Source organism: Struthio camelus, chromosome 30 (genome assembly GCF_040807025.1).
Source record: "Struthio camelus isolate bStrCam1 chromosome 30, bStrCam1.hap1, whole genome shotgun sequence".
Lineage (NCBI taxonomy): Eukaryota > Metazoa > Chordata > Aves > Struthioniformes > Struthionidae > Struthio > Struthio camelus.
This window is the reverse complement of record NC_090971.1, coordinates 4,252,451-4,354,580: the sequence shown is the minus strand read 5'-3', so window position 1 is coordinate 4,354,580 and position 102,130 is coordinate 4,252,451. Positions and strand designations below refer to the sequence as shown.

At 71.8% G+C, this 102,130-nt stretch overlaps 13 protein-coding genes across 39 annotated transcripts; 7 read left to right on the top strand and 6 right to left on the bottom strand.

The window, feature by feature from the left end:
- Positions 1-4,009: 4,009 nt before the first annotated feature.
- Positions 4,010-24,440, bottom strand: KCNN3 (potassium calcium-activated channel subfamily N member 3). Its single transcript, XM_068922332.1, has 8 exons — positions 23,700-24,440; positions 19,442-19,537; positions 15,471-15,889; positions 11,652-11,793; positions 11,355-11,465; positions 9,787-9,914; positions 9,493-9,562; positions 4,010-8,082 (listed from the first exon to the last, which is right to left on the bottom strand). The coding sequence occupies exons 1-8, from the start codon at positions 24,438-24,440 to the stop codon at positions 7,786-7,788; spliced, it is 2,004 nt and encodes a 667-aa protein (XP_068778433.1). The 3' UTR covers positions 4,010-7,785.
- A 1,345-nt stretch (positions 24,441-25,785) lies between these two features.
- On the bottom strand, positions 25,786-28,430 carry PMVK (phosphomevalonate kinase). Of its 2 annotated transcripts, none has more exons than XM_068922441.1 (5): positions 28,294-28,430; positions 27,339-27,402; positions 27,114-27,266; positions 26,915-27,044; positions 25,786-26,748 (listed from the first exon to the last, which is right to left on the bottom strand). In XM_068922441.1, exons 1-5 carry the CDS (start codon positions 28,386-28,388, stop codon positions 26,612-26,614), a joined length of 579 nt encoding a protein of 192 aa, XP_068778542.1. In that variant the 5' UTR covers positions 28,389-28,430; the 3' UTR covers positions 25,786-26,611. The 2 variants fall into 2 exon arrangements, with proteins under 2 accessions (XP_068778542.1, XP_068778541.1); XM_068922440.1 differs by having other exon boundaries at positions 28,288-28,416.
- A 444-nt stretch (positions 28,431-28,874) lies between these two features.
- PBXIP1 (PBX homeobox interacting protein 1) lies at positions 28,875-33,906 on the bottom strand. Of its 3 annotated transcripts, XR_011136629.1 has the most exons (12): positions 33,753-33,906; positions 32,014-32,221; positions 31,821-31,917; positions 31,667-31,743; positions 31,435-31,588; positions 31,062-31,277; positions 30,964-30,987; positions 30,753-30,826; positions 30,532-30,654; positions 29,329-30,371; positions 29,030-29,247; positions 28,875-28,996 (listed from the first exon to the last, which is right to left on the bottom strand). XR_011136629.1 is itself a non-coding variant. In XM_068922328.1 (11 exons), the coding sequence occupies exons 2-11, from the start codon at positions 32,185-32,187 to the stop codon at positions 29,157-29,159; spliced, it is 2,073 nt and encodes a 690-aa protein (XP_068778429.1). In that variant the 5' UTR covers positions 32,188-32,221; positions 33,753-33,906; the 3' UTR covers positions 28,875-29,156. The 3 variants fall into 3 exon arrangements, 2 of the variants coding, with proteins under 2 accessions (XP_068778429.1, XP_068778430.1); XM_068922328.1 differs by having other exon boundaries at positions 28,875-29,247; XM_068922329.1 differs by having other exon boundaries at positions 28,875-29,247; positions 32,128-32,221; positions 33,753-33,904.
- A 206-nt stretch (positions 33,907-34,112) lies between these two features.
- Positions 34,113-36,438, bottom strand: PYGO2 (pygopus family PHD finger 2). 2 transcript variants are annotated; one of them, XM_068922386.1, is made up of 3 exons: positions 36,300-36,438; positions 36,163-36,212; positions 34,113-36,052 (listed from the first exon to the last, which is right to left on the bottom strand). In XM_068922386.1, the coding sequence occupies exons 1-3, from the start codon at positions 36,421-36,423 to the stop codon at positions 34,973-34,975; spliced, it is 1,254 nt and encodes a 417-aa protein (XP_068778487.1). In that variant the 5' UTR covers positions 36,424-36,438; the 3' UTR covers positions 34,113-34,972. The 2 variants fall into 2 exon arrangements, with proteins under 2 accessions (XP_068778487.1, XP_068778486.1); XM_068922385.1 differs by having other exon boundaries at positions 36,163-36,438.
- Positions 36,439-36,866: 428 nt separating this feature from the next.
- On the bottom strand, positions 36,867-52,079 carry SHC1 (SHC adaptor protein 1). Of its 10 annotated transcripts, none has more exons than XM_068922346.1 (14): positions 51,859-51,973; positions 49,075-49,158; positions 43,430-43,591; positions 42,144-42,214; positions 41,500-41,563; positions 41,016-41,135; positions 40,489-40,542; positions 40,143-40,194; positions 39,801-39,927; positions 39,470-39,638; positions 39,170-39,230; positions 38,650-38,817; positions 38,272-38,534; positions 36,867-37,916 (listed from the first exon to the last, which is right to left on the bottom strand). In XM_068922346.1, exons 2-14 carry the CDS (start codon positions 49,084-49,086, stop codon positions 37,788-37,790), a joined length of 1,452 nt encoding a protein of 483 aa, XP_068778447.1. In that variant the 5' UTR covers positions 49,087-49,158; positions 51,859-51,973; the 3' UTR covers positions 36,867-37,787. The 10 variants fall into 10 exon arrangements, with proteins under 10 accessions (XP_068778447.1, XP_068778439.1, XP_068778443.1 ...); XM_068922338.1 differs by having other exon boundaries at positions 38,650-38,814; positions 51,859-51,971; XM_068922342.1 differs by lacking the exons at positions 49,075-49,158; positions 51,859-51,973 and adding an exon at positions 52,009-52,079.
- Positions 46,656-49,068, top strand: LOC138062930 (uncharacterized). Its single transcript, XM_068922401.1, has 2 exons — positions 46,656-48,067; positions 48,213-49,068. Exons 1-2 carry the CDS (start codon positions 47,558-47,560, stop codon positions 48,765-48,767), a joined length of 1,065 nt encoding a protein of 354 aa, XP_068778502.1. The 5' UTR covers positions 46,656-47,557; the 3' UTR covers positions 48,768-49,068.
- Positions 52,080-52,223: 144 nt separating the features above from the next.
- CKS1B (CDC28 protein kinase regulatory subunit 1B) lies at positions 52,224-53,645 on the top strand. The gene is made up of 3 exons (XM_068922455.1): positions 52,224-52,399; positions 52,951-53,078; positions 53,177-53,645. The coding sequence occupies exons 1-3, from the start codon at positions 52,341-52,343 to the stop codon at positions 53,227-53,229; spliced, it is 240 nt and encodes a 79-aa protein (XP_068778556.1). The 5' UTR covers positions 52,224-52,340; the 3' UTR covers positions 53,230-53,645.
- Positions 53,646-54,191: 546 nt separating this feature from the next.
- FLAD1 (flavin adenine dinucleotide synthetase 1) lies at positions 54,192-60,562 on the top strand. Of its 3 annotated transcripts, none has more exons than XM_068922371.1 (8): positions 54,192-54,328; positions 55,155-55,914; positions 56,698-56,845; positions 57,069-57,167; positions 57,362-57,551; positions 58,024-58,097; positions 58,286-59,244; positions 59,790-60,557. In XM_068922371.1, exons 1-7 carry the CDS (start codon positions 54,227-54,229, stop codon positions 58,419-58,421), a joined length of 1,509 nt encoding a protein of 502 aa, XP_068778472.1. In that variant the 5' UTR covers positions 54,192-54,226; the 3' UTR covers positions 58,422-59,244; positions 59,790-60,557. The 3 variants fall into 3 exon arrangements, with proteins under 3 accessions (XP_068778472.1, XP_068778474.1, XP_068778473.1); XM_068922373.1 differs by having other exon boundaries at positions 54,195-54,328; positions 57,267-57,551; positions 59,790-60,562; XM_068922372.1 differs by having other exon boundaries at positions 54,201-54,328; positions 55,194-55,914; positions 59,790-60,560.
- Positions 60,563-61,473: 911 nt separating this feature from the next.
- Positions 61,474-66,329, top strand: LOC138062931 (mothers against decapentaplegic homolog 6-like). The gene is made up of 6 exons (XM_068922411.1): positions 61,474-61,530; positions 61,969-62,376; positions 62,508-62,624; positions 63,303-64,603; positions 64,666-65,316; positions 65,379-66,329. Exons 2-4 carry the CDS (start codon positions 61,986-61,988, stop codon positions 63,836-63,838), a joined length of 1,044 nt encoding a protein of 347 aa, XP_068778512.1. The 5' UTR covers positions 61,474-61,530; positions 61,969-61,985; the 3' UTR covers positions 63,839-64,603; positions 64,666-65,316; positions 65,379-66,329.
- A 2,837-nt stretch (positions 66,330-69,166) lies between these two features.
- On the top strand, positions 69,167-81,438 carry ZBTB7B (zinc finger and BTB domain containing 7B). 4 transcript variants are annotated; one of them, XM_068922380.1, is made up of 4 exons: positions 69,167-69,320; positions 69,954-70,161; positions 77,708-78,699; positions 80,997-81,438. In XM_068922380.1, exons 3-4 carry the CDS (start codon positions 77,717-77,719, stop codon positions 81,415-81,417), a joined length of 1,404 nt encoding a protein of 467 aa, XP_068778481.1. In that variant the 5' UTR covers positions 69,167-69,320; positions 69,954-70,161; positions 77,708-77,716; the 3' UTR covers positions 81,418-81,438. The 4 variants fall into 4 exon arrangements, with proteins under 4 accessions (XP_068778481.1, XP_068778478.1, XP_068778479.1 ...); XM_068922377.1 differs by lacking the exon at positions 69,954-70,161 and having other exon boundaries at positions 69,188-69,320; positions 80,997-81,437; XM_068922378.1 differs by lacking the exons at positions 69,167-69,320; positions 69,954-70,161 and adding an exon at positions 71,205-71,340.
- A 260-nt stretch (positions 81,439-81,698) lies between these two features.
- DCST2 (DC-STAMP domain containing 2) lies at positions 81,699-87,196 on the bottom strand. The gene is made up of 17 exons (XM_068921949.1): positions 87,061-87,196; positions 86,895-86,956; positions 86,375-86,597; positions 86,116-86,286; positions 85,836-85,937; positions 85,154-85,348; positions 84,935-85,000; positions 84,604-84,817; positions 84,361-84,518; positions 84,124-84,288; positions 83,882-84,049; positions 83,701-83,801; positions 83,496-83,626; positions 83,245-83,360; positions 83,073-83,166; positions 82,703-82,966; positions 81,699-82,630 (listed from the first exon to the last, which is right to left on the bottom strand). The coding sequence occupies exons 1-17, from the start codon at positions 87,194-87,196 to the stop codon at positions 82,492-82,494; spliced, it is 2,505 nt and encodes an 834-aa protein (XP_068778050.1). The 3' UTR covers positions 81,699-82,491.
- A 25-nt stretch (positions 87,197-87,221) lies between these two features.
- On the top strand, positions 87,222-91,195 carry DCST1 (DC-STAMP domain containing 1). Its single transcript, XM_068921948.1, has 13 exons — positions 87,222-87,237; positions 87,315-87,443; positions 87,485-87,663; positions 87,757-87,934; positions 88,825-88,968; positions 89,132-89,253; positions 89,338-89,495; positions 89,626-89,725; positions 89,824-89,919; positions 90,015-90,141; positions 90,256-90,372; positions 90,504-90,646; positions 90,950-91,195. Exons 1-13 carry the CDS (start codon positions 87,222-87,224, stop codon positions 91,193-91,195), a joined length of 1,755 nt encoding a protein of 584 aa, XP_068778049.1.
- Positions 91,196-92,755: 1,560 nt separating this feature from the next.
- On the top strand, positions 92,756-101,032 carry ADAM15 (ADAM metallopeptidase domain 15). Of its 9 annotated transcripts, XM_068922313.1 has the most exons (26): positions 92,756-92,871; positions 94,366-94,469; positions 95,104-95,180; positions 95,260-95,338; positions 95,422-95,498; positions 95,573-95,753; positions 95,831-95,893; positions 95,968-96,036; positions 96,114-96,283; positions 96,361-96,445; positions 96,523-96,671; positions 96,755-96,932; positions 97,057-97,149; positions 97,266-97,461; positions 97,531-97,639; positions 97,710-97,842; positions 97,921-97,998; positions 98,080-98,191; positions 98,319-98,457; positions 98,568-98,648; positions 98,918-98,971; positions 99,237-99,342; positions 99,793-99,870; positions 100,178-100,249; positions 100,361-100,482; positions 100,900-101,032. In XM_068922313.1, exons 1-26 carry the CDS (start codon positions 92,757-92,759, stop codon positions 100,940-100,942), a joined length of 2,763 nt encoding a protein of 920 aa, XP_068778414.1. In that variant the 5' UTR covers position 92,756; the 3' UTR covers positions 100,943-101,032. The 9 variants fall into 9 exon arrangements, 7 of the variants coding, with proteins under 7 accessions (XP_068778414.1, XP_068778421.1, XP_068778420.1 ...); XM_068922320.1 differs by lacking the exon at positions 98,568-98,648; XM_068922319.1 differs by lacking the exon at positions 99,793-99,870.
- The last annotated feature ends 1,098 nt before the right edge of the window (positions 101,033-102,130 follow it).

Genomic DNA, 102,130 nt, shown 5'->3' with positions numbered 1-102,130 from the left:
GAGCGACGTCGCCCCGGCACGCGCCCCTCGGCCGGCTCCCGCTGCAGCCGCTGGGCGCCCAACGCCTTCCCCAGCGGAAGAACAGAGCTCCGGAGACCAGCACAGAGGTTCGGAAGCGTTTATATACGTACGCAGGTATCATATATTTGTGTGTGTAACTATACAGAGATATTTGCATACTTACACACCCGCACAGGTAAATATTTATAGATACTGACCTCTTCAGATTAAAGTCCAAGGCACTTTTTACAGTGAACAGGTTAAAGCCATAGTTTAAAACATGCCTGTTTCTGGGTACAGATCGGTTTTATGGCAATGCGGTGGGAGCGGGCCGGTTCCCGCTCCCTTCCCCGAGCAAGGGCGGAAGGAGGGTCGCGAGCCCCGGCCAGGTCCTGACGGCGGGGACACGCGCGGCTCCCGGCCGGGCTGCTCGCTGCGTCCACGAGCCGGAGAGCGCGGAGACGGCGGCGGGGCTGAGCCCGGCCCGAGGCGGCCCGGCGGGAAGAACACTTTGGGCAGAAGCAGAGCACCGGGGCCGGGAGCGGCGGGCTGCAGACCCCCGGGCGCCCATCCAGCAGGGATGCTCCAAAGAGCAGCTTTTCCTCCCCCCGCCACCAGCCTCTCTGCAGCCCCAGAGCCCTCGGGATGTCTTCGGGCGAGGGGAAGCTGAGGCTGCAGCCAGAGCGGAGTCCTGCAGCCGCAGCTTCCCCTCTCCTTCCCAAACCGCTCGGGGAATCGCCAGCCCCCCCAGGGCAGCTCCCCGCAGCAAACCTACCTGGCGGCCACAGCCCCGGGCTCCGAGCCGGCGGGGGACGCGGGGCGGGAGGGAGCGCGGTGTGGCCCTCGCGCCCTCGAGACCCCACCGCTCTCAGGCCCCCCCCCCCCAGAACGGGGGCCCCGTGCCCTGCCCTGAGCACCCCTCGCCTCTGCAAGAGCGACGCAGAGCTGCAGCCCACCCTCCCGCCTGCTCCCCGCCTGGCTCCCGGCGACGGGCAGCTGCCTCCCAAAAACCGCCCGGCCACTGGGGCAAACGCATTGGCCACGAGCGTGGCGGCCGGGGGGGGAATCCCAGCCCCGGCTGGCTGCAGCCGCAGGATGTAATGCTGCCGGTGCCGCCACGAGGCCGTCGGAGCCTTGCGGGCAGGGCTCCTGGCGAGGTGCAGCTGCGCCTTGCGTTGCTGGTGGCGCCTCACTCCCAAGTCCTTTAATTGGCCTGGGAGGGTCAGGCCAGCACAACAGTGACGATAACAACAGTGATTAATAATAACAGCACAACAGTGATAACTATTCTAACACAGACGAGTCAGTGCAGGGGCTTTTACGCACACGCTACTCTGGATGAAAGCAGCAGGAATTGGTCCCATGCACGCTGCTTGTTCCTGGCCATTACCACTAGCGAGGCCACGCTCCACACAGGAAGACTAGCCGGGAACAAGGATCAGGGCTGCAAAAGAAAAGTTTAAGACTTATTTGCCCACAAATCGTGTCCTACACACAGTGCGGATCAGCGCCAGCCAAGCTGAGGGCTAGACATGAGGAAGAGATGCTCTCTGGGTACTTGAGGCCATAAACATTGAGTATTGGAAAGCCGGGACGGAGAAGCACCTGGACCCTGTTGTGTTGTGCCTCTCCCGTGTTCGGGGATACCCCTTTGCCATCCTACAGTCTTAGCCCCCGGGCTGCAGCTCTCTGGGGCGGGGTGTGAAGCCCCTTTCTTGGCCAGACTCACAGGACCGGCTCCCGCCCAGCCCCAGAGGGCCGGCACGACCCGGGCACGGAGGGTTTCATGCAGTGCAGAAACTCAGTGCAACTCATCACTGGCACGAGCGCTGCTGAGGAGGGAGCGCAAGCTGCCCTGACTCAAAGGATGGCAGGAAAATTTCCTATTCCAAACATTTCCCTGTGAGAGCAGGCCTTACCTGCAGCAACACAGTCACCTAAGCACGCATGTCCTTACACCATCACCCAAGAAATTACATGTTGACCTGAGAGGAAAAAGAGAGAGCACTGTTTCTGCATACCTCCTTCCAAGCAACCTGCACAACCGGGCTTGAAGTCTAGGCAGCAAAAGCACACAGGAACGATCTTTCCCTGCAGGGCCCCAGGCCAAACACAGAGCAACGTATTGAAGTGGCTAGTGCACAGCAGAGCAGCTCTGCCGGGGAAGAAGATGTTCACACCCTCCTGCTTTTCTAGGCACAAGTGAGCCCTAGTTCAGAGCATGTCTGGGTCCTACCTGTGTCACTCTGTTCTGAGCCAAGGGTGATTAATTTCTACTAGAGTAGCACAGCCTGTGCTGCAAGTCGCATTCGAGGCGAGAAGGAGCACTCCTTGCACTGCTTATTCCACAAAAGCCTCTGTCTTGTCTCAGTGGGAAAACGTGGTTTGCTGAACTGGAAATTCAGGTCCTGTACAGTTTGTACCCAGTGAGTTGGATCCCACCTTTTGCTAAAGAAGACACCTGAGGGAGGAGATGGCTTTCCAGAGACGGCGGGGAGGGCTCGTTGCGACCCTGGGGGAAAAGGGGGCCACACCTTTCGCTAGTAAGAAGCAAAGCTCCAGTGCAATCAGGCTACATTGATTTGAGACCTGTCAAAGGCAGCCTAAAGACAGCTTCCAGGTAATGTAAATTAATACCCAAGAATTTAAAGGATTAGAAGCATGTGGAGTCTTTCCAGATGAATTTCAAAGACTCTCATCTACTAACCCTTGCCTCGGTCCTCACGTGGAGCAGTGACTGTACTCAGAAACAGACATTTTGGCAGCAGGCTGACATCGCTGCCTGCTGACAAACTAATTTGATACAAAAACATAATTGAAAGTTACAATATCCTTTATAATATAGCAATATATTTCATAGTTAAAATAAACTATTATGCTTTCCCCTATTATTAAAAAAGAAGCGAGCAGTACAGAGGCAAGATGCAAACCCATGTTGAAGCTCATTGTTTAAAGTCTGGACAGAAAAACTTCAGTTTGTGAGTTTGCAGAGAGGATGTTGTATTTTCCTGGTGTTCTGCTTCTAGGACATTTCCTTGCAGGCAGTGCAGGGAAGAGGTTCACGGAGCAAAAACTGAGGCTATGCCAAAAATGAGACTGGCTGTAGTTGGATGGGTCCTGTAGGGGCTTCTAGATGAAATCATCCCTCTGGCTGTAGCAGCTAGAGAACATGGGTTTTTTTTCTCTTTCCTTACTTTGCAAAACCTGGGCACAGGCTGGTTCGGTCCAGTTGGCGTGTGGTGTCTGATGGCTTCCTGGCTACGGAAGGTCAGCATCTCTTTGGGCTTATAACTATGCATTTGAGTTTTGTTCTTGTGCTTTTCCTCCACAGCTGTTGCTGGTCTCAGGCCTTCTCTCCGCATGTCCTGATGCAGTTGGAGGGGGCATCCTCTCAAGGCCCAGAGCTGCAGGCTCCGAAAGGACTTTCTCAGGTGTGTAAACAGCACCAGCTCAGGAGCATCCTGCCACGGGGAGAGGGAGAGCCTTTACTGGAGATCGGCCAACCAGCTGCTCAAAAGGGAAACTCCGGTTCACGCTGGCACGTTCCAGTATGAGTTGGTGACTGCTGTGCGTACCAAGGCTACTCAACAGCTCTTCACCGAGATCCGCTGGCGGGGAGCAGGGCGTCGGCAACGGGCTCATGGGGCGTCCGGCAGCGTGGCGGCTCGGGGCACCGGACCGCGGCCGGCCCTCGGCGTCGCGCGGTCGCAGAGCCGGAGCGACGCGGGCCGCGACGCGGGGACACCTCAGCACCGCTGGGCTCAGCGGAGCCGGCTCCTCCGCGGCGCCCGGGCGGCTCCGCGTCCCGGCAGCGCGGCCAGGGCCGGGGCCGGGCCGGGGGCGCCGGTACCGGGGCCGGAGGGTCCGGGCCGCCCGCGGCGGCGGCGGCGCCCGGCTGCTGTCCGCGGTGCTGAACCGCCGCCGCCGCCGGGGCGCGGGGTTCGAGGGGGGCAAGGTGTGGGGTGCGCAAGGGGTGGGGTGGGCAAGGGGTGTGGGGGGGTGCAAGGGGTGTGGGGGGGTGCAAGGTGCGGGGGGGGTGCGGGGGGTGTGGGGTGCACAAGGGATGTGGGGGGGTGCAAGATGCGGGGGGGGTGCAAGATGTGGGGTGCAGGGGGTGGGGTGTGTCGGGGGTGGGGGCTGTGCAGGGTCTGGGGTGCAGGGGCAATATGGGGCGATCAAGGTGTGGGGTGGAGGGGATGAGGTGCAGCTTGTGGGGTGCAGGACAGAGGGGTGCAGGGTGCAGAGCGTAGGGTGCAAGGCACCAAGTGCAGGGTGCAGGCCAGGGTTGCAGGGTGCTGGCCAGGGGCTGCAGGATTCAGCGTGGGGGCTGCCGGCTGCCGAGCCGGGGGCTGGGGGGAGCAGGGCTGCAGGCTGTGGAGCACAAGGTGGAGGCTGTGGGGTGCAGGGCAGGGGCTGCAGCGGTGCTGCGAGTCCCAGGACCCCGGCCCACACAGCAGGACACAGCCTGGCACAGCCAAGCTGCCCAGACAGCACCAAAGCTAGCATGATGCCTCCGCAGTGCAGCCAGGAGCTCCTGTCAGGGCACTAATCAACCCTAATGAAATCACTCTGAACCAGACAGCTGTGCCCAAGAACAGGGTTTCTTGCACGGGCTGGGATACTGAAGCTCTCACCACTGCTATTTCATTCCCCTTCAGAGCCCCAAGTCCTTGCAATTTGACATTTCCCGGTCTTGTCTTATTCAGTTTGATCTACCAGAATTGATTATTAGCCAGTAAGGAGGTTCCTGCTGGCGATATCGATTCTTGGGCATCAATATTTCCCTCAGGTATCTAACGCCCTAGGAAACTTTTCTGCATCTCTCGTCACGGCTTAAACCACAAACCCAGCCCAAGTCCCTGCAGGACATGTTGTACACGGCAGTTTGTGCCTACATGAACCACAGGAGAGACGTGGAAACATTTTTCTCTGCTGGCTGCCTGGAGTGGAGACTCTGTATTTTATGCTCATTCTTGGAACTTACAAAGTTTTCTTCATTTCCATGCCTGAAATCTCCTTACAAAGATGGACAGAAGCTTCTTCATCCCCATCTTATAAGAGGGGCAGTGGGGCCAAGGGGTATCTGTAGGCACACAGGGGTCAGCAGCAAGGCTAAGAAGAGACTTTGGGTTGCTGCCAAGGCAGTGACAGGACGGCAGGGTTGCTGCCAAGACACGACACTCTCCAAGCAGTCCTGCCCACTCAGCAATTAGACTAATAAGATCTTCAGAAAGGGGAAGAGCAGCTCATTCACGGAAGCTGAGTATCTCCTGCTGGCCAAGGAATAGAAAATGCTGGCAGTGATCTCTGTGCACCTCCTCACCTCTCCGAATGCAAAACGCGCTACAGGAACAACCACATTTTGCTACTGTGCTACCAACAGGCTTAACGCAAGCGCGCCTCTGCAGCAGCAGGACCTCACTTTGCCGAGCTCCTGCTGCGTCTCCCTGGAGCCGGCGGCGGAGGAACCCTGCTCCTCCACGGCCTGTGGACGGCTGGAGCTGGTGGGCGGGAGTATTCCTCGCTAACTACTGCTTGTTTTCTACCTAACTTTAATTGTAGGGCACAAGGAGTAAAACACCTACCACCAGCAGTAAGTGGAGCTTTGCACAGAAATTCCTTTGCATCAGGCTGATATGTCCCTGCCTACGTGCATATGAAATCCAGCGTTATTTATGGAAGTGAAAGAGTTACAATGGAGAAGATTACAGGCTAAGTATACCTGGAGTAACACAGTGACTTTGATTACAATTACTGACACTGCTGGGTGATGTGTAATTAATATCGTGGAGTAATTGCATGGTTACTTCATCTGTTTAAAAATATATAAATATCCTCTGCTGAGTTTTCACTGAAAGCAGCAAACACCATCGCCAAAGTGCTAAGACACAAAGCTGGAGCCTCCCGGCAGCAGGCAGCTCCCAGCAAAGACCAGACAAAGCAGAAAACAATGAAGTGACCGAACTAAGAATTACGCAGGGGAATCGGTGAAAGGGGACCAGAGCACAGCTGTGATGCCCAGGCACGCACGTGAAAGGCGAACACGAGCGAAAATCAGCCGTCCGCCGTTGCGGCCCGCTCTTCGTAGGGCACGTGAGGGGTGCTCGCCGCCCGGCACCGCTCCGTTGGCCGATGCCCTCAGGAAGCAGCAGCCAGCGCTGCCAACGGGCGCCGTGCTACGGCTGGCTTTCCTGCAAAGCTGCATGTTGCATAACGTGGCCCTGGATGGTGCTGCTGTTCTCCGCCAAACCCAGCAGAAGCCGTACGAACAAGATGGTCTTTGTTTTAAACAGATGAAGCGTCCCACTCAGTACTCGTCTTCCCCAGTTACTACATCACGTTACAGCGAGCCCTGTTTGACCCAGGCGAATTTGGTGCTGTCAGCTCGGCTCGAACACGTACATTCATGATGCCGGAGAAGATGGTGTTGGTAGCTAATTTGATTTTTTTCATCTGTCAGTTCTGAGGTCTCTTCGAAGAGCACCGGGATTGGAGACGTGCCCGGCTCCTTCCCGAAACGCGAGGGTGGTCCTGGGTGGGAGGGGGGGGTGATGATGCGAGTGACTCCAGATCCATCACGCAACCTGGTCTCCTCCTCGGGACGCCCGGGCGGTCCGGCGAGCCCCGCGCATCGCCCTGGGGGCCGGCCGCTCCTGCCACCGGCGACAGGGCTGGGGCAGCTTCCCGGGGCCCTGCTGGGTCCTGGCCACGAAGCCCGCCCCGAGGAGGCTGCTCCCACAGCACCGCCGCCCCGGCTCCCGCGGAGCAGGCGGGACCTGCCCGCAGATCTTACGCTCGGCAGTTTGCACGCGGCGTCCCTCGAGCGGCAGCGCCAGCCTCCGGGGCGCCGCGAAACCGGGCCCACGGCGCCGGCTTGCAGCACGTTTCCTCGGGCGCAAGGCAGGTACCGGCTCCCGCGTGCCACAAACCGCTCCGACGCCGGCGTGGCCGCCCAGGAGGGGCCGGCGGTCCCGCATGCTTTAGGCACTGCTTGCTGGACTGCAGCACTTGGCTCCAGGCAGAATATGACACTGAGGGCCAAAAAGAAGAACTGTCACTTGTTCTGCCTGAGCAGAAAACGCTCACTACGCTGAAGAAACTCAGGCTAAAGGGAAACATCATCACCTACCCTGAAACGCAGCAGCTGTATGCATGTACTCATGTGCATGTCTTGGCAAGGAGATGGGATGGAGCATGGACATCTTAGGTCAGAGCCTGTGCAAGAAATTAGGATACTGGCATCTGCCCAGCAGGGCTTTGCGGTGGCGAGAGGAGCAGCAGGCAAGGGGAGCTCTCCGTCTTGGCGAGTGACCGGTCCTCCTGCCCCAGGCGTCCTCAGCAAGACAAGCGGGCTGGGGAGGAGCGGGGCCGGCCGAGCCCCGGCCCCGGCACGTGCTCCACACAGTGGAATACTCTCCCTCTGGTGTCTCCGTTGCTTCAGTGCTTCTGACTTTTATTTTATTTTATTTTATTTTTTTCAATGTGAAGACCTGAGATTGAGCGTGGATGTCTGTCCTCCACCGAACACTGCAGCACGGGCCTTGCCAGAGGCTTCGCCTCACGCCCACGTCCTTCACGACATGTAGAGGCACCTAAACAGGGATTAGATTTCCGATTCCAAGGCGTTATCAAGCTCCGAGCGTCCGCTCGGCAGCGCGCGTCGCACCGGCTTGGTCCAAACGTTCCTGTGGCGGTTCGAGAACCAGAAGAAAGTCCGTGTAGATGGCAGGACCTGCACGTGAACTCTTGCGTGTCCGTGGAGGGCTGAGGGGCTTGGTCTGCGCTTTAGCAGCTGCTCGAGCTCGTGTAAGGGGTGGGGAAGGAGGTGGAGCTGACCCCGATGGGGCTCTCGGACAGAGGAGTTTGCGGGGTGCCCACGGCCACGCTGACCCCCCGGGCCTCGATGACGGCGGCCAGCAGGCGCTGCTGCTGCTGGCGCAGCATGTCGGCGATGAGCAGCGGCAGGGAGTTGAAGCTGGCGCTGAGCTGCTCCAGCTTGGACTCCAGGCTGCCGATCTGCTTCTCCAGGTCCTCGCTGCGGTCGTTCAGCTCGGTGATGAGGTCGTACATGACGTTCTGCATCTGCAGGGACAGAGGGGACAGCGGAGGGGTGAGCACGGCGGCCGCGGGCGAGCGGCGGGACGGGCTCGCCCCGCCGCCGCCGGGGCTGAGGCTCTGACGCCGGCGGCGTTTCCTGCGTTCGGCCCGTTCCCGCGGACCGGGAGGAGGACCAGCAGCCGGCAGCGCCGGGGCCGGCGGCCGCCACGAGGGCGACACGTCGCAGCAGCGGAAAGGAAAAAGGGGGAGACGCAGCTCGAGGGGGAACACGGCAAGGAGGGGAAAGCGTGAGCAGAGCGGCGCTGCGCTGCACAGGCAGCGACACGGCAAACACGGCAGCTTGTGGACTAGGCCAAGACACAGACAAAAGCGACGCCGAAGCTTTTTCGCATGGGTACAGTGGAGAAGGAAGCGTCCTACTGCAAGAAAGCACGCTGCTAAAATGTACTGAATTGATGAGCAAATATGTTGTCTCCGCAGCAAAGCACAGCGTGTTTCCTAGCCTGGGGCTCACTAGAAGGATGAGCCTGCTAAACAAGCATCATTTCGCTGTAAAAATGTTTTTTTTTTTTCCCTTTTAAGAGGTTTTTCCTTGGAGGCAGTCGCACTGGGCAGCCCCTGGGGGCCCCGCGGGGGCCGAGTCCTGCTTGCCGGCCCAACGCCAAAACCAAGAAGGAAACCGAACTTTCTGCGCGTTGCCCGAGGGTGCTTCCCGGGGCCGCGGGCGCCGGCGGCAGCCCCGGACTGCTGGGTGCGAGGGGCCGCGGCAGCTGCGCCTCTCGCCAAGGCGCTGCAGCCCCATCGCTCGCTCCTGGGTGGCTCTCTGCCGTCGCAGACCCAGCGCCCGCCTGCACCCAGCGCCGCTGCGGGCAGAGACGGTCTCCGGAGCTGCGGCCGGGCAGCAGCAACAGAGCCACCAAAACCCCTCCGCTCGCTCCTGCTCGCAGCGGCAGCAAAACCGGAGCGGGGCCCTGCTGAGCGCAGCCGGCGCCAAAGCCCGGCTCTGCGGGCCGGGGAGCGTTTCGGAGGACGCCCGCCGCGACCGCGGCTTGGCTCGCCGGCTCTTCCGCCGCCAGGATGTTAAAATGATGCAAACCTGCTTGCGCGCACCACAGGCAGAGGGAAGGGGAGAAAGGATCTGCCAGGAATGTGTTGCTACGCAATGAGGATCATCAGCTGGAGGTTTCCTGGTGGTTTCTAAGGGGCGTAAGAGCGCAGCGAACAGAGACCCTTACGGGGAGCGGGGTGCCCCCCCCCTTCCCGGCTCAGGGTTTGTGTCTGCACTTTCTCTGCAATCCCATGGCAGCTATTCCCAGCTGATATCTAGGGAGCTGGTGCATTCTGCGGTCAGCCAGCTCTGCTTTTGGTTTTTGAAAGCCAAGAGGAACATTTCCGCAGCCTGGCCGGGCTGAGGAACGACTTGCAACGACTTGCCTTGGAGAGGTCAACCAGCGTGTTGGCCTGGTCGCTCAGCTTCCTCTGCTCCATCTTCACGCTTCGCAGCCTGGGGAGAAGCAAACAGCGGTACGGATGCATCCCCTCCCAAGGCACAGTCACTAGCCGCGAGCGGAAAACGCACCCGGAGACGCTGCCCAGTAATTGCTGCTTCCAGGGAAATAGAAAATTGTCCTCGCTCTGCCAACGGGGCCGGATCGCCCTTCCCCGCCGCGGCTGGGCTCGCGAGGGGCCCCCTCCCCGCCGGCAGCGGCAGCCGGCGGCTCCACTTACTGGTGGATGGCTTGTAGGAACTTTCTCTGGTGCTTCCGGACTTTCGCATGGTCGATCTTCTTCAGCAGCTTGGTGTGCTTATAGATGAGCCACGTCTCCCGAAGGACGTTGGCGGCAGCATTCTTGATCTGTAAGAGAAGAGAGGCGGCCGCCGGTCACTTCCCCCCTCTGGGCCAGCACATGGGACGTGTTATTTTGTGGAAACAGTGGTTTGGCTGCGGTCTGCGCTGCTAGTCCGCGAGCCGAGAAAACTGCTGTTGCGAGAGCACTTGACTCGCCCCCAGCTGGAAGCAAAGCGCTCGCCTCTGAGCTCAGCGGCCGCCCCGGACGGCGCTCGCGCTGCGCCTCGGCAAAGCACCGTCCGCGGCCGGGCTGCAGCCGCGGGGGCTGCTCGGCCGGGAGCGCGCGCGAGGCAGAGCCCCGGCCCCCAGCAGCAGGTCTCGGGCGCCGCGGGTGCTGCATCCCGAGCCCGCGCGGCGCTAAGGCCCTCGCCAAAGCGCTCACCCCGGAGAGGCCGCGTTGCCTCGCACGCCTGGCCGGAGCCGGAGCACGCGCTCCCTGACCGCGGGGCTTTCTCCCACTACCGCTTCCCCTTCCTCCCCGCTCTGGGAGCGCGGGTGCAGAGGGCCGTTTTAGCGCTACCGCTGCCCTGCAACGGGGGCCTCGGACCGGCACGGTCCGTTCAGCATCCCGGCTTGCTCCCCACCCGCCGCCCGCGCTGCTCTGCCGAGCCCCGGCGCGCCGAGGGACAGCCAGCCTGTGCCCTGCGCACGCGGGGCCGCGGGCCGGGGAAGCCTCTCCCAGCGCCCCCAACACCGGGCTCCTTGCCCGTGCGTGAAGCTTTACATTAAGCTAATGTCTTTGCATTGAACAAAAAAAAAGAAAAATCCTGAAGGATTTCTCATTTCCCGGCTCTGTGTTGGAGCCTTGGCCGCCGGCGGCTCTCCGGTGCGCGGCCACGCACCGGCCGGGCGGCGGAGCGGGCCAGCGGCTGTGCGGGAACGCGGCGCTCCCAGGCTCCCCCCTCAGCTGCCGCTTTCTGGCTTTCTTTGAAATTAATTGGCCCCAGCCTGCTTGGCGCCGAGCCCGCAGATCCATATCCGCGGTGGGGGGGAGCGGGGCCGAGCGGCTGTTCGCTCTCCCAGCCCGGCCACAAATGCCGCCGCGGGGCACCTGCGCCCCCGGCTCCGGCCAGCGCAGGGCCCAGGGGCTCCCGAGCCGCCTCCTGGCAGGGTCGCTGCCGCCGGCTGGCCGCGACGTGTCCCCAAAAGCCGGGCGCAGGGGCTGCGCTCGCGGCTCCCAGCATCTCCGGGGCATGCAATTGCGGCGGCGATGCCAGGAGCGGGTTCGGCTCCCGGCCATCCTCCTCCTCCTCCGCTCCGCGTCCCCGCTGCCGGGTGCTCCGGGCGCAGTCAGACCCGGTTCTTCAGAAAACCTCCCTGGCGTGTCCCCATCGCGGGCAAAGGTGGGATAAACGTCGCCAGCAGGCTGCTCGCAACACCCCGGGGTTTTCGGTGCGTCCTTCGCGCGCAGGAGGCCGAGCGCAGCCCCCGGGCGCCGCTCCTTACCCGCTTGGTCAGCTGCGTGTCCATCATGAAGTTGTGGACGTGCTTCTCGGCTTTGGTGAGCTCCAGCTTCCTGGCCACCACGGCCACCACCAGGGCCGTGCAGCCGGCGCCCTGCGCGGGGGGAGCGAGCGCAGGTTACTCGGAGGGCGCCGCGCAGCCCGCTCATCGGCGCAAGCCCGCGGCGCGCCGAGGGCCGCGCTCCCGGGGGCCGCAGGACGCCTGGGCCCGCGCCCCGGCGGTGGAAAGCATCCCGCGCCGGGGACGGGGGCCGCCGCGCTCGCCCGCCGCCTCCCTCACCATGATGCCGGTGAGCAGGCAGACGCCCTTGCCGCAGTAGGTGTGAGGCACCATGTCGCCGTAGCCGATGGAGAGGAAGGTGATGGAGATGAGCCACATGGCGCCCAGGAAGTTGCTGGTTACGTCCTGCTGGTCGTGGTACCTGCCGAGGGGACGGACGTCAGCGCCGCGGGCGGCCGGGGCGGCTCCCGGCGCCGCACGACATAGCGTGAGACTACGGCGCAGAACAGGGAATAAAGGCGAAGAACGCGACGGTTTGTTCTGCAGCAACAGCAGTTTCACCATTTCCAGCTCAGAAAAAGCCCACGCGCACCAAAGCAGAAGGAAAACTCAACGGAAAGGGCTTCTGCTTTCGGTCAGAGCTGTCACCGCGTCCCGGAGCCGCCGGACGGGAGAGGCCGAGGCAGCGGGTTGCATCCGCCGCCTCGGAGCCGCGGCACCGCCCGTTCGCCAGCGCCGTCGGCCAGCCCACCGCGCCGGAGGTCTGCAACGCCATCCCGGCGGCGCCCGCTCGGCCCTGGCCTTTTCCTCCCGCGCGGCCCCGCTCCGCCCGGGCTCGCGCGCATGCGTCCCCCCAAGCGCCGGCGGCCGCCCCCGCCGCCCGGGGCGGACGGTGCCGCCAGCCCCTTGCACGGGGCTGCTGAGAGCAGGCGGACTCATCACACCCTCGGCATTGAGCACGCGGTGAACTTCCCGTGGCCGCGGCCCCGCTCTGGAACGCGCGAGCGGCAAAATCCTGCGCCGCTTCCTGCCCTGACCAGGTCAGCGGCCCCCCCGGCCCCCCCGACCGCCCAGCTGCTGCTTCTGCGCCGCCGCGGCTCCAGCTCCGCGCCGGCCCGGACCCCCGGCCCCCTGCCCGCAGCGGCCCCCGGCTCGCTCCCGCGGCAGAGCCGCGCCGCAGGGCAGCCCGGACCCCCGGCCCCCTGCCCGCCAAGGCGGTCGCCATCCGGCCGGCTCGCGGAGGCGCGAGTCAGGCGGGCGCTGGGGCGCTGCGGCCCCGCTGCCAGGGCCGCCTGCCTTCTCCGCAGCAGGTTTCTCTCAGCCGCCTCGTGAAATCATTAGAGGAAAAACAGATGGAGCTCTTGGCAATTCCCTACGAATCGATGCGTCCAAGCTTTTCAACTCATAACTCTCCGAACAGTTGGGTTTTCTTGTCTTCCTCAGTCCCCCCCCCGCCCCCGAAGACTACCGAAGCGCTGGAGCACAAGAAAGCATCTTCAGCAGCCGCGGCCGGAAACGCCACGTTCTGGGCAGAAAGGGCAGTTCTGGCCGCGGGAGCCCGTCCCCAGGGCGCGAGCCCCGTGCCCGGGCCCTTCCCAAGGACCCCGTCGGGCTTTCCTCCTCCCCGGCACGTACTTCCCCCCGCGGGCGACCGCCTGTCCCTGGCGAAGGCCGGGGCTGCCGCCCGCCCCGGCAGGATGCGACCTCTTGAGCCGCCCGGCCCACGGGAACGCCGCGCCGGCGGCAGGAAGGGGGTGATGGAGCAGCCGAAGGGACCAAGGTTGTCTTTTTCCAAGAAGTGCTTTGAGCAGCAGGAGCTCATAAATAGGAGCAGCTGGCATGCGCCGCGGCTCGCGCGAGCCGGGAGAGCAGGAAGAGGGGCCGGCCGCGCGCGCCAAGGGCTGATGCAATTGTTCAGACCTGAGCACTGATTTCCATCACCCCCTCGGCCGCCTTCCCCGGAGAGCGCAGCGCCAGCGCCGGCTCCCGCGGCGAGCGAGGCCGCTCTCGGGCTGCCCCGAGCGTCGCGCCGGGGCCCGGCTCTCCCCCTTTTCCCCGAACCGGAGATGGGGGTGCGCCGGCGGCGCCCGTGCGTGCGCCCCGTCCCCGAGCCGGGCCGCCAGCGATCCCGCCGCGCCGCAGGCAGCTCCCCGCGCTGGGGAGAGCGCGCCGGGGGTTGCTTAGCAACTCGCTGCCTTTCGGAGAGCTGCAGCCCACCCCGAGCGAGCGGGTGGCGGGGACGCCCAGGGACGGCGGGGAGCGGCGCCGGGGGCTGCACGACGCCCGGGGACGAGGGCGAGGAGGGGAGGGCAACGCGGAGGGCTGTGCATCCCCCTGGGTCCGTGCACCTCCCTGGGTCCGTGCATCCCCCCGGGGTCTGTGCATCCCCAAAGGTCCATGCACCTCCCCGGCGTCCTTGCATCCCTGCCGGGTGCGTGCACCTCCCCGGGGACCCTCCACCTCTCTGACACGGCCGGCTGGGAGCTGCCCGGGTTGACGCTTGCTGCTCCGCCGGCGCACGGGGGTGGTGGCCGCTGGCAGCAGCTCTCGTGCCTCTGATCTGCAGCGGCTCATCTGCCCTCGCTGCTATTTTTCATTACTCATTAGTCATTTCTTTACGTTGCACTTTTCAGCCTGAGCCCCACCAGGTGCAGAATGAATCCCCTGGGGGCCCGCCAGCCCATTCCAGCCGTTCCCCATTTCGGAGGTACAAAGGAAAAATCTCCCAAATACAGTGGAGCAGCGTACAGCTCCAGCACGTTCTAATAGCATCATTAAGAGAAGCAGGCGCATAAATGCACCCTGTGAAAGCTCGTAAGATCTAAGTGTGCAGCTCCAGTCCATTTCCACGTTACTAAAAGCTGCTCTGCTGCCCCTCCGCACGGCCTCGGAGACCCAGGCGAGGCCCCGAGGCAGCTAACGCGTGGCGGGAGCCCCCGGGGCTGCATCCACCAGCTCGCGGCAGGTCCCGAATGCAACGCCAAGGGCTCGGCGAGCCCGTGCGCCGTCACCCGAGCATCAGCCTTCCTTCCCCGTCCTTCGGCCTCGCGAGGATGCAAAAGTAACCCGGGCGTGCTGGAACTGGAGGTGCTGGGCTGAGCCCCGGTGGTAAAAACTTGCACCTTCCTTCTAAAGACAGCCACAAACTGCTGCAACAACTTAGAGGGATTTAATGCGATTTAGCTAATCCACTTAAAACAAATAACATGCATTTGTTTTCTCGAGTGGCTTCCTGAAGACAAACCTGCGCGGCCCCAGCTTCATCCACACCAGCCTCGATGAGGGGAGGAAAGGAGCCTGCCGGCATCCCTGCGAGCGCTGCGCACGCATGCCGGCAGCGGTAAGGCTCGGCCCAAGGGGTTGGAGCCCACGAGCGCGACCGCAGCACGAGCCGGCAGGGCTGGAGCCCGCAGCGGGACGGGAGAGGGCTGGGAGCCCCGGGGCTGCGGCCGGGGGCAGGATCCGGGCAAGGCTCAGCCCCGGAGTGCCCGAAAGCCAGCGCGTAACCCAGCAGCTCGGAGAGGCGCCCGGGGGGAGGAGACGCCCCGCGGGAACCGGAGGTTATTACTGCTGCAGCGATAAAATCGTTGCTCTTGCGCTGGGGCCGGAGCAGCAGCTGGGGCGGCGGAGCAGCTCCCGCCGCGCCGCGCAGGACCAGCCGCTATTCGCAATCGACCTCTCCAACCCGCCTGCGGCCCCCGTCTTCCCATCCTCCCTCCCCTCGGAGGAACCAAGGGCTGCGGCTCCCCTGCGCCCCGGCAGCCCCGGTGGTGGGCGCGCAGGATGCCCCGATGCCGCGGCCCGGCCGGGAGCGCCGCCGAGCTCGGCCCCGCGCAGGGCAGCGGCGGAAAGGGGGCTGCAGCCCCCGGGGCGGGCGCGCGGGTACGGCGGCGGGCTCGCATCCGCGGGGTTTCACGGCAGTCGCTCTCAGCAGCGCGGGGAGCAGAGCCAGGCGCCGCCGAGCGAGCATCCTCTCCCCCTTCCCCAGAGCACCCCGAATCCCCCCGGGAGCAGAAGCAGGTCAAATCGCCGCCTGGCCCGGGAGCCGGCACCCGGCCGGGGGAGAGCGTCCCCCCGCCACGGCCCAGCCCCTCTCACCTCTCGCACACCCGCACCGTCCAGGCGGCGATGATCCAGAGGGAAATGCTGAAGACCAGCAGCACGGTCCCGGGGCAGATGGTCATGAGGGTCTTCATGACGAAGCGGGTGTTGAAGTTGATCTTGTTGAGGGCCCCGATGCTGCGAGACGAGGCGTCGGTGAAGAGCTTGCTGTGCAGCAGCATCACCCGGGCGATCAGGTAGAGGCGCAGGAACATGGGGATAGACAGGATGATGTCCACGTCCGCCTCCGCCCGGGAAGGCGTGTAGGAGAAAGCCAGGCGGGCTGTCCAGAAAAATTTGTACTCCCCGGGGATGGGGTGTATGGCACAAACCAGCATCTCCAGGCTGATGTAGAGGATGCGCTCGTACGTCATCGCTATCCGCCAGTCGTCGGCTCCGTTGTCGATCACGAAGAGCTAGCGGGATGCAAAACCACACGGTCACGGGCGCCCCGGCCGCTCTCCCGCGGCGCCTGCGGGCACGGAGCGGCCCGCGGCCAGGGAGGGAGAGCCCGGAGGCGGGCAGCGGAGGCGGCTTCGCCAGCAGAAGGGACCAGCACGAGAGCCCGCTCAAACGGGGACGTCAAGGAAGCGGCTCCAAAGACCGGCACATGCTGGGGAGGGAAACGGTGGGAAACGGCACGTGCGCAGCCGGGAGCAACCCGCCCCGTCTCCTCCGGGCCGGGCTACGGGCCGAGGACACCCCAGAGGCCTTACGTAGGGTGCAGAGCGCGGGGCGCCGGCGCCCGGCGGAGGGGTCGATCCGCGGCGAGGCGCCGCCGCGGCCGGCTTTGCGGGGCCCGTCGCAGCCCGGGCGCCCCGCCGGCGCCGCAGAGCGGCTCCCATTGCCGCAGCAACCGCGGGTCCATCCCGGGCAAGGCAGGGAGGCAGGAGCCGCTGGCGACGCCGGCGGAGCGATCCGGGGAGCGCGGCCTCGCTGCAAACGCGCGCGTGCCGCCGCCGCGCTTGGCGCTGCGCTGGGGCTGCGCGCCGCCCCGGCTCGCTCGGGGACTCTCGGCCGAGGCGAAGCACCGCGCCAGCCGCGGCCACCGGCCTCTCCGAGGGCCGACCCTGCGAAGCGGAGGCTAAGCCAGCCTCGTCCTCAGGGCTGGGAACTCCCCGGGCTTCTCCCGCCCGGGCTCAGCTGCGCTGGCAGGGGCCGTGGGCGGCCGCGCGGCACCAGCTGGCGTTACTCGCTGGAACAGCCCGCCGGCGCGGAGCACGCCGCGCGCGGCTCCGGAGCCAGCCCGCCGCCCGCGAGACGGCATCCGCGCGCCACCGCGAGCCCGCCGCCTCCCGCCGAGCCCACGCGCCCGCCCCGAAACGCCCGCGGCCAGCGAGACGCGCGGGAGGCCGCGCGCCGGGGCCCGCGATGCAGCGCCGGCTCCCGGCCCCGGGCACCGGCCGCCAGCCGGGCTGTCCCGCGGGAACGCCAGGACCGGCTCCCGGCTCCGGCCACCTCTCCGTTTATTCGGAAAGCGCCGCTCCTTTTAGCTGCTTTGTTTAAGCAATTGTTTATAAAAGCGCTCCAAGCTGTCAAGGGAGATCCTCAGGCATTTAGCAAGCTGACAGCCCATTCCTTCCTGGAAAAGGGTGTTAAAAATAAACAAATCAGCAAGAGGAAAAAGGCAGAAAGGCTTCTGCCAGCGCCAGGGGGTTCGCTGCGGCCCAAGCCGGGGGGATGGGACCGAGAAAGGTGGGTCGGGAGCGGCTTCCCCTTGGCCAGCCCCTTCCAGGCGCCGGGGGCTGCTTCGGGGTTGCCATGGCGACCGCATCCCAGCGGTACCTAACCAGGCATCCCAGGAGCGGCTCCCGCAGCTGCGGACTCCCCGCCGCTCCCGTCACGCGCCGTGCCCGCGCCGCGGCTGCCAGCCGGCCGACAAACACCGCGCGGCGCCGGAGCGGGGCGGCACGTCCCCCGAGCCCCTGCCTCCGCCACCGGCCGCCCCCGAGGCCCCGTTAACCCTGGCGGGGGCCGACAACGCACCGGAGCGGCTGCCGTGCCCCTGCCCGGCCGGGTGACACCATAAATCACCCTGTACTTCATTAAAGTCAGATGCAACAGGAAAAGAAACCAGCACCCCAGGCAGCTGCTCTTTCTCTCGTCCGGGTGCCTGCCGAGCCTATAAATCGTCCGGAGGAAAACAACTCGGCGCCCTCCCTCGCGGCCACGGGCTCCGGGGCGCCGCGCTGCCCTGAGCTCCGCTCCGGGAGCCCGGCGGGTGGGAGCAGCCGGCTGCCCGCGGCCTCCTGGGGAAACCGAGGCAAGGGGCGAGCCAGAAGTGTTACTGAAGGGCACGGCCTGCGTGCCATCGCTGCCGAGAGGGAACACGCCAAAGCCCTCGCGGGGTCCGTCCCGGGGCCGGGGAGGCGCCGCCGCAGCGGGGCGGCCGCGGCCGGGCTCCTCGCGCAGGAGGAGCTGAGGATTCACAGCTCCGCCAGCCCCACTTCCATCTCGGCAAAGATCCCGGGCCAGATTATCCCCAATCCCTTTACAAGTACCCAAAAGATAATAGGGCGATAAAGAGCCAGCACGGATTTGCCCAGAGCAAATCAAGTCAAAGTAATCCGATTTCCTCCGCCGGCGGAGTAACCGGCCCAGCAGACAAGGGGGAAGCCGCGGACGCCGCGCGACGGGTGCCAAGAGCGCTGCGGAGGGCCGTCCCCGGCCGGGCTCCGGTCGCCTCGGCCGGGCAGAGCGGCGCAGCCCCGGTGCAAAGGATGGGTGGGTGCGAAACGCTCCCTTGGCCCCGGCTGGCCCAGTGCAGCGAGAGCGCGGCCAGGCGGGAGGGCGCGCGGGAATCCCGCCGGCCCCGCGTCGCGGCACAGACGGAGCCCGCGAGAAGCGGGACGCCGCTCACGGCCGCCGACCAGCAAGCGCCGGGGCGGGAGGGACGCGGCTGGTCGGCCGGCAGACCGACCCCGGCCACGTTTGGAGCGATGCTGGCTGCGCAGGGACCGGCCGGGGCAGCGGGGCCGAGGCGGAGGAAGGGGCAGGCGGCTCCCGAGGCGGAGCAGGATGGGAGCGCGAAAAAGCCCTGCGCAAGGGTCAGGCTGGCCGTCGTGTTTGCAGAGCCTACTACCAAGAACAACAACCGGAGGAAGCCAGAAAGAACAGGGGGTGCAGCTCGCCTCGCCGACCGCAAACAAAGCCGCCCCGGGGGTAAATATTATTCTAGCAAAAACCAGAACTCTCAACTATTTGCTGTGAGCAGCCCGCGGCCCCTCGGCCGGCCCCCGCGGCGGTCTCCGGCACCGCGGTCTAGGCGAGGCTCGGGGCACGGCCGTGCCACGGGCGAAGCGGCAGCTGGGGCAGAGCTCCGCTTCTCGGAGCCGGCCGGGTGGCTGGCGCGCGGCGCGGCGCGGCACGGCGCGGCGAAGCATCCTGCGCGCCGCAGCTCCGACACCCGCCAGCTCCAGGCGCCTTCCCGTGCCGGAGCGCCGAAGGGCCGGGCTCTCAGGGGGCAGCGGGGTTTCGGGCATCCTCGAGCAAGAGCACGGGGAGGCAGGTGGCTCGCCGGCCCCTCCGCTCGGAGGCCTGCTGGCAGCCCGCCCCGCGTCGCGGCCTGGCCCTGAGCCCGGGGAGGAAGTTTGCTTTTCCAGTCGCCTTTCCTAGGTCCGTCCTAGGCGCCCGGCCCTGCCGGCTGCCGGGCAGCGGGGCGGGCGAGCGGAGCCGGCCCCGGCGCCTCTCCCGCCGGGCAGTTGTCTCGCCACGTCTCGGAAGCGCTCGGGCGCTGAGCCGAAGCGGGACCCGCAGCGGGAGCCCTCGCAGCCCCCGGCGGAGAGGAAGAGGGGGCGCACGCTCGGTTAGGAAAGCATTGCGCAGCTTTTCCTCGGCCGCTTGGCGGAAGGAGGGAAAGGTCAGGCCCTCCCCGCGCTGCCGCCCGCGCCGGCAGGAGGACGAGCCGCCGGCGCTTCGCCGGCGAAGGAGCAGGAGGGCGAGAGCCCGGCCCGCGCGCGCCGACCCACCTGCACCTCCCGCGTGTGGTAGGCGACGATGAGGCCCAGCAGGATGACGGTGGACAGGCTGATAAGGCATTTCAGGGCCAGGGAGAACATGGAGTCCTGCAAGGCAAGAGCAGGGAGAGCGTCGGCGGCGCCCCGCGGCACCCGGCCCCAGCGCGGCGCCCGGGGCCGCGCGCAGCGATTTCACTTCTGGAGAGAACAAACAGCACTTTTTCCAAAAAAAAAAAAAAAAAAAAAGATGTTTTTAATCCGATTCTGCCAAACGTAATTACCAGCCTCCCCTCGGCGGGGATGAGTGACTCCAGCAATCTATCCGCGTTCAGCATTAGCCCAATATTGTGGCACCCTAATGGATGGTCTAATTAGATCCTCCTGCTAATTAGCTCTATGTAAATTAAACCAGCCCCTGATTCACTGGTGACTAAAGCAAACGCTCGCAGGCTCCCAGGGGAAGAGCAGGCTTCACCTTTCCCTCCCAAGGGCTCCTCTCCAGGCCTCTTCCTCCGGCTGGCGAGCCCGAGCTCCTCTCCGACGCCCCAAAGGCCCCCGGCCCCCCCGGCGGGGGCTGCAGGACGCCCGTGCAGCCTGGCAGGAGAGCCGGGACGGAGCGGAGCGGAGCAGCCAAACCAGGGCGGGGAGCAGGCTGGTTCCCAGCGCCGCGAGATAACGGGGCGGCAGGAAAGGCAGCGCTGCCGACGGACGAGCAGCGCCAGCGCCCGGGACCGGCCCCTTCCCAGCACCTCCACCCCATCACCTCCGCGCTGAGACCCGGCACGCTCACGGCACGTCGCGGCGACTTTCCCTCCCGACCGCCCCGGGCTAGCTGCAACCTGCTGATTGTCCCCTTTTCCTTCTCTAGGGAGATTTTCCTCCCAGCGCGTGTATTTAAAAACGGAGAGAGGAAAATTTTCGTAAAAATAGGCCGTTGGCACTGGAGAAGGACGCGGCGAGCGAGCATTGTTCCCGCAGCCCGGCAGGGCCGCGCGCATTGTTAGCGCCTTCACAACTTGGCACTCGCCTCCCAATTGTTTGGATATAATAGCTGGTGTTGAGAGAAGCGCGGGGACCAAACAACGCTATTAATAGGCAGCGTCCAGGGCAAGGCTGGGGCCAAGGCTGCTGCCGCTGCCCAGCCCCGGGGCCCCCCCGGGTGCCCCCCGGAGGCGCCGGGAACGGGAGCCCGGCCACCGCGCTCCGCCGGCACAGCTCCCGGCAAACGCTATTTTGAGCGAGCCGGCGTCTCAGGGGAACACCCGGATGAACTGCAGCGAGGTGTCACTCCCGCCGCCACCGAGCTGGCATCCTTTTGGGCCAATTTCAGTCGCCGTCTAGACGTCCTTAACCCCGCCGGTGCCAGGGAAGGCGGCAGGGCCGCTGGCGGGGAGCACGCGGAGCCGGAGCCGCGGGACGGCAAACCCCCGAACCCCCCTGCCCGCTCCGCGCGCCCCGGCTGCGAGCCGCCGACGGCACCGGCGCCCGCGCGCCCACCGCGTTCACCGGCGGCGGCTCCGGAGGGGCCCGGCAGCAAGAGCCGCTGCCGGCTCCCACGCTCGCCGCGAACAGCGGTGCCGGGAGAGCCGCCCGGAGCGGCACGGCACGGCGCGGCACCCCGGCTCCCCGAGGCTGCCGGCGGCCCCCCGCGCGCGGTGCAGCCCTGGAGCCGGGCCAGGCCCCGACGTCCCCGGCCGCGCGACAGCTGCCAGCGCTCCGTCGGCACGGCCGCGTCCCGGCCGGCGAGCTCCGCTTCCCCAGCGGAGGGGGCTGCGCGGGGCTGTTCGCAGCCGGGCACGTCGCCGCCGTGCCGGCTCGCGGCCCCGTCCCCCGGGAGCAGCCCGGCCGCGGGCACGTGCCGGCGGCGCTGCCGCGCGGGGGCTTCCCCGGCCGCCGCCGGCTCCGCGGGGCGGCCAGCGGCTGCCCACCGCCTCGGGGGCGGCGAGGGGCTCGGGGCCGGGAGCACGGCCGCGCCGCCGCGCTGTCTCCATGGGGACGGGCTGGGGGCTCCCAGCCGCAGGGTCCCTCCGCCGCCGGCTGCAGCGTCTCCCCCGCCGCCGCTGCCGGCCCTCCCCGCCAGGGAGCCGCGAGCGGCCCCTCGCCGCCCGGCAGCGCCGGGCCCCCCGAGCCCCCCGGGCGGCAGCGCCGGCCGCTGACACCCGCCGTGCCACGCGCGCCCTGCCAGCGCGGCTGCCTGCGCCCTTCCCCTCTCTGGATAGGTATAAATAACATGACAGATGTCTATACAAAGAGTTATTCATATCGCTGCCAGCGAGCGCAGCCAGGGAGCAGGAGCTGCACGGGGTGTGTGGGGGGAGAATTATAAATAAAAGACACCGTCCCTCAAAAAAAAAAATAAAATAAAAGAAGAAGAAAGGGGTGTGGAGGAGGATGGAGGCTCCCGTCCCCGCCGAGCGCCTGCTCCTCGCCGCGACCCAGCCGGGGCGCTGGCGGGATGGGCACCCGTGGGGCGTCAAAGAGCCGACCGCTCCCTACCCTGCCCCAGGGGCCCCAGGGCTCCCGGCTGCCCGGGCAGCACCCCGGGGGCAGCGCCTCCGCGGCCCGTCCAGCCGCTCCCCGCCGGGGACGGCCGTCGCCCGAGGGGACCCTGCCGCCCGCCAGGACGCCCCTGCTCCCCCCGAGCGGACGCAGCCGCCCCCGGCCAGCGGGGACGTGAGGCCGGCACTGGCAGCACGCGGGCGGCTGCAGCCCGGCAGGAAAAGCTCACAGACGGAGCCGCGCTCTCCAGCCGGCCCCGCAGCGGGGCACCGAGCCCGCCCGACGGCGGCGGGGGTCACTGCGGGGGCCAGGCGGGGCCGCGCGGGCAGGAGCCGGCCCCGGTGCCACGGCCCTGGCAGCGGGTGGCAGCCCTCAGCCAGGCCACGGTGTTTGCAAGGAGACAGCCAGTCCCCGGGGGTCCGGGGCTGAGCGGGACCTCCGGGCAGGGCGACGCAGCCAGGACCCTCGGGGCGGTGGGGCGGCACCCACCCCGGCGGCAGGCCTGGCCCCGCACGCCGCTCGACACACGGCCTCACTGCCACCAGCCCCGTGCCCGCCCCGCCGGCGCAGCGGCCCCGGGTCCGCCCCATCGAAGCCCGGCCGGTGCACGCGGCCCCGTCGGGCACCGGCCAGCGCCCGCGGCCCCGGCCCGTCCCCTCCAGCGCTCGCGGCTGCAAACCGCCCCGCTGGACGCCGGCCGGTGCAGAAGGCCTCGCGCTCACCTTGTCAGACACCGGTGCCAACAACCTGTGCCGTCGGGCATCAGCTGGTGCAAACACCCTGCACCTGCACCATCGGACCCCGACTGGTGTGGACAGCCCCTACCCCCTGTCAGAGAACAGCTGATGCAAGCACCCTGCACCTGCACCATCGGATGCCGACTGGTGTGGACAGCCCCTACCCCCCGTCGGAGAACAGCTGGTGCAAACACCCTGCGCCTGCACCGTCAGACCCTGACCAGTGCAGATGGCCCCGTACCCGCCCCATCAGACATCAGCTGGTGCAAACGCCCTGCACCATCGGACCCCGACTGGTGTGAACAGCCCCGTACCCGCCCCGTCGGACATCAGCCGGGGCAAACACCCTGCGCCTGCACTGTCGGACCCCGACCGGTGTGGACGGCCCCGTACCCGCCCCGTCGGACATCAGCCGGTGCAAACACCCTGCACCTGCACCGTCGGACCCTGACCGGTGTGGACGGCCCCGTACCCGCCCCGTCGGACATCAGCCGGTGCAAACACCCTGCGCCTGCACCGTCGGACCCCGATCGGTGTGGACGGCCCCGTACCCGCCCTGTCGGACATCAGCCGGGGCAAACACCCTGCACCTGCACCGTCAGACCCTGACCGGTGTGGACAGCCCCGTACCCGCCCTGTCGGACATCAGCCGGGGCAAACACCCTGCACCTGCACCGTCAGACCCTGACCGGTGTGGACAGCCCCGTACCCGCCCCGTCGGACATCAGCCGGTGCAAACACCCTGCACCTGCACCGTCGGACCCTGACCGGTGTGGACAGCCCCATACCCGCCCCGTCGGACATCAGCCGGTGCAAACACCCTGCGCCTGCACCGTCGGACCCTGACCGGTGTGGACGGCCCCGTACCCGCCCCGTCGGACATCAGCCGGGGCAAACACCCTGTGCCTGCACTGTCAGACCCCGATCGGTGTGGACGGCCCCGTACCTGCCCCGTCGGCCGCCCGCTGGTGTCAGCACCAGCCCCCGGCCCACCCATGGGAGCCCAACCCCGCGCCGGTGCCGGCGGCCGCTACCTTGGAGTAGAGCCCCCAGGAGAGCTCGGTCTCGATGACCATGACGACGATGCCGAACATGCCGAAGATGAGCGCGTAGTCGCTGAGACGCTTCCTCTTCTCGAAGAGCGCGCGGCGGTGGCCCAGGCGGTAGCCGATGTTCTGCGCCTTGCGCTTGGGCCCCTTGGCGAAGGCGGCGGGGGCCGGGCGGGCGTGGGGGCGGTCGGCGCGGGGGCCGCGGCGCGCGGGGGGCCGCGCGGCGGGCGCGTGGTTGTCCTCGCGCGAGACCACGATCTCGGGGGGGCCGCCGGCGCCGAAGAGCTGCAGCGGCTGCGCCTCGGGCTCCGCCTCGATGAGGTTCCTCCGGGAGGCACTTAGCCGGCTGAGGGGCTTCATCACCCCGCCGCTGTACTTGCAGGAGCTCATGGCGATCTCGGTGAAGGGGTTGCTGTCCCGGCGGTGCACCAGCGGGCTGGGCTGCCGGTGCTTGCCGCCGCCGCCCGCCGCCGAGCCCGGCGAGTGGCCGGCCAAGTGGTCGCTGAGGTTGAGCTGGCTGCCGTGGCGGGAGGAAGGGTGGAGGGCGGCGGGGGCGGCGGGAGGAGGGGCCCGCAGCGACCCGGGCGACGAGTGCAACAGGCTGTGCTGGAGCGGCGGCAGCGCGGCGGGCGGCGGCCGCTCGTCCCCCGACGACGGGCAGGGGCAGCGGGGGTCCTCCTCCAGGTCCCCCACGCCCGAGTCGTGGAAGTGCCCCGACGTGTCCATGGCGGCGGCGGCGGAGCCTCACCGCCCGCCGCGCACCTGCCCCGCCGGCCCCGGCCCCGGCCCGGCGCGCCCCGCTCCGCTCCTGGGCGCCGCGGCCGCCAGCGGCACCGGCCCCGGCCCCGGCCCCGGCGGCGGCCCCGGGGCGGCGGGCGCGCGGCTGCTCATGAATGGGCGCCGCGTCCCTCCGGCGCTGCGCGCTCGCCGCCGCCGCCGCCCCCGCCGCCGCCGCTGGCCCGGCCCCGCCGCCAGCACGGCCGCGCCATTGGCCGCGCCGGGGCTCCCCGCAGGCTGACATCATTCCCCGCCCCGCTCCGCTCCGCTCCGCGCCCCCGGCCCCTGCGCCTGTGTGCGCGCCGCTCGGGACTTGTAGTCCGCCGGGGCCGCGGCCGCCCCGACGGCGGCACGGAGCCGCCCCGCCCCCGGCACCGGGGCTCCCTCCCCGCCGACCGACCCGGCGGCGCCGTCGGGGGAGGCAGCGGCGGCGCTGGGGCTCCCGCCTGCGATCGGCCCCGACGGGGCGGGGGAGCAGGAGCCGCCCCGGGCCCGTCGGGCCACCCCCCGGCGGCCCTGGCCCCCCCCCCCGGCCCCCTCGGGGTGGCTGCTCGCTGGCTGCCGTTATATAAAGCTCCCGTAATCTCCTTACCGACCCCCCGCCCCGAGGTGAGGGCCTCAAGCAAAGGCTGGAGATTAGGGGCAGCAGCCCGGGGTGGGAGCTGGCAGGGTCTCCGCTGCCCAGCCGGGGCCAGGACCCCCCACTGCAGGCACCGCCACCCCAAAGAGCCTCCCCAGGAGGGGCCCGGCGCACCCCAGGGCTCCCTGGCTCCGTCACCGCCGCGCACGGGCTGCTCCGCTCCACGATGGGGGAAGAGCGCCCGCTCCCAGGGCGGCGAGCCACCCGCTATTTTCCCGACAGCGGCTCGTGCACGGGAGCAGGAGGGGGCCGAGGGTCCCCCGCTGAGGCCCCGCTGCGCCCCGGCGCTGCGCTGGCCCCTCTCACCTTGGGCCGCCCCCCAGGACCGTCCTCCCCCCGCCCCCGTGCAGCTGCTGCGGGGACGAGCGGCCAGCAGGCAGGTATTAGGACAGGAGCCTTCTGCTTCGGAAGCAGATAATCCGCGGGGAATTGGCCGCTGCAAGCCTATTAAAACACAACACGAGACGTCCAGCTGTCGGGCCCTCGCCCAAGGCAGCGGGAATTAAACTGCACCTCACGCAAACCCCAGCTGGAGAGGCCGGAACAGGGCAGAGGCCGGGGAGACAGGACCCAGCCGGCGAGAAGCAACGGGACGAGACCCAAACGCCCCCCTCGAGGCTCCCACCGGTCAATGAGCGGCGGACGCAGCGCAGCAACGTGTCTCACCATCCGAGCTTTATTCCCGGGGCAGCCAACGGCCCGTGGCCCTGCAGGAGGGCTGGGAGGGGGACGCTGGCCGCCCCCAGCCACGGGCGGAGGGTCACCGAACGGCAGCACCTTTCCCCACGCGCCTGCCCTCTCGCCTCTACCCGCTGCCCCGGCAGAGCCAGGGAAGGCGCCGCGCCGCGCCGGAGCTGGCCTCGAGGGCGCGCGGGCGAGACAGCTCGGTGAGCCCGCGGGAGCCGTGAAGCAGCGCAGAGAAGAGCGGGGAGGCGGCGCGCCGCCTGCTCCAGGGTAAGGCACGTCCGCCCGCTCCGCGCGGGGCACGGGGGTCTGGGCAACGCAGAGGCGAGGTGCCCACCCATGACCCGGGGGGGACACCCGGCCCCCATCCTGCCCCGTCCGCAGAGGGGACCGGCGCGGAGGCGTGCTCCCGCCAGCGACGCAGGGCCGTGCCCGGCCCCGGGGCTGGCTAACGGGGACGCCGCGGAGCGGCTAACGAGGACAGAGACGCCCACCCACTGGCAGCAACGAGCCGAGCCGGGCACAGGCCACGGGCACCCTGCCCCCTGGCGGCACCGGGGACCACGGCCACCGGGACCACCCCGCTCCCGGCTCTGCTCCCAGCCCCCGGCACTGCCTGCACCCGGCCTCCCCGCAGCGCCCCCCCACCCCGGCAGGGGTTGGGATCAGGCTCAGCCCCCGCGGAAGCAACAGTCCCCTGCAACCAGCCTTTAGCAGCAGCCGGGGGCACCCCGCACCCCCCCAGCCCTCTTTGGTCCACGTCCCGCTGCCGCGGGCTCTCGCTCCGGCACCGCGGCTATAGCCGGCCGCGGACGGACTGCAGCAGCGTCTCCAGCTGGCTGTCTAGGGACAGCTCGTCCCCGTTGTTGGTGATGACCCAGTCGAAGGCCACCCCTTGGTCCAGGCCGCACTCGGACTCCGCGTCGTCCACCCCTGCGGAGGAGCGGAGCCGCCGGTGAGGCGCCCGGCGCGGGTCCAGCAGCAGCTGCCCTGCCCTCGGCTGGCACTGCTGCGGCGTCACCCCCGCAGGAGCTGCAGGGCTTTTCCTTAACCCGGGACGCGTCCCGACAAGCCGGGCTCTCGGGGACGCGCCACTCACCCACGACGAAGACCCAGTTCCTCCTCTTCCTCGTCTCCTCGGTGGCCACGACCCTGACGGTCTGCACCACGTCCCCGTAGACGTCCCGGAACCACTCCACGTCGGAGAGGCGCCGCGTGTCGCTCACCACCTGCGCGGCGGCACCCGTCAGCGGCCGCCCCCCGCCGCGCGCCCCCCAGCCCGGCCCGGCCCCGCTCACCCACACCGGCTGCGCCGCTCCCTCCACCACGATCCTGCAGAAGAAGCCGGGGTCGGCGCCGCGCTTCTCCTCGCCCCAGCGGATCATGTCCTGCCTGTAGGTCTCCTTGTAGGCGCTGGCGTCCAGGAGCCGCTGGAAGTCCAGGCCGTGCTCCTGCGGGGAGAGGGGGTGAGCGGGGCGCGGGGCCCTCGCGGCGCGGCACGGCGCGGCACGGCGCGGCGGTACCTTGGCGTACTGCTCCTTGAGGGGTCCGGACAGGCGGAGGATGGTGCACACGTCGGGGCCCAGCCTGCGGGAGCGCGGGCTCAGCCGGACGGCGCCGGCGAACCGGCACCGAACCGGCCCCCGCCGGCGGCACCCCCCACCCGGTACCGCGTCCCACCCCGGCGCGGCCGAACCGCTCCGGATCCGATCCGCCTTTCCTCGCCCTCCTCTGGGGCCGCTGCCGGCCCGACGCCCCGCACAGCGACCCCAGGGCCAGCCCAGCTCCCCCAGTACCGGCCCAGCTCCCCCAGTATCCCCAGTTCAGCTCCCCCAGTACCCCTAGTGCCAGCCCAACTCCCCTGGTACCAGCCCAGTTTTCCCAGTGTTCCCAGTACCTGCTCAGCTCCCCCAGGACCGGCCCAGGCCCAGCTCCTCCACTACTGACCCAGTTCTCCCAGTACCAGCCCCAGCCCAGGCCCAGTTCTCCCAGTACCAGCCCCAGCCCAGCCCCAGCTCCTCCACTACTGACCCAGTTCTCCCAGTACCAGCCCCAGCCCCAGCCCAGGCCCAGTTCCCCCAGTACCAGCCCCAGCCCAGGCCCAGTTCCCCCAGTACCGGTCCACTCCTCCCAGTACCAGCCCCGGCCCGGGCCCAGTTCCCCCAGTACCGGTCCAGTTCCCCCAGTACTAGCCCCGGCCCAGGCCCAGTTCCCCCAGTACCGGTCCAGTTCCCCCAGTACCAGCCCCAGCCCAGCCCCAGCTCCCCCAGTACCGGTCCAGTTCCCCCAGTACCAGCCCCAGCTCCCCCAGTACCGGTCCAGTTCTCCCAGTACCAGCCCGGGCCCAGGCCCAGCTCCCCCAGTACCGGTCCAGCTCCCCCAGTACCAGCCCGGGCCCGGGCCCAGTTGCCCCGGTACCGGCCCAGCCCCGGGCCCAGCTCCCCGGCGCCGGCCCGCTCCCGCTCGCGGTACCGGTACCGGCTCTGTATCTCCTCGGCCACGAAGTCCTTCCCCGACTTCCTCTTGCCGCTGAGCAGCAGCACGGCGCGCGGAGCCGCCGCCGCCGCCGCCATGGGCCCGGGGCGCACCACCGCCGCCCGGCCCGGAGGGCGCCGGCTCGGGGGTCCCGCCCGCCGCCGCCGCCGCCGCCCAGGGACCCCCCGGCCCCGACCTCGACCAGCCCCGGCGGCTCCCCGCGGCGGCGGGAGCGGGGGACGCCGGGCGTTGCGCTCCCCCCCCCCCACAGGAGAGGATGGGGATGGTACGGTCCGGAGGGGGCGTGGCCAGCGGGCGCCGCTGGCTCCGCCCCCGCGCGGGGGCGCCCGCGCCATGCCGCCCCCTGCAGGGCGGGAGGGGGCGCAGCGCCGAGCCCCGACGGGGCGGCCCGGCCCGGGGCGGGGGGCGCACGGCCCAGCCGGGACTCGCCCCGGGGCCTGCGGCCTCTGCCCGCCCCCTTCCCCAGTGCCGGCCCCTCGGGCAGCCCCCAGAACCCCCACAGCCCGGGGGGCAGCCCTAGAGCCCCCCAGCGCCCCCCGCCCAAGCCCGCACCAGCCACAGCCTTGCCCAGCGGTGACTTTTATTGCATCTACAGCAGTGCAGCATCACACAGGGTGCGGTGGTGCCCGGCCCGGCTGGGACGGGACAGGGGCACAGCCCGGGACTGTACGACCGCGGCTCCGCCAGCCCCGCCGACCTCCCAGCGCCGGCCTCACTGGGGGCGCCTGCCCCGCACAGGGGGCGGCGAGCCAGGCTGGGGGGGCCGCGGGGCAGGACGCGGTGCATCAGACAGGCGACTGCCAGGGGGCCGGCTGCCCCCTGCACACTACGCGGCCTGCCCGGCTCTACCCTCGCAGCCGGCCCTCGGGGTCCCGCGCGGGGCTGGCCCCTCCGTGCTGCTGGGTGCCCTTCCTGTTGCGCTCCTTCCTGACAAAGCTGCAAGAGAAGAGGGGCCGTGAGGGGGGTCCCGGGGCCCGGCCCTGCATGGCCCCCCCCGGGCACCCCGTCCCGGCTCACCCGCCGTCCCCCGCGTAGTGCCGCAGCACGAACTCCTCGAAGCCGTCGGCCGCCTTCTTGTCGCCCTGCTCACGCCGCGCCAGGTCTTCCAGCAGCTCTTCCACGTCATCCACGAAGTCCACGAAGCGCAGGCGGTCGTGGGCGAAGGTGCCGTCGGCCCCAAAGGCGCCCTCCAGCCGCGCGGCCAGCCCCGCGAAGTGCCCTCCCCAGCCCAGGCGCCCCATGAAGCCCTGCAGCAGCTGCAGGAACTGCGTCTTCTGCACCGGCTCCAGCGCGACCCCCAGCACCTCCCGGCCCTCCTTGCGGGCGCAGTCGGCCACCCCCGAGCAGCCCTGGGGCGCCCGGTACTGGCTTAGCGGGGGCAGCTCCCGCGGGCCGCGCTGGGGCGCCCCGTGAGACGCCTTCCCCCAGGCCTTGCCCGCCTTGTGCTCCCGCGGGGGTCGGGGGTCCTTCTTGTGCCCATGGGGCTTGCCCTGCTCCCTCTTCTCCCTGCCGCCTCGCTCGCCTGGCTCGTGGGGGACTGCCCCGGTGCCGTGCCGCTTGTGCCGCTTATTCTCCTTCTTGTCAGCTTTGAACGGCTTCTTCCAGGGCCTGGAGAAGGGCTCGGCCCCCGCCACCTGCAGCTCCTGGCCCAGCTGCTCCTCCAGGGCACTCAGCTCCTCCAGGAGCTGCTCGAGGTTCCCCGAGGCCCGTGCCCGCTCCAGGGCGCCTGCCAGCTCCTGCCGCACCGAGGCCAGCAAACCGTGCTGCCTATCCCCCTCCTGCCGTACCGCAGGCTCATCGCCGGCCGGGACGCCTCGGCCAAGGGACTGCTCTGCCGCTGGCTGCCCAGCCTCCGGGGCCTGGGGCTGGGGGCCACCGGGGGCCCCAGCGCCCTGCAGGCGCTGCAGCTCGGTCTGGGCCTGGCGGAGCGCAGCAGCCTCCTGCTGCAGCGCCACGCGGAGCTGCGCGTTCTCCGCAGCCAGGCTCTGCTGCTGGGCCCCGGCCGCGGCCGCCTCGCCCTCGCTCTTCCGCAGCAGCGCCTGCAGCTCTTCCTTGTGCGCCTGAGCGGGTGGAGAGAGAGCGGGCAACCGTGAGCGCCGGGGCCACGGCACCAGCACCGTGCCGGGGGGACCTGGGTGCATGGCAAGGGAGATCACGTGGGCGACCTCACGTAGGCAGTGCCACTGGGGCTACAGCACCCGGCTCTCCCCGCTCACCCACCTGCAGCTCAGCCTGCATGAGCCGGATGTCCTGGTTCTCCTTGGCCAGCCTGTCCAAGAGGAGGCTCATGGACTGCATACTCTGGCGGTCCCCAGCATCCGATGGGAGCTTCTGCGGTGAGTCCTGGGGCAGAGCCAAGATGTGACCCTGAGGGTGCTGAGGACGTGGCCTCCCCTTTGCCTGCTCAGCAGGAAGGCATTGAGCCCCCCCAGCCTGCTTACTGGGCCATCAGCAAGCAGCGGTGACTCCTGCGCTCCTTCTGCGACGTCCCGGGTCACCACGCTCTCCGTGGGGCCTGGCAAGGACCGGGGATGTCAGGCCACGTCTGTGTGTCAGGCTGCACCGCGCCCGGGCGGAGGAGAGGCCAAGCCGCCGGGGCTGATGCCAGGCACAGCCCCGTGGCAGAGCAGACCACGGTCCCCCTGTACTCACCATCTGCCAGGTCGTAGATGCCACCTAGGGAGAGGAACAGGCAATGAGGGAGGTGCAGGGGGCCCCCTCCTGCCCCTGCCCGGGGCTCCCTCACTCACTGGAGATGAGCAGCAGCCCCACGGCCACCAGCGCCAAGGCGCCCAGCAGGTACTTGCTCATGTTGAGCCCGTCCTCGTCGCCGACGTCCTGGGTGCCCCGGCACGGGGCAGGCCCAGGGCGGGCAGGCTCAGGACGGGGTTTGTGGACCTGCCGTCTCCGGAGCCCCTCCACATCATCGTCGCTGCTGGTGCAGCTCCCCTCCTCTGCCAGCGGCCCTGGGGTGGGACAGGGACCTCCAAGACTGCCAGCACCGAACCTCTGCCCGTGGGTCCTCCCCGCTGCCCCAGCATGGGCTCACTGCGCTCGGCACCGCTCACCCTGGCTCCAGCTCCACCGGGCTGGGCCGATCCGCTGCAAGATGAAGGGACTGACCTGCTTTGCGGGCGTCGGGGCAGGGTCTCGGCTCAGCATCGGGCTCCTCCTGGGCGCAGCCATCCAGGGTGGTGCTGTCGGGGGTGCTGGGTGCTGCAGAGCCGGCCAGGGTAGGCGCTGCCCCCGCAGTGGGGCCCGGACACTCTTCCGAGTCCTGAGGAGACAGACGCAGCGGGGCTCCCTCCGCCTGCCCCGGCCCCGGCCCACTGCTCAGCCCGGCCCCCGTGCTCACCTTGAGCTCGCTCTCCTCGGGGCCCCGGCTCTGGCCCAGGAAGGAGGCCTCGCCGTTCCCGCTGAGGGCGGCCGCCGCTGCGGAGAAACCGAGACTGGCTGGTGAGCGGCTGCCCTGGGACACGGCCCACCCCCTCCCTGCGATAACCACATGCCTGCCGTGTCCTGGGTGCTGCCTTCTTCCAACTCCTCATCCTCTGGCGTAGGGGAGGCCGATTCCTGCTCCGGGCCCATCGTTTCGACCGGCAAACCCTGGGAGCACAGGCAGCAGCCGACATGGTTTCCGCCCTGGTCTTGGAGCACCTCTCCTCCCGCGGCCCTGCCCAGCCCAGCCCTGCGGGTGCTTGCCTCGGCGCCGGGCTCCGGGAGAGGGCGAGGACACGGGGGCGCAGCTGGGGAGCTGCCCCGAGGCTCCCCCGGGCGCTGCCCCCACGGGGTCTCTCCAGCCGGGGCCACCCTCACCTCCGTGCCTGTCATCACCCAGCTGTTGTCCGAGTCCCGGGAGTCGGATTTCTCCGCCATGCCTGCTCCTGCCTGAGGACGGCCCGGAGCCCACCTGTGGGGACAGATAGACGGATGCTCACCCCGCAGCCCAGGCCTGCCCCCGCTGGCCCACGGAGACGCTGGCACAGAGGGCTCCGACCCCTCCTCTGCCCGCCGGGACGGCCCCGGCACGAGGCTCAGGCTGGGCTGATTTGACTGGCAAAGTAGATTCGTGAGCAGGAACAAAGAGGAGCTCAGAGGAGAGCTGCGGACTCTGCACTGTGCCAAGCCCCACGCACCGGGTGGGACCAGAGCAGCGGCCAGCCCCCAACCCCTGCCCCCCAGGCAGCGACCCCGGCATCCGAGCTGCTCCGACCTCTGCCGAGGGGTCGAGGCGGCAGGGCCGGCGGCGCTAGCCCCGGAGCCGGCGAGAACTGCCTCGGCACACGTTTAGCGCTGCCAAAACGCTCGTCTTCCCTCGGGGAGACGCGCTGCCCCCGCGCTCCAGGCTGGCGGCTCGGCGGCCGGGCGCGTTCCCAGAGGAGATGCCAAGCGCCGGGGACGGGAGGGGGGACAAGGCGGGACGCGGCGCCCGGGGCCGGCTGCTTGCTGGGATTCTGCACATTCCCGGCACAGCTGCGGAGGGGCCCGGCCGCCCCGGCCTGGCACCGGCCCAGCAGCGAAGGTGGCGAAGAGCCCTGGGTGCTGCAGGGGGGGAAGCGGAGAAGGTCCCAAGGTGACAAACAGCAGGAAAGCCTGCGCCTGAGCCCAGGCCTGGCCCAGGGACCGTTGTCTTTGAGGGCTTCCATCTCAGCCCGGCCCTCCCCCCGATGCGAGACCACCCCGGGCAGCGACCCCAGTTGCCAGCCCGGGGCAGCGACCCTGGGAGGTATTTTTAGCCGCCCGTGATGCGGGCCGGCAGGTGGGACGGGGAGGAGGTGGCGAGGCCCGGGCGCCCGGCTCGAGGCCCTGCGGCCGCCGCGGTCCCCGCCGGGAGGAAGCGCATCGCCGCACGCGGAAACGCTCCCCCGGCAGGAGCCCCGGTGGCGGGGGCGGCCGGAGCGCTCGGCGGGGACCAGCTCCCGCAGCGCGGGCAGCACGCGGACCCGCGGGGCCCGACGCCACCGGCAGCCCCCGCCCGGGGAAGCCCCGACGTCCGGGCCGCAGATGCGGGCACCTGCTCCGAGCCCCGCACCGGGGCTGCCGCGCCGCCGCCCGGGACCCGGCAGCGCCCGGGCTCGGCGGCCGCAGCCGGGGGCAGCGCCGGGCCCAGCTCCGCGCCGCCGCCACCCTCCTCCCGCAGCGGCTCCCCGGCGCCGTCCTGCCGGGCCCGCCGCTCCGGCGGCGCGGGGACGCTTCGCTCCTCAGGCCCGGGGCGGGGGGGAGGAAGGCGGACGGGGCCGGGGGGCGGAACCGGGCCGGTGGGTGGGGGGGTGGCTGGGGCGGAACCGGGCGGAGGGCGGAACCGGGCCGGTGGGTGGGGGGGTGACCGGGGCGGAACCGGGCGGAGGGCGGAACCGGGCCGGTGGGGGAGGGCGGTGGCCGGGGCGGAACCGGGCCGGCGGGGGTGGCCGGGGGCGAAGCGGGCCGGGGCCGGGCGGTACCTGGCGCCGCTCCCGGGGCCGATGTCGCGTCCCGGCGCCTCGCGGCAACTTTGTATCAAACTCCGCAACTCGCTACATTCGGGAAGGGCCGCGCACGTGACGCTCTTGGCCAATGACGGCGCGCGGCGGCAGGGCCGGGCCAATGGGCCCGCCTCTGCCCGGGGAGGCACGTGGGGCGCCCCGGGCCCCGCCAATGGGACCGCCCCCGCCGGGGGGGGCACGTGGGGCGCCCCGGGCCCCGCCAATGGGACCGCCCCCGCCGGGGGGGGGGGGGCACGTGGGGCGCCCCGGGCCCCGCCCCCCCGAGGCTCCCTCCCCGGCGGCCGGGACGGGCAGCCCGGACGGACACACGGACGCGGCCGATTTCCAGAGTTTTATAGCGACGATACAAAAGTTTCCGGTCACGCTCCGTTAAAACGGGGGCGGCGGCGCCCCCCGGCCCCGCACAAAGCTCCGGGGGGGGGGGAGAGGCCGAGGGGTGCCGGCACCGTGTTACAAAAGGGGGGAAGTCGGGGGGTGGCGGAGGGAGGGGGACGGGGAGCCCCCGGGGACCCAGCGCTGCCCCCCAGGCGTCACCGCTCCGCTCCCGGCGCGGCCGGTGCCGGGCCGATTCCCCAGCGTCGTGGCCGCCCGCTGCTGCCGGCAAGAGACGACGACGACCGGCGGCGCGAGCGGAGCGGAGCCGGGCACCGACGTCAGCTCCCGCCCTGCTCCGGCCCCTGCCGCGGGGAGGCCAAAGGCAGAGCGATGGGGTGGTGGCAGCACCCGGGGGGCGAAGGAAGCCCCCGCCGCACCCCGCAGGGCAGAGCCTCCCGCGCAGCCCAGTCCCGCGGCACAAGGAAGGCAACAGCGACGCGAGCGCGGCCGCGAGCTGCCGGGAGAGCCGGCACGGCCCACGACGTGCACCAAACCCTCGGCGCGCTCCTCTGCTTCCGCCCGCGCAGCTGCGCCGCCTCGCCGGCGGGAGCTGCCTGGGGGCCGGCGGGCCCCGGAGCGGAGCCGCAGGAATTGCTCCGGAGCCACGAGTTCCAGCGGCGCCCGGAGGCGGCCGGTGCCCGGCTGGGAGCAGCAGGGACGGGGAAGGAATGTCGAAGCCCGTGCTCGAGGCTGTCTCTCGCTCGTGGGGGCAGGTGGCTACAAAAGGGGGTTTGGTCCTAAAACTGAGCAGGGATCTGTACAAGGAGAGGGCAGCGCCGCCCGCCCCGCGGGGCGGGAGCCCCTCAGCCGTCGTTGGCCGCCACCAGCTGTCCCATGCCCTCGCGGATGTACACCGACTGGATCTCCTTCGTCTTCAGGCAGTAGTCGCAGGCCCAGACGGCCGAGGCCTCCGTGGTGAGCAGCCCGTAGGCGTTCTCCGTCATGCCCGTGCACTCCCGGTGGAACCACTTCTGGCACGACGCCTCGCACAGGATGGCGTCCTGGTCGTCGTTGACCTCGTTGCGGCAGGCCCCGCAGGGGTACACCAGGCCCGGGGGCGGCTGGTGCCCGGAGTTGCCGGCCGCCTTGCTGGAAGGCGGGAGGCTGTTGGCTTCGGGAGTGCCGCTGCTCCGGCCGGCGCTGTTCGGGGCGAAGCTCGGCTGAGCCCCGTTGACGGCCGCCGGGGAGCCCGAGTGCGGCTCCTGGCTGAAGGTGCTGGGAGGGGGGTTCAGGCTCTTGCCCCCCTCCTCGGCACCCGCCGGAAAGCTGGGATCCGCCCCGGGGAAGGGGCTGGTGTTCGGGGGCAGGTTGGGCAGGTTCTGGCTGGGGCGCTGCATGGGAGACTGTCCAAAGAGATTGCCGGGCTGGCTGAACCTCGGAGCCATGGCAGGACCGCCGGGGGGGTTCAGAGCAGGCCCCGGGCCCATGTCGCCCCGGGGAGGCTGCCCCATGGTGGGGGAGATCATGGGCCCAAAGCCCCCGACCGGCCCCTGCATGAGCTGCCCCGTGGGAGGGCTGAAGTTCTGTCCGAGGGGCTGGTTGAAGGGCTGGCTGGGGAAGCTCATGCCGCCGGGCTGGACGTAGTTGGGGTTCTGGGGCGGCATGCTGAAGGCCGGGCCCATCTGGCTCGGGGCGAAGGGCGGCGGCGGCTGCCTCCGCATGGGCTGCGGCCCCCCTCCGTAGCCGGGGGGCACCTGGGGCGACATGCCGCCGCCCTGCATGCGGAAGTTGCCGAAGGGCACGGGGTTGCCCAGGAAGGGGGCGGCCGACGCCCCCACTTTGGGGGCGCCGAAGTCATCCTCGAAGGGGTTGGAGGCCACCAGGTGGTCCACCATGGGCGTCGGCGGCGGGGCGAACTCCGACAGGTGGGAGTAGGCCGGGCCCTGCAAGGAGAAGGCGCGCGGGTGAGGCCCGGCCGGCGGCGCTCGGCTCGCCCGGCCCCGCACCGGGCTGGCGGGCCGGGCCGGGCCGGGCCGGGCCGGCGGGACCGTACCTGGGTGTTGGATTTCCGCCGCTTCTTCTCGGGGCTCTTCATCTGCAGACCTGCGGGGAGAAGCGGCGCCGCGTGAGCCCGGTGGCGGGCGTAGGCCGCACCCCCCCCTCCCCGCGCCGCCGCCGCCCGGTGCTCACCTGCCTTCCCCTGCTTGCGGCCGGGCCCGCCGGCGGCGGCGCTGCCCGCGGGGTGCGGCGGCCCCGGCGGGGGCGGCGGCGCCGGGACGCCTCCCTCCAGCTTCTCGGCGTGCGGGGCCGCCATGGCCCGTCACAGCCGGCGCGGCCCGGCCTGCGCCATGGCCCGGCCCGGCCCGGCGCGGCTCCTCCCGCACGGCGCGGCGCACCGGAACCGGAACCGGAACCCGCCGCCCGGCCGGAACCCGCGCGGGGCCAATCACGGCGCGGGGCGGGGCCAGCGAAGCCGCTGGGCGGGGCGCGGAACTCGGGGGCGGGGCGCGGAGCTCGGGGGCGGGGCCAAACGCCTCAGGCGGCACGGACCATGTTGGGGGGGGCGGAGCGGAAGGGACCATGTGCCGACCCGGAGGGGGGGGAGTGGGAGGGACCCTATGCCCGGCTCGGGGCGGGGGTGAATTGGAATGAACCATGTGCGGCACGAGGGGAGATCGGGACAGACCACGTACTCGGCGCGGGGGGGGGGGGGAGCCCGCTGTTTACCCTCCCACCCCCAGCACACGAGGCAGGCCCTACAGAAATACCAACTTTAATACCAACCGCCGGTTCCTTTGGTATAGCAGGGCCCGGGGGGGGGGGGGGCAGCCCCAGTGCCCGGGCTGTGAGAGGGGACAGGGCTACGCTTTGGTTTCGGGGTATAACAACGTGCATGCAAGGGGGCCTGGGGGATGCCCCCAGGCAGGTGGCCCTAGGGCACAGCAGACAGCGAGGAGGTGCAGAGCAACCCGGGTGGCCACCGCGGTGGGTGGCAGCAGCTGGCACGAGAGGCCACGCTCTCACCCCCCCCAGCCCAGCTGCGTTGCATAAGTATGTGGGACCTGCAGGGGTCAAGGCACAGAGTTAACACGTAAAGTGATCGGGTACATTCGGTGCGTGGCCGGCTGGGCCTTGTGCTTGGGCAGGGGGCGGGCAGAGCACAGGGCCTAGCCCCGGGCGAGGCCCCCGGCCGGAGCCCGTGGGGGTCCTGCCGCTCCTGTAACCCCGAAGGGCTGAGCGGGCGGGCAGAACCGGCCCCACTGCCTGCCCTGGCTCGGGAGGCCCCGAGGGGCCTGGTGCTCCGCCAGCCCCAAGTGAGCTCCGCGCCCCCGCGGGCGAGCGTGAGGGGCCACAGCATCGCCACGCTGGAGCGGCACCGCGGCCCAGGCCAGGTTTTGGTACTAGCTGAGCTGCTGTGCAAAGGCTGGAGCTGGGAGGAGGCAGGAGCTTTGGCAGGAGCAGCCTCCTCCCCTGCAGACAGCTCATGCCAATGCTGCCACCCCCCCACCTGCTGCCTCCAGCTCCACGTGGCAGAGGGGGACAGGCCTGTGCCCAGCCAGTCCACGCTCAGTCCTGGGCAGGGCGTCTCCGTCCATCCCAGGAAAATAGCTGAGAGTCCGAGTGCTCCCTGGGGCAGGGAGCAGGGCAGGGGGCCCTGCACCCGGGCCCCCCCGCGCCTCACAGTCTCCTCTCCACCGGCTGCTGCAGGCACATCTCGCTGCCGGCTGAGATGATGGGCAGGTGATTGTCCATGTGGTAGCTGATGAGGTGGCTGACGCTCTCAAAGCGATGGTCTTTTGTCCGCACCTGCGGGGCCACGGAAGAGGCGCTCAGGAGTGGCAGGAGTGCAGATCTGCCCGCACCCCACGCTGCGTAGCACCCACTGCACCCTGCCCACAGGTGTGCACCAGAGCAGGGATGTCCACGAGAGGCCAAACCTTGAGTTTGGCTGGGCACAGACCCACAGGGAGTAGCCTAGCCCTCACCCCACTGCTCCGCTGGGCCCTCTCCTTCCCCCAAGCCTCCTGCTCAGAGGTGGCCCCAGAGGAGCGGCTGGATGCCCTGTAACCCATCCTCATCCACAGGAAGCCCAAGGCCAGGGCACGGCCCAGGAGCCCTCAGCTTTGGCAAGGCCCTTCCCAAAGGCGTCACACAGACTCACCACTCCTTCGGGATCGACAAGCAGAAGGTGCTTGGGCTGTCCGCCCTGCAGGCCAGTCAGCACGTACTGGCCCGGAGTAGTGGTGCTCTCCCGCACCAGGAAGTCTCCGTTCACCTTCAGCAGCTTCTCGGCCTCCTTGCGGTTCATCTTCCCGTGGTACCAGGGCTCCCGCCTCAGCTGCTCCTCCATGGAGGCCACCACCTGGGCAGGAGGCAGGCCCACAGGCACAGAGGGGGGGACACGCAGGGCATCTTCAAAAGGCTCTGCAGGGAGACAGAGGAGCGGGTCTGTCACTGACTTTGCACCCATGGGCAGGCAAACCAGCCCCCAAGCCCAGGATGAACCGGCTGCAGCCTGGGCAGCCAGTGTCCCACTCACTCATGTCAAAGAGGTCCCTCTGGGTGCTGCCGTTGGCGGTTGCTGGGCTGGCTGCAGCCGATGCTTGGCGCGTCTTGTCCATGTTCTGCACGTTGACATAAGATGGGTCATCGAAGAGGTCTGTGCGGCCAGACGCGCCTGCTGCAGCGGTGTATTTCTCTCTCCCTGCTGGAGAGAGCACTGTGGTCAGCAGGGCCTGTCCTCCGGAGCTGCAGGCTCCAGCCTGCCTCTGGCTTCCAGCGTAGGTGGGCTGATCCCCCCCCCCAAAGCCCAGGGAACACTGCATCTGCCGGGCCTTTGGGGGCAGCAGCAGCCACGGACTGTGCAACAAACAACTTGGCCCCTGAGATCCAGCCCAGGAGCAGCTACACCTGGCTCAGAGCCCTCCACAGAGCGAGCTCAGAGCAGTTTGGGACAGCCCTGTCCCCCCACCAGGCCAACGGGACAGCACAGGAGCATGCAGTGCCCGAGGCCTCCCAGCTCAAAGCATGCATGGCAGAGTCGCTTCCATTAACAATACCTTGGGCAGGACCCAGCTGCTTCCGGGGGTCGTACTCCCCTCCGGACATCTGGCCCACAGGCTGCGGAGAGAGGCGAGTGGTGAGAAAGCACAGCGGAGCCTGCTGCGCTCCCCTGTCCCTTCCCGCTTCCCACGCTCGTCTGCCAGAGGTGCCTGGCTAACGGTCTGAGACACGCACGCTGGGGTTCTCGTGCCTACCTCTGTGCTCGAATAACTGAGCGGAGGGCTGACAGCCTGGTCAGGTCCCCGCGTCTCTCCCCTCCCCATGAGCACCCCGGAGAAACGTGCCCAGGGCCTTACCAGTGTGGCCCCCAAATGATTGGGGGTCTGAGCGGCTCCCTCCCGCAGCCGCATGTCCACAACCCCCCCGATGGGAGGCTCCTTGCCGGGGAAGTCGTTGTAGTACTGGTGATCTGGGGCTGGTTCCTCCTCTTCCTCATCCCAGGCAGAGCCATCAAACCCAGCCATCCTGGGGGAGCACAGCACAGATGAGCAGCCCCGGGGCTGGAGCCCGGGCACCCTGCTTCCCACCACCACCCTGCCCAGCACCCAGCTGGGTGCATCCCCTCTCCAGAAACAAGTGGTCTCAGACATCCCCACGTTCCTCCTTCCCATATAGCCCTGCCCTTACCTGTCGTGGGGCGTCACCAGCTTCGGGGGGTTCTTCAGGTACTGCTTGAAGCGCAGCTCAAAGGCCTGGCCGATGGTGCTGATCACATCCTGGGCCAAGCCCTCAGGGCACTCCAGGATGTGGCAGGCTGTGAAGGGAATAGGGATGGGAGCAAGGAACACCAACACCAAGTCCTCAAGCCTGCTCCTGTATCCCTGTCCCTGGGCCCCAACCCCATCCCTCCCTGCAACCACCAAGCTGCAAAGGGGCCTGCGGGGCAGCAGAGCAGCCACTCGCTCCCCACCTAAACATCCATGAAACCAGGCTCTGGCATTTACGACATTCAGCAACAGCAGGCCTTACCTCTCTGGTTGACGGGGTCTTTGGCAACATAGGCGACGTATTCAGCTGTGTCCTGTGGGCAAGATATAGCCTGGGCTATAGCAAGATACAGACTGGGCTGCCGGGGGAGTACAGCGCCTGAGACTGCAGAGAGGGCAGGGGGCCACGCACACCCCTCAGGACAGGTACTTCTCCCTGTCACAAACTCTTTCTCAGAGAAAGAAGGCTGGGGTGAAGTTGGGGGAGGGCCTGGAGCTCCAGAAAGGGCACAACCAGGGCCAGGATGTTGAGGAACAAAGCAAGAGGACAAGAGGCAATCCCCAGCACAGGACAGGGCAACGCATGGACAGGGACCCTGCGTACTCACCGGGTCTCCCCCAGAAGCGAAGGAGATGGACTGCATGTGATGGTTGGCAATGATCTGCAAGGCAGAGGCGTCATTAGATGCAACCAAGAGCTCCTCTGCGCCCAGCCACAAGTGGCACCTCCTGCCCGCCACATTCCTCCTGGGGCTGGCCCCGCAGTGGGGCTTACAAGCCTCTGGAGCCCTGGTTACGAACCACAGGGCACCACCAGAAGGGCTGGGACACAGACAGGGCCACAGGAGACCTGGCCCCAGGGCAGGGCACTTGGGTGTCTCTGTCTAGAGGACAGGCCATGCAAAGCACGCGGGGTATCGCGCAGATCTGCTGTCAGGGCTGCACACTCTTTGCCCCCCAGGAAGGGGAAGGCAAGCTGGTCTCTTCCTGGGGGAGCAGGGCACTCGGGCAGGACAGGCAGCCCACCCCAGACAAACCCTTTATCGAGGCCGGGGCACCCCACCGACACGCCAGGGCAAGGATTGCTCCTTGTTTAAGGCTACACAGCTGCCCCCCAGCCCTTCCCTGCTCTCACCTGCTTGCAGTCAGAAGCCATGAGGTTGAGGCTGCTGGTGGAAATGGTCAAGGTGATTGGCATGCCAGCAAACTTCAGGTTGCTCTTGCCCAGGATGGAGTTCAGGGAGCGGCCGCAGGGCTGGGGGCACATGGCAGCATTGGGAGGAGGCTTCCCCCGGGCCCTGTGCCTGACCCAGCCCATGGACAGGGGCGTCCTGCCCTCTTTTACAGCAGACCTGGGCAGTTTGCCCTCACCACGGCTCCTGCCAAGCTCTGCTAGGCACAGACCCCAGCTGGGCCTGGCTGAGCTCCTGGTGGAAGATTTCAACCTGGCACCCAGAAAACCCTCCCGGTCCAGGTGGCAACTAGCTCAGGCACTCATGAGTCAGGGCCAGCACCGGCAGGACTCACTTCTGGCTCTCAGCCACCAACTGCCCAGACAAACAAGCCTGCTTCCACAGCCGCTGCCGGCAGCTCCCCGCCCTGCCCTCTCCCGGCCTCACCTTCCTCCTCCGCACGGCTCCCTTGGCACCGGGCACTGCCTCGCACACCAGGCCGATCGCCTCCCTGCGGGGAGCACAGCCGGGACGTCAGTTCAGGCCCAGGGGCTCCCCGCTCCGCCTGCTTCCCAGATCCCCCCCGTGATCCCTGCCCCGGCACGCGGACCAGGCTGCCGCCCCCTGGACTGCCTGCCGCGGGCTGGCTCTGCTAGCACTGCCCCGCTCGCTGGGTACCTCGGGGCCAAGGACACAGGGACCAGTGCAGAACAGAGAGGGCTAAAGATCAGGGAAAAGAGGGAATCCCTCAGGCAGTGCAGACTGGCTCCCAGATCCTAGCTAGGGCAGGCAAAACGCTCTTCAAGTAGGGGAAGAGCACTCCTGTTAATATTTGATGGGGCTGCAGGAGCGCTTCCTGTCTGGTCAAGCTAAGAAGCCCATTGACAGGCGCATTGATCTCCGAGGCAGCTTCCTCCACGGCTAGAGACAGCCTGGCCACCACTTAAAGCCCCACACGCTGCCAGGGGCTTGCATGGGCCTCAGACCTGCCTGCACGGCTCCAGGCTGCTGCTCCCCCGGGCAGCCCCATGCTCCCCGCCCCAGGGGGCTCAGCCCCCGCAGAGAGGCGGTCTGCGTCACACAGAGCTCACCTGGTGACCTGAGTCCTGGTGTTGAAATCCAAAGCCCTCATGGACTGGAGGACTTCCACACAGCCCATGTACTGCAGGAGAGAGCAAGCAGGGACATCAGCGCCCAGCCCCGCAGCCCGGCACGCCCCGGCGATGCAGTCCTGCCCCGGCGCGTGGGTACCACGCACGCGGCCAGCCCAGCGCTAGCCCTGCTAGAGCCCCGCTCCCCCTGCTCCCCGAGGCGAGCCGCCAGGGAGAGGTTTGCTCCTGTGAGCTCCCAGCCTGACCTCAGCTGCGGCGACCGCCCCGGCTGCGCAGGAACCACCACGCTTCCCCCTCCAGCTTCCCCCAGAGACTAGCCCGGCCAAGGGAACGGAGGGCCGTTTCTGAGCACAGCTGGACCCAGCCCTACGTGCTTGTGATTAGAGGCCTGCAGCGACACAAGAGCAGGATGTCCGCAGTCTGCACGAGGCAGCCCAGTCCTCCCCAGGCGCACACACGCCAGGCAGCTCAGCGCCGCCCCAGGACAGGCCTCACACCCCTCCAGCACCAGCTCTAGCATTAGTGCCCACTGGGTGCTTCCTCCTGTCCCACCCTGGAGCCCCCCAAGTATTTCCTCGGAGCTCCTCTGCTCTAGAGCTGCGATGTGCTAGAGCGACCGCGGTCAACCCCGCAGGTCGCCTGATCCCAGCACAGCCGCCCAACAGGGCTGCAGGCCCAAGCTCTGCTCAAACCACGCTCCCAACAGCGAACCCGCAGGCCCCAGACTGGCACCTCGGGGCAGGGAAGGGACCCTGACAGCTACACCGCAGACAAGCTTGGAAACGGAAGCAAAGCCAGGGAGACCCCATGGAGCGTCCCAGGAAGCTTCCCCTTCCCCTGGGGAGCCTGCAAAGCCAGCAGGCTGCCCGCCCGCAGGTTCCTTCCTTCCCAGACCGGAGCAAGCCTGGCTGCAAAGCCGGGCAGGACCAGGCACTGTGGAGGTGCCTCCCACCCTGCGCACAGCCGCTGAGCATGAGCAGGGAGGGGACATGGCCCCAGATGCATCAGCTCCGCAGAGGTGACCTCCCTGGGAATCCCCCCACCCACCTCCAGCATCCAAGGAGCATTACAGGAGCACATTCCCAGAACAAACGTGCTCAGGCGGGCGATACCCCAGGGGCTATGGGTCCCTTCTCGGCAGTGGTTTTGCAGAGGTCTGGAGAAGGGCAAGCCGCCTCGCGAGGAGCATCCCCAGAGCTGCCCCGCGCTCCCAAGACCCCTCCGCATCCCTCCTGGGACACGCTGCGCCACCCCAGCACACTCACCCTGACATGGTAAGAGACTCCAGGGCCCATGACCTTGTCATCAGGGTGCAGCCAGCCACGGGTGGGCTTATTGACAAAACTGCCGTGGCGGGTCCATTCATCACCGCCAAGCTGGCCGCCTTCCACCCGCGTCTTCTTCCCGCAGCTCAGCTTGTTCATATCCTGGGAACAGACAGCGACAGGCCCCGCTGAGTCGGGGCTGGCAGCCCCCCCCGATGCCGGTGCAAGCGGCCCGCCCAGGACGGGCTCCCCTGGGCTCCCGGCCTCCTTGAGGCTGCCAGCCGAGAAGCCCCGCAGGCTGAGCAGGCTGGCAGGGTTAGAGAGCTTCAGGTTGGCCATTTTGGGGAAGAAGGAGCAGAGGGTGGTGGGGCTGTCCTCCGACTCGGACGAGAGCTCCCCGAGAGGCAGCATGGGGCTGAGGGAGGAGGATGACAGGGAGCCAGGCAGAGACTGCGTGCCTGCAAGGGACTCCACCGGAGAGCCTGGGGCCCCCATGCCTCCCGCCGTCTCCTCCAGGGAGGAGACGGACTCGTTCCGCAGGTGGCTGTATTTGCTCTTCTGCAGAAGATCCATGCTGGAGAGGCTAGGAGGGCTGGGACATGCCAACCCAGCACAGGAGCGGGGCGGAGGCAGCTGCCCAGTTCTTACAGAGGCCCCATCGAGAGTCCGAGAGCCGCCAGCCACCAGGACGCCAGAGAGCACAACAGCCCCCACAAGCACAAGCTGCGGGCAAACTCCGTGGCGGGCCGTCGCCCGCCCAGCATGGCTCGTGGGTGGGAGATCCGGCCCCGGCGATCCGCGGAGCTTCGGTGCGGACGGGACACCACGCAGCCAGGAGCCAGGAGAGCGTCGCAGGAGCGGCTGGTGCGCAGACGGTCGGAGCTCGTCTCCCGGCGCCGCGCCGGGCTCTCCCACCCCTCCCCGTGCAGGCGGGTCCGAGGGGCTGCCCTACTCCGGGCCGTCGCAGCCAATCGATAGCAATCGGCGTCAGTGGGGACGCACGGATCCGGCCAGATGGAGAGCAACCCCTGGTCTCTCCGCAGCCCCGGCGCTCGGCGGAGAGGAAACGGGGTCGCGGCTACGCCCTGGTGCTGGGACGCCGCGCGGAGCGGCTGCGCTCGGGCGCTCAGTGCACTCGGCTCCCAGCTTGGAGGTCCTCGAGCCCTGCTGCCCCAAACTGATCCCAAACTCTGCTGGCAATAAATCCCATCGTCTTTAGTCTGGCCTCCTCTGCCCCACAAACGGGTCACGAACCGCTGCCCCTCCGCCCGAGCCGGCTCACTCCAGCCCCTGCGCTCCCAAGCAGTCGCCACCAGCTAAGAGGAAATCAAAAGCATGAATATTTAAAGCCCTGAGACAAGGCAGCCACAGAGCACATCCAAGCCCTGCCCAGCCCCAAGCACCATCCAGGAGCGAACAAGGTCCTTCTGTGGTGGCCAGCGCTGTGCAACCCACGTGTCAGCTGCAGGCGGTTGCCGTCGCCTCCGCAGGCTTCGCAGGGGGCAGAGACGCCCGAGGACGGGGGGGCAGCGATGCCGAGATGCCTCCGCTGCACGCAGCCGGTTGGGATGCCGGGACAGCCAGTCCTTCAGGAGCACGGCACAGGCACAGATCTAGCCCGGAGGACCGGCTGGGAGGAAGAGGAGGAACCCCGGGAGCAGGATACAGGTGGGCTGTCCGGGGCGGCTGCGGAGCCTTCGGGCGCAGCGAGGGCTCAGTGCAGGCTCCCCGCTGCTGCGCCTGGGAGCCGGGAGGAGAAGCGGCTGCTCCTGCCGCTGCTAATTGCTGCTGCTTCCCGCATCCCGGCCGGCGCTAAGTGACTGCACCTCCCAGGAGAGGAGAAGGGGCTGCTGCTAACAGGAAGGGCCGTGCTGACTCACAGGCACCGGAGCAGCATCTGCCCGCAGCGCGGGGCTGCGAGCGGGGCTGGGGAGGCAGTGCAGGAGGGGCTCCCGCCGAGGGGTGGGGACCCAGCGCGTATCTGGAGCAGAAAAATCAAGGTCACAGGCGGAGCTAGCGGGAGCCCAGGGAGCGGACGCGGCGGCCTGCGGAGCGTGGGGGCTCTGCTGGCGGTGCCCACTGGGAAAGGCGAGAGAACGCCGGCCCGGAGCCGGGAGAAAACGACACCATCGGCGTAACGCTCCCGCCTGGGAGCCCAGGCAAAGCCCCGCGTCCTGGTGGGGACGCGGGGAGCGTTCGGGGCAAGGCTCACTGCCTCCCAGTCGCTCCGCGCCTTCCACACCAGACCCTTTGATGCACCAGCACTCAAACAGGATGGGGCCGACGTGACCTCAGTCCGGCACAACCGCGCCGCACGCACCCCGGTCCCCACACACGCACGCGCTGCTCTCCACGGCCTCGTCCGACGCACCCAGCTCCCTACATCTGCCCCACGGTGGGGTAAGAGCGGTTCCCTTCTACCTCCTGTGGCTGAAGCAGCGGTCGGGGGCTGCCCCGCAGTCCCCTACCCCTCCGCCGCTGGGCGCCCGCTCACTGCTGCTACACAGGTCGGGGCACCCCCAGGTGCCACGCGCCCGGCCGGGCTGCGAAAACAGGACACCGTGGGATCCGCCACCCAAAACCAGATGAATCCAGCCCAAGGGAACGGTGCTCCCAGCTCGGACCCACCGCAGGGCGATGCTGGAGGAGAGCCCCGGCACAGCACCAGCTGCCTCCTGCCCAGCTTCCCAGCCGTGCTGCAAACGCTGGCACGCTGCCACAGACCCGGGGAAATGGAAGCCAGGCCAGAGCTGGAAATAGTCTCCTGCGCGGAGCGCGGCGTCGCGAGGGGCTGCTGCTAACTATAGCAGGTCGGTTTAACCTGCCTCCTCCCGGAGCCCAGGAAGAGCAGGGCCGAGCCACCCCGGGGCAGGAGGGGACTGCCTCGGCCGCCCGCGCCGCTCCCCTGCCTCCCAGCACCGCCGCGCACCCGGCTCCGCAAGCGCCAGCCCCCACCTCGGCTGCAGACCGTCCCGCGGGCGCACGGAGACCCTGCCAGCCGCCCTGCGAAGCGCTCGTCCCTGCCTGGGGCCCCGCCGGCCGCTCGGCGCTGTGACCTTCCCGTGGCCTGCAGCACAACTGCTCTAAAGAAACGCAGGAAGCCAGGGGCCAGAGAGCCAGGAAGCAGGGACCCACCAGCCCCGCCGTTCCCTGAGGAAGGAGCCCGGCTCCCCAGCGCAGCCACGCGTCGCTGGCGGGGAAAGGGGGCGGAAGCCTCCCCCGAGGCCGGGTCGCAGCGCTGAACCCCCCGGGAAGGCCCTGCGGCCTCAGGACTTCTCACATTGCCTCTACCCCCACTCGACAGGAAACCTCAGCCCTTTCCCAACCAAAGCACCACACCGCGATGCCGGGCAGGGGCCGGCCGCAGCCCGAGCCTGCCGCGAGGAAGGGGCACAGGGCGGCAGGGCTGGCCAGACCCGGGGCTGGGGGGCCCGGCTGGGCCCAGCGGCCCCAGCACGAAGCCGCCGCGGCTGGCGAGGGCTCCTCCTCCGTGCAGCCAGGGCTGTTTATTGCCTGCCCGCCACCTCCCCAGGGCCCTGCAGCTTCCTCCCGCTTGCGGACTGCTGCTCTCTGCCAGGATAAGGGCTGGTGGGAACGGCGCAAGGGAAGGCTCGGCTTAACCCCTTCCCTCCCACCGCGCGCCGGCCCCCGGCGAGGGCAGGAGGCAGCCAGCCCAGGCACCCGGGGCCCAGACAGGCGACAGGGTTCGGAGCAGCTGTGGCCAGACACAAACACCACGCTGGCGTGCCCCAGGAACGCGCTATGGCTGCAGCCCCCTGTTCAGACAGGCCCCTGCTTTTATAAGATATAATAATTTCTGATTTTATCAGGAGCTCCTGCACCAAGGCCGAGGCCAGAAAACCCGCTCTGCACAGCCCACGTGACCCCTGCCAGGCAGCAGCGCCTATCCTGCAGGTCAACACAGGCACCGGCCAGGGACAACACCTATCGCTGCTTCCACTCTTCAAAGACAAAAAGCTGCCAGCATGAATACAGAGGCTCAGGGGAGCCCCTCTGAACAGCTCAGCTGCCACGGTCCCTGCAGCCCAAGAGCCCACCCCGAGCTGTTACAGACACCTCTTCCCTGCCACCCACGGCCTCAGACCACAGAAGGAAAAAAAAATCGAGATGTACCGACCCACGGAACAGCCGCCCTGTCTGAACAGGCGACCCCGAGCCCCGTCCAGCACACGGCAACCCTCCGCCTTGCCAGAGAGGCCGGCGGCGAGCGCCTGCCCCTGCAGCAGGGCACTCGGGGAGCCGCCAGAACAGCCGCCCCTCAGGAGCTCCCAGGACGCGTCCCGGCTGAGCCGCTCCTCGTGCCCTGGAAGCAAGGGGACGTGCTGGATCAGCCGGATCCTCCTGGCGCTCAGGGGAGACGGAGGGACGCAGAATACTTTCCGGTGCCTGGGGCTGGGACTTTGTGCACACCCCAGGGGAGGAAGAGGAGTGCAGAGGGGACGCAGCCTCGAGCACAAGCCTGCAGGGAGCCTGCGGCAAGGACCGAGGCAAACTGGGACCCAGCGACATCCCTCTTTCCGGCGCAGCCGGCCCAGGACCACGGCCCTGCTGGCCTGCGCAAAGCTCGCAGCTCAGCCGACCTCGCTACGGAGCGCAGACCACATCCCCAGCACGTCGGTGAGAAACAAACCTCCCTCCTGCCCTGCCACAGCCGGAGGCTCAGACAGCTCCCGGGAAGCGCGGGGTGATCCGGGGGCCTGCAGGAGGGAGCACGTCTCCCGTCTAGCCCAGGATGGCACAGCAGAGGCTGTTCTTTCCGCAGGCGCCGAGCAGAGCGGCTCCGCTCCGGGCCCCTGCTGCCGGGCCAGCGCCTGACATCCTCCCAGGAAACACAAACTCAGGAGCTGAGTCAGATTTGGAACACGCGAGTGGTTTGGCAAGAAATCGCGCAGAGCAGAAAGGCGCAGGCAGCTGCGTGCACAGAGAAACACGCGCAGGCAGGCAACCGCTGCATGTCCGCACCTCGCCGGGCGTACGCGGCGCTCGCGCAGCGAGGGCGCGCACAGGCCGGTGGGAGGCTGAGGGAGCTCCCACTCGGTCTGCGCTGCCTGCCTGTTCCCCCACGCAGGGCCTGCCGCAGCCGGCCAGCCGGTGCTTCGGGGCCAGCAACGAGCAGAGAACGCAAGATCCAGCTCTGTGCCAGCAGCTCTTCCTCCGGAGCTGCCCCGCACGCCCCCAGGACACGCAGCGCCTTGGGCAGCACACGCGGTGGAGGCAGACATCCCTTCCCGTCCCAAGGCACGGGGAGCAAAGCAAAGAGATACGCTGGCGGTCACCCAGCAGCTGGGTTTTTCCCCAAACAGTGCAGGAAGAGTAGTCATCGCTACAACATCACTTGGCATCTACACATTGCTGCGTGCAACCTCCTCTTCCTCCTCCGCAGCCCTGAACGTCGCTCCCAGAGGGGCAGGAAGGGCTGCAAGCCTGCAAAGCCGCGGCTCGGCAGTCAGCAACAGCACTCCGGAGAGGAGGCACCGCAGACTCCTCGGAAGAGAGGCAGGGAGAAGCCAGCGGAGACCAGGAGAGGAGGCTGGGGCCCTGCCAGCAAAGGGAGAGAGGAGGCACGATCCGTCACCAAAGCCACCTAGCCCTCCACCGAAGTCCCGAGAGCTGGCCGGCCTTACCACGTACTCCATCGCCGCGGGAGGGCAGGGCAGGCCCCAGGCAGGGAACAGAAACACACAGCCCCTCTCGTCTGGCAGACCAACCTGCGGTTCAGGGACAAACAGGGAGTTAGGCGGCCCTGCCCCCAGACTGCCGGGGAAGCGGCCCTCACACCAAGAGGCAGACCCTGCAGCTTCTGGCTGACAGCATGCAGAAAGGGGCTGTGACAGCCGACAGACAGAGGAGACAGCCCTGCAGCGCTGCCAGCCCGCGGGAGCGGGACACCCGGGGAGAGCCTCCTCCTTCCCGACGGCCTGTGCCCCAGCACCGGGTGGGAGGACGTGCGACACCGTCCTGAGGAGCGCAAGAGCGGGGATGCTCTGGGGCCCCTCTTGCCTAGGGCAAGAGCACGAGGCCGACCCAGAGCGGGTCGGGGACAGACCGAGTACTGCTCAGAACCGGGCAAACGGTGTCAGGGGCTGTCTGCCCGCCGAGCGGGGCAGCAACACAAGCAACAGAGGCAGAGAACACCTCGCCTTCAGACCGAGGCAAGCACTGGAGCCGATCCCTGCCCCAGGCAGCCGCCAGGCCCCAGTAAACAGCGCCTGGAGGCCAACACGCCCCAGGAGCAAAGGCAGAGAGCGGAGGCGGTCCGGAACGGTGGAGCTCCCCACTCCTTCCCATGGGCCAAGCACTGAGTCACCCCCTTTGCTGGCATCCCCACTTTGAAAGGATGCCTCAAGCCCTCACGGTGCAGCCACCTCCTCCTCAGGAAGCGGTACAAAAGGAGCAGGGACACAGCCGTTGCCCCAGGCTCCGCAGGAGACCACAAAACAGAGCCTGGTGCTAGGAAGGAGCACTGGAAAGCAGCTACAAAAGGGGAGACGTGTGCAGAGCAAGGAGGGGCAGGAAGCTCAGGGAGAGGGGGGGCAGCAGCTAAGGTAAAGCCAGGCAAGAGGAGCAGGAGCAGCTCGCTGGGAGCCCCTGCCCTTCCCCGCTCTGCTCCCACCCCCACGGCACAGCAGACGTGGTTGGCTCGAGAACGTGCCAGCCAAGCAGAGCAGGGAAGCAAACATGATTTACTTCCTTGTAGCAATTGTGCCCTTATCTGGGGCCTGCAAAGCCAGCGCTGGAGCCCAGGCGGGAGCTAACGTGATTAGACCAGGAGGCAGCGAGATAAGGAAGGCCCCTTTGGCAAGCGCAGCGTCGCAGACCTGCCCTGGGCAGGGCCTGGCTGCAAGCACCCGGCCAGGTCACTCACCGCGAAGGAAATGCAATAACAAGGCCTTTGTATTCCAGGAGCCAAGATTAGCGGCGGGGTCTGGCGGAGGGGGGGGGGGGTGCGGGAAGGCGAGGAGGAAGGCGGCCTCACCGCAACTGGGGGGCAACGCAAGGCTAAGAGGAAGGGAGGGAGCTTGACCCAAACAGCAGGCCCAGGGGGACACAGTAGCCCTCAGACACAGGGCAGCACAGCGCCCGGCTGGCAAAGACCACCGTGCCTGCCCAGCCGCAGGAGCCTACTTCAGCCTAGCCGAGCCAAGAGCCCCCATGAGGGCTCCCAAACAGCAGCCACCACACCACAGCATGAACGAGGAAGAGCTCCCAGGCGCAGGGAAAGAGCCGCTAAGGGAGGGCATCGCCCCACCATGCTGGTTGAGCAACGCGCGGGGAGGCCCAAAGTCTCCCAGGAAGGCCGCGGCAAGATCAGGACAAGACACCACGTCACCCGGCTCCCAGCCGGAGTCCATCCTGCCTCCAGCCTCACAGAAGCAGGCCTGCCAAGACTCTTGGATGCCTAGTTGCACACCTGAGGTGACACACGGGCACCCAAGTCCGTCAACTGAGGATGAAACATTGCCCCGCGCAGCTCCCAGGAGCGCAGGCTCTCTTGCGGCACAGGGTGTCCAGTGCGCAGGCCAGGAGCAGGCTGGCCAGCCCACAGAGCTCCTCCGAAAAGGCTGCCAGGGGAGCAGCAGACCCTAGGCATGGCCAAGTAGAGCTGCAGGTTCCTAGGACGGTTCCTGCTAAGTTGGGAACAGACAGCATCTCCTACAAACCACGTGCGCCTTGGAAACGGGTCAAGCCTGGGACATCTCTGCGGAGCGCTCCAGACCAGAGCCGTCCTTCGCACAACCCTATTAACCCATGGCGCAGGACCAGGGTCGCCTCTCCTCAGAGCTCGAGTCCGCCAACGCAGCGCGGCGCGCACGGCGGTTCACCCGAGCCGGCCCGGCGCTGGGCACCGGGGCACCCCCGCGACCTAACTACAGGCGCTCGACCGCGGGGACAGACGCAAGGCAGAACAACGCCGCCGGGCACCGCCGCGGGGGGCCGAGGCAAAGGCCCTGCAAGGAGGGATGTCAACCCCAGCGCGGAAGAGCTGGGTCCGCTCCGGCCACCTGCCAGGCGCGGCGGGAGGGCTGCGCCCCAGGCGCTCGGGGGGCCGAAGACCCCCCCCCGTGACAGCGCCTCGGGCTCGGGGGGCGGACGGGGTTTTGGCGCAGCGTCGTTCCGGCCGGTCTTCGGGCCCGGTGCTGGCGGCAGCCCCTGGCGGCCCGGCCGCCGGAGGGACCGGCGCACGGCAGGCCCCAGCGGGAGCGGCCCTCGAGCGACAAAACGGGGCGCCGAAGCCGCCTGAGAGACGCCGGGAGCCTCCTGCTCGCACGGCCCCGGCGCCGCCGCCTCTAACGGGTCCGGTCCCGGTTCCCCCCCCCCCCCCGCCATCCCCGCGCCTCCGGGGCCTCCAGGCCGCTGCCCTGCACCGAGCGCCCCGGCGTCCTCCGCGGGCCGGGCCCCGCGCTCACCGGGGCACCATGGGTCTCGCGCCGGGCTCCTCCGCTGCCGGCGGCCGCGGCTCCGCCACCGCCTCGCGCCCCCCTCCTCCTCCTCCTGCCTCCGTCCGCCGCCGCCGCCGCCACTCGCTTCCGGCCCCGCGCCCTCCAGCGCGGCCTCACCGCGCCCCCGTCACGTGACGCCGCTGCTACCGCCGCGACCGCGGCCACCCGGCCCGCGAGGCCGAGGCGCCCGCCGAGCCAATGAGAGCGCGGCGGCCCCGCCTGGCCGCGCGGGCTCCAGCCAACCCGCTCGCGCGCCGCCGCGTGACGCGCGGCCCGCCCCGCGGCCGGGGCCAATAGGCGCGCGGGGCGGCGGCGTTTGAAAGCGCCATTGCGGGGGGGGGGGGGGGAAGGGAGCTCCAACGGCCCGGGCGGTGCGGTGAGGAGAGGAGTGGGGCGGGCGGGGGCTGCCGGGAAGGGGGCGGACCGCACCGGGCCGCAACGCGGGCGTCATGGCGCACAAACAGATCTACTACTCCGATAAGTACGACGACGAGGAGTTCGAGTACCGGTGAGGCGGGGGGGCCGGGCCCGGGTCGCTGTGAGGGAAGGCCCAGGCCGGGGGGGGGTTGTCCCGGTACCGGGTCGCTGTGAGGGAAGGCCCAGGCTGGGGGGGGGGGTGTCCCGGTACCGGGTCGCTGTGAGGGAAGGCCCAGGCTGGGGGGGGGGTTGTCCCGGTACCGGGTCGCTGTGAGGGAAGGCCCAGGTGGGGGGGGAGTGTCCTGGTACCGTGTGGCTGTGAGGGAAGGCCCCAACTGGGGAAGGGGTTGTCCCAGTAGCAGGTCATCATGAGGGAGAGGCCTGAGGGGGTGCCCGGTACCGGCTCCCCGGGAAGGAAGGCCCGAGGAGGTGGGGGGCGGTCGCGTTACCGGGTCGCTGGGAGAAAGGCTGAAGGAAAGCACCGGGTCACGGCAGGGCGGGGGGGGGCCCTGGCACCGGGTGCCTGGCAGAGAATCAGGGGGTGTCCTGGTGCGGGGTCCCGTGAGGGACGCTAGGGCAAGGGGTCCCGGTATCGGGTCCCCGGTGGAGGCATCGCCTGGCTGAGCATCTCTGGCACGCCAGGCATGTCATGCTGCCCAAGGACATCGCCAAGCTGGTGCCCAAGACGCACCTGATGTCGGAGTCGGAGTGGAGGAACCTGGGCGTGCAGCAGAGCCAGGGATGGGTCCACTACATGATCCACGAGCCAGGTGAGCCGTGCTCTGGCCGTGGGCACAGCCGACCCCCGGCAGGGGTGTGAGGGGAGGCTGACGTTGTCCGTAACGTGCTCTATTCATCCTTCCCGCAGAGCCTCACATCCTGCTGTTCCGAAGGCCACTGCCAAAGAAGCCGGAAAAGTGAGCGTCTGTGGACTGGGGCTGTACATAGACCTCCCTCCCCTACCTGTCTGAGTCTCTCTCTAAAAAAGCACCTTTTCCTTCTTTCCTGTGGCTCCTACAACTCTGAGAAGCGTATCCACACACGACCGTGCTCGGAGATATCCGCGGGCGTGGCTGGTGGCAAAGACTCTGCTGCGTGCCCCATCCCCGTGTGAGCGCCCCGCTGCGCAGGAGCAGGCGGCTGTTTCTGCAGGATGCCCGAGGCCGGCTGGAAGGGCCCGAGCTGGCAGTTACTCAGATGGGCACCGGCAGCGCCGCCTGGGCACGTAACGGCAGCCGCTTGTCCCCGGGCCGGCGCCGCTCCTGCAGGCGTTTCTCTGCTGCGACACCTGAGTCCCTGCTGCGACACCTGAGCTTCAATAAAAAGGACGTTTCGGAGTTCTCTGTCTGCCTTTGCTCCTCGGGGGTGCTGGCAGGAGTCTGGGGGGCTCCTGGTGTCTTGGGGGGTGGGTCTGGGGGGCTCCCGGTGTCCCAGCGTGGGTCTTGGGGGCTCCCGGCGTCCCGGGGGGTGGGTCTGGGGGCTCCCCGTGTCCCAGGGCAGCCCCACGGTGGGTCCTGGTGGTGCCCGGGGTTTCCAGGTAGGCTGGGGGAGGTCCTGGGAGGGCTCCCGGGGTCCTGGTTGGCCCCGCGGGGGGCTCCGGGGCGCTCCCGGGGTCCCCGTTTGCCCCAGGGCTCCCGGTGTTACCGGGGCCCTTCGCCCGTGCCACCGCCCCCTGCCGGCCGGGCGAGCCCACGGCCACGGAGGGGGGCGCAGTCCCCCCCTTCGGCCGCAATGGTTCAGTCTGCGCGGCCACCTGCTTCCTGGCCAACCGGCGCTCTCGTCGCGCCGTGACGGGCATCCCTCCCGACCAACCGAGAGCGAGAGGGCGGAGTCCTCCCCTGAGCCGGCGGCCAATGAGCTGAAGGCGGGCGGGACGCGGGGGCGGGGCGGAGGCCGGTGTCGGGCCGGGACCGGGCCCATGCGCGGGGCGGTGCGGGCGGGCGCGGCCCTGCGTGCTATGGCGGCCCGGGGCCCCGCCGCCACCGCCGGCATCATCGTCATCGGCGACGAGATCCTCAAGGTGGGTCCGGGGTCGGCGTAGGGGCACTGGGCCCGGGGAGGGGGGACTAGGCCTGGGGGGGACACCGGGCCGGGGGGGGGGGGGCGCCAGGCCCGAGGTGGGGGGACACCGGGCCTGGGGGGGGCGGGCCCGAGGTGGGGGGACACCGGGCCTGGGGGGGGGGGGCAGCCCCGAGGTGGGGGGACACCGGGCCTGGAGGGGGGCGCCAGGCCCAAGTTGGGGACACCGGGCCTGGGGGGGGGGGCTGGGCCCAAGGTGGGGGGGCACCGGGCCTGGGGGGGGGGCAGCCCCGAGGTGGGGGGGCACCGGGCCTGGGGAGGGGGCCACACCCGAGGTGGGGGGGCACTGGGCCTGGGGGGGGGCAGCCCCGAGGTGGGGGGACACCGGGCCTGGGGGGGGGGCAGCCCCGAGGTGGGGGGGCACCGGGCCTGGAGGGGGGCCAGGCCCGAGGTGGGGGGGCACCGGGCCTGGGGAGGGGGCCACACCCGAGGTGGGGGGGCACCGGGCCTGGGGGGGGGGCAGCCCCGAGGTGGGGGGACACCGGGCCTGGGGGGGGGGCCAGGCCCGAGTTGGGGACACCTGGCCTGGGGGGGGGCCGGGCCTAAGGTGGGGGGGCACCGGGCCTGGGGGGGGGGGGGGCAGCCCCGAGGTGGGGGGGCACCGGGCCTGGGGAGGGGGCCACACCCGAGGTGGGGGCCAGGCCTCGGGGGGGGGAGGGACACCTGGCCCAGGGTGGGGGGGGGGAACACTATGTTTGGGGTCGGGACCAGGCCCGGGGAGGGGGGCAACCCCAGGCCTGGAGGTGACGGTGTCTCTGCCTCCCCAGGGTCACACCCGCGACACCAACTCCTTCTTCATGTGCCAGCGGCTCCGTGCCCTGGGCGTGAGGGTGGCCCGCGTCTCCGTGGTGCCCGACGACGTGGACACCATCGCCGGCGAGGTGGCCGCCTTCGCCTCCCGCTTCACCTACGTGCTCACCTCGGGCGGCATCGGCCCCACGCACGACGACGTCACCTTCGAGGCCGTGGCCCGGGCTTTCGGCGAGGTCCTCGCCCCCCACCCGGAGCTTGTGGCCCTGGTGCACAGGTTCTTTGGCAAGACGGACGCTTCGTGCCCTGAGATGAAGCTGGCCCGCATCCCCACCTCCTCCCGCCTCAACTACGGCACCGACCGGCGCACTGGCAGCGCCTTCAAGTACCCGCTGGTCAGCGTGCGCAACGTCTACATCTTCCCCGGCATCCCGGCGCTCATGGAGCGGGCCCTGGACGGGCTCTCCCACCTCTTCCGCAACGAGCAGACCTGCTTCCACTCCCGCACCATTTACGTGGCGGCCGACGAGATGCTTATCGCGCCCGTGCTGGACCAGGCCAACACCAGCTTCCAGGGACGCGTGAGCTTGGGCTCCTACCCAGACTGGGCCAGTAATTATTACCGCGTAAAGCTGACCCTGGACTCGGAGTCAGAGGAGCACCTGGAGGACGCATATCGCTTCCTGATGGAGAAGCTGCCGCCCGATGTGGTTGTGCCTTTCCTGACAGACCCTGTGTCGCAGGCGGCCACGGAAGTTTATGCCCTGGCTGAGTCAGGTACGGGCATGCTGGGAAAGCGAAGCTCTAGCAGGGCTCGGTGCCTTCCTCCCGCAGAGACCCCGCAGCCCGGGCTGGCATAAGCAGGCCCAGAGGGGCAAGGGGAGTGGTGAGACCTGCCTAGAAACGGAAGAACTTGCTGCCCTCTGTAGGGGCTGGCCTGTCTCGTTCTGGGCCTGGCTTGTGCCCAGCAGACAGTGGCGCTTCCAGGAGGACACGCCAGGTGGTGAGACCAGAGCCCGCTCTCTGCGGGGCACTGAGGCTTTGCTGGTGCGGCAGCTGCAGTGGGTTTCATCCTGCACTGGTGAAAACAGGAGCCTTTATCCCCTGTTAGGGCTGGTGCAGATCCTCCCTGTAAGAGAGCAGCGTATATTAGGGTCGATGGTGCCCTGGTTCCACCTCGTTGCACGCACCTGCCGGGCCTGCTCTGCAGGATCACAGTCGCGTCTGCGCGCACGCCTCTGGGCTGTGCAAGCTCTTGGCTTCAGGGCACGATGCCAGCGACGGCTCTGCAGCGTGCTTTGAGGCGCTCCCTGGAGACAAGACGTGCCCAGGAGGTGAGGAGCTGCGGCAAGGCTGGAGGCAAGGGCAGAGCAGCGCTCGCAGCCCCCAGCCAGAGACACCTCCCTGCAGCTCCTCCTCTCCAGGGCTGCCCCGACCTGCGATGCCTGGGGCTCAGCCAGGCCTGCCGGCAGCAGGGAGCAGGGCCGTGGGGCAGAGCCGAGGGAGCGTGGTCCTGGGTGGGCACAATTGCCGGTGGCACCGATGGTCTCCTCCCGGCAGGCTCGGCCCTGGGACAGAAGGTGGCAGCAGCACTGCGGACCGTGGAGGGGGCTTTGGACCGGTACAGCCTGGACCAGCTCTGCGTGGGCTTCAACGGCGGCAAGGACTGCACAGCCCTGCTGCACCTCGTCCATGCTGCCGTGCAGAGGTACCGTCGGGGAGGGCAGGGGCGAGGGGGTCCCGCGGGCCGCAGCCGGGACTCCCGGGCTCTCCTCCGTCCTGCAGAGCGGGTCGATCAAGCTAGCCTGGAGCAATGAGCAGGCTGCCAGGGTCCGCTCTGGCTCTGAGCAGCTCGCAGGGTCTGTGCGGGTGCCCCGGGCCGAGCCTCCGTCCGCATGCTGGGACTGAGCCTGAGACGCGTCTCTCCCTAGGCGGTACCCGGAGAGGCAGGAGAAGCTGAAGGTGCTCTACATCCGCATTGTGTCCCCCTTCCCTGAAATGGAGCAGTTCATCCAGGCGACCGTCCAGAGGTACGGGGTGGAGAGGGGCAGGCCGCTGGGCTGGGGGTGAGTGGCTCGCCCTCAACGCTGCCCCGAGACGCTCTCTGTGCACCTCTGTGGCTCCTCCAGGACCTGGCTGGCAGCAGCGAGCAAGTCGGGGGCTGTCTGCAGCAGAGCAGCGTCTCCCGCAGCCCGACTGGCAGCTGCTCGTTCCATGTGTGCAGGTACGAGATCCAGCTCTGCACCGTGGAGGGCTCCATCCGGGAGGCCCTGGTCCACCTGAAGGAGCAGCAGCCCCAGCTGAAGGCTGTGCTGATGGGGACGCGGAGGACAGACCCCTACTCGTGCACCCTGACGCCCATGTGCATGACTGACCCTGACTGGCCCCAGTACATGCGAGTGAACCCCTTGCTGGTATGCTCTTTCATCAGCCTCTGCCTGCTTTTGGGACAGGGCCGGGGTTTTCCCTGCTCGGCTCAGGGAGTGAGTATAGCAGGTTAACACAACAGGGCCGGAAACCAGCGTTAAGCTGCCCTCCCCCTCAGGGGCTTTATTTCCTATTCCACCTCTCCCCGGAGCATCTCCTGCCGCGTTGTCCGGCCTCAGCAGGCCTACTCGATACAGCCAGACGTGCCTGGCACTTTCAGACGTGGCTCGATCCTCCCCGCTGCTGGCTTCTCCTGTGTTTGGGACCCTGGGGAGGCTCTATGGGGGACAGGCGTGTGCTGGGGCCGTGGGAGCAGGGGCAGTGGGGGACTCCAGTAGGGACTAGCCAGCTCTCCTCTATGCTCTGGGCTGGGGGCCCGCCGGCCTCCCAGTAGGACAGCGGGCAGCTGGCGCCAGCCTGCCTGGCTCTGCAGCGATCCCTGCCCAATTCTGCTTGCAGGACTGGACATACCGGGACATCTGGGAGTTCCTGCGCAAGCTCTTTGTCCCCTACTGCATCCTTTACGACAAGGGGTGAGTGTCAGGCGCTGCTCTCCCTGCTCAGCAGTCTCGTGCCGCTGAGTATAGCTTTGTTGCCTGCGCGGGGCGGCTTGGGAGCCCAGCTGGGGCAGGGGCAAGGCAGGAGGTGAGCTCCCTTGCTTTGGGGTGATGCTCCCCGTGCCACAACCTGTCCCGCTCACAGCTGCCTTGTCCCTTTGCAGCTACACCTCTCTGGGGAGCATGACCAACACACTGAAGAACCCAGCGCTGCGCTACACCAACGCACAGGGCCAGGAGAGTTACCGGCCTGCCTACGAGCTGGAAAACGAGGAGGAAGAGCGCACTTCCCGCCAGTGAAGTCCTAGGGGCCAGTCAAGACCTATCTGAGGGCAGGCTGTGCTCCGGGAGGCTCTGCTGGTTGCAGGGTCTCCGAGGGATGAAGGGGAAACCCAGCCCTGCCACCGTTTGGAAGGGACAGCACTGAGAATAAACCCGCTGCGCTCTTGTCTGCATCTGTCGCTCTCGCTCGGCTGTGCTGCTCCCTTCAGGCCCTGCTTGGTGACCTGGAGGCCCTCGGGGATGGGGAGGGGAGAGGACAGCACCTCTCCCTCCCTCGCAGGGGCCTTGCTGGAGGGTCTGTTCGCAGGTACCCCTGTTCCCATGCGCTTGCAGAGCTCCCTCCTGCAGCCTTGCGGGCTCCGGGAGGGGACAGGCTGTCGCCAGGCAGGGAAGAGGGGTGAGACCGGCTCTGCTGGAACAAAAGGCCACGCTGTGCCGGCAGTGCCCCCTCCCCGAGGGTGCTATTGTGGGAGCCTTTTGAAGCCAGAGAATGGAGCAGGTTCCAGCGCTTGCGTGAGGACCCAGCCATGTCTGTGCTGCCTGCCACCCTGCTGCTGTGTGTCAGACGCTGCTGATCCCTTGGCCATGCACCTCCTCTGGACCGCGGCGGCCCGGCGGGCCCGGGCATCGGGCTCCCCAAAGCGAGCGGTTCGAGCTGTGGCGCTGCCCGGACCGGCCAAGGCCTCCCTGGGGCTGCGCCTCGGCTACTGGCTCCTGCAGGTGCTGCGGGAGTGCGTGTACGTCCTGCTGTGCAGCTGGTGCATCAGGGAGCTGCTGGACTAGGGCCGCGGCCTGTGCCGTGGGGGCGTCCCCTCCCTCCCCCCGACACCCTGCGACGGGGGTGAGTGGCCGGCTCTCGGCTGCGGCGTTTTACTCTGCCTATCCGTGCTGCAGATGAGCTTACGGGATGTGGGCTCGTGGGGGTGACGGGGTGCGGGGGGCCAGCCGAGGGGCTCGTGGGGGTGACGGGGTGCGGGGGGGCAGCCGAGGAGCTCGTGGGGGTGACGGGATGCGGGGGGCCAGCCGAGGGGCTCGTGGGGGTGACGGGATGCGGGGGGGCAGCCGTGGGGCTCGTGGGGGTGACGGGGTGCGGGGGGCCAGCCGAGGGGCTCGTGGGGGTGACGGGGTGCGGGGGGGCAGCCGAGGAGCTCGTGGGGGTGACGGGATGCGGGGGGGCAGCTGAGGGGCTCGTGGGGGTGACGGGATGCGGGGGGGCAGCCGTGGGGCTCGTGGGGGTGACGGGGTGCGGGGGGCCAGCCGAGGGGCTCGTGGGGGTGACGGGGTGCGGGGGGGCAGCCGAGGGGCTCGTGGGGGTGACGGGGTGCGGGGGGGCAGCTGAGGGGCTCGCAGCGTTCCTCGCACCCCATGCCTCTCTTCCCTCCCCAGGCTGCCTGCGGCTGTGCGATGGCTCTTCCCTGCCCAGCCCGGCCTTGATGCTCCAGCGCCACGACCTGGCGTGAGGCCTCCAGCCCCCCCAGCACGGAGCCCCCAATAAACCCGGGTGACGTGTGACCGGCTGAGCGTGTCTGGGGAAGGGCTCGGGGTGGGCGTCCCTCCGCCGGCCTGGCGCCTCCGGAGCTGCGGGAGCGTCGCTCCCGCTCTCCCCTCGCCTCGGCTGCCACCCACGCCGGGAAGGGCGCAGGCATCCGCGTCCTTGCCGCGTTTCGCACGTTCATTGCCTTCCTTCCCGGGTCCAGACCCAATTTCCAGGTGGGAAGATCCTGCCAGCCCCCCTCGCCTCCCCTTCCCAGCCCTGGGTGTCCCGGCCGGGCCAAGGCAGATGGAAAAAGGGGCTGGAGAAGGGGGTCCTGCCGGCCCCGCTCCAGCGAGCCCCGGCGAGGGTGGGCTGTGCCCCGACCCAGCACCTTCACCGGAGGTTTCCTGGCCCCTTGGAGGTGCAGGGGACCCAGGAGTCCTGGCTCCAGCCACCAGCTCTGCCTGCCCCTCGCGCTGCCCCCCTCCGCCAGGGTTTATCTGTGCCTGTGACTCAGATCCTTGTTTAGAGAGCGCCTCTCGGCTTGTCTCCGCTCCAGGCCGTTTCCTGCCGCCGGCCCCGCGCTCCCCACCGGCACCGTCTCCGCCAAGAGCCGGCGGGAAGCGGCGGGAGCAAAACGTACCCCAAGGGCCCGGACTGGCTGGAGCTGCGGCAAAGGTCGCGGGGCCGGCTGGCCGCCGCGGGGGCTCGTGGGGTGCCCCGGCCCCACGGCGCTGCCCCCGGCCCCGCGTCGCTGGCGCCCAGCTCAGGGTCGCCTCCCGGACCGGCCGTGCCCAGGACGGGCTGGGGCTGGCGCTGCCCCCGCCGGCACGCAGCCGGGTCGGCCCCCAGCCCCGAGAGCCGGTGCCTGGCCCGGCCGGGACCCCGGCCGCAGCGCGGGGGGTGTCGCAGCGCTGGCCCCGCGGCGGGGGAAGCCACTCTCGGGCCGGGAGCGCCTGGCGCCAGCGCAGCCTCCCTTATCTCGGTGGGAAGTTGGGAGCAGGAAGCGTGGCCCGGCGCGGGATAAGGGTCCCGTTTACATTAGCCGCTTTGTTGTGGAGCAGGCTCCCACCCTCTCGGAGGGCCCGCGGGGGGGCCTGGCCGCAGGCAGAGCTGGGGGTCCCCGTGCTGGGGGCGGCGAGGGGGGTTGCAGCCGGAGCTGCGCCCCAGGGCCGCCCGGCTTGGCGCCGCCGCGGCCCCTGGCCTGGGACACGTGCCCGAGCGGCACGCGGCTCCCGCGGCCCGGCGGAGCCCTCCGGGCGCCCCGCTGTCCGCCCGGGCCGTGCCTGGCCGGCTGGAGGGGCAGGTCGGCTCCCGCCGCCCCCGGGGGCATCCCTGCCGGGGCCGAGCCCGCGCGACTGGCGCCTGCTCCGGCGCTGCCGGCCCCGGCGGCAGCTCAGCCCAAGGTCTGCACCGCGCAAATCAATGAATTCCCCAAACGGGGAGGTCCGGGGGAGGGGAGAGTCGCCGCACAGGAAAAAGTCCTGGCTGCCGCGCGCCGTGGGCAGAGCGGTCCCGGCCGCCCGGAGAGCACGTCCCCATGCGCAGCCCCGGCGCCCAGCTCTGCCGCCCGCCGTGAGTGAGTCCCCCCTCCCCAGGGCCCCCCCACAGCCCCGCGCCCGCCTGCGTCCGTGCGAGCGCGTGAGCGCCCAGGTGAGTGCGCGCCCGGGGTGGCCGCGGGTCCCGCGGCGGCGGTGAGCTCCCCGTGTGCTGCACCCGCCGGTGCCAATGCAGCCCCTTCCCGGCCCCGGGCACAGCACCCGGCGTGCAGGAGGGCGCGTGCGGGAGCGGGAGGCGCTGCGGGCAGGGGACGCCGTCGCCGTCAGCGCGGGCCAATGCCCCCGGCACCGTTTCTGGGGCGGCCGGGCGCCCTCGGCTTTCAGGGTCGCGTTCTCGCAGGAGCCCAGGTCCGGCTCTCGCGCCGGCGGCAGCGCCCGCAGCCCGACGGCGGGAGACGGGCAGCGGCGGGCGCCGGCCGCGCGGGGCAGAGCAGGCCTCGGCGCGCCGGGGCCCCGCCGGGCAGGGGCAGCGGGAGGACGGGGCGGACGCAGCTCGGGGCGGCGGGCGCTGACGCCCGTGCCCGTCCCGCAGGTCGGCCCCGCGGCCCCATGTTCCGCTCGCGCCGCGCCGGGCTGGTGCGGCGGCTCTGGAGGCAGCGCTGCGCGGCCCCCGGCCCCGAGGACGGCCCCGGCGCCCTCAAGCCCGCCGCGCACGCCCTCTTCAAGAAGCTGAAGGACGAGGAGCTGGAGCTGCTGGTGCAGGCGGTGGAGAGCCGGGGCGCGCGGGAGGCGGGCTGCGTGCGGGTGGCGCGGGGCGAGCCGCGGGGGGCCAAGCAGGCGCTGCCCCCCCAGGTGCTGCTCTGCCGCCTCTACCGCTGGCCCGACCTGCGCCAGCCCCACGAGCTCAAGCACCTGGGCTGCGGCCCGGGCGCCGGGGGCTGCGGGGACGCCGCCGCGCTCTGCTGCAACCCCCACCACTTCAGCCGCCTGGCTGCGCCCGGTGAGTGCCCGCCGCGGGGTCCCGAGCCCGGCTGCCCCGGAGCTCCCCTGCCACCCCCGGGGCCGGCTCCGGGCCGGGGGGGGGGGTCGGGGCGCCCGGCCCAGCTCCTCACCCGCCGCTCTCCCCGCCAGAGACCCCGCCGCCCCCCTACTCCAAGACGTGCTGCAGCGGCGCCGCCCGGCCGGACGCACCCGAGCCCCCCGGCACCCAGCTCCCGGAGTTCGGCTACAACCGCGCGGAGCGACGCGGTAAGGAGCCCCCGGGGCGGCCGCGGTGCTCCCGCCTCCCGGGCCGGGGGTGCGGGACGGCGCGCGCCCAGCGTGGGAACCGGCCGCTCCCGGCACGGAGCCGGGACCCGCCGCCGGGAGGAAGAGCCGCCGGGGCGCAGGGGTGAGGGGCTCCTCGGCCCGGCCCCTGCCCCCCCCCCCCCCCACGGCTCCTGTTATTTTTGGCCGCGCCGGACTCCCCGCCGGAGGAAGCGCTGCCCGCGGGGACGCACACAATGTGCCTTGACGCACAAAGCCGCGGCTCCGGCCTGGCTGCCGGCCACAAGGCCGTGCCGTAGCCGGGCTCCACCTTCCCCGCCGGAGCCGGAGCCGCAGCCCCTCGCTCCGGGGTCCCCCCCGGCGCCGCGGCCCCCGGGGCTGCCCCGCGCCTACGTGCCGGCGCGCAGCAGCTCCCGGTGACTCACGCCCCACGCGCCCCGCGCTGGAGCCGGCGTCCCCGCCGGCCTGGGCTGCCCCGGGACATCCTGTCGGGCCGGGCTGCGGGGCGCCGCGTCCGGCCGCTCCGGCTTCCCAGCAGCCGCCCGAGCCCTGCTCCCCTGGGACCTGCCCTGCCCCGGGGCCACCGATTGCCCCGGCCAGGGCTTTGCCCCGCGGCCGTGCCGAGGCGGCAGCGGCCACAGCTCCCTTCTCCCTCGACAGACACCAGCCTCTCGCGGAGCACCGTTAGGGACGGCTACTGGTGCAAACTGGCCTACTGGGAGCACCGGACGCGCGTGGGCCGCCTCTACGCCGTGCACGAGGCGTCGGTGAACGTGTTCTGCGAGCTGCCGCAGGGCAGCGGCTTCTGCCTGGGGCAGCTGCGGGCGGCGCACCGCAGCGAGGCCGTGCGCCGGGCCCGCGGCAAGATCGGCCGCGGGCTGCTGCTGAGCCGGGAGCCGGGCGGCGTGTGGGCCTACAACCGCAGCGAGCACCCCATCTTCGTCAGCTCGCCCACGCTGGGGCCCCCCGGCGCCCGCGGCCTCGCCGTGCACAAGGTGCTGCCCGGCTACGCGGTGAAGGTGTTCGACTACGAGCGGGCGGGATGCCTGGCCGGCTGGCGGCACCCCGGGGACGGCCCCTGCGACCCCAACAGCGTCCGCATCAGCTTCGCCAAGGGCTGGGGGCCCTGCTACTCCCGGCAGTTCATCACCTCCTGCCCATGCTGGCTGGAGATCCTGCTGGACCAGCCGCGCTGAGGGGCCGCCCGCCGCCCCGCGGCCTCGCCGACGCGGCGGGCTCGTCCGCCTCTTCTTCTCCTCTTCTTTGCGATGGTTAAATTTATTTTAAATTATCTTATTTTTGTGGAAGAAGAAAAGCAGAAAGGGGCACGGACTGCTCAGGGCTGCAGCGAGGGCAGCCGCGGGGGGCTGAGCGCGTCCACGAGGGAAGTGGAGGGAAGCGGGAGGGTGGGAAGGGTGGGATGTCCCAGCGCTGGGCGCTGCGGGGCCAGGGACACCCAGGCAGGTGGCGGCAGGCAAGGGGGAGAGTTGGAGCAGGTTAATGTGGCCGGGACGAGCGCTGGAGCAGGTTAGCGTGGCCGGGACGAGTGCCGGAGCAGGTTAATGCAGCTGGGGTGAGCGCCGGAGCAGGTTAATGCAGGCATGACAAGCGCTGGAGCAGGTTAATGCAGCCGGGGTGAGTGCTGGAGCAGGTTAGCATGGCCGAGGAGAGCGCTGGAGCAGGTTAATGCGGGCAGGACAAGCGCTGGAGCAGGTTAATGCAGCCGGGGCGAGTGCTGGAGCAGGTTAGCATGGCCGAGGAGAGCGCTGGAGCAGGTTAGTGTGGCCGGGATGAGCGCCGGAGCAGGTTAATGCAGCTGGGGTGAGCACTGGAGCAGGTTAATGCAGGCAGGACAAGCGCTGGAGCAGGTTAATGCGGGCAGGACAAGCGCTGGAGCAGGTTAATGCGGGCAGGACAAGCGCTGGAGCAGGTTAGCATGGCCGAGGAGAGCGCTGGAGCAGGTTAGTGTGGCCGGGATGAGCGCCGGAGCAGGTTAATGCAGCCAGGGTGAGTGCTGGAGCAGGTTAGCATGGCCGAGGAGAGCGCTGGAGCAGGTTAGCGTGGCCGGGATGAGCGCCGGAGCAGGTTAATGCAGCTGGGGTGAGCACTGGAGCAGGTTAATGCAGGCAGGACAAGCGCTGGAGCAGGTTAATGCGGGCAGGACAAGTGCTGGAGCAGGTTAATGCAGCTGGGGTGAGCACCGGAACAGGTTAATGCAGGCAGGATGAGCGCTGGAGCAGGTTAATGCAGGCAGGGCGAGTGCTGGAGCAGGTTAATGCAGGCAGGACAAGCGCTGGAGCAGGTTAATGCAGGCAGGACGAGCGCTGGAGCAGGTTAATGCAGCTGGGGTGAGCACCGGAACAGGTTAATGCAGGCAGGATGAGCGCTGGAGCAGGTTAATGCAGGCAGGACGAGCGCTGGAGCAGGTTAATGCAGCCAGGACGAGTGCTGGAGCAGGTTAATGCAGGCAGGGCGAGTGCTGGAGCAGGTTAATGCAGCCAGGGCGAGTGCTGGAGCAGGTTAATGCAGCCAGGGCGAGTGCTGGAGCAGGTTAATGCAGGCAGGGCGAGCGCTGGAGCAGGTTAATGCAGCCAGGATGAGCGCTGGAGCAGGTTAATGCAGCCAGGGCGAGCGCTGGAGCAGGTTAGCGTGGCTGGGATGAGCGCTGGAGCAGGTTAGCATGGCCGAGGCGAGCGCTGGAGCAGGTTAGCATGGCCGAGGCGAGCGCTGGAGCAGGTTAGCATGGCCGAGTAGAGCGCCAGAGCAGGTTAGCGTGGCCAGGATGAGCGCTGGAGCAGGTTAATGCGGGCAGGACAAGTGCTGGAGCAGGTTAATGCGGGCAGGACAAGTGCTGGAGCAGGTTAATGCAGCTGGGGTGAGCACCGGAACAGGTTAATGCAGGCTGGACAAGTGCTGGAGCAGGTTAGCATGGCCGAGGAGAGCGCTGGAGCAGGTTAGCGTGGCCGGGACAAGCGCTGGAGCAGGTTAATGCAGGCTGGACAAGCGCTGGAGCAGGTTAGCATGGCCGAGGAGAGCGCTGGAGCAGGTTAGCGTGGCCGGGATGAGCGCCGGAGCAGGTTAGCGTGGCCGGGATGAGCGCTGGAGCAGGTTAATGCAGGCTGGACAAGCGCTGGAGCAGGTTAGCATGGCCGAGGAGAGCGCTGGAGCAGGTTAGCATGGCCGAGGAGAGCGCCGGAGCAGGTTAGCGTGGCCGGGATGAGCGCTGGAGCAGGTTAGCATGGCCGGGACAAGCGCTGGAGCAGGTTAATGCAGGCTGGACAAGCGCTGGAGCAGGTTAGCATGGCCGAGGAGAGCGCTGGAGCAGGTTAGCGTGGCCGGGATGAGCGCTGGAGCAGGTTAGCGTGGCCGGGATGAGCGCCGGAGCAGGTTAATGCAGGCGGGATGAGCGCCGGAGCAGGTTAGCTTGGTGCGGTGAGAGCCCAGAGCAGGAGGGATGTGAAGAGCCAGGAGCTGAGCAGTGGGGCTCGTGCAGGACCAGCGCCGGGGGCCAGTGCAAGGGTCCGACGTGGACAGTCCCCTGGCCATGGGGCGCCCTGGCCCCCTGCAGCGGGCTGCGGTGGGTGGGGGCGAGTGCGGCCCGGGGGGGACCTGGCGTTTCCCAGCCCCGGGGCGCCTGGGCTGTGTCTCTGTTATTTATAACTCCAATAAACGGTGCCGCCTGGCACCAAAGATCCCGCTGCGCCCGGTCGCGTCCCGGTACCGCTGCGGCGGGAGCCGCCCGGGCTGCGGCGCGTTGCTCCCCCCGGGGCCGGGGCGCGCGGCGGGGACCGGCAGTGCCCTCTGCAGGCGGCCGCCGCCGGGCCGCGATGACCGCCCGGGGCTTCCTGCCACGCTGCCGGCCCGGCTTGGACGGGCCCGGCGGCTCCCCGGCTCCGCCCGGCCCCGCCGCGCCCCCGCGGGCAGGAGGTGAGTGCGGGCCGCGCCGCCGGGGCCGCGCCGTCGGGGCAGCGCGGGCTTCGCCACCGGCACCGGGCGCCGAAATAGCGCAGCGGCTAAAAACAGCGCCGGGGCTGTCGCCGCACAGTGCCGGGATCCCGGAGCCCGATGCGGGGCGATGCGGCTCGCCATCCTCCCCCAGGGCGCGGGAGGGCTCCTTCCCTCCCCCCCCCACCGGTCCCTCCCCAAAACCATTTCCCTTGTGGGGTCTATAAATAGGCGGTGGGTTTGAGGTTGGGGCCTGGAGCAGGGGCCGCAGAACCGCAGCCCAGTTGGGTCCGGGAGTGCCGGGCCCCACCGGGGCGCTGGGAAGCGGAAGCCGGTAGCACCGTGGGCGGCTGGTTTCAGGCCGGTGGGCGGCCGCGCTGAGGCCGGGTGCGAGTAAGCGCCGCGGGCCTGGGAACCGGTTTCAGCGGCAGCGCTTCAGAGGGGATTTTCTGTGGATTTCCCCCTTCGCTGCTGCCCCCGCGCCGCCCCCAAACCCCAGCAGCTCTGCCCCTCTGGCACCCCGGGCCGGGCACCCCTGGAGGGCCAGGCCCCGCTGCACAGGGAGCACAGGGTGCATGGAGGGGCAGGTGGATGGATGGGTAGAAGGGAGGCGACTGGCTGGCTAGAGGTTGGAGGTGACAGAGGTGAGGGTATGAATAGATGGAGGCGATGAAGAAGGATGGATGGATGGAGGTGAGATGGATGGATCGTGGTAAGGAAGGTGGATGGATGGATGGAGATGAGGTATGTAGATGGATTGAGGTGAGCTGGATGGATGGATGGAGATGAAGTGGATGGAGGTGAGCTGGCTGGCTGCCTGAGGAAAGTGGATGGATGGATAGATGGATGGATGGAGGCGAGCTGGCTGGCTGGATGAGGAAGGTGGATGGATGGAGGTGAGGTAGGTGGAGGGAGGTGAGATGGATGGAAGTGAGGTGGATGGAGGTGAGCCGGCTGGCTGAGGAAGGTGGATCGAAAGATGGATGGATGGATGGATGGATGGATGGAAGTGAGGAAGGTGGCTGTATGTATGGATAGAGGTGAGCTGGCTGGCTGGAGCAGAGGAAGGTGGATGGATGGATGGAGGTGAGGAAGGTGGCTGGACACATGGATAGAGGTGAGCTGGCTGGTTGGATGAGGAAGGTGGATGGATGGATGGAGGCAAGCTGGCTGGTTGGAGCGGAGGAAGGTGGATGGATGGATGGAGGCGAGCTGGCTGGCTGGAGCGGAGGAAGGTGGCGAGGTGGATGGAGGCGAGGTGGATGGAGGCGAGCTGGCTGGCTGGAGTGGAGGATGGAGGCGAGGTGGATGGAGGCGAGCTGGCTGCCTGGAGCGGAGGAAGGTGGCGAGGTGGATGGAGGCGAGCTGGCTGGCTGGAGCGGAGGAAGGTGGCGAGGTGGATGGAGGCGAGGTGGATGGAGGCGAGCTGGCTGGCTGGAGCGGAGGAAGGTGGCGAGGTGGATGGAGGCGAGGTGGACGGAGGCGAGCTGGCTGGCTGGCGCGGAGGAAGGTGGCGAGGTGGACGGAGGTGAGGTGGACGGAGGCGAGCTGGCTGGCTGGAGCGGAGGAAGGCGGACGCACGGATGGCCGGGGGTGAGGCGGACGGAGAAGCGGAGTTCCTGGACCAAGGGCTGGGGCTTGGCTACGCGGCCCGCAACCGGGCGGCCGGAGGGGCAGGGCGGCGGCGCAGGAGCGGCCCGGGGGGCGGCCCCGGCGCTGGAGCGCTGCCCCCCGGCGCGGCCCGCGCCCTCCCGCTCCCCGCTGACATAACGTCTGCGCAGGGCGGTGTTTGCCTTGGCAGCCCCCGGCGGCGGCGGCGGCGGCGGCGGCGGCTCCTCACACTTTCCAGCAGCGCCGGGCAGCGGCCGCGGCTCTGAGTCAGGAGCGCGGCGGGGGGGCCGGGGTGAGGCGAGGTGAGCGCCCCGCCGCCGCCGCCGCCGCCGCCCGGGAGCCGCCGGGGACCGAGCAGGTTGCGCGGGGCCCCCGCCCAGGCACCTGCGCTGGGGCCGCCCCGCCGGGGCCCCGGCGTCCTGGCCGCCCGCCGCCTCCGGTGCCCGCCCGACGCCGCGGGACCGGCCCCTCCGCGGCGGAGCGGGGCCGCACCGGGCCGGGATCCCTCCGGGGCGGCCCCCGGGGCCGGTGCGAGCGGGCCCCCGTTAATCATCCTCCCCAGCTGCGCCTCCTTCCTGCGCCTCTGACTCAGCTCTTCCTCCCCCCGGCCCCGGCCCCGGCCCCGGCCCCGCTGCCCGCGCCCCCCGCGCCCCGAGGGGGGGGGTGGCGGCGCCGGGCCCCCGCCCTGCCCAGGGCTGTGTCGGGGAGCGGGGGGGGGTAGTGAAGGGCGGCCCCCCCCGCCAATGGGAGGTCGGAGATGCGGCGCGCTGCCCAATGAGCGCGGCGGGGGGGCGGGCGCTTCCTGGAGGCGGCGGCGGCGGCGGCGGGCGGCGGCGGCGGCGGCGGCGGCGGGGGGGGGTGGGGGGCGGTGGCGCGGGCGGGGCCGGCGGCGGCAGGTGAAGGCGGAGGCGGGGCCGAGCCCGGGACCGGCCCGCGCTGGGGCGGCGGCAGCGGCGGCGGCGGGGCGGGGCGGCGCGCAGGTGAGCGCGGCGCGCAGGTGAGCGGCGGCGGCGCGGACGGACGGACGGACGGAGCGCACGGACGGACGGGTCGCACCGAAGTCATCGACCGACCGACAGCAGCTGCGGTCCCGGCGCGGCGCCCGCCTGCAGCCCGGCCCCGGTAAGTGGCTCGGGGCGGGGTGCCCGGCGGCAGCGCCGGCTCCGCTGCCCGCGGAGGCCCGGCCGCAGGTGCGCGGGCAGGTGCCGGTCCCGGGCCGTGCTGGCCCGCCCCGGCGCGGCGCGGCGCTGCGCGGGGCCGGCGGCCGCGGACACGTCGGCGGGCCGGGTGCCAGGCGCGGGGGGGGGGGGGCACGGTGCGGCTCCCGGGCAAGGGCTGCCCCCCCCCGCCGCTGCCGCGGCCGCCCGTGGGCGGGCAGCCCAGCCCGGCGGGGCGCCCCGGGGAGCGGAGCACCGGCCCGGCTGGCGGCCGGAGCGCCCCTCGGCCACGTCCCCGGCGCGCAGGCAGCGGGGAGGAGAAGGGCGGGGGGTGCTGTCACGGCGCCCAGGCTGGGCCCGGCGGCGGGGGGGGGCCGGCGCGCCGGGGACCGGCCCGGGAGCGGCGCGCGGCCCGGGGTGCCCGGTGGCGGGGCTGCCCCGTCGCTCGGCCCTGGCGGGGCTCCGGGCAGGGGGCGGCGCGCTGCCCCCCGGGGCCCGGCGGCTCCGCAGCGCCCGGCGGGCGCTGGGGCGGCTGGACTCTGCCCCGCGCGCACCCAGCCCTGCCGTAATTGTTCCCACCCGGGCTGGCTGCCCCCAGCCTGGTGTTTGTCCAGGAGGCGGGGTGCGGTGTTTACCGTCCCGCCGCCCCGGCCAGCGCCAGAGCAGCGCTGCCGTCTTGGGCTGAGGCTGCCCTTGACCTGGGGCCGCCGCCGCCGGGCGAGGGGACGCGGGGCCCGGCTGGGCGCAGCGGCGAGGCCCGCGCTCCGGCTGCTCCCGTCCCCCTTTGGATTCGGCGCTTCGGAGGGGTGAGTCTCTCCGTGCCTCGGTTTCCCCCACTCCCGCGAGCCCCGGGCGGCGCGCGACGGCTCCCCGGCCTGGCGGCTCGAGGCCGCGGGTGCCGCCGGGCCGGGCCGGGGTGCGGAGGGAGGGGCCCCGCTCGGGAACTTGACCGCGGTGCACGGAGAAGGGGAAGCTGCGGGGCTGGGGGAGGGGGGCGGCGGTGCTGGCCCCGGGGTCACCCACCCCTGCCTGGCGCGGGCGGCGGGGCTCGGGCGCGTGCAGGGTGGGGGCGGCTGTGCACGGCCCTGCCGGTGGCTCCGTCCGAGGGCGGGCGGGCAGGGCAGGGCCGGGCCAGGCGGCCCCCCCTCGCCGGCACCGCTGGTAGCGCCGCGGTGCTGAGCCGGAGGCTCTGGAAGTGCAGCTCTGCCAGCTGGTGCTTTGCACCCTCTGTGCACACGTGGCACCGGCGCCAGGGCCCCGAGCCTGGAGGGGGCGGGCAGCGGGCGCAGCGGGGGGTGCCGGGCCCGAGCGGGGCCAGCCCGGCCCCGGCGCTCCGGCCCTCGAGGGGTGGCTGCTGCCCCGCGCCGCGAGCAGGAACTTCTCCTTTGGGGCGGGCGGTGGATGATGAAACCGCAGAGAAATCTCTCCTGGCAGCGCTCGGGCGGCTCGCGGGAGCCCCCGGCCGCACGTTCCCCCGTGCCGCGGCCTCGCCGTAGAAACCCCCGCGCGCGAGAGCCGCTGGGGCTCTCCTCCCCGCGCCCCCCCCGGCAGCGCCCGCTGCCCCGGGAGCTGCGCGTCCGCGCCCCGGGGCGGCCGCAGGACCCGGCTCAGGGGGCCGGCCTGAGACCCGTCCAACTCGCTTCGTGCCAGGGAGGTGACGCTTGGGTGGCCGCGCGGGCGGCGGTGGCCGTGCCTGGTGCCTGAGCCGCCCGGTGCCCTCCGGCTGCGCCCGGTGACCTTCAGCGGGCGCCGGGGGCCCGGGGCGCCGCGGCCCGGGGCCGCCGCTGGCGTGACTCGCTGGGGCTGTGGGCGGGCGGGGGGACTGAGCCGTGGCGAGGGAAAATGAAAGCAGGTGATGCGGAAGGAGAAGTAGGTCAGGCGAGCGCTGGCCTCTCCCGGCAGGCTCGGCTGCGCGGCGTGCTGCGCGAGGCCGCCGGCGCCCGCTGCTCGGCGCCAGGCCCCATGGGCAGCGGCTGGAGGGGGCGGTGAGTCGGGGGCCGGGTGCGTGGCGCCGGGCTGGGGGCCGGGCCGCTCTGCGGCCGGAGGATGCTCCGTTCCCAGCCGGCGCTGGGGGCCAGGAGGGGAGAGGAAGGGGAATCCCGCCGGGACGGGCACGGGCGTCCGGGCCGCGCTGGGTGGCCCCGGCCCTGCTCCGTCCCGGGAGGCGGGCGAGGGCTCGCTGCCGCCGGCGGGGGCCCGTCGCCCTGCCCCGGGGCCGGGGCGCTGCGTGCATCAGGGAGGCCGCGCGGGAGCGGGCCGGGCGGATTAGAGCCGCCTGCCCCCTCCCTGCCTCGGCGGGATCATCCGTGGGCAGCGGGGAGCTGGCAGGCAGCTGCCGTGGGGGCGGGAGCCGGGCTATTTCGGGGGGTGGGGAGGGGGGGCCGTGGGCTGGCGCTGTCCTTGCCGGGTGACCCCCGCGGCCACCGGCGCTGGCTCCCATCCTGCGCTGGCTCCGCGCTGCTGGCGGGGCTCCGCTCCTGGGGATGCCCTGAGGATGGGGTCCCGCGTGGGGGGAGATGTCACCGGACCCCCGACAGCCGCGTGGTGCGGCGGGACCTGGGGGTCCGGCTGGCCTCCACGGGGCTCCCGTGGCTGCGCGGGGCCGGGAGGGAGCGAGCCGGGGGCCGAGCTGCCCGAGGGCCGGCGAGCCGGCTCTCCTGGCCCGAAGGCGGCTGAGCCTCGTCCTGCTCTGCCCCAGCAGCCGGGACCTGGCCCCCGGGGCCGCCTGCGCCGGGTCTCGCTCGCGGCCGGCGGGAGCCCGGAGCGCGGCGGGTGCCCCGGCCGGGCGCGGGGGGGCTCGGCCCCGAGCGCTGCCTCCCCGCGCTGGCTTGGGCGCCCGGCAGGAGCGCGTTTCGCCCCGCTCCCCGAGCGATCAAGTGTAGGGTTTGCTGTTGACCGTTTCCTTCCTTTTTCCCCCCCACCAAGCTCCGTTTCAGCAACCCCTTCCTTCCTTCCTTGCCTCCTCCTGCCGGCTCCCGCGCCTCCCGGCCACGGCGCGCCCGGGCACCGCAGACCCGCTCGGCGCGGGGCCCCGAGCCCTGGGCCGCGTCGCTCCCGTCCGCCGCCTGGCCCTGCGTCTCTGGGGACGCCCGTGCTGGGACGTGAAGGACGACGGTCCCGGCCGGGATGCCCCACGGCTGGGCATGGCCGACCTTGCCTGGCTGCGCGGGATGCTCCGGGAGCCCGGCCGCGGGGTCCCAGCAGCGGGGTCGCGTCCCCCATGACCGGCGGCACTAGCCCGCGGCGCCTCTGGCCGGGACGAGGACGGAGCGCGGAGGAGCATGGATGCGAGTCGACGCCGCGGCGCGGCCTCCCCGGCAGCCAGGACGCCTGGGCCCCGCGGAGCGCGCCGGGTCGGGGCGCCCTCCGTGCCCCCCGAGCCGGGGAAGAGGCGCAGCTGGCGGCTGGCTCGGGCGCCGGCGTGTGGGCGGTTGCAACACCCCCAGGGTGGGGGGGACGTGGTGACTCACCCCAGCGGGGCCTGGCCACCGCGGGAGCCCTGAGTCAGGGCTGCGTGCCCATGCCGTGCCCCTCCCTGCCCGCCTCGCCCACCTTATCTCCCGCCCTTGGCACCTGGCGCACCTGGGCTGGGGGGGCTGGCGCCGTTCCCCTCCTTTATGGGGAGCAAAGGGCAGGCGCGGGGTTGGCAGGCGGCTGCTGTGCTCCTTCCTGCCGGGGCTGTGCCCACCGCCGGGGCTGTGCCCACCGCCGGGGCTGCAGCCGGCGGCCGGGCGTCCCCACGCTGCTGCGGCCGGGCGTCCCCACGGTGCTGCGGCCGGGGGCCGGCGGGCAGCCTGCGCGCCGCGGCTGCAGCCCTCGCCGCCGGGGCGCTGCCCGGGCGCACGTGCGCCCGCGGCGGGCGCGAGGCCGCCTCTGCAGCCGCTGCCCCTCCGCCGGCCCCTGTGGTCGGGATCTTGCACAACGCGGCCCGGCTCTTTCCGAGAACGTGGCTGGGGCCGGCGGCCCCCTCCCTGCCCGGCCCGACCCGGCCTCGCCGGCGCAGCCCTCTTCCCCTTTCTGCCCCCGCCGCCGGTGGGCTGCTGCTCGTCGCTGCTTAGCTGGGGACGCCGAGGGGGGGGGGGTGCAAGCGCCTGGAAGGGGGACGGGGCGCCGCCGTCGCCGGCGGAGCGGGACGTGCACGTGCAGGGCCGGGGGGCGGCTCCGGGGCAGGCGGTGGCACGCCGGGCCGGCGGCGGGGAGGGGATGCCCGCGGCGCGGGGCTGCCGCCCGGACTGCGGTGCCGGGAATTCCCGGGTGCGGGAGGGGGGCCGGGGCGCCCGTTCCGGCTTGGCGCCGGGGTGAAGGCCGCGCGCGTTCTGGGAAGCGGGGCTGGGAGGTGCGCGACCCGGGCTGTGGGCGTCACCTCCTTTTGAGGTGGGAGCCGCGCTCGAGCGCAGCGGGGAGCGGGGCCGAGTCCGCGCAGCGCCCTGCCTTGCCCCGGCTGCGGGCCGCGCGCCGAGCCGCGGCGGAGCGCCGAGCCACGAGGCCACGCGCGCCAGGTGAGCGGGCCGCGGCCCCGGCGCGCCGCGCGGGGCATTGCCGCCGGCAGGGCCTGGCTGAGCCGAGCGGGACGCGGACCGCGCCGCTGCGCCCGCCCCGTGATGCCGGCGACCCGCTGGCGGCTCGGCGCGGGCAGGAGGGAGGGGGGCGCCGGGCATGCGGCGGGGCCAGCGGGGGGCTCGGCCCCGCGGCGGGGGACGGCGGCGGTGCTGGGGACGGCCCCGTTCCCGCGCCCGGCTCCCGCCGGCAGGCTCGGCCCGGCTGGCACCGGAGGCGGCCGGCGGCGGGCTGCTGGCGAGCGGGCGGTCCCCGGGTGCCGGGTGGGAGCGCGCGGGGCCGGCGCCCACCGCGGGGCCGGCTCCCCATCGCCGCGGGGCGGGTGGGTGCTGTTTATCCTCCCTATTTTTTTTTTTTTTTCCCTTTCTCTCCCCCCTCTTCAAACCATTTCCTTTCTCGTGCGCTGGCTGTTTTCTTCTCTCGCTGCGGAGCGGGACCGCTCCCCCCCCCCCCGACCCTACCCCACCCCAGCCCGCGTCCGGGGGGCCGATCCCCCCCCGCGCCGCCGCGCCGGGACCCCCCGCGCCGCCGCTGCCGCTCGGGGCCGGAGCCGGGGCGAGCGGGGGGCCGAGGCGCCCGGCCCCTTCCCGCGGGGGGGCCGCTGCTCTCGCCTTCCTGGGTGACTCATTCTCCCCGGTGCGGCTGTGAAGTCCCTCGAGAGCGTCGGTGCCTCTCGCTCGCGGCAGCCGCGGTGTCGGGGGCCCCCGGCCCGGCGCGGGGGGCGGCGGGGCGCCCCTCGCCTCCCCCCCGGCCCGGCCCGAGCGGGCAGGTGCATCGGGGCCGCAGCACCGGCTCGGGGCGCCCCGGCCGCTCGCCCTGTTCCCACGGGTGCTGCGGGACCCCGTCTGCCCCGGGGTCGGGGAGAGGGGGGGTTTGGGCAGCCCCAGCCCCCCCCCCCACCCTGCGGCTCGCTGGGCGCGGGAAGCGGCGCGGTGCCAGGGAGCGACCCCCCCCCCCCCCCGCCGCCGTTTTCCCCGGCCGCAGGCGTTGACGTAAGCGAGAAAGCGCGGCGGGGGCAGCGCCGGCCCCGCGGGGTGGCCCCCTCCCCAGGGCCCGGCCCGGCCTCGCGCCAGCCGGGGCCGGAGCCGCCGGCCGCGCCGTGGGGCCCGGGGAGGCACCGGCACCCTCGCACCTGCCCCCCCGCCCCGTTTCCTTATCGCCGCTGCGATCGCCTCAATGGCAGCACCCGCTCAGCATGTGACTTCGCTCCAGTGGGGAGGATGCGCGGGGGGTGGGGGTGTCGGGGAAGCGGCGGCAGCGGGCGGTTGGGTGCGATGGAAAATCCCCCTCCTGCCACCTCCTCGCCCCCGCCCGGCCCCAGCGCGGGTCGCTCCCTCCGCAGACATCCGGCCCCGCTGCCGGCGCGTGCTGCCGGGGGTCCCGAGGGGCTGGGCCAAGCGCTCGGCCCCGCGCCGGGCCAGCGCTCCCGGGCGACGGGGCAGGGCCGGCTCGAGGGGACCGCGGCTCTCGGAGGAACGAGCAGCGGATCCCGGGGACGAGAGCGGCGGAGGCGCACCTCCCTCGAGCCGGGCCGCCGGCGGATGCGGGCGCCGGCGCCTCGAGCATGCTGCTGCTGCTGGCAGATGCTGGTGCCCGGGCCTCGAGCGTCCCGCTGCCGCCGGTGCACGCAGGCGCCCGGGCCCCGAGCGTCCCGCTGCCGCCGGTGCACGCAGGAGCCCGGGCCTCGAGCGTCCCGCTGCCGCCGGTGCACGCAGGAGCCCGGGCCTCGAGCGTCCCGCTGCCGCCGGTGCACGCAGGCGCCCGGGCCTCGAGCGTCCCGCTGCCGCCGGTGCACGCAGGAGCCCGGGCCTCGAGCGTCCCGCTGCCGCCGGTGCACGCAGGAGCCCGGGCCTCGAGCGTCCCGCTGCCGCCGGTGCACGCAGGAGCCCGGGCCTCGAGCGTCCCGCTGCCGCCGGTGCACGCAGGAGCCCGGGCCTCGAGCGTCCCGCTGCCGCCGGTGCACGCAGGAGCCCGGGCCTCGAGCGTCCCGCTGCCGCCGGTGCACGCAGGCGCCCGGGCCCCGAGCGTCCCGCTGCCGCCGGAGCACGCAGGCGCCCGGGCCTCGAGCGTCCCGCTGCCTGCCCGGCTCCAGGCGCACTGGGCCTGCTGCCGCCGGAGTTTCGCCGTGCAGCGCGCGGAGGGGCTGCCCTGGCCCCCGCCCCGCTCGGCTCCCGGTGCAGCCCGGGCTGGAGGAGCTGCAGCAGCGCCGGCGCTCGGAGCTGGCCACCGCGTCCCGGCACCGTCCGCCACGGCCCCGGGGCCGCGTGGCAAGCGGGGCGACGCCGGCCGGCCCGCTCGCTCCCCCCGAGCCCCGGCGCGGGGCGCTTGCCTCCCGTAATCCTCCCCCCGCTGCTAATCCTGCCTAATCTCGTCGGGGGCTGTCACTGCCTGTTGGCTCCCGGGGGGCTGATGCCTTAATCGGCCCTAATCCGCTCGCCCCCGCGCCCGGCCTCGCCCTGGCGGGCAGCGGGGACCCAGGCGTCCGGGGAGCCGAGGGGGCCGCGCGGCAGCAGGGGGGGCCCCTCGGCGGCGCCGGCGGTCGGCGCTGCCCGGCTCCCAGTTTCGGGGGCGGCTGCCGCCTGCCCTGCCGGTCGGGCCTGCTCGGCAGCGGCTGGGGCGGCTCCGCAGCCGGTTGCTCCGGGGCCGTTCCCAGCCGCCTGCCGAGGCAGCCCCAGCTGGCGGGCGCCCAAGCGCAGGGAGCGGCCGGCGCGGGGATGGGCCCCTGCGCCGGGGGCCGCCGGCCGCGCCGCCCCTCCGCGGGCAAGAGGGGGCACGTCCCCGCGCCGCGGCTTGGCACGGTCCGGCTCGGCACGCGTTGACCCCGCGCGGCGCGGCCCTTGCAGCTCGGCGCTCTCCGGCCCGGCCGAACGCTTGGCCGCAGCGGGGCCGCTCTCGCCGCCGCGGACCCCCCGCCCCAGCCGCCGGGCCGGCGTTGCCCCGCGGTTAGCGCAGTGCCCGGCTCGGGTGCCGGCGTTCCCGACCCCCCACCCCGCCGCCGTCCGCCTCGCGCCGCCCGGGTGCAGGTGCCGGTGGGTCCGCGCCGGGCGGCCCCCGACGCCTCTCCCAGCGCAACGTGGGGCGAGGGCGCCCGGGGGGCCGGGCAGCGCCGAGCTGCTCCCCCGGCCCGGGGGGCCTCGGTGCCGCGTTTATGGCTCCGTTGACGCACGGCGCTGCCAGCTGCAGCGTGGGAAAGGCCCCGCTCGCGCAGGCAGGGCTTGGCTGGGCGAGGAGCGGCCCCGGGCTGGGGCAGGGGGGGGGCTGGGCCCCCCCTGGCAGCGGGGGCAGGAACCGGCGCTTGCGCTGATCCTAATCTGCCGCGGCAGGAAGCGCGGCCCGTGTTCCCAGCCCGGCTGGGCTCCGCGGGGCGGCCCCCGGCCCCCTCTTCCCGGCACTCGCCCGCCCACCCGCCCCGCCGCCGGCGAGGCCCCCGTTCCCAGGACGCGGCGCCGGGAGCCGCCGGCAGCGCAGCGCCCGCCGGCTCCGGCCGTGCTGCGGCGGGGCGGCTTGGGGGGGGCCGGGCGGCGGGAGCCGCGCCTCGGCGCCCTTCAAACGCTCCGCGCCGAGATTTCCCCCTTTGCTGCGGTCGCGCGGAGCGGGGGCTGCCGCCGGGGGAGGAAGCGCCGGCGCCCGCCGCGGGGGGCCCACCCGGAGCAAATCTCGGCACGGGGCGGTGGAGGGGGGGGGGGGGGGGGCGGCAGCATCCCGCGGCTCCGCGGCGGGGTCGACGCTTTAGCCGCGGGGCGGCCCTCGGCCGTGCCCGGCCCGGCGCTCACCGGCGGCTCGCGGTTCCCGCAGGTGAGGACGATGGCGAGCCCGGAGGACGAGCGCATCGGCATCCCCTTCCCCGAGCACAGCAGCGAGCTGCTGAGCAGCCTGAACGAGCAGCGGCAGCTCGGCGTGCTCTGCGACGTCACCATCCGCACGCAGGGGCTGGAGTACCGCACGCACCGGGCCGTGCTGGCCGCCTGCAGCCGCTACTTCAAGAAGCTGTTTGCGGGGCCGGGGCCGGGGCAGGAGGTCTGCGAGCTGGACTTCGTGGGGCCCGAGGCGCTGGGCGCCCTGCTGGAGTTCGCCTACACGGCCACGCTCACCATCAGCAGCGCCAACATGGGCGAGGTGCTGCGGGCCGCCCGGCTGCTGGAGATCCCCTGCGTCATCGCCGCCTGCGTGGAGATCCTGCAGGGCAGCGGGCTGGAGGCGCCCGGCCCCGACGACGGCGACTGCGAGCGCGCCCGCCGCTACCTGGAGGCTTTCGCCGCCCTGCCCGAGGGCGACGCGGCCGCCCTGCCGCCCTGCCGCCCCGTCGCCCGCCGCAGCAAGAAGCCCCGCAAGTTCCTGCAAGCCCGCGGCGCCCGCCTCAACAACCACGCCGAGGAGCCGCCCGCCGGCGGCAGCCCCCCGCCGCCGCCCCCCGCTTCGCCCCCCGCGCCCGAGGGGCTGCCGCCGCCCTACGAGAGCTACGAGGTGCCCGAGGAGGAGGAGGAGCTGCCCCCGCACCCCTTCCCCTTCCCCTACCAGCCGCCCCTGTCCCCCGAGGAGGCCGCCTCCGATGAGGACACCATCGACCCCCACCTCATGGCCTACCTGAGCTCGCTGCACCCCGAGTCGCTGGCGCCCGGGCTGGAGAGCCCCGACAAGCTGGTGCGCAAGCGCCGCTCGCAGATGCCCCAGGAGTGCCCCGTCTGCCACAAGGTCATCCACGGCGCCGGCAAGCTGCCCCGCCACATGCGCACGCACACGGGCGAGAAGCCCTTCGCCTGCCAGGTCTGCGGGGTGCGCTTCACACGGTGAGTGCCCGGCGCCCGCCGCTCGCCGCGCCGGCTGCCGCCCCGCTGGGCAGCAGGGACGCGTCCCCCTCCGTGCTGCCACTGCGCCCCTGCCCGGGGGAGCTGCTTGCGCGCCCCGCGGACGTGTTTCGCCCACGCTGCCGGTGCACCCCTGCACCCCAGGGCTGCCTCGGTCGTGTCCCCGGTGCACGCTGGCCAGGCAGGCGGGACACGTCCCTCGGTGCTGCTGGAGCACCCGTACCCACTGTGACCCTGCCCTGCAGCCCTGCCTGCTGCCCCCGTGGCTCGTGGTGCTGGGGGTGCTGCTGCCCCCCGGTGCAGCCCTGCCTGCTGCACTCCTGGCTCGTGGTGCTGTGGGTGCTGCTGCCCCCCGATGCAGCCCTGCCTGCTGCACCCCTGGCTCGTGGTGCTGTGGGTGCTGCTGCCCCCCGGTGCAGCCCTGCCTGCTGCACCCCTGGCTCGTGGTGCTGGGGGTGCTGCTGCCCCCCGGTGCAGCCCTGCCTGCTGCACCCCTGGCTCGTGGTGCTGGGGGTGCTGCTGCCCCCCGATGCAGCCCTGCCTGCTGCACCCGTGGCTCGTGGTGCTGGGGGTGCTGCTGCCCCCCGGTGCAGCCCTGCCTGCTGCACCCCTGGCTCGTGGTGCTGGGGGTGCTGCTGCCCCCCGGTGCAGCCCTGCCTGCTGCCCCCGTGGCTCGTGGTGCTGGGGGTGCTGCTGCCCCCCGGTGCAGCCCTGCCTGCTGCACCCCTGGCTCGTGGTGCTGGGGGTGCTGCTGCCCCCCGGTGCAGCCCTGCCTGCTGCACCCCTGGCTCGTGGTGCTGTGGGTGCTGCTGCCCCCCGGTGCAGCCCTGCCTGCTGCCCCTGTGGCTCGTGGTGCTGGGGGTGCTGCTGCCCCCCGGTGCAGCCCTGCCTGCTGCCCCCGTGGCTCGTGGTGCTGGGGGTGCTGCTGCCCCCCGGTGCAGCCCTGCCTGCTGCACCCGTGGCTCGTGGTGCTGGGGGTGCTGCTGCCCCCCGGTGCAGCCCTGCCTGCTGCACCCCTGGCTCGTGGTGCTGGGGGTGCTGCTGCCCCCCGGTGCAGCCCTGCCTGCTGCACCCCTGGCTCGTGGTGCTGGGAGTGCTGCTGCCCCCCGGTGCAGCCCTGCCTGCTGCACCCGTGGCTCGTGGTGCTGTGGGTGCTGCTGCCCCCCGGTGCAGCCCTGCCTGCTGCCCCCGTGGCTCGTGGTGCTGGGGGTGCTGCTGCCCCCCGGTGCAGCCCTGCCTGCTGCACCCCTGGCTCGTGGTGCTGGGGGTGCTGCTGCCCCCCGGTGCAGCCCTGCCTGCTGCACCCCTGGCTCGTGGTGCTGGGGGTGCTGCTGCCCCCCGGTGCAGCCCTGCCTGCTGCCCCCGTGGCTCGTGGTGCTGGGGGTGCTGCTGCCCCCCGGTGCAGCCCTGCCTGCTGCACCCCTGGCTCGTGGTGCTGGGGGTGCTGCTGCCCCCCGGTGCAGCCCTGCCTGCTGCACCCCTGGCTCGTGGTGCTGGGGGTGCTGCTGCCCCCCGGTGCAGCCCTGCCTGCTGCACCCCTGGCTCGAGGTGCTGGGGGTGCTGCTGCCCCCCGGTGCAGCCCTGCCTGTTGCACCCCTGGCTCGTGGTGCTGGGGGTGCTGCTGCCCCCCGGTGCAGCCCTGCCTGCTGCACCCCTGGCTCGTGGTGCTGGGGGTGCTGCTGCCCCCCGATGCAGCCCTGCCTGCTGCACCCCTGGCTCGTGGTGCTGGGGGTGCTGCTGCCCCCCGGTGCAGCCCTGCCTGCTGCACCCCTGGCTCGTGGTGCTGGGGGTGCTGCTGCCCCCCGGTGCAGCCCTGCCTGCAGCACCCCTGGCTCGTGGTGCTGGGGGTGCTGCTGCCCCCCGATGCAGCCCTGCCTGCTGCACCCCTGGCTCGTGGTGCTGGGGGTGCTGCTGCCCCCCGGTGCAGCCCTGCCTGCTGCACCCCTGGCTCGTGGTGCTGGGGGTGCTGCTGCCCCCCGGTGCAGCCCTGCCTGCTGCACCCGTGGCTCGTGGTGCTGGGGGTGCTGCTGCCCCCCGATGCAGCCTTGCCTGCTGCACCCCTGGCTCGTGGTGCTGGGGGTGCTGCTGCCCCCCGGTGCAGCCCTGCCTGCTGCACCCCTGGCTCATGGTCCTGAGGGTGCTGCTGCCCCCCGATGCAGCCTTGCCTGGCGCACCCCTGGCTCGTGGTCCTGGGGGTGCTGCTGCCCCAGTGCCAAGCCGGACCCCGGTGCCCGCCGGCTCAGGGTGCCGGCCGCCCCGCTGACGCGTGTCTCCCCCAGGAACGACAAGCTGAAGATCCACATGCGCAAGCACACGGGCGAGCGGCCCTACTCCTGCCAGCACTGCAGCGCCCGCTTCCTGCACAGCTACGACCTGAAGAACCACATGCACCTGCACACGGGCGCCCGGCCCTACGAGTGCTACCTCTGCCACAAGGCCTTCGCCAAGGACGACCACCTCCAGCGGCACCTCAAGGGCCAGAACTGCCTGGAGGTGCGGACGCGCCGCCGCCGCCGCGAGGAGCCGCCGCCGGCGCCCGCCGGCCCGCCGGGCCTCGACCTGTCCAACGGGCGCCTCGAGGGGCTGCGCCTCTCCCTGGCCCGCTACTGGGGCCCGGCGCGGCCCGACGACGACGACGAGGAGCCCGAGGCCGAGGACGGGCCGCAGCCGGACGGCGCCGTGCCCGTCGAGACGGCGTAGGGGCGCCCGGGGCCGCCGGTGGGCGCACCCCGGGGGGGCGAGGGCGCGGCGCCGCCGGGACGCCTGGGCCCCCCGGGGCGCGCTGCCCCGCCGCCGCTGCCGCGCCTCCCGACGGGGTTTCTGTTCCTGTTTTTCCCGTCGGTTTGTTCTGAATTATGCAAAGGGGGAAACTCCCCCCTGGCGGATTTGCACAATGGGGCCGCGCCGCCGCCCCCCCCCCCCCGGGGCCGCCCCGCCGCGGCCGAGCCGGGCCGGCCCCGCGCCCGCCCCGTCGGGGAGGCGGCTCGGGGGGCGGCGCCGGCGGCGCCCCGAGCTGTACATAGCTTGTGCCGGGGGTGGGGGGGGGTCCCGGTCCCGAGCGGCGCCCCCCGGCCCGCTGCCGCCGCCCGGCCCCGCGAGCAGCCCCTTCCCCGGCGAGCCGCCTCGCCCCTGCACTCCCGGCTGCTTTCTCTGGTTGCACTATTTCGGGTGAGTCCCCCCGCCCGCCCCGGCCCTGCGGGTCCCCCCCCCACCCCCCCGGCAGATCCTGCCCGGGGGGGCCGGGCCCCTGCCGGGCTCCCCCTCCGCCCTTTGCACATGCCCCCCCGGCCCAGCCGGCCGGCCGGGGCTCCGGCACTATTTGCCTCAAGTCAGAGTTTATCTATATTTAAAAAGATGATGTAATATATTGCCCCCCCCCTCCGCCCCCGGCCCCTCTGCTGCTGCCCGCCAGCGCTGCCTGGCCGCTGCGTGTCTGTCCCTTGCCATGGGGTGACGGGGGTGACGGGGACGAGGGGGTTGGCTCCTGTCATGGCTTTAAAGTGCCTTACGGTGAACTTGAAATCTCGGCTACTTGAACCTCTCTGTTGTAAGAAACCAAACGAATAATCCGCGGGCGGCCGCGGCCCCCGCGCGTCCAGGTCGCGTCGGCGTGGGTTTTGGTTCGGTTCGGCTCGGTTCGGTTGGTTTGTTTTTTAAACGAAGGCTGCTTGGTAATAAACGGAGAAGCAGGGAGCTCCCGCGCCCCGGGGGGGTCTGTCCGCGGGGCGGGCGCCTGGCGACATCCCGGGGCAGCGGGCCGCTGGCGCCGCTCCTCTACTCGCCATCGTGGCCCGGCCGCGCCGCCGTCCCCGGAGCCCGGCGCCGTCCCGGCCGGCTGGGGGGCCGCACGACCGTCACCCCCTCCAGCTCGCTCTCGCCGCCCTCGGGCTCCTCCTGGTAGCCGAAGTCCAGGCTGGCGGGACGGAGCGGCGTCACGGCCCCGCGGGGTCCCCGGCCCTCCCGCCGCCGCCTGCCCCGACCTCACCTGGAGCCCGAGCTGCCCGGGCCGGCAGCGCCGCCGCTGCCGCCGTCGCTCTCCCCGCCGCTGCTCTCCTCCTCCCGCAGCCCGGCCCGCAGGCGCGCCGCCAGCGTCGCGGGCAGCCGCCGGCCGCCGCCGCCGCCCCGCAGCAGCCGCCGGAGGCAGCGCCGCAGCAGCCGCCCGCGCTGGCGGCACGGGGCCCGCTCCTGCCGCCGCAGCGCCCGCAGCGCGCCCAGCCACAGCCCCGGCGCCTCCTCGTCGCTGGAGTCTCTGCGGGCGCAGGGCGGGCGCCTGGGGCACGGCGCCGACCCCCCGCGCAAAGCCGCCCCGCGCCCTGCCCCGCGCGCCCTGCCCCGCCGCCCGCCTCCCCGCTCACATCTCCTCGTCGCCGGCGTCCTGCTGGCTCAGGGGGGCCATGCAGACGGAGCAGGCGTCGCCCAGCGCCCGGTAGCACTCGCCGCAGTAGCGGCCTGGCGGAGCGGGGCCGTGAGCGGCGCGGGGCAGCCGGCCCCCCCCATCCCGCCGCCCGCCGGCCCGCCGGCGCCTACCTCTGCAGCCGGGCGTGCTGCACGCCACGCACTCCTGCTCGCCGGCCGCCCCGCAGGCCAGGCAGCACTTGGGGCGGACGCCCAGCAGCCGCGCCAGCCGGGCGCAGACGGGCAGCCTGCGGGCGGCCACGGGGCCGGGCAGCGGCGATGCACCGCCGGGCCGGCGGCGCGATGCCGCCGCGGGCGCCCGAGGGGCCGGGCCGGCTCCGCGCCCCGGCCGCCCTGCGCACCCCGCAGCCCCAGGGGCTCACTTGGAGGCGAGGACGAGGAGCGGGTTGGCGTGTCCCTCGTCGGCCGCCCGCTGCCGCGCCGCCCGGTGCAAGGCGCGGGCCAGGCCTGCCCGCCGCACCAGGATGCTGTTGTAGAGGAAGCACGTCCGCTCCTAGGCAGAGCCGGGGCAGGGCGTCAGCGGGCGCCGCGCCGTGCCGCGCCGTGCCGCGCCGCGGGGGCTCTCACCTGCTCGCGGCACGGGTAGTAGGCGGCGCACACCACGGGGCGCAGGCGGCCCACGTAGCTGCCGAAGATGGCGATGAAGAGGCAGACGCCATAGAGGATGCCTGCGGGCAGGCGGCGGGGTCACGCAGCAGCGCGGGCGGCCGGGCCCCGGGCGGGGGGCTCCGGGCGCCCCCTCGCTCACCCATGGTGAGGTAGGTGCGGTAGTCGGGCTCGACGGGCTGCAGGCGGCACCGCTGGGAGAGCACCGTGACGTTGCCCTGCTGCAGGGCGTCGAAGGCCGACACCAGGTCCCGGAAGATCTCGCTGGTGTAGCCCGTGCCGTTCACGCTGACGCCCAGCACCGCCGGGGCTGCGGGGCGAGCGGGTCAGCGCCGGGGGGCCCAGGGGCGAAGGGGGCAGGGGCGTCGCGGGCTCCCGGCTCACCCCGGGCAACCACCTCCCCACGCAGCTGGTGCCGGACCAGGTCGAGCAGCCAGAAGACGCTGTAGTCGGCCAGGATGAGGCTGAGCCCCAGCACCACGTGGCGCAGCACCGCCGCCAGCTCCAGCCCGTAGCGGCGGCGCTCCTGCTGCGAGAACCACAGCCCGTCTGGGCGGGCGGGCGGTGAGGCCGGGCCGGTCCCCGCTGTCCCCCCCCGTCCCCAGCGCCGGCGGCCCTCACCGGGGCGGACGTAGCGGCAGCTCTCCCGGGCGCGCAGCGGCAGCACCGTGGGCTTGCCCTGCGCCGCCCGCCGCCCGTCCATCTCCACGAAGCGCCGCGTGATGTAGATGTTGTCGAAGGTGTCGTCCTGCAGGTAGCGGCGGCGGTAGCGCAGCGCCCTGGGGAGGGGCGGTGGGCAGCTGGGGACCGGGGCGCCCGGCGTCCCGTCCCCGCAGTGGCGGGGGGCCGGCGCAGCCCACTCACTGGAGGTACATGTAGAGGATGGCGCAGGAGGAGAAGTGGGCGAAGAGGCCCAGGACCTCGCGGGTGGGCTCCAGGCACTGGCGCACGCCCTCCATGATGTCCAGGGCCACCTCGCCCAGCGTCTTGCTGGAGTTGAGGCTCACGTCGAAGTGGTGCACGGCCGAGATGTTGAACTCGAACTCCCGGCGGACGCGGTCCAGCGCGCTCCTGAGGGCTGCGGGAGACGGGACGGGCCCAGCGGCGCTGGCACCGGGCGCAGGAGAGCCGGGCAGAGGCGGCGCAGCGGGGCCAGGAGGGGCCCCGAGACCCCCTGCAGCACCGGGACACTCACGGGCAGCAATTGTCCTCTGGAGGAAGGACTGGATGTACTGGGGGATGACGCAGAAGAGGAGGATAACTGTGGAGAGGGGGTCTCTCTCAGGGTGGGGCTGGGACCCCTGCCCCACAGTGCCCACCCTTGCCGCCCGCCTCCGCCGGTGCCCGCTGCCCCGTGCCGGGAGGGAGAGGCCAGCTGAGCCGACCGCTCGCCCGGGCCGCTCGCTGCACGCACTGTTGGCCAGGCCGCAGAGCGGCTTGAAGGCGACGATGATGTAGCAGAGGAAGTAGAGGAAGGGCACGGCGCGCTCGCAGTTGTCCTTGGCCTCGCTGAAGATGCCCAGGCAGCGGCGGTACGGCGTGCCCAGCTCCTGGTTGCACAGCTTGCCCACGCTCGCCAGCCAGATCCACACGTTTCGCAGGGCTCGGGCTGCCGGCAGGGAGGCGGGCAGGGATTCGGGGGCAGGGACGGGGCGGTGGGGACATGGATGGGTTTTGGGGGCACATGGACAGGGCGTTGGGGCCATGGACAGGGCTTTGGGGCAGGGACGGGGCGTTGGGGACATGGATGGGTTTTGGGGGCACATGGACAGGGCTTTGGGGCAGGGACAGGGTGTTGGGGCCATGGATGGGTTTTGGGGGCACATGGACAGGGCTTTGGGGCAGGGACAGGGTGTTGGGGACATGGATGGGTTTTGGGGGCACATGAACAGGGTGTTGGGGACATGGACAGGGCTTTGGGGCAGGGACAGGGCGTTGGGGCCATGGATGGGTTTTGGGGGCACATGGACAGGGCATTGGGGCCATGGGTGGGTTTCGGGGCAGGGACGGGGCGTTGGGGCAGGGACAGACCCAGAGCAGGGCGGGGGTGCTGGCATTGGGGGTGGCAGGGGACAGGCCCCGGGGTCCCCACTCACCCACGTGGCTCACAGAGTCCATGATGGAGCGGAAGAACTTGCGGATGCGGTCGCCCACCACCTTGGCTTTCTGCGCGATGTCCTTGATTTTGGCCAGCACGTCTGTGTGTGGGGGGGGGGTCCCGTCACCGCACCACGGCGGGGGGGCGAGAGCGGCCCGGGGCTGGCTCGGAGTCAGCCCCCTCCCGTGCCCCGCGGCTCCCCGTGCACGCAGCCCCCCGGCGAGGGGTGACCCCCAGCCCTGCCCCCCGCCCCGCTCCCCGCTCGGCCCCCGTCTCACTCAGCAGCGGCTCGCGGGCGCGCTGCAGCCGCTCGGCCGTCTGGTTGAGGGCGAGCTCGGCCCCGCAGGAGATGGACTCGGCGGCCCGGGAGAAGTTGTGCAGGATGTTGGTGCAGGGCCCCTGCATGGCCATGCCCAGCGCCAGCAGCAGCAGCAGCATCTTGCCCTCCTCTGCGGGGACAGCAGGGGCGCGGGGTGGCCCGGGGCTCCGCTGGCGAGGCAGCCGTCCCCGGCGTGCAGCCCGGCGCCGGGCGCTTACTGGTGCAGACGTGCGGCAGCGTGAGCAGCACCGTGACGCGCACCTTGACGGAGAAGGCCATGCCCAGCCCCAGCGCGGCCCCCAGGCTGACGGTGGTCACCAGGCAGTACCAGACGTTGTGGCTCTGCGCCAGCAGGACCAGGGCCCCGTACAGGCTGGCCAGGGCCATGCCCAGCACGAACCCGGCGGTGCTGCGGGCCACTTCCCGAGCCGGGCTCTCCTCCTGCAGCCAGGCGTCCCGCCGGGGCCGGCAGCCCGTGCCGGCCATGGAGCGGGGAAGGGGTCGCCCAGCCTCGTCGCCCAGCCGGCACGGGTGGGAGCGGGGAGCCCGGGGCGCGCGTGCCAGCCCGGCTCCGGGGACGCCGCGGGCAGAACCGCCGCGGTCGGCTCACAATGAGCCGGTTCCGCGCCGGCGTGGCCGGAGCCATGGAGCCGCAGGCGGGCACCGGGCCGGAGCAGCCGGCCGGCACAGAGGCACCCGGGAGGCAGAAACCCCCCAACACGAGTGAGGCCCGCTGGCGCCCGGCTGCCGGGGCAGCGCAGGCGGAGCAGCGCGGCCGACCGGCCTCTCCCCTGGCAGCCCTGAAGCGCCTGGCGGTCGCGCTGCTGCCGGCCGCCTGCAGCCGCTTCCTCTGGAGCCCGCCGGAGCAGCACCGCTGCAGCAAGGTCCTGCTGGGTGCCGGCACCGGCAGCCTCCTCGGCCTCGGTGAGCGCTTGCCGGGGCCGGCGGCGGCGGGGACGAGGCCGCCGGTGGCACCGGGGGCTCAGGGCCGGCGTGGGCGTTTCAGGGCTCTGCTGGCTCCTTGTCGTGCCCACGAACATCAGCGAGGTGCGCAAGGTGCAGCTGATGTGCGGGCTGGCAGGTGAGGCCGGGGTTCGGGGGGCACCGGGGGCCCCCGCGGCGGCGGCGGCGGCACCGCAGGCTCCCTGCTCCCCGCAGGGGTGACCGCCCTGGGCTGGGCCACGTCCCCGCACTTCCGCTGCGCCAGCCTGCTCGTGGCCCCCAAGTTCGTGGGCAAGGAGGGCCGGGTCTACGTGCTCTCCTACGCCCTCGCCGCCATCTACGACGGTAGGGCCCCCTCCCACCCGGCCGCCCTCGCGGGGTGCCAGCCGGCGGGACGGCGCCTGAGCCGGCGCTGCGCGTGCCAGGGCCGGTGGCCAACGTGCGGCACAACCTGGACGAGGTGATCCGCTCGGTGGGCTGCGTGACGGAGCTGCAGGTCAACCAGAGCCACCAGCTCTGGCAGGTGTCGACGGCCCCGCTGCACGCCCTGATGGAGGACATGGTGGTGAGGCCGCGGGGAGAGCCCCGGCGGGCGCCCGGGCCGCACGTGGCGGGGCGGCCCCGGGGGGCTGCGCTGAGCCGGCTGCCCCCACCCCAGCGGAGCGGGCGGACGCTCGACGCCGAGACGCAGAACATCTCGCGTGCCTTCGTGGGGCTCAACGAGGAGGTGGCCAGCGAGGCAGGCTACGACCTGCGCCAGGGCCGGCGGGCAGCCCCCCCGCCGGCCCTCAGCACCCAGAAGCTGTATGAGATGAAAACCAAACTGCGCTGCAAATGTGAGCGGGGAATGGCCGGGCTGCAGCAGCGGTGGTGCACGGGAGGCATGGTGCACGGGAGGCATGGTGCACACACCGGGCAGTGCACGGGAGGGATGGTGCACGGGAGGGATGGTGCACACACCGGGCAGTGCGCAGGAGGGATGGTGCACGGGAGGGATGGTGCACACACCGGGCAGTGCACGGGAGGGATGGTGCACGGGAGGGATGGTGCACACACCGGGCAGTGCGCAGGAGGGATGGTGCACGGGAGGGATGGTGCACACACCGGGCAGTGCACAGGAGGGATGGTGCACGGGAGGGATGGTGCACACACCGGGCAGTGCACAGGAGGGATGGTGCACGGGAGGGATGGTGCACGGGAGGGATGGTGCACACACTGGGCAGTGCGCAGGAGGGATGGTGCACGGGAGGGATGGTGCACACACCGGGCAGTGCACGGGAGGGACGGTGCACAGGAGGGATGGTGCACACACCGGGCAGTGCGCGGGAGGGATGGTGCACAGGAGGGATGGTGCACACACCGGGCAGTGCGCAGGAGGGATGGTGCACAGGAGGGATGGTGCACACACCGGGCAGTGCGCGGGAGGGATGGTGCACACACCGGGCAGTGCACGGGAGGCATGGTGCACGGGAGGGATGGTGCACACACCGGGCAGTGCGCGGGAGGGATGGTGCACACACCGGGCAGTGCACGGGAGGGACGGTGCACGGGAGGCATGGTGCACACACCGGGCAGTGCACGGGAGGGATGGTGCACGCGCCAGGCAGTGCGCGGGAGGGATGGTGCAGCCCTGTGCAAGCCCTCGGGCCCAGCGCAAGCAAGCCGCAGGATGGGGCAGCCGCACGGACAGCTGGATGCTCCAGCCTGAGGGCTCTCGACCTCCCAGATGTGATCGACTTGGCCATGCAGCGGTGCCGGGACTGGTTCAACACGAAGCACCAGGCCTGCATGGAGCACGTCGTTGTGCCCCTCATCAGCCACCTCCTCTGCCTGCCCATGAAGTTCAAGTTCCTCTGCCACGTCGTCAAGGGTGGGCCCAGCCCTGTGCCCCCCGGCGCCGCAGCTCTGGCTCAGACCAGCCCAAGGGGGGTCCCAGAGCTCCCCCGGCCCCAGGACAGCGGCCACGCTGTGACGGGACGATGCCTGGGGCGTCCCAGCTCCCTCCATGCACGCTCCCCTCTCCTGCCCCACAGTCATGCATGCCTGGTGCTGGGAAAAGATCCCCGTGGAGGGCAACTTCGGGAAGATGTACGACATGGTGAACAGATCCGTCAACAACCTCAGCCAGGACTTCAGCGCCCAGCTGGTCTTCCAGGTGGGCGCCCGTCCCGTCCCACCCCATCCCCCCTGCGGGGCAGGGAGCGGGCGCTGCCCGGCGCCCACGGCCTCTCTGCCCCAGGAGGAGCACCGCGACATGCTGCTCGGCGCCAACGCCTCGCGGGAGCAGCTCGTGGAGGAGGTGACCTCGCACGTGCGGCAGCACAGCGCCCGCCTGGGCAGGGCCGTCTCCTTCTTCCGCCTGCTGCTCTCCTGCACCGTCCTCCTCGTCTTCTTCTCGTGAGCGCGGGCCGGGCCCGCGGGGCTGGGGAGGGCTGGGTGGGAGCTGTGCATGGAGCCTGGCAGCGGGACGGGAGGTCCGGGGGGGTGCACCCCACCCCTCGCCACCCCGGCCACCCTCTCTTCCCAGGGCTTTCTCCTACACTAAGCACTACGTCCAGGACATCTCCTTCGACAACCTCTACATCACCACCTACTTCCGCCAAATCGACGCCCGCCGCAGAAAGCAGGTGAGGAGGGAGAGGGGGCGGAGGGCGGCCCGGGCGCTCGGGGCCCCGCGCGAGGTCCCCGGGGGGCTGCGCTGAGCCGCCCTGCTGCCCCCTCGCAGGACAAGCGGACGCTGCTGCCCCTGCGCCGGGCAGAGGTCTCCGCCGTGATCTTCCCCTGCCGCGTGGCCATGCAGCCGCTCGAGCTGCAGAACATGGTGAGGGCGAAGGCGGGCGCCGGCGGGCTCGCCGGCGGGCTGGGCGCGGGGCCGGGGGCTCGGGGCGACGCCGCCACGGAGCCCCGGCCCCGCAGGTGGTGGAGCTGCTGCAGTGCATCCCGCCCCTGCTGTTGCTGCTCCTCACCTGGGGGCTGGACCGCGTGCTCTTCACCATGCTCAGCATCATCCGGCAGCACTCCTTCGTGCAGTACTCCTTCCGCAGTGAGCACCGCCGGCCCCGGGCCCCGCACAGGGCTCTGGCCCGGCCCTTCGCCCGCCCCGCCGGGCGCCAGCCCCGCCGCCGGCTGGCCCCACGCGGCGCGCTGCTTCTGGCAGGCAGCCACCACCTGGAGGTGCAGGTGATGGGCACGTCGCTGATGGCTCGGCTCCTGCGAAGCACCATCGGGGCCTTGAACACGTCCTCCTACGTCGAACTGGAGTCGTCCAACTTCGGTGAGCGCCTCCGAGCTGCCGGCAGGGCTCGTTCCCCGGGCCGGGCCGCCCGTAACGGGGGGCGGGGGTCCTCCTGCCCCGCTGCAGACGGCCACGGCCCGCGGGCTCAGCGCCTCCGCCTGCCGCCCCAGCCTGCCTGCCGCAGCCCCGGGGCATGACGACCCAGGACTACGTGGCCAGCTGCCTGCCGCTGGGCCTGCTGGCGCTGCTGTGCCTGGCCCAGGGCTACACGTACCGCCTGCGCCGCGTCATCGCCGCCTTCTACTTCCCCAAGGTGAGCTGCCCCGCCGCCCCCCCGGGCTCCCCCGCCGGCGCCCGGCTCGGCCCCCGGCGCCCTTCCGGGCCGGGCTGCTGCAGGCCTCACGGCCGGCGCCCGGCGCAGCGGGAGAAGAGGCGCGTGCTCTTCCTCTACAACAAGCTGCTGCGCCAGCGGCAGGCCTTCGTGCAGCTGCAGCGGCGGCGCGTTGCCCGGCGGGCGCGCCAGCCCCAGGCCCTGGTGAGCGGGGACGGCGGGCAGGGCGCGCGCCTGTCCTCCCCGCGGGGCAGCCCCAGTGCCCCCGGCCCTGTGCCCCTGCAGGGCACGTCCCTGCTGGAGTGGTGCTGCCGGCGCTGGCCGCCCCTGCGCCGCTTCCTGCGCCGGTACTGCGTGGTGTGCGGGGAGCCCGAGACGCCGCGCTGCCGGCTCTGCCCGGCGCCCGCCTGCGGCGCCGTGTACTGCGGGCCGTGCTGGAGGGACGTGGGAGGCGCGTGCCTGGCCTGCACCGCCGGGGACCGCGGCCTCTCCGAGGAGAGCAGCGAGGAGCACATGGCGTACGCGGCTTGAGGCACCGCGCACCGCGCAATAAAGGCTGCGGCCTCGGGTGCACAAGGCGGCGAGGGCGAGGGTCTGCGGGGTGCACCAGGCGGGGAAGGCGAGGGTCTGCGGGGTGCACGAGGCGGCGAGGGCGAGGGTCTGTGGGTGCACAAGGTGGCGAGGGCGAGGGTCTGCGGGGTGCACCAGGCGGGGAAGGCAAGGGTCTGTGGGGTGCACGAAGCAGTGAGGGCGAGGGTCTGCAGGTGCACGAGGCAGTGAGGGCGAGGGTCTGCAGGTGCATGAGGTGGCGACAGCAAGGGTCTGCAGGGTGCATGAGGTGGGGAAGGCGAGGGTCTGCAGGTGCACGAGGTGGTGAGGGCGAGGGTCTGCGGGGTGCACGAGGCGGGGAAGGCGAGGGTCTGCAGGTGCACGAGGTGGCGAGGGCGAGGGTCTGCGGGGTGCACGAGGCGGTGAGGGCGAGGGTCTGCAGGTGCACGAGGCGGGGAAGGCGAGGGTCTGTGGGGTGCACGAGGCGGCGAGGGTCTGTGGGGTGCACAAGGCTGTGAGGGCAAGGGTCTGCGGGGTGCACGAGGCGGTGAAGGCAAGGGTCTGCAGGGTGCACGAGGCGGGGAAGGAGAGGGTCTGCGGGGTGCACCAGGCGGCGAGGCAGCGAGGGTCTGCGGGGTGCACCAGGCGGGGAAGGCGAGGGTCTGCGGGGTGCACGAGGCAGCGAGGGTCTGTGGGGTGCACGAGGCAGCGAGGGCGAGGGTCTGCAGGGTGCACGAGGCGGCGAGGGCGAGGGTCTGCGGGGTACACCAGGCGGGGAAGGCGAGGGTCTGCGGGGTGCACGAGGCGGGGAAGGCGAGGGTCTGCGGGGTGCACAAGGCGATGAAGGCAAGGGTCTGCGGGGTGCACGAGGCGGGGAAGGCGAAGGTCTGTGGGTGCACGAGGCAGCGAGGGTCTGTGGGGTGCACGAGGCAGCGAGGGCAAGGGTCTGCGGGGTGCACCAGGCGGGGAAGGCGAGGGTCTGCGGGTGCACGAGGCAGCGAGGGTCTGCAGGTGCCCGAGGCGGGGAAGGCAGGGGGGTCTGTGGGGTGCACCAGGAGGTGAGAGCAGGGGCGTCTGGTGCACGAGGCGGCGCAGGCGGGGGCCTCCCGTGCACGGGATGGCGAAGGCGGGGGTCCCGGGGCACCGTGGGGCAGAGGTGAGGGGTCCTGGGCACAAACGGGAGGTGTCGGTGCCGGTGCCGCAGGAGGCGCAGGCGGGTCCGGGCGCGCCAGGCGGCAGCTCCGGGGCGCCCGGCACCGGCCGCTGCGCGGAGCCGCCGAGCCGCCCGGCCCGGCCCGGCCCGACGGGGCGCCGCGGGCGGAGCAGCGGCGGCGGGCGGAGCCGTGACGGCCGGGCAGGAAGTTCCTCCTCCGGGCCGGGCCGGGCCGGGCCGGGCCGGGCGCTGGCGGCGGAGGCGGCGGCGGTGCAATGCGCGCCGGGAGCGCCGGCGGGGGCGGCCGCGGCGGGTCAGCTCGGCAGCCGCCTGCCCGGGGCCGCGGCGCCCGGTACCGGCTGCGGGACGGGCCCCGGCTGCGGGGGGGCGATGGCGCGGCCGCTGCTCGGCGCCCTGGGGCTGCTGCTGCTGCTGCTGCTGCCGCCGCCGGTCGCCCCGGGGCCCCGCCGCGCCGCCGGCCCCGCGACGCACGGACGCGACGCAGGTGAGCGGGCAGCGGGGCGCGGCGGGCACCGGGCACCGGGCTGCCCGCAGGCTGCGGCGGGCCGGGCCCTGCGCATCGCCTCCCAGCTGGGGCGCCGGCTCGCTTCGCCTCGGGGTGTCCGGCTGCCGCCAGGCACCGCCGGGCTGTGCTTCCCCTCCGTGCCGCCTCCAGGCCTGTCGGGGGGCTCGGGGGGTCCGTTGTGGGGGGGGGGGTCTGGTCGCCTCTGCCAGCCAGGCCTCGCTGGGCTGCAGGGCGCAGCGGGTCCCGGCCCCGAGGAAAGCGGGTGGGGAGCAGGCAGCACCCGGGGCCCGTCCCGCCTGGTCCCCGGCCCCTTGCTGCGGGACCGGGAGCAGGAAGAGCAGGGGGAACCGGGCAGGGTCCGTCCTCCGTGACGGGGCCCCGCGTCCCTGAGCAGCGGCAGCTGGAAGCCGCAGCATCGCTCCAGGATGGTTGGTGACGGGCGGCCCCCGGGTGCGAGGGGGCTGCGGCCGGGCTGAGAGGGGCTTGCGCGGGGCGTTCGGCATCAGGACCAGCACAGGGCGGTTTGGCAGTCGCTGCCCCGGGGGCTTCTCGGTGCCCCAGGGCTGGGGAAGGTGTTTTGGTCTGGCTGCGGAGTCATCTGGGCTGTGGGGAGCAGCCCTGCCCTGTCCCGGGAGGGAGAGGCTCTGCCTGGGGTCTCTGCTCCCCCTGGGGACGCCCAGCATCAGGGCCGTGGGCAGGGGCGTCTGCTGGCGCCCTGCCGCAGCCCCGGCTGCTCCAGCGTCCTTCCAGCCGTCGGCGGCGCCTGGAGCTCTCGCCGAGGGCGGGGAGGCGTCCCGGAGAGCCGGGGGCAAGGATGGGCCGCGGGGGTGCGGGAGGCTGAGTCAGCCGGCGCTGGGCCGCCTGGCCCTGCCCTGGTCCCCGAGCTGGTTGTGCTGGACCGCTCGGCTCGGTGGCGGGGCCTGGAGGGGACCCCTGCCTTGCGGGCCTCCGTGGGGGTCCCCGGCGAGCACGAAGCCCCGGACCAGGAGGTGCTGCCAGGCCTGGAGGCCGTGCGGGATGGGGCTGCGGGGTGCATCCCGGGCCAGGCAAGGAGCTGAGCCTGTGCCAGGGAAACCCATCGCGCCGGCCCGGCGTGGGGCTCCCTTCAGCACGGAGCTGCGGCTGCCTCGTGCCCGCGTGCAGCGTGCCAGCAGCAGGTGCCACGTCTAGGGCTTCTCCGAGGCTTTGCTGGAAGCCAGCGCCCTAATTCCTCGTGTCCGATGATGCTCTGGACTTTGCCCAGCGGCAGCCCTGGAAGTGCCAGGGATGAACGCAGGAATCCCGGCTCCCGCCTCCCAGCTGCTGGGCTGAGCTCGCTTCCCGAATGCGGGATCTCCCCCTGCCCTGTTCCCCATGCACCGTGCCAGGGGACCGGACAGCGAGGAAGGGATGTCCAGCATCCTCGTTTGCTCCTGGATGCGGCCCCAGCGCAGGGGGCCGCAGCGGTGACGGCGCTGTTCTGGCCCCGTGCAGGTGATGGCGCGCAGCAGCGCCACGCGGAGCGGGGACGCTACTGGCACGTGACCCCGCAGGTCCTGCAGGGCGACCGGACGCTCAGCCTGGCAGAGGCCACGCAGGTGAGCCCCGCGGCTGCGCCGTGTCCCCGGGGTGTCCCCGGCACGTGGGGGCTCGCTGCGGCAGCCCCCACCCTGCCAGCTCCCCCAGCGCCCTTCCCGGTGCCGGAAACCCGGTGCCCGCGTCCCCCAGCCCCAATTCCCCGCAGGGACCCAACACCTGGAGCCTCCCGCCTGGCCCAGGCGGGAACGGGGAGGGGGCGGCCGGAGCCTGCGCGCCCCCGCCAAATCCCCCTTCGCCTCGCCTGACGGGAGGCACCGGGGCGAGCTGGCGCCCGGCACCCCTCTCGGCCGGGCGGAAGGGCCCGGCCCGGCCCGCGGCCGTTGGGAGTCTCTCCAGGGTTTCCGGCCGCGCTGCGCCGGGCAGGAAGCGCAGGGGGGGGGGGCCGCCGGCTCCGCACGACACCCCCTTTCCCCGGCACAATGAGCTCGCGAGGGAGGGACGCTTCCTGCGCGGGGCGCGCAGGGGATCCCTTCCGCCCCCTCCCTCGGGGGGCACGCGCCAGGTGGGTCCCGCCGGGCCCCGGCTGGGGGCCGCGGAGGAAGGGGCCGGCGCGGCCCGGGTGGGGACCCCGGGGTGGGGTGCACGGGGCCGGGACTCCGGTCCTTGCCGTGACCGGCCGGCCGCCTGTCCCAGGGCGGCTTCCCTGCCCGGCTGCAGGTCGCGCTGGAGCTGGAGGGAACGCGGCTGGTGCTGGAGCTGGAGCAAAACTGGTGAGCGGGCGGCTGGGGGCAGAGCCGGGCGGGCGCCGGGCGCCGCCAGCACGCTCGGCCCCACGCGCCTCTCTTGCAGGGAGCTGGTGCCGGGCGCCGGGGCGCTGCTCTACTACCTGCCCGACGGCACGCGGGTGACGCAGGAGGCCGGCCAGCAGGTAGGGGCCGGCGCCGTGGCGGCGAGGGGGCTCCCGCGGCCCCGGCACGGCGCCGGCTCCTGAGCCCCCCCTCTCTGCTGCAGGAACATTGCTGCTACCGCGGGGACGTGCGGGGCTTGCCCGGCTCCCGGGCCAGCCTCTGCGCCTGCTCCGGGCTCAGGTAAGCGCCGCCCCGGGCGGCCCCCCCGGCCCCGCTCCCGCCGCGCCACTCACGCCTCCTCTCCCCTTCCCTAGCGGCCACCTCCGGGTGTCCGAGAGCAGGAGCTACGGGCTGGAGCCGGACGTCGGCGGCCCCCCGGGCAGGCACGTGGCGCACCGGCTGCGGGACGTCCGGCTGGCGCCGCGGGCCTGCGGGCCGGGTCCCACGGCCCCCCCGGAGCCGGAGATGGAGACGGAGCCGCCCCGGCTGCAGAGGGTGGGTGTCGCCGGCGTGCTGCCCTGGAGACCCCCCGGGGCCCCCTCGGCAGCGCCCTGAGCCCCTCTCGTCCCCAGGGCAAGCGGGCGGCGGCGGAGCAGCCCGTGGTGGAGCTGGTGATGGTGGTGGACCACGCGGCGGTGAGTGCCGGCCCGGGGCGGGGGGCGCCCCCGGCTCCGTCCCCGCCGTAACGCCCTGCCCTGTTGCCCTGCAGTTCCAGAATTACGCCGACCTGCGGCGCGTCCGCACCCGCACCCTGGAAATCGCCAACCAGGTGGACACGGTGAGCGCCCGCCGCGTCCCCGCCGGGCACGGTGCCGGCCCGGCGCCGGCCCCTGACGGCCCGCGTCTGCCCCCCAGTTCTTCCAGCCGCTGGGGGTGCGGGTGGCCCTGCTGGCCGTGGAGGTCTGGAGCCAAGGTGACAAGTTCCCGGTGGGCAACAGCGGGCGGGCGGCGCTGGAGCGGTTCCTGCAGTGGCGTCGCGAGGAGCTGCTGCCCCGGCTGCCCCACGACAACGCGCAGCTGCTGACGTGAGCGCGGGCGGCGGGCGGCGGGCCGGGACCCCCCGCGCCGCCCGCCGCCCGCCTCACCCTCGCCCTCTCCGCAGGGGCTCCCGCTTCGAGGACGTCTCGGTGGGGATGTCCACCCAGGCCTCCGTGTGCTCGCCGGCGCGCTCCGGCGGGGTCAGCATGGTGGGTGCCGCCCGCCCCCGCCGCGCCGGGCCGCGCTGCACCGCGCCGGGCCGCGCTGACCCCCGCCTGTCCCGCAGGACCACTCGGTCAGCGCGCTCGTGGTGGCCACCACCGTGGCCCACCAGCTGGGGCACAACCTGGGCATGATGCACGACGGCGCCGGGCGCCGCTGCCGCTGCAGCAACCTCGACCAGGACCGCGGCTGCATCATGGACTCGCCCACGGGGTGAGGGCGGCGGGGCCGGGAGCGGGGGGCTGCCGGCCGGCCGGCCTGGCCTCACCGCCCCCTTGTCCCCCCCTCCCCGCCAGGCTCACACCCGGCTTGAGCTTCAGCAACTGCAGCCGGCAGGACCTGGAGCGCAGCCTGCAGCAGGGCCGGGGCTGGTGCCTCTTCAACGTGCCCGAGCCCCGGCGGTTTGCCGAGAAACCCCGCTGCGGGAACCGCTTCCTGGAGCCCGGCGAGGGCTGCGACTGCGGCCTCAGCCTGGTACGGCGGCGGCGCGGGGCTGGGGCTGTGCTCCAGAGCTGCGGGAGCATCCCGGGAGGGACCCGCCGCCCCTGCCGCGGCTCGCAGCTCGCCCCGGGCGCTGAGCGCAGCCCTCTGCCCGCAGGAGTGCACCGATCCCTGCTGCAACAGCAGCGCCTGCCAGCTGCTGCCCGGAGCCGAGTGCGCCGCGGCGGACGCCTGCTGCCAGGACTGCAAGGTGCATGGGGACGGGGACGGCGGCACGGGCCCGGCCTTGCCCCGGGGCGCGCATGCACGGTGGCGGGGTGGGGGGGGGGCAGCCGGCCGGCCGCCCACCTGACGTTGCCCCCGCAGCTGCGCCGGGCCGGGCACCCGTGCCGGGAGGCGCGGGGCGAGTGCGACCTGCCCGAGTACTGCGACGGGGTCTCGCCTCGCTGCCCGCCCAACGCCCACCTGCAGGACGGGCAGCCCTGCGCCGGCGGGCGGGCGTACTGCTACGGCGGCGCCTGCGCCACCCTCGAGGGACAGTGCCAGCAGCTGCTGGGGCCAGGTACGGCGGGGGCCGGCGCCGGGGCGGCGGGGGGCACCGCGGCTCTGCGCTCACCGCTGCCCGCCGCAGGCGCCCGCCCCGTCGCCGGCTCCTGCATGGCCTCCCTGAACGCGCGAGGGGACGAGCGCGGACACTGCGGGCAGCTCCCCAACGGCTCCTACGTGGCCTGCGCCCAGCGGTGAGTGCCGGGCCGCCCAGGTGGGCCCCCGCTGCCCGCCGTGCCCCTGACCCCCCCCTGCTCTCCGCAGGGACGCCGGCTGCGGGCGGCTGCAGTGCCAGCGCGGCGGCAGCGGCTCCTGCCAGGGGACCGCGCTGCCCGCAGGCGAGGACGTGAGCGACCCGGCCATGGTGCTGCCCGGCACCGCCTGCGGCCCCGGCAAGGTGAGCGCCGGGGCTGGGGCTGGGGGGGCCGGTGCGGCGGGAGGCGCCGGGGCCCTGACTCGCCTCCCCCCGCCGCAGGTGTGCCTCCAGCGCCGGTGCCAGGACGTCTCCGCGCTGGGCGATCAGCAGTGCAGCAGCAAGTGCCACGGGCGCGGGGTGAGCCGGGGCGCCCGGCCGGGGGGGGGCGGGTGGGAGGTGGGCGCCCGCCGGGCTCTGAGCTCCGTGTCCCCTGCCCAGGTGTGCAACAACCTCGGGCACTGCCACTGCGAGCGGGGCTGGGCTCCCCCCAGCTGCGCCGGCCCCGGCGCGGGGGGCAGCGAGGACAGCGGCCCCGCGGCCCTGGAGCGAGGTGAGGCGGCGGCTCGGCCCCGGCCGCGCCGGCAGGAGAATGGGGCTTTGTGCGCGCGGCCCCGGCGCGGCCGGCGCGGCCGGCGGCGGGGCGCAGCTGCGGGGGGCTGACGTGCCGCTCTCTGCAGGGGGGAGCGCGCTGCCCACGGCCCTGCTGCTCAGCGCCCTGCTGCTGCTGGCCCTGCTGCTGGGGCTGTGCTGCGCGCGCCGCTCGGGGCTGCACAAGCGCCTCTGCCAGCTCGGCAAGGGGACGTCCTGCCAGTACAGGTAACCGGGCGCGCGTGCCTGCCTGCGGGCGCGCGTGTGGGTGGCCTTGTGGCAGGTCACCGAGCCACATGCGCCTGCGTGTGCATGCATGCTTGTATGTCTCGTGGCAGAGCTGCCCGCGTGCATGTGTGTCCCGCGGCCGGCAAGCTAGCCGCCTGTGCGTGTGCGTGCCTGTGCGTGCCCCGTGGCAGGTAACCAGCTGCGTGTGCGCCTGCACGCCTGTGGCCCCGTGCAGCAGCTGAGCTGTGCGCACGTGCACGTGCATGCACGTGTGTGCCTCCCCCCCCCCCCCCGCCCCCAAAGCAGGCAACGGGCCCTGTGACGCTCCGTCCGTCCCGTGCAGCGGCAGTTCCTTGCCCCGCGCCGATCCCCCGTCCCCCTGCGCCCCGGGACAGGGCTCCGTCGCAGCGATGCCCCAGGCGCGCGCCGGGCTGAGACGCTGACTCTGTTCTCCCCACAGTGCTGAGACCCAGGTCCGATTCCTGGGTCCAGAAGCCGCAGACGGCTGGAGCGGGTAACGTCACTGCTGGAGCCTGGGCGTGGGGCTGTCCCTGAGCCGTCCTGCTTCGCAAAGCCTCCGGCGCCGCGATCTTCCCTTGGCAGTGCCCTTGGGGTGTGGGGAGAGCCCTGGTCTCTGGGGCGCAGGGCGTCGCATCGCCTGGTGTTCAGAGGGGTTCGTTTCTCTTGGGCTTCTGCTGGTGCCGTGTCGCTCGGTCGCCGTGTGGGGGTCCCCCGACCACCAGGAGCGACCAGGGCCTCATCCTGCCTCCCTCCTGCAGGATCTCGCAGCCGGAGACCCGATCGGCCAGCCAGGGCCCCCCCGAGCGGCCCCGGCCCCCGCGGTGGCGTCGGGCCACCGAGCTCCAGGTCATGCGCAGCAGCAAGGTGAGAGCCCGGGGGCCGTCGCCCTCGGGGTACCGGGGAGGGAGCGGCTGGCGATGCCGTTGCCGCGGTTACGGGCCGGTTGCCGTGGGTACCGGGATTTGGCACCGTTGTTGCTGAGGAGACATCCCTAGGCGCCCGCTCCGAGCATCCCTCCTGCGCCGGGCTCCCCAGCGCGGCGCCCTTCGGCTCTCCGTCACCCGGGCCCGGAGCGCGGCGGCTCGCTGGAGCCCGCCGGGGCGCGTGGGGGGCTCCGCGCCCCTGCGTGTCGCGCCCGGCGCTGGCTGCCCACATCCCGGTGTCTCCGGGGCCGGAGCCTGAGCAGGGCCCTGCTGGGGGGGGGGGGTGTCTCTGCTTCGCGGGGGTCCCCGCATGCTGCACGGCTTGCACGAGCCCCGCTCGCTGCTGCATGGCGCGCGCCTGTCCTCCTCCCGCCTCTCCGTCTCTCTGCAGCCGGCTGCCCTGGGCTCGGCCAGGCCCGATCCGCCCTCCAAGCCTCTCCCGCCTGACCCTCTTCCTAAGAGCTCCCAGGTAAAGCCCCGGCCGGGCGCCGGGCTGGGGGTCCCCGGGCAGCACCTTCTCTCCGAGCTCCCGCCGCTGCTGCACGCCTGTCTGCGCACGACCTGCCCGGGCTCCCGGCGGGCTCAGCCCGAGCAGCAGGGTCCGGCTCCGCTCTGCCGGAGACGCCGGCCGGGCAGGCGGCTCCCCGAGCCCCGCGGCGGGGCCGAGCGTGCCCCCCCCCCCGCCCCGCGCCGAGCCCCTTCCCCAGCTCCCGCGGGGAGGGAGGCGCTGGCCCCCGCCGCGCGGCCCTCTCACTGTCCCTGCTCTCTCCGGCCAGGCGGTGCCCGCGGACAGGCCGCCCCCCCCCGCGCGCCCGCTGCCCGCCGACCCCGTGCCGCGCGGCGCTCAGGTAACGGGGGACCTGGCACCGCGTGGGGCCGCGGGAGCCGGACGTGCCCCCCACCCAGCCCGCCGGGGCGCTTGCCCGCGCGGGAGCCTTGACGCCTCCGTTTCTCCGCAGCCTCCGGGCCCGGCCAAGCCCCCCCCGCCCCGCCGGCCGCTGCCCTCGGACCCCCCAGGGCCGTCGCTGCCCCACGGCGAGACGCTCCCCAGCCACCCCCATGTCACGGTGATTCCCTCCAGGTGGGTGCTGGGGTGCCGGGCTGGGGGGCTGCGGGGTGCCTGGATCAGGGGGTGCAGGGTGCTGGGGTGGGGGGGTGCAGGGTGCCTGGATCAGGGGGGCAGGGTGCCGGGCTGGGGGGCTGCGGGGTGCCTAGATCAGGGGGGGCAGGGTGCCAGGGTCGGGGGCTGCCTGGATCAGGGGGTGCAGGGAGCTGGGGTGGGGGGGGGTGCAGGGTGCCTGGATTGAGGGGTGGGGGGTGCCGGGGTGGGGGGGGTGCAGGGTGCCTGGATCAGGGGGGGCAGGATGCCGGGGTGGGGGGCTGCGGGGTGCTGGGGGGAGGCAGGATACTGTAGGGATCCATGACAGGGGGGGGGTCTGCAGGGGGCCAGGTCGGGGGATACCGGCCCTATGTCACCGCCCGCCTCTCTCCTCCCCAGGCCGGCCCCCCCGCCGCCCGCCGGCGCCCCCAACCCGCCCTAGGCCGCGGGCACCGGGACCGCTGCCACGTCGGAGCCGCCGCCGCCTGCCCGGGGCCCCCGTCGGGGCCGGGGCCGGGGCCGGGGCCGGAGCGGGGGGGCTGCAGGGCGCCGCTCGCTCCCTCCCCCCCCCCCCCAATAAAGGGGCTCTGAACTGCTTCCGCGCTGCCTCCTGGGGGGAGGGACCCAGGCGTCCGGGAGGCGGCCCCGCCCGCCGGCCCCCGCCGCGGAACTACAGCTCCCAGCAGCACTTGCGCCCCGCCCGCCCCCTCGGCGCGTTGCGCGCGCAGCCGCCCCCCCCGGGGGGGGGAACCCCACGGGGCGCCCACGGCGGCGGGGAGGGGGTGGGACCCGCGTGTCTGCGCCGCCGCCCCCCGCGGGGACCCAGGCGTCCGGCCCCCCCCCCACCCCCCTTGCTCCCCACGTGTAACCTCCCGCGGGGGGCGGGGGGGGACCCAGGCGTCCGGGGTGCCGCGCGCGTGGGCGGGGGCCGCGCGGCCGGTTTGGGGCACCGCCCGCCGCAGCCCGCCCCGCAGCACCCCGGGGACCCGCCCCCCCCCCCCCCACCACCCGGCCCGGCCGTCGGAGAACAAAGCGCCTTTGTGCAGCCGGCTGCACCTTGCGCCGCGCCCCGGCGGGCGGGCCGGGCCCCGGGGGGGCGGGCGGGGGGCTGCCGGGGGGCCGCGGCGTCCCCGCGCACTGCGGGGCCCAGGGGAAGGGGGGGCGCCGGGCCAGGGATCGCCCCCCCGGGACGGCCAGGGCATGGAGGGAGGCGAGGGGCTGGGCAGGGCCTGGGGCGGGAGATTTTCGGCTGCCTCCGCGTGCTCGAGGACCGGCGTGCCTCCACACTGCATGGGTGTGCAGGAGCAGTGTGCACGGGACCGGCATGCCTCCACACTGCATGGGTGTGCAGGAGCAGCATGCATGGGACCGGCGTGCCTCCACGCTGCGTGGGTGTGCAGGAGCGGCATGCACGGGACCGGCGTGCCTCCACACTGCGTGGGTGTGCAGGAGCGGTGTGCGTGGGACCGGCGTGCCTCCGCGCTGTGTGGGTGTATAGGAACGGCATGCACGGGACCGGCGTGCTTCTGCGCTGCATGGGTGTGCAGGAGCGGCGTGCACGGGACCGGCGTGCCTCCGCGCTGCGTGGGTGTGCAGGAGCGGCGTGCGTGGGACCGGCGTGCCTCCGCGC

Bases quoted from the DNA above. Each gene is read 5' to 3' on its own strand.
- KCNN3 (XM_068922332.1), bottom strand. From the start codon at position 24,440: ATGGACACGTCGGGGCACTTCCACGACTCGGGCGTGGGGGACCTGGAG. The intron at 9,915-11,354 runs GTAAGGAGCGGC...CTTCTCTTACAG, and splicing joins ACACGCAGCTGACCAAGCGG to ATCAAGAATGCTGCCGCCAA. The intron at 9,563-9,786 runs GTAAGTGGAGCC...GCTTCTCCCCAG, and splicing joins TTCCTACAAGCCATCCACCA to GCTGCGAAGCGTGAAGATGG.
- PMVK (XM_068922440.1), bottom strand. From the start codon at position 28,388: ATGGCGGCGGCGGCGGCGGCTCCGCGCGCCGTGCTGCTGCTCAGCGGC. The intron at 27,045-27,113 runs GTGAGCGGGGCC...GCCGCCGCGCAG, and splicing joins GAGCGGCGCAGCCGGTGTGG to GTGGTGAGCGACACGCGGCG. The intron at 26,749-26,914 runs GTGAGTGGCGCG...GCTCCTCCGCAG, and splicing joins GAACTGGGTCTTCGTCGTGG to GGGTGGACGACGCGGAGTCC.
- PBXIP1 (XM_068922328.1), bottom strand. From the start codon at position 32,187: ATGGCGGAGAAATCCGACTCCCGGGACTCGGACAACAGCTGGGTGATG. The intron at 31,589-31,666 runs GTGAGCACGGGG...CTGTCTCCTCAG, and splicing joins CCGAGGAGAGCGAGCTCAAG to GACTCGGAAGAGTGTCCGGG. The intron at 30,827-30,963 runs GTGAGTACAGGG...GGTCCTTGCCAG, and splicing joins CATCTACGACCTGGCAGATG to GCCCCACGGAGAGCGTGGTG.
- PYGO2 (XM_068922385.1), bottom strand. From the start codon at position 36,423: ATGGCGGCCCCGCACGCCGAGAAGCTGGAGGGAGGCGTCCCGGCGCCG. The intron at 36,053-36,162 runs GTACGGTCCCGC...TTCTCCTTGCAG, and splicing joins GGCGGAAATCCAACACCCAG to GGCCCGGCCTACTCCCACCT.
- SHC1 (XM_068922336.1), bottom strand. From the start codon at position 44,002: ATGGATCTTCTGCAGAAGAGCAAATACAGCCACCTGCGGAACGAGTCC. The intron at 42,215-43,429 runs GTGAGTGTGCTG...TCTCTCCTGCAG, and splicing joins GAGTCTCTTACCATGTCAGG to TACATGGGCTGTGTGGAAGT. The intron at 40,543-41,015 runs GTGAGAGCAGGG...TCTGCCTTGCAG, and splicing joins TGGCTTCTGACTGCAAGCAG to ATCATTGCCAACCATCACAT.
- LOC138062930 (XM_068922401.1), top strand. From the start codon at position 47,558: ATGTACCGACCCACGGAACAGCCGCCCTGTCTGAACAGGCGACCCCGA. The intron at 48,068-48,212 runs GTGAGAAACAAA...TTCTTTCCGCAG, and splicing joins ACCACATCCCCAGCACGTCG to GCGCCGAGCAGAGCGGCTCC.
- CKS1B (XM_068922455.1), top strand. From the start codon at position 52,341: ATGGCGCACAAACAGATCTACTACTCCGATAAGTACGACGACGAGGAG. The intron at 52,400-52,950 runs GTGAGGCGGGGG...CTGGCACGCCAG, and splicing joins GACGAGGAGTTCGAGTACCG to GCATGTCATGCTGCCCAAGG. The intron at 53,079-53,176 runs GTGAGCCGTGCT...TCCTTCCCGCAG, and splicing joins CTACATGATCCACGAGCCAG to AGCCTCACATCCTGCTGTTC.
- FLAD1 (XM_068922371.1), top strand. From the start codon at position 54,227: ATGCGCGGGGCGGTGCGGGCGGGCGCGGCCCTGCGTGCTATGGCGGCC. The intron at 56,846-57,068 runs GTACCGTCGGGG...GTCTCTCCCTAG, and splicing joins GTCCATGCTGCCGTGCAGAG to GCGGTACCCGGAGAGGCAGG. The intron at 58,098-58,285 runs GTGAGTGTCAGG...GTCCCTTTGCAG, and splicing joins TGCATCCTTTACGACAAGGG to CTACACCTCTCTGGGGAGCA.
- LOC138062931 (XM_068922411.1), top strand. From the start codon at position 61,986: ATGTTCCGCTCGCGCCGCGCCGGGCTGGTGCGGCGGCTCTGGAGGCAG. The intron at 62,377-62,507 runs GTGAGTGCCCGC...TCTCCCCGCCAG, and splicing joins CAGCCGCCTGGCTGCGCCCG to AGACCCCGCCGCCCCCCTAC. The intron at 62,625-63,302 runs GTAAGGAGCCCC...CTCCCTCGACAG, and splicing joins CAACCGCGCGGAGCGACGCG to ACACCAGCCTCTCGCGGAGC.
- ZBTB7B (XM_068922380.1), top strand. From the start codon at position 77,717: ATGGCGAGCCCGGAGGACGAGCGCATCGGCATCCCCTTCCCCGAGCAC. The intron at 78,700-80,996 runs GTGAGTGCCCGG...TGTCTCCCCCAG, and splicing joins TGCGGGGTGCGCTTCACACG to GAACGACAAGCTGAAGATCC.
- DCST2 (XM_068921949.1), bottom strand. From the start codon at position 87,196: ATGTTCGTGGGCACGACAAGGAGCCAGCAGAGCCCTGAAACGCCCACG. The intron at 83,802-83,881 runs GTGAGCGAGGGG...GCCTGCCCGCAG, and splicing joins CCGCACCTACCTCACCATGG to GCATCCTCTATGGCGTCTGC. The intron at 83,627-83,700 runs GTGAGAGCCCCC...GGCTCTGCCTAG, and splicing joins ACTACCCGTGCCGCGAGCAG to GAGCGGACGTGCTTCCTCTA.
- DCST1 (XM_068921948.1), top strand. The intron at 88,969-89,131 runs GTGGGCCCAGCC...CCTGCCCCACAG, and splicing joins CCTCTGCCACGTCGTCAAGG to TCATGCATGCCTGGTGCTGG. The intron at 90,142-90,255 runs GTGAGCACCGCC...TGCTTCTGGCAG, and splicing joins CGTGCAGTACTCCTTCCGCA to GCAGCCACCACCTGGAGGTG.
- ADAM15 (XM_068922313.1), top strand. From the start codon at position 92,757: ATGGCGCGGCCGCTGCTCGGCGCCCTGGGGCTGCTGCTGCTGCTGCTG. The intron at 97,843-97,920 runs GTGAGCGCCGGG...CCCCCGCCGCAG, and splicing joins CCGCCTGCGGCCCCGGCAAG to GTGTGCCTCCAGCGCCGGTG. The intron at 98,649-98,917 runs GTAACCAGCTGC...TTCTCCCCACAG, and splicing joins CTGTGCGTGCCCCGTGGCAG to TGCTGAGACCCAGGTCCGAT.